General features: G+C 40.4%; 6 protein-coding genes across 9 annotated transcripts; 1 reads left to right on the top strand and 5 right to left on the bottom strand.

Moving 5' to 3' along the window:
• Window positions 1–36,433: 36,433 nt before the first annotated feature.
• spen (spen family transcriptional repressor) lies at window positions 36,434–73,960 on the bottom strand. The gene is made up of 15 exons (XM_072696174.1): window positions 73,574–73,960; window positions 69,446–69,766; window positions 64,125–64,745; window positions 50,198–50,355; window positions 49,789–49,989; window positions 48,984–49,135; window positions 48,755–48,880; window positions 48,513–48,626; window positions 48,308–48,421; window positions 48,125–48,225; window positions 40,355–48,032; window positions 39,558–39,893; window positions 39,231–39,425; window positions 38,947–39,105; window positions 36,434–38,430 (listed from the first exon to the last, which is right to left on the bottom strand). The coding sequence occupies exons 1-15, from the start codon at window positions 73,654–73,656 to the stop codon at window positions 38,299–38,301; spliced, it is 10,491 nt and encodes a 3,496-aa protein (XP_072552275.1). The 5' UTR covers window positions 73,657–73,960; the 3' UTR covers window positions 36,434–38,298.
• A 3,192-nt stretch (window positions 73,961–77,152) lies between these two features.
• On the bottom strand, window positions 77,153–82,511 carry tmem82 (transmembrane protein 82). The gene is made up of 7 exons (XM_072697259.1): window positions 82,423–82,511; window positions 82,245–82,340; window positions 79,311–79,383; window positions 78,963–79,140; window positions 78,451–78,868; window positions 78,184–78,368; window positions 77,153–77,325 (listed from the first exon to the last, which is right to left on the bottom strand). Exons 2-7 carry the CDS (start codon window positions 82,327–82,329, stop codon window positions 77,245–77,247), a joined length of 1,020 nt encoding a protein of 339 aa, XP_072553360.1. The 5' UTR covers window positions 82,330–82,340; window positions 82,423–82,511; the 3' UTR covers window positions 77,153–77,244.
• Window positions 82,512–82,770: 259 nt separating this feature from the next.
• On the bottom strand, window positions 82,771–86,186 carry sult1st5 (sulfotransferase family 1, cytosolic sulfotransferase 5). Of its 2 annotated transcripts, none has more exons than XM_072697261.1 (8): window positions 86,024–86,186; window positions 85,765–85,909; window positions 85,163–85,291; window positions 84,967–85,064; window positions 84,767–84,893; window positions 83,785–83,882; window positions 83,011–83,191; window positions 82,771–82,918 (listed from the first exon to the last, which is right to left on the bottom strand). In XM_072697261.1, exons 2-8 carry the CDS (start codon window positions 85,904–85,906, stop codon window positions 82,779–82,781), a joined length of 915 nt encoding a protein of 304 aa, XP_072553362.1. In that variant the 5' UTR covers window positions 85,907–85,909; window positions 86,024–86,186; the 3' UTR covers window positions 82,771–82,778. The 2 variants fall into 2 exon arrangements, with proteins under 2 accessions (XP_072553362.1, XP_072553361.1); XM_072697260.1 differs by having other exon boundaries at window positions 85,765–85,906; window positions 86,024–86,184.
• A 721-nt stretch (window positions 86,187–86,907) lies between these two features.
• szrd1 (SUZ RNA binding domain containing 1) lies at window positions 86,908–91,037 on the top strand. Its single transcript, XM_072656420.1, has 4 exons — window positions 86,908–87,023; window positions 88,479–88,528; window positions 88,619–88,882; window positions 89,306–91,037. Exons 1-4 carry the CDS (start codon window positions 86,973–86,975, stop codon window positions 89,415–89,417), a joined length of 477 nt encoding a protein of 158 aa, XP_072512521.1. The 5' UTR covers window positions 86,908–86,972; the 3' UTR covers window positions 89,418–91,037.
• An 86-nt stretch (window positions 91,038–91,123) lies between these two features.
• atp13a2 (ATPase cation transporting 13A2) lies at window positions 91,124–117,131 on the bottom strand. 3 transcript variants are annotated; one of them, XM_072656416.1, is made up of 29 exons: window positions 117,037–117,131; window positions 112,744–112,841; window positions 111,096–111,263; window positions 110,934–110,992; window positions 108,603–108,672; window positions 108,436–108,515; window positions 108,275–108,352; window positions 107,631–107,700; window positions 106,241–106,375; window positions 105,452–105,518; window positions 104,002–104,133; window positions 103,632–103,793; window positions 103,387–103,497; window positions 102,656–102,702; window positions 102,253–102,441; window positions 101,108–101,314; window positions 100,720–100,827; window positions 100,128–100,284; window positions 99,865–99,976; window positions 98,965–99,089; window positions 98,113–98,297; window positions 97,865–97,957; window positions 96,787–96,866; window positions 94,736–94,888; window positions 94,543–94,639; window positions 93,643–93,866; window positions 93,410–93,561; window positions 92,555–92,727; window positions 91,124–91,667 (listed from the first exon to the last, which is right to left on the bottom strand). In XM_072656416.1, the coding sequence occupies exons 1-29, from the start codon at window positions 117,047–117,049 to the stop codon at window positions 91,500–91,502; spliced, it is 3,513 nt and encodes a 1,170-aa protein (XP_072512517.1). In that variant the 5' UTR covers window positions 117,050–117,131; the 3' UTR covers window positions 91,124–91,499. The 3 variants fall into 3 exon arrangements, with proteins under 3 accessions (XP_072512517.1, XP_072512519.1, XP_072512520.1); XM_072656418.1 differs by lacking the exon at window positions 117,037–117,131 and adding an exon at window positions 115,290–115,568; XM_072656419.1 differs by lacking the exon at window positions 117,037–117,131 and adding an exon at window positions 114,501–115,254.
• Window positions 117,132–126,187: 9,056 nt separating this feature from the next.
• tmem240a (transmembrane protein 240a) lies at window positions 126,188–140,216 on the bottom strand. The gene is made up of 4 exons (XM_072696716.1): window positions 140,007–140,216; window positions 139,611–139,717; window positions 135,723–135,931; window positions 126,188–127,364 (listed from the first exon to the last, which is right to left on the bottom strand). Exons 1-4 carry the CDS (start codon window positions 140,061–140,063, stop codon window positions 127,210–127,212), a joined length of 528 nt encoding a protein of 175 aa, XP_072552817.1. The 5' UTR covers window positions 140,064–140,216; the 3' UTR covers window positions 126,188–127,209.
• Window positions 140,217–141,867: the final 1,651 nt, after the last annotated feature.

Below are 141,867 nucleotides of genomic sequence, written 5' to 3'. Positions count from 1 at the left end.
CTATCTATTTATCTATCTATCTATGCATCCATCCATCCACCCATCTATCTACCTACCTACCTACCTTCTTATCTATCTATCTATCTATCTATCTATCTATCTATCTATCTATCTATCTATGCATCCACCCATCTATCTACCTACCTACCTTCTTATCTATCTATCTATCTATCTATCTATCTATCTATCTATCTATGCATCCATCCATCCACCCATCTATCTATCTATCTATCTATCTATCTATCTATCTATCTATCTATCTATCTATCCACATTGTTCAAAAGTAGTCCCAAAACACCCGACACCTTTCATTAACAATCTGGAAGCTGTTGTTTAAACCTGAGAATTGAGTTGAATTAATCTGCCATAAATTGTAATAAATTATAATTTCAATTTATATCAATTATAAGCAGAAAATGTCATAATCAATAGTGAAAGGATACTCGGGCCAACCAAAAGAGAAGAGCTAACAAGCCTGGATGAACATCAGTTTTCAAGTTCAGATACATAAAGCAAAGAGGCCCTAATGTTCGGACCACTGCCGTTTCCTTGCCTTACTTATGTTTTCATTGAATTGAATTGATTGAATTCAGTTGGTAAACCTCCTCATCACCTCTGCTGTTCATAACATTTTGATGGATGTAAGTAAAAGAATGGTCGATTAACTAAATTTAAACACAGTCTCTTATTTATGCCAGTCCATGTGTTCATATGAGCTGCATACGTTCACTCCTAAGCAACTTCTCTGTCTGTGTAGTCTAAATACTTTAACTGAAACTCTTAGTTTTAACCATTTAATTAATTAATGGCACCCTTACTGTCCACGCCCCACTGGGATCTGCAGGACTAACAGTGTGAGCTGGAGGGAGCATGAATACAGCTGAAGCCCCCAAACAAAAGCATCTCCTAGCAACTCCGAGGAATTTAGGAGTCAAGCTCAGTATATTTTGAGACCCCCACTTTGCTGACTCCACAAGAGCTTCAGACACACTGAAAGACTTGGGCACAATAGCCCCTGTGACAGGGGGTCCCTTACTTTAAGGAGCACAGCATTTTACAGCAACCTTTTGTCTGTGTTTGTGTTCATTTGTTTTTGCACTATTTTACACAGGATGCGGCTCACGTAACTCCCATGTTACGTCTCTGGAGAAGCAAAGCTAATTTTAACATTACAAAGCTGTATTGTTAGGAGAGCCTTATTTCCTAGAGGTAAGAGCCTACGCAAGAGTACTGTGGGTATGGATTTCCACAAATGATCTGTGGCATGTAGAGTTATAAATAACCAGGCCGGACCACCTCAAAGTTTAGCCTCATATGATATGTATCCTTGCAGGGTGACGCTAACTGCGCCGCTTTTCTTCTCCACCAGCCTTTGTTGCGCCACACCTGTGGGAAAGGCTCAGGCTCTCTGCTTCTGTCACAGGAGCAGTGGCCTTGTCAGTATGCCCACTTCTCATGCCCCCCCACCCCAGCCCCCGGGCCCCAGCTTCCACAAAACCCCCTCACACCAGGCTCTGCTCCTGATGTTTCAGAGCTCCATTCAGACAACAATGCCATCTCTTCCACCTCCCCGCCCAGCTCTCCTCACTTCACACCTCGCTTTCACACATGCATATGAACACAGAGACAGAGAGCGAGAGAGAGAGAGAGAAAGAAAAGAGTGAGAGGGAGCAAGAGAGAAAGAGAGAGAAGGACTAGGGTTAGGGTTAGGATTATTAATTAATTTATTCAACAACCACCTAGCAACTACCTGAAATACCATAGCAACCACTAAGCTAAAACAGCTTCATTCTGGTCTGACAATGCATATATGTGCATTATTTATGAATTAGCATGAAATAATTCATTGTAATTTCCATTTTTGGTGCCTAATCTATTAACAGTTATAAAGAATTGCATGGAATACCTATTTTCTGTAACTCAATGTACAATTTCAATAATTAGAAAATATATTTGATGTCTGTCAAATGTTTATGTTCTGCTCAACTCCATTACATCTGATATAAAACAGCATAAAATATGCCAATAAAAAATGTGACCTGCATTCACACAAGTGATGTTACTTCTTCTGGTGGTAAATCTGTGAAAGGCAGTGGGATATGTCAAATGTCTCTCTCATTATTTTGTATAAAATGTTCAACAATTTAATCAGCAAATCATCAAAACTAATATCTCATTTACACGTAAAACAATTATAAATATATATATATATATATATATATATATATATACGGGCAGTCTTTACACCAGACAAATACTTACCAGACACTTATATATTTTTGCATGATTAAAATGTGATCAAGCCCCCAACCCTTAATTTTTTATTCCCAAAGCTGTGCAGTCAAATAATGTAATGCAGCAAACGCACCAAAAACTATTAGGAGAGGAAAGTATGCGGTGAAACTGATATGGGAAGCAATAAGTGCGGCCCTGTGTGGTTTAGTAGGAGGGCTGCCAAGCACAGGTGTGAGTGAACTCAACAGCGGCGTGGCAAACAGCAGGCCCATTGTTAGCAGCCCATCAACATATAGCAGCAAGTGTGGCTCACAGAGGCTAGTGTGAGCTAATGTATATCTCACCGAATACCCTCAGAGGGAATGCAAGGGGCGACTTGCTCTGAAAGCCTGGCACTCCTTCCTGCAGTGTGGAGGCTAAGCAACACATGATACTGCTGCTTTCAATTACCTTTCAGGCGAGTAAGATACAGTACTGCTAAACGAGAGCAGCCTATTGAGGAAGAGGTCATTGTGGGGTGGGAGCTGCATAAACGGGCTGGGTTAATGGTTAGTAATCTGCAAATTGGTATCGTAAGATGGCAAGATCGTTAGCTAATGATGTGTCTATAAGGAGTGGGGCATTAGCAACTGAATGTACCAAACAATCCACCAAACAACCCAACAAACCGAGTTTCTTCAAATTTGTATACAGTGTGTGCAGCTATCAGACAAGGCTGAAAAAGCTCACTTTAGTTAGTCTGATCTTAATCTCTATAGCCACAGTTTGAAGTGACACTCACAGCGGAGAGAGGACCACACACAGAGATGCAGGCTTGGCTATATGAAGAGGCTTTATTCAGGAACCACCACCAAGGTTATCCCACATCTGCTCTTGAAAATAAAGGTTCCTAAATGGCCCTTGGCTTAGAGTTAGTTGTAGTGTACAGTTGTAGGATAAACCTTTAATTGGTTTAGAGGTCTTTTAAAGGGGGAATTCCACTGATATCTCTAAAGGTCTGTATAATCCAGTTGTTGAGATGTAAACAAAGTCATTCAGAGTGATTAGATGTGAAATGACGTAATGTAGAGAAACTTACTAATTCTGTCTTTTCTATGACGGTGAAAGGAACCCGGGGGGGGGGATTCACAGAAGCTTTCCTTAGATAAAACTTATGAAGGACCTTAAGAGAAACACTGAGATGTTCATAGGAATGTTCTTAACCCATTTAACGCAGCAAGGCTTATTACACACTAAGGCGTATTATTCAGTAACTACAGGGACTTCTGTACAGATGGGTGGGACTGTTCTTTAGTAATAGAAGTTTGTAATAACACTTTCAGGCCCACCAGTGAGACATAGGCTGTTTAAGGGGATGCAATTCTGCAAAAAAGTTCTCTTCATTCTTTCTTTATTGCTGTTTTATCATGGATACCCACGGCCTTAGCTGCACATTTTCAGTAAACAAGAGCTAGAACTTTCATTATGTAGACTCTAACAGTCCTCTGAGGACAATCTCCACTGTTTTAATCCAGTTAAATTAGACATTAATTCTAATAATTCAACTATTTCAATTCATCATTTTTGAGGCTATCATAAAGTTAAGAAAATATTTAAGAACATACATTTTTTTGACAATAATTGTTCAAAGTGAAAAATGAGAAAAATCTTAAGAAGATTTTTTGAAGAATATAAATTTATCTTAACTTAAAGTTCAGAAATAAAAGCACATCTAAGACCCTTATGTGAATCCGGCCCCAGGGGTTATAATGTTTATAATGTACATATAGGCATTTGAACTAACTATCTAAAATGACCAGTGTACGCACCAGTTTCATATTAATGATGGTAAAACAGTAGTAAATCTGAAAAAATGTTTTCTTTGGGGACCATTTTGCCATACAACACTCTGCATGTAACCCTCCAGTATTATTTATAGTATTATTTAAAATAAAAAAAAAATAAAGCCTAGCTGTTATCTCAACACTAGTGTGAATTAGTAGCTCATGCACTGGGCAATGTACATGCAACCATTTCATGTAATAACTTTCTTAAATGTAGCTTTTTTGGCATTTAACATTTCAGACATCTGGTTCCTATTACCAGCACTATAAAACACTGTGACTTTGTATATTTTGCTAAAATGACGAATTTCACATTAAACCACCTATTTTGTGGAATTTCCATGTACTTATAATCATATTTTAAGTCCAAATACACCCATCATACACAAAGCACCATATGTAGCTTATCTTGCACTCATATATTACCTGATGAGCCAAAAGGCAGAGGATTCTTCATCCTTGTGCCTTTTTACCACCTTATAGAGGTAAAAGTTAAAAGGTAAAAGCTCTTCTTTGATTGTCAGCAATATCTGGTGGACACTGTCACCATGGCAAGGTTTTCATGATTGTACGGTGCCATGAGTTGGGCAATTATTTCAAGTACAGAACAATAGGCCTCATTTACCAATACCTTCCTAAGAATTAGAGATTCAATGTTTTTGCGTGACAACAGCAATATCATATAGGTAATTAGAAGTGTGTGGTCACTTGTATAGCGAGTCTGAAAGTTGCAAACAACCAAAAAAAGATGGGAAAGAAACTGTTCGGACACAGCCATAAAGACGCCTGCTAATTATAAGTCTCACTATTTGACGAATGTGAAGTCTTTGCTCTACATCGCTGACCTCACGGTCAAATCAGTCTTAAGCTGAAGACACACAAACATAGATGTGTTCCTGACTACATTTAGGTGCATATTTGGTAAATCAGCCTCCTCAGAGGTGGCTGTACAGTGTTTTTCATGCATATATGCACCACTACACTACATATGTTACACTAAATGGGGAAAAGTATTGGGACACCTGCTCATTCATTGTTTTTTTCTGGGGCATTCAAGGGCATTTAAAAAGTATATCCTGTCTTTGTTGGAGTAACCGTCTCTACTGTCCAGGGAAGGCTTTTGACTATATTGTGGAGGTAAGAGTAAGAGCTGTGAGACCCAGTAAAAAAGCTTTTAATGGGGCCTAAATCCCTGCCAGCGCCTCTGGCAATACTTCTACATACAGAGACTAGACAAGCTGTGGGTGTGCATATGAAATATCTGTGTCTGCAATGGATGCAACATAAAGTAGTAGCTGAATAAATTCACTAGAAGGGGTGTCCACAAACATTTAGACTTACTTAGTGTAAGTAATATATGCTAGTGGTGAAGAACACGACATTGAATACTGTGAAAAACGAAAACTATAAATAAACCGTAGTCCACAGTCTGCAACCTAGACATATATGCCTTGTGCTACAAAAGGCAAGACTACCTACCACAGTGAAGCAGGTAAGGTTTGGCTAGTTAGTGTCTGTCAACTTCCAATGCACTTCTTCATAGCTGTCCGCTCTCAACCTGTAACCAGGCCCACCTAAAATGAAAATCTGGCCCCAGAAAGATCTTTCTTGTCTCTGTTTCTAAAAGTGTGGACTAAGCAGCAGCCTAATGGCATTGCAGTAAAGTAGCTGGCTAAAGAGCAGAAGCAGAACAATAGCAATGCTAACCGCTGCTCTAAACAATAAACAATAAATTGCACAATGAGATAATTATTTGTTTGAGGTCTGTATGGTTGGTCAGTCTCAAAGTGTGCATGATAATTCTACATAAACTGGGAGCCTTTTCAGTGCTAGCAATGCACAGGCATGTTCCAGGCCCCTTTAAGTTGATTTGAGGAAGAACTCTTCCAGCATCTGGGCTGAGCTGCAGTATAAACTCTGCAATGTGTGGTTGTAAGTGAATGAAGCCATGGGGTTGGGGGTGTTGCCACCATGGCCTATACCCCCAAATTACAGTGAGACCTTGTGGTTGGTTGTAAGAGACATAAAGATACATTCTTTTGGCCTTTTCGCGTCCACACACCAATTTTTCCTTTGGGTTCAGCATCTGAAATAATGCGGTTGGTGTCCAACTGGTGATTTTGGGGCAGGAGACTGATGAGGGGTCCTTCACAAAATATGGTTTCTGTCCTTCATTTGCAACTGCAGTACTAAGCCTGGTGTGCATGTTTAGGTTACACATTCATTCACATTCAATTAACTAACGGTCATTCCTGCCTAAAACTAAACACTAAAAATGTTATTGTTGTGTAATGTGATGTTCTATAGCAGAGCCATGTAACCCTCAGACTCACTGAATTTGACAGAATTCACAAATCTCTCTCCATTCTGTGTTTTCTTCTGTCAGTGTTCTCTCACTACAATTCCCAGCATGCTTTACACATATAGGTTATACATCCTTTGGGAATCCCTTCCACCCTGCAGGCATTGCCATAGACGAAGATGGTTAATCAGTCTCCTCAGAGGTGATTCTACGGCGATTGCCTGCTTATACTCACCACTACAATACTGGTGTTACACTATATGGACAAAAGTATTGGGACATCTGTTTATTCATTGCTTTCTTCCGAAGGTATTAAGAAAGAGTTTAGCCAAATACTGATGTGATACCTGCAAGAGTGCTGGACTTCCACTTCCAGCAACAAACTACACGACGGGTGTTACACTAAACAGACAAAAGTATTGGGACAGCGGCTCATTCCTTGTTTCTTCCGAAATCAAAGGTTTTCAAAAGAGTTTGTCCTGCTTTTTGCTTTTCGTAACTGTCTCTACCATCCTGTGAAGATTTTGGAGCACTGCTGTGAGGATTTAATTGCATTCAGTGACAAGAGTGTTAGTAAGGTCAGGATGTTGGATGATCACCACCCTAGTCAAGTCAAGTCAAGTCAGATTTATTTGTATAGCGCTTTTTACAACTGTTGTCGTCACAAAGCAGCTTTATATAAATAGTGATTAATAAAAGACAGTTCATCCCCAACTTCTTAACTCTTCTTAAAAAAAGTATTGGCTGGAGAACCATCATTCCAGAGAACACAGTTCCACTGCTCCACAGCTCAACGCTGGGGGGCTTTATGCCCCTCTTGCCCACACCTGGCATTAGGTATGGTGCCAAGATGTTAATGTTTATCTGCTCCAGAGAGTCCTATTCTATTGGAAAGCTGTGTGCATGTGCATTTGTACATCTGTGTCAACAACGGGTGCACTTTAAAGGTAGCTGAATGCATTCATTAAAAGGGTTGTCCACAAACATTTGGACATGTGGTGTAGAGGACATGTGGTTGGGTAAGCGGGTGATTTGTGTGCTAGCTCTATATTTCTTAGGTAACATACTAATCACACTGGTCAACTTGACTATACTAAACAATACAATAACAAAAAGATCATAAATACTAATCCTGTCTGGATTAGTATTTATGAGAGAATGACTGGCTGTGTGTGCATTCTCTCTCTTTTATTGGTTCAATTAGAGCCAGTGGGAAAGAAACGGTCAAGCTTTGACATGGCTACCATTAGTGTTTCCTCAGTTTTGGGCCTTCAGACCTGGGCTGCCCTTTCACAGGTCATCACAGCTGGAGCAGGCACTCTATTGCCCATGGACATAAATTTGATTCTCAAAGTTCACAAAGTTAAATTCGGTGCAAAGTTATGCACATGAAATGTATTAGTTCCAGCAGGCGCAGGCGGATAAAATGCTCACCATGACAAATCCTATTGAAACGAATGTCAATTTGCTTGTGAAAACGCACCAACAGAAGCCTAGTGTGCCCATTGTTTTATAAATGTTTATGTAGGTTTATAAGAAAGGTCTCATTAAAGGCTTATGGTACAGTTTAGCCTCATGAATGCTGCCCTCAAGTAAAAATACAGTATTAGAAGTAAAAAAAAATTTCTCACTCAAAAATCTTTTAAAGATTTACTGTTTTATGAAAGAGATTGATGTAGCATGTAAACACTGTTAAAATTTTAATATGCGAGGTTTACTCCACAGTCCATTCAGTCCATGTTCATATATTAACACCAGACTGCAAAAATGGTCTGTCCTGAATTCACTGTGATGTCATAAAAAAGTGCTTTTATACATCTACCGGTTCATACCACAACAGTTCAGCCTCGCCCGTTAAAACTAAAGTTATATGGAGCGGTTCAGCCTGGATTGCTTTTTGCATAAGGCACAACACAGGCCCAGTCAGAGAAGAGATAATTTACATATAATAGTCTTAAAGGCACAGTGCCAAAAAACACCATTATGTACAAATTGAATTCATGCTTTGAGCCTCCACCAAAGGACACGCTTTACACATGCATTTCACAAGTTGAGAGATAGTCCCTGTTTATACCTGGTCACACCCGGTCACACCTGTATCTGGTTTAAATGCTTCAATCCACATGTAATGCTGATCCATAAGACTAATAAAGTTACCAGGTGTAAACAGGGTCATATAGAACCATGGAACATGTGGGCCGACATGTCAGAGTAATATCACAAGATTTTACACAAACATGCCTGGGGTTACACAGGGTTACACAGTCGTCCAATTTAGATATAGTGCAGAAGAGAGAAGATAGTAGAAGATACAGAGCCCAGAGTATCAAGGAAAGCGGCGCTATTCCCTATTACTGGTCAGTGGAGCATCATAATGATTTTAAAATGATATTTTATTGCTACAGAACGCTGATTTAAAAGAGGCTGGAAAGTGATCATGTAAAAAGTCATTCTACTCAAATATCAAAAGTGGTATGCAGGGGGGAAAAGTCGGATTTGGGCCCTTTAATAATAACAGTAGACGATAATAACTCTAGACAAACATATTGGTCTAATATTGGTATCACTGATGTTTTAACCTCCTTGTGTGGAGGTGTGTGTGTGTGTGTGTGTGTTTCGGATTATAAGCATGCCATAGCTCATTACAAGCATCCTGTAGTACAGCCTTTTAAGTGTATCAAAGAATAATATGCTTGCAGCCATCTAACACGACATGCCAGTGAGCATTACACTTGTATGAATGTCGACACTCCCAAAAATACAACCAGGATGTTCAGTCTGCTTGAGACAGACTAATTAATGAACAGCGAGCGGCTGATATGCATCAAGCCGTATACCTCCCAGCGCATAGCGCATATTCACTTGGCTGGATAAACGCGCCATGTTCACTGAAAGCCTTTATCACAACATTCCGATGCCCTGAGATGGAACATACCAATATACCACCAGTATAATTAGATATGGTCAAGGCTCGCTTAACACAAGAGGGATGTTCTAGATGCTCAGTGAAGGAGAATGACCTCATCCTTGGGGTATTCTTTCACCAACAAAGGGGCAACTTCACAGGCAAGTTCTTCAAAAGTCCTGTACGCGTGAAACTCGCATCGCAGAGCGCCTGTATACTTGATTTCCGCAAACAGTATCACTCCCAGTGTTTACCTTGCAGTCATGAAGTTGACATATATTACATCTGGGATTTACCGGCACTGTAGTAATGAGGGAGTTGATGAATGGCCACCTGTTGATTCAGTGCTCATGACCCACCCAACATTGACTATGTTCAGTCATGCATCATATCAGATGAGCTTGGCAGCAGGAAGGGAGAGAAAGAAAGAAAGAAAGAAGGCGAGTGTGCGAGTGTGTGTGTGTGTGTGTGTGTTTTTTTTTTACATTTCCAGGACACAGAAAAAACTAGAAAAACAGGGCTAACTTACCATATCAGACAAACAACAGGAAGTGGCTACATATCGTCACTGTCATGCAAAAACCTTGTAAGTCGATTGTCTGTGATTTTCACTTTTTGACTTAATGTGAATCTGGCAGTTTATCTTTTTAGATGTAAATACATTATCACAACCTCCTCCACCTTCGCCATGTTTGTTGTTGTCAGAAACCTTGGACTCTGAACGGCCCCCCAGTGGATGTATTTCTAATCATCAATGCCATTGTAAAGGACGCATAGAAGCATGTGGGTAGTGACGGCTACATCATTTAAAAAGCACAGGTAAAGGGATATGAAAAGGGAGTCTTGCCCAAGGACTCTTATTGGTGTAGTGTGGTGGACTTGCCCTAACAGGGACTCAAACCATCTGCTACCGTCTGCTACAAAGAAGGCAGTGGTGTTATCCACTATGCTATCCCCACATCTTATTGTATGTTTTCTTGCCCAAGAACTCAAGAATTTTGACTGTAGCATGGTGTGCTTGACCAGCTATGTGTGCATATAGATACAAAATACAAAACAAATACAAATCTGCCTTGTTTATTTGCATGTTGTCTTTTGGTCCCTTGGTCCACAACAAACTTAGGACAACATTGGTTAACGTCAATAACCAATATGTTCCTAAGAGTGCCTTAATTTGTTCTTTAGAAAAGTCTTAACAAAAATTTTTACTTTAGATTCATGATGTGTTTTTGAACTGCAGAATTCTTCACAGCTCTGCTCTTATAATGATGGATCCCACTGTCATGGTAATCTTTGTGAAAACTGTAAGTGGGTTTTAAGGAGTTTTAAGAAAATTCTTCTTAAAAATGGTGGCGATGACCCTAGGCTCGTTGCACTTTGGCTGCCCGAGACAAAAAAAAGTTTGGGTACTCCTGGATAAGTGTCAAACCCATGCTTCAACTGTTCAACCTTCATCTCTTTTTGTGTTTGTTAATTTGGACATAATTTGAATCTGGCAGTTATCCCATACAATGTGTCCAAATTTCATAAGGAACAGACAGAAATAGTCCTGATTAGAAATAAAATCATGGTATCTTATATATGAACCCATGTTTTGACACATGTTGACCAACACATGTGTGAGTGTGAAATAGTGAACTGCATACTTGTGATTCATAGCATTCATGTGAGGGCATTCAGGTCTAGTGTATGACTGTAGGTGCATTCTTACATGCACTTGTATCCTGACTACGTTTGCTTTGTGCGTTTGCGGGCATGCCTGTGGTCACTTGAGCAGCAGATCTCCTCAGTGTTTTCACTGTCTGGACTATCTTTGCCATTTAGTAAGCAAGCAACCATGAAGCACCTGTCTTTGCAGACTGAGCTCCAGGAGGTTGGCTGTGGTCTGCTGAGGTGGGCGTCAGGCACTTCAGGCACGTCCACCCCTCCCCCTCCTCCCCCAGCTGACTGGCCCTTCCTTCCTCGACTCCCTCCGCCTGGCAGGGAAGGGGGGGCCAGTGCCCAGTGAAAGTGGAGGACAGCTGTGTAAAGTGCCGGAGGTCGGGGGGGGAAGCACACAATCTACTCTAAAAACATAGGGTCAGGAGGAAAGGGAGAGGCAGATCAAAGCAGTGGTTAGTTAAAAAGAGGTAAAGAACAGGGAGGAGAGGCTAAAGGCGGATGTGAATTTGTTATCCATATGATAAGAACTTCAATAGAAAAGCTGGCCAATATGAGGTCGGTCAAGTAGGTCATGCTATTCCAGGGTAAAGTAGAGGTTAAACTGCAGTGATTTACAGCAAAAAATCCAATTTTGCCAAAAATCCATCTAACGTTGTGTTTGTATTCACAAGTTATCTGATAATAGGGGAAACTCAAGGTCTTAAAGGTGATGATAAATAATCTTAAAGGATTTCTTTCCAAGTGCATAACACATCTACCATCTACAGATGCCTTGTGTTTTTAATGCTTTCTGTCATTTTTTAAATCAGAGTAAATATTTACTTGGAATTTTGAATGGTTTCACATTATGTACTTTGCCCTTAGCTTGTTTACTGCATCCAGGACACCTCTTCTCTATCCATTGCAGGATTGCAGTTTACGTGACCCCTTGAGGGCTCCATTAGCTACCAAGATCAGATCATGTGTTAAACATAAGCACTCTCACTGTTGCAGTGCACTACAAGTTACTGCCTCTTCTCCAGATGCTTTGGCATTTGTTGTGAATTTTTGGGGTTTTAAAAAAATGGCTGAACCAGTATCACAGAGCGTGCTCAAGAGCGTGCTCGAGAGAAGGCGAAGTGTTTGTGAGAAAACATCCTGTGTAATTTGAGAGGTAAATTATGGTTAGAAGTGGAGGTTGCAAATCTTCTGACAGATCCTACATGTTACACAGGGCTGTGAATACGTGCCCCAAGTGCTTCTCAAAGGTGGGGGCAGTTTAAGGAGTGTGAGAACAGGTCTGTTTCTGCAGTCAAGGCCCAGCCCCACTCCAGAGTGATTCCCCAGATGACAACAACCTACTTCATTTCGAACCCACCAGTATGCAGTCAGTCACACAGAGAGATTTGTAGATACCTCCACCCCAAAACACACACACCGATATACACAGAGGAAAAGCACACTCTCAATGTTGCAACACAGCCTTTCTTTCAGATTGGTCTCTTTTGGTTTGAGGCTTTTGTTCCCATATCAGATAAATGAAATGCTATATTTTTTGCTTATGGTAAAACATCTTTATTTTAATCTGTTTTTATTAATATAATTTTGCTCTGCTAACATGTCCCACAGTTTTTTAGATATCAGTATCATTTCAACTCCAGATTGTATAGGGCTTTTGGATCAGACATACAGTTTTCACATAGAAATGAATGAGGTGCAAAACGTTGTGCACCCTTCTTATGTCCCAGTGATACAAAAAACACCATTAACACCAAAATAACCACATAAGGGTATCATAGCAACCACACATGATGCCATAGCAACTTCCTAGCAACCTCCTAGCAACCACTAAGCAACTTTATAGCAACCACCTACCAACATTATGGAACCCATCTAGCAACCACTTAGCAACACCATAGCAACCACCCAGAATACCAAACCAATGACCTACCAACACCATAGTAACCACCTAGCAACTACTATCTAGCAAACTATATGACAACCACCTACTTAGAAATACCATAGCAACCATGCACTTTTCTAATCAAACCAAATCAAAGTTTATTTGTCACATACACAGCCATACACAGTACAACTGGCAGTGAAATGCTTTGATGACTGTCAGGTCATAGGAAACAGTAACAAAAGGACAACAGGTATTAAAGATTAGGATCAAGCAAAAATGTCAAATATAATAAAATACAACCAAATAAAAATAAAATAAGATGAAGATAAATCATATATACAAAGATAAGAATGTAACTAAATATATAGAGAGGGGAATAGCAATATATATGCACACACCAATATGTGCAATATACAAATATGAAAGAAATGTGCAGTTGGTGGTCTAATTATGATGATGATGATGATGATGATTATTATTATTATTATTAATAATAATAATAATAATAATAATAATAATAATAATAATATTTTAGTAGTAGTAAGAGTAGCAGTAGTACTAGCAGCAGTAGTAGTATGTCTATATTTTACAACTTTGTAACTTTACAGGAGAAGGGAATTATTATTTTACATACTATGCACATTTTACATAATGTACATTATTATACTTTGCTGTATATTAACCAAAGAGATAGACTGTACCTTTCAATTGGCTCATTGATCACCAAATGTTCACACAATGTAAAAAAAAACAGCAGCCAAAATCATGTGAGAAAAAAAAAACAATTCTGATACGTCAGTGGTGCTGCATGAAAATGGTTAACACACATCAAAATAGGTATAGCAGCAAAATCACTTATCCAGACGCAGGCCCAGCAAAGTACTACTATTAACCTAAATGTAAAGACAGGCCTCCTACAGCTGTGAAAGTTCAGTGCTTACTGAGAGGCTGTGAGAGCAGGGGGATAAAACACTAAAACACTAAACAGGTGTCCCCTTTTAATTGAGTGCACCAGGTCAAAGTTACTCAGAACAAAGTAATGCGTGGGACAGCTGTGTTATGGAACCTCCTTCAGTGCTCTCAAAAAGACATTTCAGGCTAAAACTAGCATGTTATGTGGTGTGGTCTGTTTTGTGAATGATTTGATTAGTAGATTTGGTCAAAAATATATATTTATGAAAATCATATTTTTAACTAATATGGCTTTAAACACAGATATTTAACCCATTAAACCAAGCTATTTAAATGCTTATGGGAAATGTGATTTGTGCAGTCCTCATCCTACCCATGCCTGTCCTGTAGCAGATTGAGGCAGCTCCACTTTTCTAATGCTCAGGAATAAGCAGGAGGTTTACAGTGAAACAAAAAGGCTATAATCTCTGTGTCCCTCTAATCTGAAATATTCCGAACCGGGAAATCTGAAGAGGCAAATGCTAAAGCTAATGCAGCTGACTAGCATAACAACACTGTTGCACCACAGACCATTTTGGTCAGAGGAAACTGACCACACTGAGCTAAATATCCAGCAATATGCTAAACATAAGGTTTTAGCTTGTTGCCATAATCATCTGAAATATCTTTTCTATTCTCTCCGTTGTAATACAGATTTGAAGGCTGTGTGCAGTTGCGATAAGATATCCGGCTTCCTTGTAGTCCTGTTAGTCACTGGGCTTCGTTCTGCATTTGCCAGCAAAAACATTTCAAACAGCCTGCCACTAGAAATCCACTCTAAACCAGCTACAGTTTTTCAAACGTCCCTCACACCACCGTTTTTATTTTTTTCCAGCCTGTAAACCGGTTATCCTGTTGAGGCTAATGTAACACGGCATGTTGGCTTATTAACAACTCATGGGTAGTGATTGTCATATTTGTCATTTGTCTTTTGAGCGCATTTGTTCGGAAACTACACGGGAAGCAATGAAAGCTAGCTGAGATGTTCCTATGTTCCCACCCATGAGGAAAATGCCAGGAACCACTGAGGTTAAAAATAAATCTTTCAGCTAAAAAGCTTTTTGGAAACCTAGGCCTGAACTAATAGGACAATACACCCAAATGAAAGAGAGCAAGATATGTTAAAACCAAGTATTTTATGTATATAAATACTGTATACTCAAAATTTTATAAATATAGACTCAATACATACAACATATATGTATGTATATATATTTGATATGATTTGACCTCCTACGAAGTATATCATAGCCCGCCTCCTCACCCAATAAGATTGTAAGCATATTTTCACAATTCATATAACAATCCATGTGTTCTGTGGGTTCCAGTGTAGTCACGAGTCATACGACCGTTTTGCTGAGGGTGTATGGTAAGAGTACAGCGAGCAGATTTCTCTGTCTGCTTGCCCTGACATGTCCCATCACCAGTTCTGCCTTAGCCAAACATAAATTGGTGTTCAGAAGGGTGTGAGAGCTTTCGAACAGACTAGAAAGACTTATGCAATGTTACATTTCCCTCATTTAGTTCTCTATATATCATTCTTTCAAGACCACACATGTCCTTGGTGTTAGAGAGTAGTGATTGGCGTTTTCAATACAGTTCCTAAATTCCTGGCCTGTTCAGAACAGGTTGGTTTCTTTTTGTGGTGATGTGCTGTGTGAGAAGGTGAATCACCTCTAGGCCTGAATGACTAGGACCGTGTGGTTTCCCCTAACAAATCCAGTGAGGCCAACTTTCATATGAAACACGAATGCTCCCAGCACAACTGGAGAGAAAGCAGCAATAGCCCACATATGATTACAATTGATGTGATTTACATTACATGAGTCAAATGTAAACTTGTTTAAAGACGTGAAATAAAATGTGGAAACATGTTGTAGGAGGGTCATTATTTATCTCTTATTTTTGTAATTCAGTCACACTGTCTATAAACAGAACGGAGAAGGTTGAGCACTGTTATTTCACCAGTGTAAATATTCTCTAAATGTTTACGCTGAGGGCTTGTGTGTAGGTCCACACTTCAATTCTCATTCTCATAACCACATAGCTTATGCGTTAGTCTCTTAGTAGTTACTCAAGCCTTTATAAAAAAAAGTTCACGTAGAAGTATTAAAGGACCTCTATCAAACATTCTACTTGTATTTTGCCTTGGTTTAATAACTACTTCTGTCTTTTGCTGCTGTGAGTAGCAGCCCTGGTCCTATTGTTTTCAATAATGATCTTCCAGCTTTTTTATGCCGCAGATTGAAACTTATTTTTTTCTTACTGTTCCTTTAATACTGAAATAAGTAATGACCTCTGTTCTGATTGGCTGCTGCATTTTGGACTTGATTCTAAAACAATCAAATCACAAATTGGGCGAAACACTCCTTATAACTTCAACCTAGATATACTGTATGTAAATGCCTTGGCATATATGGCTTGAATTTAAGCTTTGCTAAGCTATGTGGATCGTATGAAGTTGGGAGTGAACCTACATTTTGAGAAGTGAAGAGAAGAGGTCTGGACTAATAGGCCCAGGTATTAATAATTTTATTGGGTTAAATTAGCTAATCACAAATTAATAACATCAACATTTTACATGAAATGAACATTTAAAAGTAGAACATCTAACCGTACCAATGCAATCATTTTATTCTTCAATGCCTCTCAACACAGATAGATGAGTGAGCTTTGAAGAGCTAAACTGAATTCAGTTACACTGAGTTATGACATTTTGTTCGGCCAGGTACATTTCAACAGGGCCAGACCGGAAAGATCTGTGAACAATGCTTCCTGAGTGGTGCTATTTCCACTGACACTCAGCTTAGCTCATCTTTGAAGAATTCCTTGATGAGTTCTTCCAGCGTGCAGAAACAGATAACTGGCCTGATCCAGTTCTTACATTCTTTGTTACCTGTAACCCATGCAGAAAGTCAGGGCCTGAACCTGACGTTCTTCCAGTGGAATTTCATTTAGCTCTTATAATTAAATTCAAAGAATGATGAAGTAAAACAAACATTGGTGATTAATGCTAGTACATATTTTAAATGTATTTATTTATAGAATATACCAGCAGAGATCTGCTGGCCTGTGGTTACAGTGCATGGCTTGCATGGGCAGTGAAGGGGGCATTTTTTTAAGAGAAAATGTTTTAAATATTAAAAAATGTAGTCAGTAATTATGTGAAAGCTTAAACTTGAAAGTCTCTGAAGTATTTTTGTGTATATGGACCAGTTTGTTATAGATATATTGTTTTATGTTGCAGCTCAGTAAGACCATGTTTAGGTCAGACTAATAGAGCAACCAATTGATGGCTGACTGAAGTCTGAATTGTTTACCAAAACATCCATTGCTAGATTTTGCCTGGTAACCACATAGATCCATTGGCTAGTCAGCTCTGCTGGTATATTTAGCAATGGCATTAGCTATATATAGCACAGATGTTTAAGTACATAATTTAAAAGCCTTTATCTCAGCAATAAGAATGTTTTTGCTTGTAAAATGTACATAAACACAAATACAGTAAAACAATTAAGAAGGCTTTCTCATTTTGAAAAAAGTAGTTGATACACTATATATAGACAAAAATGAGATACATACTCATTCATTGTTCTTTCTGAAATCTAGGGTATTTGTCCAGCTTTTGTTAGAGTAACTGACTCTACTGTCCGGGGAATCATATGGGGATTTGATTGAAGTGATAAGAGTATAGGTTCATGTTTATCTGCTCCAAAGAGTCTTATTCTTTTGGCAATACTTCTCTACAGGGACTAGACAAGCTGTGCTTGTGCATGTACACATCTGTCACACATGTGTCAGCAAAGAGTACAACTTAAGTAGCTGAATGCATTCATTGGAAGGGGTGTCCACATATGTCTGGGCATATAGTATATCTTGTGAGCTAGTCTGAAGAACAAAGCTTGGTTTCAGATTTCTCCTGAATGTCCAGTGCATGATATTGGAATATATATTATATTTTATATATTTATATATATATCATATATACTCATATGGTGTCCCACAACCCAATCTGTAGGTGGTTAAGGCATGGTGGAACCCGTGGGCTTGTGGTTCAGTGCACTCAAAAATGGGCCTTGATTTCGACACCAAACCCTACTTCCACTCACACACTGTCACACATTCACAGATCACAGAGTTCCTAGGTTTCAACACTAGAGCCTTTAAAGACGGAGTGCGAGGAACCGCCGTCATCTTTCAAAGCCACAAAACCCAATGGCCAACTGTCTTTTAATTGCTTCGGAAAGTCAAGCAAACTCCAGCCTGCGCCGAAACCCTGCGGAGATGAAGCCAGCTCAGGCCTGTTTCTACCCGAACCAACCCATGAGGAACATTTCTGTGGCCAAATATAATGATGAGCAGAGCTCGTCTTCACTCATGTTTGGGATTGAGTTGCAGCCCAAGAGCCGAGAAGGAGATGATGTAAGGAGAAGGTGACGTGTATGCTCGGTGTAAGTCACCAGGTGAGCCCTGTCACTGCAGTGTTGCCCTTTACACTCTTTTATTCTGCAAAGGGCAGCCAGACCCCAGTGCCATCTGATCCATCACTGAACTCATCTTGTGCTGTATATCAGAATACAGAGCAACAAAAAGTAGAAACTCATTAACCTTCTTACTTTCATTGGGCTGTTTGTTTGTGATTGTGACAAAGCATTGGCATCATGGCCTATGGACATTTCACCGTTCATAAGGCTGATCTATGGACCCTGCCATTCTTCTCGGTTGGGTGGAGTTAGGATGACTTTCCCCTGTCATTAAGTTATTGCCCATGTCATTGCAGTAAAAATAGAACTGCACCCATTTACACATATCGAAATCAGCCAGTTCTTACGTAAATCATTAAGATGGTCATACATTCATATTCAAAAGTTTGGGCAAATGTTACTGTGAATAGTTAAATAAGTAGAAAATGATTGAGATTTTCAACTTCAGTGAGATCAGTTCATTATATGTTTGTTCACAGTCATTATTAACAAAGGCCAGGTAATATGAATTCCATATCTTTATAAATACTCTCACTCTTGAAACACAGCAACCAGTAGCCATGTCTTTCTCTAAGCAGCTGCCTAGCACTTAAAACTAAAAAAAAATATGCCTATGGGCAGGGAAAGAGTATAAGAGGATAGCAAAGCTTTTTCAGGCAGCTGTTCCCTCAGTTCATAATGTAATTAAGAAATGGTGGAGGTCAAGTTGAGATTTGGAAGACCAAGAAACCTTTTCGAAGGGACTGCTTGTAAGATTCCTAGAAAGCCAAACCAAAACACTCATTTGGCTGCAAGGGAGACCTTCATGAAGATTTTGCAACACCTTTACAAAAATGACCTTCATAGATTAGATAGATTTGAAGAAAACCTTTGCTGCATTCTCACCCCTAAAATCAACATCACAGAAGCATATTCAAACAATATCTAAAAAAAAAGTCACACAAGTGATACATGTTGAATTTAAGTTCAAATGGGACTTTTTGGCTCCAAGGAGTAATGTTTTTTGGGTTCAGAATTTAATGAAAAGAACACCTCTCCAGCTGCTTGTGTTGCAGCCAGTGACCCTAAACACACTTTAAATTTCTCAATTGAATACCTCAAGAGGTGCAAGCTGAAAGTTTCACCAGGGCTCTCAGAGTCCCCCAAATTTAATATCACTGAAAACCTGGGCAGAGACAAAACTATAAATGTTTTGCAAGGAAAAAGACCACTATATTAATGATAATATCTTTAGGGATGTGATGACTGATTTGCTCTGTACAGTAAAAATACAGTCATCCTCAGGCAATATTATTTATATTAATATTAACGTACGCCTTAAATGTGCGTATCATAGTCCAAAGGTTGGTCAAACAGAAAACATGGATGAGGCGTCCAGCAGAGAAATACAGCATGTCATCCAAGAGAAATGACCATTTTGCCACAACCCATAGTTATGTTATCAAATGTCAAGCGCAATATGAAATGAAGGGACTTTCTAGGAAGAACACTGCACTTTGTGAGGCAAATTAGAATTGACCAAGTGGTTGAACATGACTATAATTTTGATCCATCAAAGCAAATCATTTCAAAGAATAATGAACCACGTATAAAAATAAAAGTAAATTTTATTTAAAGGGAAACGTCACTGCTTTTTATTTTTTATTTTATTTGATACAATACTGCAATTTCTAAACTACAAAATACTGTATTTTTAGAACTAAGCCATTTCTTTTCAAAACATTCCAAATTAGTTTATTTACATCTAAATGACTTAACAGATTTTATTACCCTGTAAAGTTAGCCTTTAGAAACACAAGTACTTATAAGTGCAGTAATCTACCAAATGTACAAATAGAAAAATGCAGCTGAATGTCAGCCATTAACACCAAGCATCATCGTTTTTTATTTCAGCTGGCTTTTTTTGCCTGTTGATTTGTTTATTGCACTTAGAAAACAATGATGCTTAGAACTGACTTAAATGTTTACATTGCTTTCACTTAAATAAAATAATATTACATCAGTTCTGTAATTCAGTTGGCTTATGATTGGCAATACCTGTGTAGATATAATGCATTTTATTTATAGGATCTGATACTAGCACTACGTTCTTCAGTGCAATTGCTTCAATGCAGTTATTCTGTGCGTCACTTTTTTCAGTTCCACATTAATCGTCACTATGATTCCCTTTCATCTGGTCATATCTCCACTGTTTTTGGAACATGAAGGCATTGGTTGTTACGACCCTGAATGTAATCTCATTAGTGTGATTTAGAAACTGTGAGAAGCCGCTGTATCAGTAACACTTCCTCCGTCACTGGAGGTCAGTAGGGGGGTTCTCTGTAATCCATAGGCCCCTCCTTACCTCCTTTTAATGAGGTTAACTCTGAGACTGACCAGAAACCACTACACACCTCCCCTTTATCTGTATCTTGCCCACTCATTGGTGTCCACAAAGCAGGCCCAAAAAATGCAGACTAAAGAGTGCAACAGGGCTGCAGCGTATCCTCTCATTCATCATCTAGGGCTTAGTAACCTCTCATTCTGTCCAGGGTTATTTCGCCCACTGTATAATTTTTCCGGAATATTTCCATGTTTTTAAACCAAAATAGTTTCTTATGCTTTAACGCTGTCAAAGGGAATGAAAAGCCACTCGTAGCTGTTTGCTCATGAGCCTGTTCCTACTATTCAGTTCAAGACCTTTTTTAACAACTATGTCCCACCGCAAGGGAATTATCAACTCCCATTGTCATCCTCTTTATCACTCTACATGTGAAGGCCGCGGTTTCGAACCAAACGAGACTCCAAACAAGATTCTTTCCACTGCCATGCATGGAAACTACAGAAAAAGCGAGCATTCTCCACATGTCAGGCCTATTTCTGATAAGGAATGTATCAGCTCAGCAGCTCATGAAATCATTTGCATTGCTGGGGCAATGAGAACGTGCCAAAATGACTGGCAAAGAGAAGACACTTATCAGGAAAAGCAAAGCCAACCCCTGTATTTTCAGAATTCTTTGCATTTTTCTTCCCTTTCTAATTTGGTCTCTTGGAACATAGGCCGTGTGGCTCGTGCCCATACAATTATAGAGAGCAAGAAAGATGAAGGTCAGCACAAACATAAGCTTTTGAGGGATAGCTCCCGGTCCTCAATTCTCAAGCCACATACTTGCTCTTATATACACACTCAAACACATGTGTAAACACATCTTGAAGGGACGTTCTATTCCAGATCCATCGTTGAATGACACCATATTAACTGTTTGGCTTCCTTTCATAAGCTCTTCTAGGATGGAATCAAATTAACAAGATGTCCTGGAAGGATTTACTTTTTTAATTGTTTTAATTCTACTATGGTTATATTTCTTTTGATACTCCTGAATCGGCCTGCATTTTTCGTCCTCCTCCCCTGAGAAAATTACAGGCTGCTGTATTTACCAAATTCAGAGGTGGTCTGATCATTTTAAGACAGACCGAATTTTTTAGACAGATAAACCTTCATGTTGGAAAAAGGAAGATTCTAATCTTCTGCTATTCCTTTGTCCTTGTCTTGTCTCCTGTTTTCTAACAGGGAGAAATGCTTGTAATACTTGTGTTTCTCAGTTTCTTTTAGTTTAGATTCTGTTAGTTTAGTTACTTGTGTTTTAGTAGCTGTTTCTGGATCTATATTTCCTCCAATCATAAGCAATAAATCCATACTGGTTATACAGCGTCCAGTGTTTGGTCTGACAGAGGGTCTAGGAAGAGAGCCCACTTTCATTTTCTATTACGGCCTGACCCTACACCATGTCGTAACAGCAGTACCTCAAACCTTGAGTATCGACCGATACCAGTACAGTAACCAGTAGTTTTTGGGGGTTTTTTACACTTTTTTTTTTAACTACAGGAGCTGTACGTCCCTGCAGTATTCCATATGTGGTATTGGGTGCTGCTTTACCCTCCAAAATCTGGTCTAGATAACAGTGTTTTCTTTCAGCAGAGTTGGAGGCCAAACAGAGAATTAAAGAATTCGAAACTCTCCCACACTGCTGTGTATCATCATAGTTAAGGTATAAGAAGTGAAATCCAGTCTTGAAAACTCTTAAACCTAAAGAGAAACTCAAATTGAGGACTGTAAAGAGTGCCTATACAACTCCCCGAAAGCTCCACCCCCACAGGCAAGTATGCAACTACCAACACAGGCATTTTGGAGGCCATACTGCTGATATGTCTTGCTATCTGGCTGTACAGGGACACATCACACTCTTGCCATTTCTCAAGTGTCTCCAGCCTCCTCATTACTGCCCTGAAAAGGCATCTGTAGTATTTCAGTATCTTGAAGAGCTGTTTTTTCTAAGGTCTGGTGTCCAGTGTTTTTAAGTTTTTAAAAGTCTTAAACAATCCACAGTGAAGCTGGCAGACATGTTATCAAAACCTGTCAAATGCTTGTCAGCGTGTTTTTACTGGATGTGTAGGACAGTGTATTTACACCTGAGTCAAAGAATGTCTGCTGATCCTTGATCTGTAAACCGTCACTGTCAAAACCCTTGCCCGTTTTTACTGTTTTCCACTTTTTGACACACTGTGAATCTGGCAGTTGTTCTTACACTGTGTCAAAATACCGCAATGAGAGGACCAATAGAAACACTCCAAAGTTACTTGGAAGATACAAGGTTTTTGTCTGACAGTGACGATATGCTGCTAATGGCATCTAATGGGCTGGCAATAGAGATGGCTCAGCAGATGTAGTGTAGATCAGTACTAGGGTGTCAGGGGGATACAACACACTCCACATATTCCATATTATGTGTAATGCTGCATGATAATTTAATTTGTGTAAAATTATGTAATATTACTCTTCCAGGTCAGTCAACGTGCTTCTTTACCTTGTGTATGCCTCAGCTTATCATCAAATGCATGTTTATAGCTGTCCACAAGCAGGAGCGCATAGCATGATTTGTATTTATGGCAGTGGTGTAAGAATGAATTACCTTCCCCCCTGTAGAGGGAGCCCTGGAGCAAAAACGAACAATTCTCACTAATTCTCACCAATTCCTGCCAATAGTTTTAAGAGTTAACCAGTCCTTTTTCTCCTCATTTGAGCATCGGAGACAACACAATGCTGCAGTAATAACACACACATTGTTTTAATGACACATCAGCCCGCTTTGACAATATCAATCAATACCTATATACCATCTTAAATAATAATAATAATAATAATAATAATACAACCAACAGAGGACTTTCTGTGGCTAATTTTATGGCCATCCATGTGTAACTGGATGTGTCCATATTACAGACGTCCACCCTGATAAACAGTTCAGTCCGAAAAGAGGTTTAATTTTGTTTTGGCACACTCTCTACTTTGACTGTACCTTTCATTTCTCCTTACCTTTTTATTAAAGCCATTCACTGCCCTGTCCTTAAACCGTGTAGTCACTAATTGAATGGCATCTTGTTTAGTCAAGCTAGACAGTATTTCCTGGGCATGTATACTTCCTAACTGACTTTTGAGTAAAGAATAACTTACCGAATTATAGGCTTTGTGTAGAATGCTCTCTTTAATTTCATAAAGTAGAAGGATAAGAGAATTACTGCTTGGCGTTATAAATAAATATTTGCATTCACATTTTTCTTGATAGCTAAATACCTCTCTGATGGTTCCGATTCAGGAACAATTTTATGTTTTCAGGACCGATTAAGTTCAGCAGAAATAGACTAATGAAAAACAGACTGTCCTTAGGCAGTCCTCAAGGAGTCTAAAAGTATTTTCAATAACTTAATACGCTAGGATCATTTAAGTATCATATCGCATGCACCCAGGAGCGATGCATATGGCTTCAATAAAGATAAAAACCCTTTCAGCAATTTGAATGAATAAGGTATTTGCATGCCTGCTCCTGCTCTAGCCACCAGCTAGAGTTCCTCGTTTGGATGCACTGCCAAAAGAGTTACTGTACCATAGTTACCTTTGGAATGGGCCTGGCCCTGTAATCAAACAGAGGGAGGACAGTATACAGGCTCGATTCCACGGCTTTTCCGTTCCCTCTCCGAGCCTTCCACACTCGTGCATCCTGCCACTGCGTCCCAGCTTTTCTGGGAGTGGAGTGTCAATTAAAATTCCTGGTCTTGGCCTGTCATGGCATTGTAAATCTCCTGTGCTTCACCTCTTTTCTCCACTAACACGCCCCTCTTCCTGCTGTGATGGAAAAATGAGATGGGCAGAGTGGTGTTTCTGTTCAAGGGCTTCACGCTGACCCCTCTTGAACCTGCCTTCAGTCGTTTCTCAAATTCGCACACTCGAGCATCTGTTTAATTCCAACCTAACGGACCTCTTTTGTGCTTTGATCGCGAGGCAAGTCTCTAAAAATAAGGCAGAGAAGGAAAGAGCAGTTCTAAAAAACAAGTCTCTTCAAAGAGGTTCAGGCGAAAGCCACAGTTCTGGAGGGAGATAGCGTTCCTGACAGACATCCACTGCGGTGGGTTTGGGGATAAAATTTGATGATCTGCGAGAAGAGGCCCCTCTCTCTGTGATGTGTCTTCCCACGCACCACATGCACAAATCTACCGAGAAGAGCCTCCAACATCATGCAGTCCTTACCACCAAACACTGCCCAAAAGGATTCTTCACATTCTCTGTGGAATATCTGTGGAGCTAATGAATCTAATTCAGGCAGCATCAGGTCCATTGAACCAAGAACTGGCCTGAAACCCAATGACCCCATAAATTGATCTCCAAAAGGGATGAAGTTAAAGAGGAAAAATCCACAACATTTAAAGCAAGATTGTTTTGAGTTTGTTTTCTCGTCTCAGACCTTAATTGGCTTGTTAGGGCTGTGGGGTGTTCAGAATCATTGTCTGCATCACTGATTAAGCTTAAAAACTTTCCAAACCCTGTCCCAACAATCAGCAGCCATGGGGTTCTCTAAGCAGTTGTCTAGCCTGCACTCTTAAAAACAAAGGTGCTGGGGGTTCGAGTGGTCCAGCAGACTAAGGCACTGTTACTATGATCAGAGGATCGCTGGTTTGAATTCCAGTCATGCTGCTAGCCATCAGTAGCTGAGGCCCAGAGACAGCACAATTGGCATTGCTCTCTCCTGGGTCAGTAGATGGTGCAGCTTCGCTGCTGTGCTGGTTGTTACTGGCGTCTGCAGGCTGGTGCATTGGAGTCGGGTTCTTTGAGCGGATTCCATAAAGAACCTTGCTCATCATAGAGATGTGTGAGTGTGAAGAACCTTTAAAAGACCCCCCCAAAAAAACTTTCTCTGAATGCAAAGGTTTTTCATCAGTTGAAGGACATCTCTATTACAAACCTAATTCCTTATGGAACCAAAAGTGTCTCTTCTATGGCATCGCTCAAAGAACCTTTTGTATAGTATTGAATGTTAAAATATGTGCTTTACACAAAGCAGAAGAAGGCTATGAGAAGATAGCAAGGCACCAGTTTCCTCAGTTCTTAATGTAATTATGAAATGGCGACTAACAGGAATGGTGGAGTTTAAATTAAAGGCTAAGAAATCTTTCCAAGAGAATTGCTCATAGGGTTGCCAGACTGGCAAATCCAAACTCCTGTTTGACTGCACCTTTATGACAAAATAGCAGATTTTGGAGTGCTGGTGCACTTTTCTACACACAAATATGGCCTCTGTGGGAGAATCAGACTTGATTCCACAACATTTTTTAAAGGAATATTATAAGTCTGATACTGATTTTGAAAGCAAGTCCTTTGGGCTGATGAAGTTAAGTGAATAAAATCGTATGCAATGTGTAAAGGTAAATTAGGACATAAAAGACCACCTTTCCAACTGTTAAGCACAGGAGTGGACTGATCATGCACTGGGCTTGTTTTGCAGCCAGTGGCACAGAAAACATTTCACTGGCACAAGGAAGAATGGATTCGGTTAAATATCTGCAAATTCTGGAGGCAGATATCACACCATCTGTAAAAACGAAGAAGATGAGGATGAACAGAAGAAAGGCTTCTACAGCAGGATAATGATCCTAAACACACCTCAATATCTACAGCTACCTCTAGAAGCGCTAGGTGAAGGTTTTTGTCATGGCCCTCACAGTCCCCTGACCGAAACAGCATCAAAAATGTGTGGACAGACCTTAAAAGAGAAGTGCTTGAAAGACAGCACAGGAATCTTACCAAAAATCAGAAGCTTTGCAGATCACCCATACAATATTGGAAAGACTCTTAGCTGCTACAAAAGCATTTACAAGCTCTACTTGCCCAAAGGGGGTGTTATTCATTACTATCCATGCAGGGGAACCTAAACTTTATATTGGGGTACTTTTCCTTTTTTATTATTTTGAAACTGTAAAAGATCCAGTTGATGTGTCTTAAATGTGCGATATATATACATAGGCTGTACACTGTAGATTTTTGTTATTTATTTACTTCCTTTCTAAAGAGTGGCAATTGGTGAAAAAGGTTAATCTAAACTTTTACTAAAACTGTGAAGAGAAAACAAATTAAATTTAAAAATAAATTCAGTTTGTTTATGTTGTTTATTGTTTACTGTTTGGAATTTATTTTTTTGGGGGGGGGTTATATATATATATATATATATATATATATATATATATATATATATATATATATATATATATATACAAAAAAATGTATCTCCACTTTTTATCTCAAGTTTCCAGTTTACTCCATTGTTTGAACACTGTAGCTTAAAAAAGAGGACACTGGGGACACACGAGTATCCACCATAGTTAGGAAGTTGTGGCTGTGGGTTACAACTTAGTAGGCCTAAGCTGTAGTAATGTGTATGTATTAAACCATGCAACTGCAGTATGTTCATGTACATTAATACATAAACACCAAATGACCAAAAAATCTCCTTACATTTCAATTTACAAATCAGGCCTACTGGAAACCCCCCAGCCACGACATCCTACCTACTGTAGAGAAATATATCAGGGTCACCCTAGCAATTTTACATCCTAAATATTTTCAAGATAATGATCAGCACACATTCAATCAGGTGTCCAAACGTTTGGCTGCTACTGTATTTTAGATATATAATATATAATAATGTGTTAAATTATATGCTCACCGTGTGTAGATTACAAGTAATAAGTAGTGTTATCTGTTAATATACACATGTACTGTATATCTGAAATAAATGTCTATACATACTCATATATTTCTATATATTAATAAATATTTTATATTATATTATTATAAAACATATATGTAAATATATTTCCTTTGCATACAGAACTTCACATTTTTCTCGTCTTAAACACACACACTGCAGGCAAATAAGCTGCAGAGTGCAACCCCAATGGTATCATTCATCTATGTTTATGGCCCAGGATGTGATGAGCAACCCCACATAAATACACACTCTGTTAGATATCTAACTGCACAAACACACGCATATCCTCTCTTTTCGGAAAGTAACAAGAGGGAAAATATCGGTGTCTGAGAAAACTTCGTCCTGAAATAGACACGAAACGGGGTGCTAATTGAGGTTGGTACAATAAAGCCTCTATTTTCCTCTGTTTTCTAGTGTGGAAAAAACAGTTCCTGATGCTTGATTTGATTTTATTGCTCCTCACTGTATTACAAGTTGCCCACAAGATCCATCTGCTGCATCTGAAATCAGCTGTGGAGCACTTCAGTGCTCCATTTTAAACAGCCATAATCCCATATTTCAAACAAATGACAAACCAAATAGCAGTGTGTCACTCCCTCCAGAGAAGTATACAACTGTTTAAGCAGTTGCTGGCTGCACAGCTGGCCTGTGCCACACTCCCTTTCAGCAGTATGATGGCTCTGGTGAACGCAGCTGCATGCTGAATTCCCAGCTATACCATTCAGTAAGACATGGCATATGGATATTCATCAACAGCTGCTACATACAGATAACGCTTATGCCACAGGAGTACTGGACCATGAACTAAATGTCATCTTTGCAGGCAACTTTTAACACTATGTACTTTTACTCTATACATAATATACATAATATATATGAGTAGTAATTATTTATTACTGCTTTATATATATATATATATATATATATATATATATATATATATATATATATATATATACATACATACATATATACATACATATATATATATATATATATATATATATATATATATATATATATATATACATACATATACATACATATATATATATATATATATATATATATATATATATATATACATATATACATACATATATATAGTCCCTCTTTGTGCCGCCTGAACAGATCTGACCAATCACGCCATGGACTCCACAAGACCTCCACAGGAGTCCTGTGGTATCTGAACACCGTCAGAGGTTATAGCATAAGATCCTCTAAGTCCTGTAAGATGTGAGGTGGGGCCTTCCTGAGCATCCATAAGCCATGTGGCCAAACGTGGACCACATATGCCATTGGAACCAGATATGAATGTTATTCACCTTATCTGTCAGTGGTTTTAATGCTATGGCTGATCGGTGCATCTGTGGTTTACATTAATACTGTGATCTATTGCCATCACTTGTTAAAAGGCTCATTTTCATTACTGGTGTTGGCTGAACCACTGAATGAGCTACTGAATACAGTTTTTATGTTGTTTCACTGCCATCATGTGGCCGCTGGTAGAAGTACAAGAAAGACATGCAAGACATGGCAACACAGTCCACAGCTCTGCAGAGGTTGGCATTTTCGTTCACCTAACAACTCTGTACTGGACTCGAACGGACTTGATGAATTGGACTTGTAGTCTAGGCCTACATTTTGGGTTTAAAACGAACAAATAAACAAACAAGAAGCATCATCTTTACACTTACTGTGTCCTGCTGAAGTTTCATCTAAGTTCTACTGTCATTTTTGAGGCTAGAAAAAGGTCTTCATATGGGTAGAGAAAATATGGGGTCTTAAGGACTGGGGTTAGGAAATCATGGGCTAAGAAAACTGGGAAATGCTAAGCATGTATCTGAAAAACAGGTGCAGGTACATTAATGTTCTATCAGGTACACAATGTTGTTGTGCCCTCAAGGTACGGCATAGTCCAGTAACATTATTAAGAGTCAAGATTCATTTCTTTGACATGACAGCAACACCAGATCACATCACAGCTGAAATGTAGGATGTGTCATTCTAATCCCAGGGCACACAAATTTTCACAGATATTTTTTTTTACTGGTTGGAAACACTGCTTTCCAAGGTTTCAAAGTTGTATATATTATGCATAATATAATTATGCATAAGAGTCTGTTTTGAATTCATTGTTTTTGTGATGTTATATATATATATATATATATATATATATATATATATATATATATATATATACCAGCCTAATACATATTCAGCCAATAGCAGTATGGCCCTGCCCATTCACGTTGAAGTTATAAAAAGTGACTGCTTTCTGAATGAGAAAAAATGAAAACCACTCTTTAATCTTTGAGTATTTGTTGGCAAAAAGATTTATTTTTGTTTCATCTGATCATAGAACCCGATTGTGGTCAAAGCCTTAGTCTGGTGAGAGGACAGAAAAGGCTTTCTTCTGTCACTCAATTACTTTGTTGGTGTCTGATTGTAGTTTTGGAGACCTAAAGACTCCTAAAAGGCTATTATCTCCTGCAAATGTCCAACCCTGATCCCTGGTGCCTTGGATTACTGCCTCTCTTTGTGGATCTAACCATCCTCTTCACTATGCATGAGGCAAAATACATTCTTCCATTCAGGTTCAGGCAATAGCACTTTTTCATCATAACTGTATGATTTATGAAGGTCAGCATACTTTTGTCTCATTCATTGGTGCATTCTCTGATATTGCACATGTTGCTGAATGAAACAGGAAGTCATAAATGCCTCTTTAAGGGTTCCTGAGCACTTAGGTAAATGCTGAAAGTGAACATACTTCAGGATGCAAATAATAGCATGGGGGGTTTGTTAAAAAATATGTGGGTGTGCAATGAACTTTCACATTCAATCTATTAGAACATGCTTGAAAGGGGATATAAAAACAATTCTGAAGTAAAAAGGCTTAAACTCTAAATAGTAAGTTATGGTCAAATTTGCTGTAGTTTCTATACAGTGCTATTAATGAATAAATCATTATAAGAAGCATGACTGGAGGCAAGGTGAAATGTTTATGAGGAAACATCTGGTTTCTTTAACAGGTAAATTCTGATCAACAAATGGCAATTCATCAGTTCTCATTTACTGGTGCTATCCATTCTCCATCCACAATGCAGAACGTGTGTACTTGACCCTCACTCTCAGCACTTGGAGCTCCAGTCACCTCCTGCAGCTCCTGTTTCTCCCCCGCTGACACTGTCTCAGGTAATGTTGTCGAGCTCGTCACCATGGCTGGGTAGGATGTGTAGTAAACTCTAATGGAGTAGATACCCATGCAGGATCCAGTGTTCTGGAAGGCCAGGTAGAAGCCTTTCTTGGACAGACTGTCCACCATCAGAGTCTCCGTGTTCATCCTCATGTCTCGAACTCTGGAGATCTCGTCCGGAGCAATAGTGGCCACCTTGCGGAACTGGCCTTTGCGGAAGCTGGTGCCAATGTCTGTGTCAGCTTCAGAGGTGTACAGGTTAAAGGTCTCCTTGCAGCTGAGTGAATCAGCACTGAAGCTGCTGCAGTCGCGTACGACAAACTTCATCTCCACAAACACCTGGGTGACGGTCAGGGGGCGCAGTATGAAGGTCGTGCGCAGCCAGTTGTCCTGCTCTTTTCCCACATTGCAGCTGAAGTAGTTATAGAGCAAGGAGCCATTCACAGCCTGCTGGGCGATCTGCCACTATGACAAGAGGGAAGAAATGATTTAAGTTAGAGTAAACTACTTTCCTTCCTTACCAGCACAAACATTACATGCCAGCTCTAGCAGCCAGAAGGACTCCACATTTTAGCCGTTTTGCCAGAGATGAGTTTAGATGCGGGTTCAATCATTTCCACTTACCAATTAAATCTTTAATCCTGCAATAACAACAACACTATTACTAATAGTAATGATGACCAATAAATATAAGCATTATTATTAGTAAATGTAGGCTTAATATTGTGTAAAAACCCTCTCTGCTCCCCGGGCGCTGCAGAAATGGCTGCCCACCGCTCCGGACACGTGTGCTCACTATCACTGTGTGTTTGATCACTTAATTAATAAGCCAGTGCATGAAATAGGCTAAAGACACACAGCCTACACACTCACCCCGTCCTCATCAGGCCAGCTCAACCATCCCAGCTCCCCTCCAGATGCTACCATGTCCAACAGTACCTCTGTGTGAGTAAATCAATCAATCAATCAATAAATAATCTTGTCTCTTAAGTCATTCCACAATATCACATGGCATTCTCAAGAGAAGGTGAAATGCATACAAATCATCAGTTTTTGATTTATTGACACCACCCATTCTCCATCCAAAGTGCAGTAAAGGTGCAGGTGGTCCTTACTCTCAGCACTTGGAGCTCCGGTCACCTCCTGCAGCTCCTGATTCTCCCCTGCTGACACTGTCTCAGGTAATGTTGTCGAGCTCGTCACCATGGCTGGGTAGGATGTGTAGTAAACTCTAATGGAGTAGATAGCCATGCAGGATCCAGTGTTCTGGAAGGCCAGGTAGAAGCCTTTCTTGGACAGACTGTCCACCATCAGAGTCTCTGTGTTCATCCTCATGTCTCCAACTCCGGAGATCTCGTCCGGAGCAATAGTGGCCACCTTGTGGAACTGGCCTTTGCGGAAGCTGGTGCCAATGTCTGTGTCAGCTTCAGAGGTGTACAGGTTAAAGGTCTCCTTGCAGCTGAGTGAATCAGCACTGAAGCTGCTGCAGTCGCGTACGACAAACTTCATCTCCACAAACACCTGGGTGACGGTCAGGGGGCGCAGTATGAAGGTCGTGCGCAGCCAGTTGTCCTGCTCTTTTCCCACATTGCAGCTGAAGTAGTTATAGAGCAAGGAGCCATTCACAGCCTGCTGGGCGGTCTGCCACTATGACAAGAGGGAAGAAATGATTTAAGTTAGAGTAAACTACTTTCCTTCCTTACCAGCACAAACATTACATGCCAGCTCTAGCAGCCAGAAGGACTCCACATTTTAGCCGTTTTGCCAGAGATGAGTTTAGATGTGGGTTCAATCATTTCCACTTACCAATTAAATTTTTAGTCCTGCAATAACAACAACACTATTACTAATAGTAATGATGACCAATAAATATAAGCATTATTATTAGTTAATTTAGGATTAATATTGTGTAAAAACCCTGTCTGCTCCCCAAGCGCTGCAAAAATTGGCTGCCCACCGCTCCGGACACGTGTGCTCACTATCACTGTGTGTGTTTGATCACTTAATTAATAAGCCAGTGCATGAAATAGACTAAAGACACACAGCCTACACACTCACCCCGTCCTCATCAGGCCAGCTCAACCATCCCAGCTCCCCTCCAGATGCTACCATGTCCAACAGTACCTCTGTGTGGGTAAATCAATCAAACAATCAATAAATAATCTTGTCTCTTAAGTCATTCCACAATATCACATGGCATTCTCAAGAGAAGGTGAAATGCATACAAATCATCAGTTTTTGATTTATTGACACCACCCATTCTCCATCCAAAGTGCAGTAAAGGTGTAGGTGGTTCTTACTCTCAGCACTTGGAGCTCCAGTCACCTCCTGCAGCTCCTGATTCTCCCCTGCTGACACTGTCTCAGGTAATGTTGTCAAGCTCGTCACCATGGCTGGGTAGGATGTGTAGTAAACTCTAATGGAGTAGATAGCCATGCAGGATCCAGTGTTCTGGAAGGCCAGGTAGAAGCCTTTCTTGGACAGACTGTCCACCATCAGAGTCTCTGTGTTCATCCTCATGTCTCCAACTACGGAGATCTCGTCCGGAGCAATAGTGGCCACCTTGTGGAACTGGCCTTTGCGGAAGCTGGTGCCAATGTCTGTGTCAGCTTCAGAGGTGTACAGGTTAAAGGTCTCCTTGCAGCTGAGTGAATCAGCACCGAAGCTGCTGCAGTCGCGTACGACAAACTTCATCTCCACAAACACCTGGGTGACAGTCAGGGGGCGCAGTATGAAGGTCGTGCGCAGCCAGTTGTCCTGCTCTTTTCCCACATTGCAGCTGAAGTAGTTATAGAGCAAGGAGCCATTCACAGCCTGCTGGGTGATCTGCCACTATGACAAGAAGAATGAAAATCCAAAATGGTCATTACTGAAAGTCTTTCTTCCTTTACTGTAATTGCTAACTGCTGTATGCTGTTATCCAGTAGCTTCTCCATATTCACACACACACATGCATGGGTTTGTAGTTTTCTGCTAAATGTAATGCCTATAGTTTCACTACATGTCCAAATATTTATGGACTACCTACTTTAATTTGCTCCCACTGCTGAAACAGATGTGCAAATGCACATACAGCTTATCTAGTCCCTATAGAGAGGTACCGCCAGTAGAATAGGACTATCTGGAGCAGATATACTTGAAACTATTGGAACCCTGCCTAATGCCAGGCGATGGCTGAAGGGGTATAAATCCCCCCAGCATTGAGCTGTGGGGCAGTGGAGCTGTGTTCTCTGGAATGATGGTGCAATCAGCTAATAAAATGAAAAAGATATACATCACACAAGCTCACCCCGTTCCAATCAGGCCAGGTCAGCCAACTCAGTTTCTCTCCGGACGCTGCCATGTCCAACAGCACCTCTGTGTTGGGGAGGAAAAATCACATCGACTCACATTTACTGACTTACATGACACATTACAGTTTAAAAACAGGCAAAATCAAATAAATGTCTTACAAAATTTCCTCAGATGCCAAGTTAACTCCTTGATACATGATCAGCTAGTTATAAAATATGCTGCACATGGTTCTGAAAGTTTTTGTTGCAAAGAATACACAGAAATTCTGATATCAGAAACAACATGCTGAGAAGGATCAGTGTAAATGTGATTTGCTCACTATACCTTTATAACTTATTTTACAGTCATAACATTAACATTGGGTGAGCCCCCCCTTGTGCTGACACAGCAGACCTGACCATTTCTGACCTTTGAAGGCATCCTTTGGTATTTGGCACCAAGACAATTTTTGCAGCAGATCTTTTAAACCCTGTAAGTTGTAAGATGGGGCCTCCATTGGTCACATTAATGAAGCTTAGGTGCTGAAGACCCTGGCAGTAGGTACTGACCACGGTATACCAGAAAATCCCCCAAGACCCGCCTGATGTTTTTGAGATGTTCTGACCCAGTCGTCTAGCCATATATATATATAAGAAGAAGAAGAATATGAGCCGCTTTGACAATATATACACCCATGCATGTGTGTATATATATCTTTTATTAAATTAGACAGTATTCATATTACTGTACCAGCATACAGTACTTCATACTTCATTATTACACATTAAGTACATTTCAGGAATGCCAATCAAACCATATAGGTTACTAAGAACAGAAGACCAAGCTCCTCCAAGAGTACTTGGACGAAGTGTAGTGTTGAGTATTGTAGTCTGGCTTTTGTGTTTAGTAATGTCTAAGATTAGAAGTATCATTTGGATCCTAGTCTATTCCAACTAGCTAAGAGTAAGTGAACAGTGAAGCTCTGGATAAAAACGTCTGCTAAATACCTTAAATGTAAATGAACTTGTTTGGCTGCAGAGACTTTTTACCCTAAGAAAATACATATGTTAAAGAGCAACAGCTCCCAGAAACAGCACTTACCTTCTTTATTTTGAGGAGAAGCAAATATGCAGCTCAACAGACCTATGAAACATAAAATTTGCTTAATCCAAAGCTCCATGTTTACCTATTGGTGGTGTTTTAAGTGCTGCGTGCTGCCTCTCTGCTTCTGCTCCAGCTGCTTCTCTTCCACAGCCTCACTGAGCAACCTACAGGGTCATACGCCCCACCCACCGGAGGCCTGTGGTCCTAACATGATCACACTTCACCTGGATGACTCAAACAGCCATAATTGCATAATTGCAATCTGTCCAATCAGTCCATTCGTCAGTCCACCAATTCATCCATCCATCTATCTGTTCAGGGCAGCCCATAGGTTAGCTGTAACAAATGCCAATCCAGAGTGATTACAGAGGTGGGCCAATGCAGTGTTAGGAATCTTGCTCAAGGACTTATTGGTGTAACGCAGCATGTTCAATCGAACAACAGTCACCCACATGTTGAAATAGCTCACTCAGCAGATGGTAGTGTAATCTGTTGCGCCACACCAACCACATTTCAACAGATGCATATTTCCCTTAAACACCACAAACCCCAATGTTCCCACTTTTTCATTTTCATCAGAACTATCACAAAATATAATGTAAAGGAAATCAGGTCTAATCGTGTGGTGCCCCACAGTCAAACCATGCTTACTCTGGGTACTACTAGGTAGTTGAGGCAGGGTGGAACCCATGGGCTTGTGGTTCAGTTCTCTTACATCTGAGCCTTGATTTTAACAGCAAACCCTACTTCTACCCCAACACTGTCACTGGGTTTTCCACACTAGTCGTCTTTTAAAGCCATAAAACCCGGTGCGCACCATGTGTTGGCCACCTGACTCCTAATACGTATTATAGAGATATTTTGGTTATAATAAAACCATTAAATTGAATTAATGATCATTTAACCAGAACACAGAAATGGCTCAAATGGTGTTAACACTATGTAGAACTATATAGGCCTCTTTTTCGGATGTGACACTTATGCGTTATGATAGAGGAAACGCTTTCTGATGCTTATCTAGTGGTAAACTATCAACAGTACAAATCTGCTCTGCAGAAGAGCTTTCTTATGACACTTTGCATGTTTTAGTTATCTATGAAAACTGGATCATGATAGTTCTTTTTTTCAGATAAGCTTATCTAAGCATCAGTGAGAACAGCACCAAGCGCTTGTTTCTGATTTACTAATGGGAGTGGAAATGGGCCTTTTTGACTAAAATGTCAAAGCATCAATCTGTGTTGACAGGAATACCACCATGTTTAGTTCATCATGTTTGACATAATTGAACTTTTAAGATAGATGTCAAGTAACATTGACATATATTCAGTAAAAGGTACTCCTAAAAATGAAAATAAATCTTTATTGTTTCTTAACATTTTTCTCTAAATTTGATCTCAAAATCACTTCCAATCAAACTTCCATAATAGCCCTCTTAAATTTCCATCTACAGACATCCTTTCAAAATTCAATGACAAAAAAAGGGTTTCAAAATAATAGGCTGTTCATAAGAATAAGCAAACACATAAAGGTAGATAATGAGTGACCATTTAATGATCTGTAGAAGTGTTACCCAACAATTTCTTTTTTTTACATTTCGAAATGTCCTCATAGAGGAACAGCAAAATACACTCAGAACAATGAAATAAAATAAAACAGAGAGAGGAACTCCTAAGATCTGTTTGTTTTTCATTTTGGTTTTTCACGTTCATTTTGAATTTATCAAAATTATAAGTGCCTTCAATGTCTTCACGAATTTGCAGTCAGTTTAATCAAACTGCAAGACTGAGTTTGACACCTGATTTTTCTGCATCACTTTACTTCTGGTTCTGCTTCTTCAGGCTGCTTTGTTTTGTCTTACAAAACAAAATAAAGATGCTGAAAAAGGAAACCAAAAAAAAAAAAAATTATACATGGAATAAATGACTATTTACATCTTGGCTCAAGATGACAGACACCAGAAGAAAAGGGGAGTGAAATTACAGATTTGTTTACATTTTCAATTTTTAACTAATCATTTTTGACCACCTGCATGGCACCATCTCAGTACTGAGAGGCACATCTGATACATCAAATGATACATGAGTGTTAAAACAGAAAGTAAAAATCAAAAATACACTTTCAGGGTACTTTTATGACAATTCGGACAATCATCATAGCAAATATTTGACAAAAAATACAAACAAAAAAAGAAAGAACTAAAGAAAGAAAACAGAAACAGAGGTAGGGGACCATAAATATATAAAACAAGGCAAAGTGAAAGCAGAGCTGTAAAAGATCCAGTGACAAGTACAAAGTCAAGTATTAAAATAAAATCGATTTAATTGATTGTTTATTTTTCTTTCTTTCTTTCTTTTTTTTTTTTTTTTTTTAAAGATTTTGGCACTGAACTGATTCAGACAAGAAAATCAAGGTGATACTGATGAAATGTACTTTCATGGTTGATGGCAATGTTTTGTCCCATTATTATAGGTAATTCACAGGGTCTCCTGACTGCTTTGAACGTATTTAAATATTTATAATATTTACAAAGTCCCACTTAACCCAAGTCACCTTAAGTCTTTAATAGAAAGAGAAAACATTTACATACAATCCCCCATTGAGGCATCAAGTGTAAACTCTACAACTCTCAATAACTCTGCTCAATCCCTTTAGGCAAACGCAGAGAGCACATTGAGAGTCGCTTCAAAAATTGACATGGAAGTAAATAGCTGACTGGTGACAGAACAGTAGTTGCAGTATAAACAATTGTTTTTCTTTTTTTTATCATACGCTGTTTTCCAACAGTTCACAAAGAAATTTCACAAAATGCTTTTTCACCAGCTTAGTTTTTTTCTTCCATTTTTAACACACGTGGCTGGTGACAGAAGCATGTCAAAGTAATATGCATCACTTCAATATTCAAATCTGTACAAAGTCCACAGATTTCCTTTTTTTGATTTCCCTAACATAGTGCAATGACTGATCTGATCCATCTTTTTAAGAAAATTAAAAAATAATAAATCACAATCATCATTTCAATGAAATAAAAAAACAACTGTTTTTCAGTCCCATGTGTTTTTAACCGCAAAAGATTTGATCTTTAATGTGTTAAAAAACCATAGATACAAACCTTCAAAACTTCAGCAATGAAAACAGTAAAATGAATGATCAGAAAATTGATCATTGCAAATCTAGATCCATTTACTACTGTGCGCTCTCAAACGAGAGTTAAATGGTTCAATGGAATAAGAGATCAAAGAATGAATTAAGGATCTGGTGAAAAAAATGAACCAAAGGAAAACAAATGCATGTCCGAAAGAGGAGTAAACCCAGTCAACATTCAGGCATTTTTCCAGAATGTTGTTCAGCTGGTGTTGGCATTCTGCTTATTTAGGAAAATGGGCTCTCCCTGGAAAGTCTTAGACAGATGCAATAACAATCATGAGATGTGGGGAGATGCTGGAGATGCTGTTGAGAAGGTCCGGAGCAAGGTGAGACAAGTGGCTTTCAGAAAACTCACACGGAGGGAAAATCTGAACAACATACGCAGGCTAGAGAAGAGAAAGAAAGAAAATATTATTAGCTGATTTTCTCAACTTAGGGCTCTGGAAACCATCAGGATGCAAACTAGTTTGAGTGAAGAATCAGGACCAGTGTCATTAATCCAGTACTACAAAGACAAAGACAACCATATTCACCATTTGTGTCGGACACAGATGGAATTTGGTCTACACCTTTAACCCATCCGTGAAGTGAACACACACTTTTAAGGAAACACACACAGTGGACAGTGAGCGCATGTGCCTGGAGCAGTGGGCAGCCAGGGAGTAGAGAGGGTTAAGGGCCCAACAGTGGCAACCCTGTCCTCAATAGCCAAGTGCTTTAACCGCTGAGCCAACCCTGACACAAAGACTGTTATGGGAAGCGAAAAATCCCTGGTAACCAAATAAACAGGTCTTACTGTATGTGTGTGATTACACAGGGTCAATCACTGCTATCCCAGTACTTTTCTGAACAAGTAATACTTTAACTGCATCCACACTACCCTGCCCTTCAGATCCACTCACCTGATTGGAGCCTGGGTTGGGAACGTTAATAATTCCAGCAGCTTGCTTTGCCTGCAGGTACGTAATAAAGCCGGTTTTGAGGGCATGAGTCTGGTTGAAAACATCTTCTTGGTCTAGTCCACAAGGTAACGCCAGCAGGAGGCAGTAATCGCTTTCAACCTAGAAAAGGAAGCAACATTGTTTTGTGGTTAATGGGAATTGTATGTTCCTCATAGTTTTCAAATGTATGAATATTAAAGTTATTATGAATATCAAATATATAAAGTAAAAAGAAAAAAGCTTACAGTCATCCTCCTTGCAACTCCGTCAAGCTGCGAAGCTTCTAGGCGCATTCTCTGTGCAATACGAAGAGGGGGACCTCCCTCTGGTGGTGGCAGTGAACGATGAGCTAGTACATTATTACCAGAAACAAAGTGCAACTGGACAGCTGCACTATCGTTCTTCAACGCTAAGTGGCCTTGCCACACTATTGGATATTTCTGTACAAAGACAAAAAAAAAACCCCACAAAGAAAATCAGACACAAATTAGTGACTGTAATTCAAACAAGTGGACTTCGAATTCGTAAGGTATAGAAGTTTGTAATAAACATTTGTTAATGTGTTAACTCACCTTCAACAGCTGCACCATGTCAACTGATGGATGTCCTGCATGGTCAAGTTTTATATCAGGTCGTATCTGAGCTGATGCTGACAAGGGTAGTGAAAGCTGCCCTGAGACAATGCTCTGAAATCCCTTCTGCAGAGAGGGCGATAACTCCGATTTGGGCGTGATGGCTGTTGGAGAGGTGTAAGAGGGAGAGGCAGTCTCACTCTGGATTCGAGGAACATGAGACAAATCCATGGAGCCTGGATGCCTAACATGTGAGATGTCCAGTTTTGGTTCACCAAGTGACCCAGCAGATGTAATATGTGAAACCTTGGGCCTGTGATCTCCCTCTTGAGACCCCTGATAAAAGATAAAGGATGAAGAATAAAAAACAGTGGCTGACCTAAATTCGGAATAAAAATGCATATTTTAAATCTGTACCTTCTGCAGATTTCTCACAGACCAAACATTAACATTTATTATGGTTATGATACCCAATTTACCCAATTTTCTCTCTAATTTAGCTACGCCAATTGCAATGCTCCTGATAGTAAGAGGGTAAGAACATCTTGTCGAACTGCAGCATCACTAAGAAGCCAACACGCTCGGAGGACAGTGCCGGATCCCCAGCTCTGATACATCAGCAAACAGATCTATGTTGATGGGAGAAAGTGCCATCCACCCATTCAGAGAGAGCATTGTCAAATGTGCTCTCTCAGGCTCCGGCTGCTGATGGCAAAGCAGCGTGACTCAGGCCTCAAACACACAATCACCTAAAGCCATAGTGTTATTGTTATAACAATATCGATACGTTTACTCACCTGAGATGGAGTGATGCTGCGGTTGGCCATATTAATCCCAATCACTGAGTGACTAGGTAATTGGGAATGGAAGCCACGCATTTCTCTGTAGTACTCAGGTATGGAGCTTGCACTGCCGGGATGGATCAGCTGCACTCCTTGAGGAGTGATCACAGAGCCAGACGAGTGACCAATTATTCTACTCTCAGAATGAGGAGAGCGTGGCATCTTCACCTCCAATGCCTTTGATGCATCTCTCAAAGCCTGTGGAGAATTCTTAACAACAGGGGGAGTTTTGGAGGAAGTTGTGGAGATGTGGGAAGAAGATGAAATTGAAGGAGTCTCTGGTGTTTGAGCCTGGTGGGCTTCGATAACTCCTGGATGGTCTGCTAACTGCTGGTGCATGAGTATACGCACGTCTCTATTGTACTGATCTAGACGCAATCCACTATGATGTATCCCTTTGTACTCAGGTTGGATTACCATGACATCCGATTGTAACTGGGGCATGGATGGTCTACGGGCTCCTTGATGAAAGAGTCGCACCTCATCATCACCTGCCCCGCTCACTTGGCTAGAACCTGGATGCGATTTAAGCAGCATATCTCTGATCACTGCTGGCTGGGGTGTAGTGGGTCGTTGCTGAGAACCAGATCGCGGGGAGGAGAGGGAATCTGCACGCATTCCATAATTGATTCCAGACAGTGGTGGAGTATTCATTCTGACATTTCCTTGAGTCAAATGGCTAATGGAGACGGACTGTGTGACATTATGAGGGGGCATGATGACTGACTGCTCAGGGTGATGTATGTTTGTCACATACTGAGGCAATGGTCCACTCGGACCCAAGACTACAGAGGTACTAGTGGGGCAAACCTTAGAGAAAGAGGAGGCTGAATTGCCTGATGCTCTTGGAGAGGACTGTGGCTCCTGCTTTGAATGACAGATCAGCCTGTCGTTAGGAGTAGCTGGACTTGAAAGGTGATTCCCTGCCAACGAGGGGTGTGGACTTAACACCGAACTTTGACTAAATGCCTGGGGTTGTTTTACCTCAGCTTTCAGTGAAACAGACTCTCCAACGGATGCTTTTTTGGTGTGCTGTTGCTGCAAAATAGACTGGTTATACCTCAGGATCTGAGAGGCGTTTGACTGCTGGAATGTTTTCACAGGAGCACCTTGGGCACCAGTGTGATAAGATGATTCAGACTTGTCAGAACCAGGAACGTCCTGTTTTATGGACGAAATAACAGGCTGGGCATTGAACCCCTGACTGCTTAATATAGCACTTGTATGTCCTGTGGGTGTCTGGGATCCTTTAGGAGTAGAGGGCTGAGCTGGAAGTGACTCCTGTTTCATCTGAGATTTTGAAACAGACTGTTGAAATTCAATGTCAACTGCACTGGGTGGTGGGATCTGGCTAATTTTGGCAACAATACGGTGAGGTCCCCCTGTCTTTTGGCCTGAATAACTCAGTACCATCACACCTTCTGAAGTGTTTACCCTCAAGCCAGGCCCTGAGCCTGTGTTGCTAGAGGCGTTATCAGACGCAAGTCGCCCCTCATCGGGCACGGAGAGTCCATGGTATCTGCTGTTCTCATTCACACCTAAACGATACTTCTGCTTGGACTGAGACAGTCCAGAACTGCGGTTGCTCAAAGAAATTCGAGGAGTGTCATCAAAATCAAAAGGCATAGGAATCCGACTAATAACTGAGGTAGCAGTGGAAGAGATAACTGAATTCCCCATTTTTTCCTTGAAGATGTGCAGTGTCTCAGTTTGCTGGGGAGGTGGCTGCGGAGATACCATTTGGGGTGTAACTGGTGTGATAGGGCTGGGTCTATCCTCAGGTAGTGAAGACTTCACAACAGGTGAATTTTCATTCTGAGACATTCGTGGGTCTGCTAATGTGGTTGTGAGTAGTGTGCTTGAAACAGCATTGCTGTTTGAAGCAGAGACATATTTTGGCTCCATTAGAATCTTACGCAGGGTGCTGGAGCTAGGATCGATGTCAGAAGCTTTTGTGTCAGGTGGAACTGGAGGATTTGCTGAAGGGCCCCCTACTCCTACAGCTGGTGCTGATGCAGCAACTGTAACTTGGGTTATAGGGAGTGCTCCTTTCTCCTCTGTCCTGATCCTCCAATCAGGAGTTGTGAGAGGTACCTTAGCTGAACGAGTTGGTGTCACACTCAGTCGAGTTGAAGGTGGAGTAAGTGCAGGAGCTACCGGCTCTGAGGATGGTTCTGGTGATCTTAAATAAGAAGGACTGTTACTTCCAGAATGGAAGGCCGATTCTTGAGGTTCAGGCTGGTCAATAGCCGGCTGCTCTGCCTCCTTCGGAGTGTCCAAAGTCACTGTTGATGCCACTTCATGTTTACATGCGGCAGCAACAGTCACTACAGTAGCTACAGCTGATGATGTTGCTGCTTTAGGGTTGACAGTCTGAATGTCTTCAGGAATAGACTCTGGTAGTTTAACCGCTGTAGATTCAGTTTCCAATACCGTACCGACTGTCACATCTGTTCTTTTGTTGGCAGCAACCTTACGACCTTTGGACTTCTTTGGTGTTTTAGGTCGTGCTCTTCCTCCCTTTTTAGGCATCTCTGATGAGGGACATTCAATGACATTTGTTGGTTCAGATGACTTTGAATTTGAAGCCAAAGTACTACATGGCTCAGAATCCATGATATTCGTTATTGCCAAGTCTGTCTCAGGTTCAACAACCTCATTTGCCGTAGACAAAGCTAAGGGCTCTGATGAGGGAAGGAGTGCTGTGTATGTGGGAGGAGCTTGGAATCCATCCGCATCAGCCGAAATATCCTCTGCAGTGATTGAATCAATTGCAGCAGCAAGCTCAGTTTCACTAGCAGGGTTGGCAGGCTTTTCCACTTCAGCTTCTTCTTCAGGCTCTGCTGCTTCAACAGGTGGTAACACAGTAGAGGGTTGAGAAGCTGGCTCTTTGTATGGTGTTGGTGGTTGCTCCGTTGCTAGTTTAGAAATATTTTCTACTGCCCTTTCCAGCTCCATCTGCCGGGCAAGTAAAGCAGCCTCTGAAGGCTCCGAATCAGACAGGGGATCTTCCCTCTCGTCTGGGCTGAGATCATCCACTTCTCTGAAGTAATCTGAGATTTTGGACTCTTCTTTAACAGAATTGTCTGTTTCAGTCTTCTTTATAGGCTTTTGACAGTGCTCACCGTTCTCATCTCCAGAGTTCAGGGCATCTTTAACTGCATCCCCACTCAGATCAATGACAAGGTTTTTCAGACTGACAGCCTTATCATCAGGAGCTGCTTTGGTGCTACGGGTTAGTCTCTGCACCTTCCCTTTCACATTTTTCTCAGGTGTCTGTATTTTTTCCATAGTATCTGTCTCTGTCTTTTCATCCACTTTTTCCACAATACATTTCTTCTCCAAGGGTTTAACTTCTTTCTCTCTTTTAGACGCTATTTGTTGTTTTATGTCTGGCAGTGAATTCTGAACCTCTGAGGAAGTCTCCTCTTTTTCTTTGCCACTAGACTCCACGCTTTCAGAGACATCAACTGGGCTGGATACTGTGCCGTCTGACTGTTTGTCTGTTTTAGCTGCTCTTCTGCTCTGTCCAGTTCTGACCACTGACTGGGCTTTTTGAGAGCGAGGAGAACGCCATCCCTCTGCAACTTTAGTGATTTCCACACTACCTCCTGACTCTTTGCTCTCAGGGTCTTCCTCCTCAGAATTCTTTGTCTGCTCCCCCTTCATTGGAGAAACATCATCCCCTCTTTTGCGTGTTTTGGGTGGGCGACCTCTTCTTGCGATAGCTGGTACGGTCAATACTTCTTGCTGCACAGGCTCTTTGTCGACAGCACGTTTCCGCATGGAACGAGAGGATTCTGCAACATCTTTGCCTGGCGGTGGATGTGCCTCCTCTTCGGGCGGTGTAGCATACACAGAACGGACATTACGCCGCTGTCGTGTTCTGCCATGTGGCAGACCTGAATCATTCGTCTGTTCCATATCTGTTGCATGAACAGGAGATTTGGATGTGTTCTTGGAATCGGACTGAACTTTCATGGCCTCTCCTCTTGGGGATAATGCCCTTTTCAGCTTTTCTCTGTCAATGCGTTCACTCTTCCGGATGGCTGGTTTGTCACTGTTAGCTGGAGTTTGCACTGCAGGTAATAATGCTGATGGGTTTGCTTTATTCTTTTTGCTCTTTGGTTGCTTCCGTGTTGGTTGTGTTTGTTCAACTTCAGGTTCAGTTGCCAGCTGCATCTCAGAAGAAGACTCCACAGTTGGGTTTACAACCCCCTCGAGCTGCTCCGTTTTATCTTCAGAAAGCTCTGGCTTAGGAATACCTTGAGCATCTTTATTCTTAGGTGACAGGGACTCTGCAGACTCCGCCTCTAAATTACTAAGGGAGGCACCAGGAGTGGGAGGTTTCACATCAACGTTCTGCTCTTCAACTTGCAAAATGTTTGCAGCAGTTGTTCCTTTGGGTTCACAAGGTTCTTCATTAGACTCTGCTTCTATGCTGTCTTTATTCAGCACTGGTGGCATGATTACTGGAATAGCTGTTTTAATGCTGTTCGATGGACTCTGATGGTAAGGAGAGATTTTTTGAATATCTTCTAATTTCTCATCTAGAGGTGGGGGCACAGGTAACTCTGTTGATGTAGGTGGCCAAGCTGGCGTATCTTGCTGTACGGGCGTATCTGTGGGGGTGGGAAGCGAAAGAGATGTCAGTGAAGCAGGGCTTACTGATTTATAACCGTGCCCAATATCTGGCATGTTAGGGGACTGCACTTGCTCTTGATCGGGCACAACGTTTTTCTCAACTGTCTCAGACACACTGCCTTTTTCAAAAGTGTGTGGCTCTTGGTCTTTGTCTTTTTTTTGCTGTAGCTCCAAAAAACGATTACGGAAAAGTACTACAGGCTCCTGTGAAATATCTGCTCCTCCTGCTCCAGCCTTTTCCACAGTGACACTCGACCTTCCATTATCTTTATCCACTCCAACCTCAGGGTTATCCTCTTTGCGCTCAAGATGTCGAAGACGTCTTGAGTCCTGCTCGAAGATGGAGCTGTGCAGAAAACGAGAGGCAAATAGCTCCTGATGCTCTTGCTCCTCTGGTTTGGGATCTTCTTTTTTGTCATCATGCTTTCCCTCAGAGTCAGATCGAATTTTTTTCTTCTTCATATACCAGGAGGGGATAGGTCTTGGTGTGGGCTCGACTTTCTCCTTGTCGGTGCTAGTCCGAAAGCTTGTGAACCTTGAGTCGTAGCCAAGAAAAGACCAGTTATCATCTCTAGATGAAGAAAGAGACTTAGCCCGCTCAAGCAAAGCTTTTGTATCTGGTGTTATTGTCTTATCCAGGGCAAATTCGTAGAACTTGTTCTTTTCTAAAGATCCGGAGAGCTTCAGGTCTAAAAGTCGTCCCTCGCGTTCCCTTTTGAAGACAGTGTCCAGCTTTGGTGAGAGATGTCTGATATCGCCTCCATCATCATCAGAGTCTGACTGAACCTCTCCAGGCTCCAGTTCACGTACAAGGCGCTTTCTAATGCTCTCACGTTTCACAATGCTGCTGGGAAAGTTCATTTCTGCTTTCAGTGTATCATGTCTCATTTTTCTCTCCCAACACAGCTCCTCTTCACCAAACAGGGATTTCTTAACCTTAAAAAACACTGCATCTGTGGCAGGATGATCATCATTGTATTTCAATCCATCTAAATGGGAGGTCATTTTGTGTTCTGTTTTGGGTGATTCTTTTTTCTCTTTGTCTGTGACCACATGTACCGTGTCTGCAGGTGACTCTTCATCTCCTAAAGCAGTGGTAAATCTCCTTTCAGGCTCATCATTTAATTGCCTGGAACTCCGATACTTGCGCTCCTTGTTAATGCTGAAATCGTAGTCAAATGCTTCAGACTTCTTTCTCTTGAGGGGGGGTGAGTCATCAGTGACATCCTGAGGGGGTTTACCTACCTCATGTACAAGACTTCGACGATCAAAGTCCTCAGCGTCGGTGCTGGGTGTACTTTCGGTCTTATCGGTTTTGTCGCACTCTTGCAGCTGTTGTTGGAGGCGACGGCTTTTCTCCATTTGCTTTCTACAACTCTGGGAGTGGTCAATGTCAAAGAGCAACCTGTCTTCACTGTCCACTGCATCTTTATCATGTAAGACAGAAAGCCCTTCAGGGTTGCTTGGTCTTAAGCGTTGCCCCCTTAAGTGTTCCATTTCCATATTTCCATCAGACACTGCAGCCTTGACACAAGGCTGGCTCTTTCCTCCAAATTCCTGCATCCTCTGGTCATGACTGTTTAAAGAATGCGTCACATCCACGGTTGGTTCCACAGGTTGAGACTGAAGGTCTAGACTGAGCCCTTTGCTTATTTCTGGACCTTCACCTACGGTATTTCCAGTAACGAGTTTCTCTGTCTTAGCATTTTTGCTCTCACGTTTGATGATCTCATTTTGAGAGAACTTCCTGTCGCCATCCACCCCTTTGGACAAATGACAGTCGCCCAGCTTCTTCAGACCAAACCCTCCTTCATCTTCTTCTTGGGTTATCCTCCTTAAACGATTAGCCTTTGCAGTAGCTTCCTCAAAACGCCTCTTTCGAGCAGCTAATCGATCAGTGTCCACAGCAGAGTTGTCAAAGGCCAGATCTGCTTTAAGGTATTGTCTGCCTTTGCTTTTTCCTTCTTTGTCCACAATCTCAACCTGGCTAGCCAAACATTTATCTTTGAGAACTTTACCATGTTTAAGGATCTCTCTATTTTGAGTTTCTATTCGGAGGGACATGTTCTTGTGGTCAGCCGAGTGAAGTGGGGGTGGAGACTTGACAGGATCACTGCCAGTCTTTCCTCTTTGTTTCTCAATCACTGCATGGTCCATTAACTTTCCTTCTTTTTCCTTGACTCGTGTCAGCTGGACAACACACGGTGGAAGATCCAGTCTTCCTTTTCCAGAATCTTTTTCTTTGAGCACTGACTTGCTTGAATTGCGCTGAGCTATATCAGGGCTAGCCTCCCTATCAGGTTCAGGTTCCGTCTCAGACGATGGAACACTAGGAGATGCAAGTTTTAATTTCCGTAACTTTTGTTTCTCTGCTCTGTCCTTGTCTCCTTTCTCCTTGCGTCCAGCACGCCTTTCCTTTTCTCCCCCATTTCCACGCTCTGCTTCAAAGAGTGGTCTTTCTTTTTCAAGTTTATCACTTTTATTGTACCGATCCAAACGAATCCTGTCTGGTTTTTCAAAGCGTGGCGGGGAAATTGAGCTGCAGCTGCCACTTCGCTCAGAGGACCGACTATAAATATGATGCTCAGTGTCACTAGGGAGCCGTTCAGAGAGAGAGGGAGAACCAACAGGGCTAGCAGGGCGACGTGGGTGAGAAGGACTTTGGCTGTGTTCAATTGTCCGTCGGCCATGGTCACGTTCTCGGTCTGTGTCAAAGCGCTCTCGATCTCGATCACGCTCTCGCTGCATGTAGCTGTATTTTCGAATGTCTTGCTCATAAGGGTCTCTGTAATCCCTGTATTCACGGGGCTCGTCATAATATCTTGGGTCATAGTAGTCTGTGGCATAGGGGTCCCATTCTGTGAAAAACTCCCGACTCCTGGCAGGATATTTGCGACGTGGATCCTCTGTGTAGGTCCCCGGGGTTCGCACATTTTCATAATATGCCCGCTCAGTGGAGAACTCATGATATGGCGGCCTGCGGTCATCTCTGTAAAATGTGGGGGGAAAAAAGCATATTGTTAAGTGTATGTTTGGTTAATAGATAATCCCACACAATGACTAATGCCAAAAAACACTAACCGTCGTTCAGATAGGATGTCATAAAAATCTCTGATGTCCTGTCCAGATGCCTGCATTGAACGGTAGAAAGCCATCTGACTTTCATGGTTAGCAAAGTCAACCTGAAACGTAATGTTGGTAATCCATGAACAATCGAGAATACAAAAAAAGAGAAATTAAACAGAATGCATTTTGTCTGCGCACCTTAATTTTGTTACCACCAATCTTCCAACCCTTGGTTTCTTTTACTGCAGCCTGTGCACATTCTATATTGTTATACAACACAAGGGCCATTCCCTTCAATCTGTCAAACACAACCTAGCAAAGAGAGAAATCAACAATAAGAGGAGGACAGAAGAAACATAAGAACAGGAATTCAACTTAAACTATTCTCAGGATGACTGTATACCTTAACAACATGTCCATAACGGCAAAAGTGTCGTGTGAGATACTGTTCCGTAATGTTTGATGCCAGGCCATCCAACCATACACATGTGGTGGGCATACTTTTACCAAATCCCAACTGAAAAAGAAAAAGAAATAAATGAATGAATTAATAAATAAACAAATACATATTTCTATGCTATGGTTAATTATAGACCCGCATGTTCATTTCAAAACTGAACAATAAGGTACATATTTTAATCTCACCTTTAACCTATTGTTCCCAAGATATTCGCCATCCATTTTCTTTATTGCTTTGCAGACACTAGCAATGTCGCAGTACTGCAAAAAGGCATACTGTGGGGCACCATTTACCTTCTTTATATCAATATCCTACAGAGGACAGAAGTACACAATATATTAGGTATCAATGGCCTTTAAATGAAACCTTCGGCTGTTCCCCAATACACCCTGAAACCAATCAAATTCAACTCACAACAATCTCCCCAAAACGCTGGAAAATGTTAAGCAGGTCGTGGTAGGTTGTAGTCTTCTCCAAATTCCCAATGAACAGTGTTCGTGTGGCTTTGGGATGGAACTCATCTATCCGTTCATCTAGTGGTCGAAACTCGTTCTCACTCTCTGTCTCTGCAAACCAATGAATGTATAAGTTAAGTTTCAGTATGGCCACTACAATATTAATTAAACCTAGTGATAAAGCAATACTGTGTTCAGTTTAAAAGTGTCATTTATTTTGTGAAATGTTAAAAATATTAAGATATAATTGCAGAATGTAACATTTGCAATTATAACATAATATGTATATAATGCACAATATGGATAAAAATATTAGGATACGCCTCTTAATCTTTGATTGTGTAAGACACCTTTGGCAATGGGACAATGGGACAAGCACCTAGCCATGCAGTCTGCATTTACGCACATTAGTTAAAGAATGGGTGTTTCTAAAGCGCTCTCTGAACTCCAGCGTGGTTCTGTAATAGAAGCCACCGTTGCAACAAGTCAATTGGTGAAAGCTCTGCTGACTCAATAACTGTAGAGGTTCAGACCTGCTGCAAAGGGGCACCAACTCCATATTAATGCCTATAAACTTAGAATGGGGTGTCATAAAAGCTCCTGTAAGTGTGATGTGTAGATGTCCCAATACTTTTGTCCATACATGTCAAAATGTGCTCATTGCATTGCATCTAATATCATGCAAATTGCTAATCAACACCCACTCCTGCCTGACACCAGTTGCCTACAAAAGCAGCAAACACCTGTGTTTTTTTTTAACTAACCAGGGCCAGTCCAAGCAGTAACATCAATTTGCATCCCAAAAAAAAGCTTCCCCTTTGATGCAGTAAGAGCTTTCTCCTGGTCCTCCTGTTGACGAAAGAAGACAAGTCCATATCGTTCTTCAGAAGCACCATGAATCTGGACAGATGTCACTTTGCCGTGCTTCTTAAACTCGTGGAAAAGACCATCTTTCAGGCTTGTATCTGCAATTTGGATTCATAAATAAACATTATTTCAAGACCATTTTTTTAGGAAGAATTTCATTCAAATCAAGATAAAGAGGATTAAAAAAAACTCCACAAAACATGTGTGAACTTCTACAAGATGTACAAAGTACATGCTTAAGATAGGACAGTAAGTAAGCAATGCACAAAATGCACAGAATTTGTTTTCTTATCATCATTATATTACCTGTTGAGCGCACTGGGAGGTTTTGCACCTTGATTCCAAAGCTTTTACGAGGCTCATCCTTGTCCAGTAGAGGCAGGGGCTGAGATGAAGGAGCAGGTACAGCAGCCGACTGAACAGATCGAGCTGGCGACTCGTCACTGGAGCTGCTACTGGAATCACTGGTGACAGAGCACAAAACACAGCTCACTTCAGACATGTAACAAGTCCAGATGTGTACGCATAATAACAAACTTGCCAACACGTGCATGTCTTTTAGAAACAATAATAATAAAGCAGAGGAGATGCTCAGGCATGAAGTGCACCTGTCTCTCGAAATCAAGCACTTTTTATGCCTCAGTTGACCAGGTGAAATCATAGCAAAGGTGTCAATCAGAACGAGAAATGATTAATTGAGCTTTAACTAGGACGAACTTCATCTGCCAGTTAATAGATAATAATGAAGAAATCCATGCCTTAAATAATGTAATGCACCTTTTCACCTCTGGGTGGCACTATTAGCAAAGCTACATAGAAAAGATCCCCAAACTGAACAGGGAAAAATAAGACCCTACATGAGGTCTTTGCACCCCAGTTTTTAAAAAAACTACTCCATGACGACTGTCAGTGATTTCAGTAAAGCAGTTCATGAGCTAAATAAAGTAGAAGAAATAGTAGTGACAGGAAATGAAATGAAAGACGGGATATTTCAAAGGAAATAAACTACTATAAAAAGCAATAATGTGATTTATATGCAAACTGTTCAGAAACACATAACATATGGTTGCTACTGCTTCACACAGATGTGGGAAATTGATGTAATGAAAGCATCTGCAACACTATACCACAAGAAATAGCTTAGTCAAGAAAAAAAAAAGATTTAAAAAGTGTTTAAAGTAGGTTTTGATGCCGAACAGATTTCTGTGAAGAAAAATGATTGGTTTAACCATCTATGTATTTGCAAACTGTGGGACGCAAAGGGTCATAAGAGCTTCTATGGACAGTGTCAGAAGGTATATGAAATAGCCAAAAAATGCCTTTCAAGGTTCCATTAGTGATCAGATGTTAGAAACTAAATGACTAAATATCAAAATCAGTTTAATCAAATTAATATTCGGAGATGTACTACGTCCTAATTCCTCCTCCTCCTTCTCCTCCTCCTCCCTATACATAGAAATGACATTTGATCAGACTTTTATTACTCATGTGTTTTAACAATATGTAATGAATGTATAAATAAATAAATACACAAATAAATATAAAATGTTGGCATGTACTTTTTAATATTATAATCAAGGTTTTTGGATTAGATACTAAAATCTACCATAGTGTTGCAATGGATGTCATATAACACATGTAACGCACTGTTGAACTTTAAGAGCTTAGTTCTAAACATACCGTATCTCTATGTACTACCTGTGACAGTAAGAATTAGACATGGGGGGAAAAATTAAGACGGAAACTATTCATAAGCTTTCTTGTGAGCTAGCTGTAGTGACTGCTTCAGCCTACATGTTTGTCAAGATCACAGTAATTACAAAAAGTCATACGTTTAAGGCATCGGCCATTGTGGTCGTCCACTTTTGACCACCACAGCCAGACTTTGGACCTCTTCAGGTTTGACAATTTTGTGTACTTTGCGCCGTGAGGAGCCAATCAGATCTCACACCAAAAAGATAAGAAGTTAGCTGGAGTATTTATTTTTTGCTGGCAGTCGCTGATTTGTCAGCTTTGTTTTTTAAAAGGCTACATAACCAAGAACTAGCTACGGTCACAAATACACACAATTTCTGGTATATATTTTGTCCTAAGTATGGAAAAGTTGTTGATGCTGATACCAAAACATAAGCATTTATTATTGTAGAAACTGTGACATCTATACACTATATATGTTTACATATAGACACTCCTTCGAGTGAATGCATTCAGCTACTTTAAGTTGCACCCATTGCTGACACAGATGTGCAAACACACACACACACACACACACACACACACACACAAAAAGCTTATCTAGATCCTGTAGAGAAGTACTGGCTAAAGAATAGGACAAAAGCCTATTGGCACTATGCCTAATGCCAGGTGCCGGCTATCCGGGTATAAAGCTCCCCATCAGTGAGTTGGGAAGCTGGGGATGAGGTGCGGTGGTGATCATCCAACATCCGGACCTCACTAATGCTCTTGTCACAGCAGCACTCCAAAATCTAGTAGAAGTCCTTCTTCCCTGGACAGTAGAAACAGTCTAGAAAGCAGGATAAACTCTTTCTTAATACCCTTGATTTTAGAAGAAACAATGAATGAGCCGGTGTCCCAATACTTTTTATATAGTCCATATAGTGTAGACTACAGTTGGACGTATAGTGTATTGATAGCACAGTTGACCAGCACCACCGAAATATTCTGCTCTTTAGGTGTAAAATACATTTACCGTAAAATATCGGCTTGTAATACTGGTAAAATCTGAACATCCATCCAAAACCGATATGGATGCAATCTTTTTGTGCAGCTCTAATTAAAAACCTATTTATTTAAGTTGTTTCTTTCCGGCTCCAAATGGTCCATGAAATGGTTTTATGACACGGACCAAAAGAAGCCAGTCTAGCATGCCCATTCAATTTAGAACTAATTTCTGCAGGATTGCAGGAAGCTCATTTCTTCTTTACACAAACTTCTCTCTGAGTAGTTCCCCAGATGTTTGGTGGGAATTATCATAATGATGGTTTAAAATCTGCTCCATATGATATTGATTTTAAAATGAATCTTCCATTCGTAAATTCTGAATCTCTGAGCATGACAAAACAGTCTGTTGAGAGAGGCTCTAAGCTACTTTACTAAATTCAGACGGGGCTGTACTACTAATGTGGCCATGGTTTGTTTTGTTTTGTAATTTAGAAATTGACAATTTCACAGCACAGCATGGCTGTAAAAATGGAAATGTGGCAAAACACACTACAATTTACAATTTAATGTTTATCTGAAATACACAGACCTGTACACTCTTTTGCGAGGGCAGTCAGTGCAGTCACATATGTGTACACATACACTATATGGACAAAAAGTTTGTCCTGCTTTTATTGGAGTAACTCTCTCTACTGTCCAGGGACGGTATTCTATTTTACTAGAGTGAGTGGATTACATTCAGCGACAAGAGCATTAGTGAGGGCAGGATGTTGGACTAACATAGGTCTTTACAGAACCAAATACGGTTCTTTTGTGGCATTGCTGAAAGAACCATTTGTGAGTTGTATAAACATGAGTGTATAAACAGTAAAACAGACTACTGGAGGGCATTTGGAAGTTCAGGTCACTCAAAAAAGCTGTTCAGTAAGCCTTATGTGCATTATTATATACATTGATATTATATCATATTATGTGCATTGACATGTTGTGTGTGTTTATAGTATTTTGGTATTTCCCAGCTCAAAGACACATACTTCGGCCTTCCAAGGGTCTATTATTCGATGATTTGTTGGATCAGGTGTATCAGGAGTAGAGAAAACATAAAATTGCGCAGGGTATGGGGCTCTCGATGACCAAATCACAGCTAGTCTAAATAAGAGAATCTTTTTTCTCAGTGAACTCTGAGAAACGTCTAGCCTGTGGCTTACAAAATCAAAATAAAAAAAAGAGTATGACAAACATCTGGTGTAGAGCAGCCTATGTAATGTAATGGCCATTCACCTCATATCATAATCTTTTGGCATCATAACAGATGGTTCTGACAAATGGTTCTTGGGTCACTTTGAACCTCAGTAATTTCCTGTAATTAAAAACACAAAGCCACAACTTCTGTCTTCGACAGTATCGTTGTTTCCCCTTTGACGCTGTACCAAATGAAACCTTGCTCCTGAGCATGAATTATTAACAGTGAACGGTCTATCCTGTACATGCAGCTATCCACATGGCTTCCTTTTGTCACTTCGCATATCTGTGCTGCCCCCCAGCTCCCTGTCTCCACCCCTCATCTCTCTCTCTCTGTCTCTCTATCTCACTCTCACTCTCTCTCTCTCTCTCTCTCTCTCTCTCACTTCCGGAAACGCTGCTGACAGAGGCTGGGCTGTGGGAGTGGGCAGGGAGCCAGCAGTGGCTAGAAATTTCCAGTTCCAACTGGATCTCACGGGGGTGGGGGGACTTCACACCCACATTGCAGAAGTGGGCAGCAAGAAAATAGACCAGTTAGTGGCACCCTACCGTTCCCTTACACCTGACAGGGTTTTTGACTTAGAGCTCTGCGTCGAGGAGGGCACTCTACTTCCTTCCCTTTAGTATCAGGAATAAAAACACTATTCTAAAATCCCAGATTATGGCCTTCAATATTAAATACAGACCAAAATACACCGGCTTAAGACTTTTGCTACAAAAATAAACATGCAATTTGCCTCATGTTCACAAAAGATCTTCTATCATAAGCATCTGGAGTGCCGGATAAATCCTGCTGCATATGCACTCAATCTCAATCTGAACGGACAACTGCCATTATACCTGAATTCCACTAAAAGTGATTTAGCTAATTAAAATGAATAAATGATGAATGACTATAATAAACACTCACCATTAATCACATTATTCTGTGCAATTAATCATAGTCTTATTTTACAAATATGACCCTAAAGAAACCCCTTCCATTTCCAAAGCATTTTGCTGTTGTCTGGACAGAATGAGCTTCTTCAGAACATATTTATTATATTATATTATTATTTAATGTCATTATTTATAATTGGGGGGAACTCAGGGTTCGCATGAACCTGAAAATGATGAGATTTCCACCGAGGGAACACTGCAACAACTATAAACTGATTTTTTTTTTACCAAAGTCCAGCTGTATACAAAAACCAATGACCAACATGTGAAGGGGGAAAGCCTTTTTTCAGTTGCATTTTTCAATTTGTGGTGCTACATAGAGCAAATTTTATAAATAAGAAAATAGCTCCCTGGTACCGAATAAGCCCACTGTGTTTCTGATAAGCCTACTTAATATTTTACTGCAGAAATGTATTATTATTATTTTATTATCTGTAAGTCCAGCATGTACTTCACTGGTAATATTTAAAAAGCCAAAATTGTTACAAACGCTATTGGTTTGACTTTAGCCACAATGATTTTAAAATGGGATGTAGCCTATCTAACTAACCTTTGAGCAACACGGTCATACACTGTTATATTTAATTCACTCACTGAATCAATATTTAGTGAATATTGTTACCATTTACCATCAGTGTTTAATGAACAGATGTTTGGGTAAGATTCCAATGAACAAAATTTATAATATTGGCTCCATGCCTAATGCCAGGTGTCGAATAGAGGGGTATGAAGCCCCCCAGCTTTGAGCTGTGGAGCAGTGGACTTGTGTTCTCTGGAATGATTATGCTACGTCTAATACTTTTGGGATGAGGTGGGGTGGTGATCATCCAACCTCCTGACCTCACTGACGTTCTTGTTGCTAAATGTAATCAAATCCTCACAGCAATGCTTCTCCAAAATCTAGCAGAAAACCTTCCAGACACAGTAGAGATAGTTACTCCAACAGAAGCAGGACACAATCTTTTTAAATACCTTTGATTTTGGGATTTTGGTCATATAGTGCAATATTACAGGAATATTCCAACATTATTGTGTTAAAATTATTTGTTGTAAAGAGTAAAATATTACAGGAAAAAAACATATGCATGTTTTAGGGCACAAATTTGATGTGTTATTTTTTAATTATGCAAATAAACAGTAATAAAAAGTAAAACTTAACCAGGCGCTGCCCAAAGCATCAGATTCCAATGCCAAAAGAGACGTTCATGCAGTTCCATGAAGTTTCCAAACATGAATTGAAATTTGCAGAATTGCAATGTTCTACAGGGGGGACTGTGGGGAGCATCCTGAGCAGCTGCATCATCGCCTGGTTTGGGAATTGCAATGCCTCAGACCGCAAGACCCTACAGCAAATAGTGAGGACAGCTGAGATGATCATAGGGGTCTCTCTCCCACAGACATGGACTCTCTGTCACAGACATTCACACCACACGCTGCACCCGTAAGGCCATCAGCATTGTGAAGAACCCCACTCATCCCTCACATGGACTTTTTTTCACTGCTGCCATCTGGCAGAAGGTACAGGAGCATCCGTGCTGTCACTGCACAGCTCTGCAATAGCTTTGTCCCACAAGCAGTCAGACTTTTAAACTCACAGAGACTGAACTGACCCCCCCCCCCACCACCACCACTACTCATAGCACTACTGTCTGCATCATATTTATATATGTTACACTTCTACCTCAGTACCTGCTGTGTTTCATGTGTGTTATAAGCTGCCTGCATATAATGTCATAGCATGTTAAATATCTATGCACCATATACACACTTTATCTACTCAGAAATGAGTCATATTTATGGTTTTTACTGTATTGTCTTTCTAGTTAATGTTGTCACCTACATCTGCACGTTGCACTCTGCAGTCTGTCTTGTACTTCATTGTTTTGCTCTTGTTTTGTTCCATGTTGCACCCCTGTTCTGGAAAAAACGTCATTTCATTCCACTGTGTACTTAAACAAAGCTGAAATGACAATAAAAACCTCTTGGCTTTGACTTGACTGTATTCACAGGTAAAATGTGCACAGCCATATTTTCTAGTGATTTTTGAAACCTTAAGTAAATGAACGTTAAATGACTCATTAGTGTTATTCATCAATGCTGTGTAGACTGTGTGGATTTCAAAGGACGGATACACAAAAAACATATATACTAACTGGTAAATTTGAATGTAAATTTGCAAAAAAAAGCATATATTTTGTCAGATTTTCACCCATTTTCTCCCTAAATTGGACTGCCAATTACCTAACCCCCACATAATCTCCATATCTCACAGATGCCCCCGACACCAGTGTACTGCAATTTTTTTAATATCAATATGGTATCAAAATATGTTATTATGATTAATATTTAATCGTAAATAAAAGTCCATCATAAGATCAAAATTGATTTAAAAAAAAAGACTGCCACTAAAAAATGCAATATGGTCCCCGAGAGGTCCAGCAGAATAAGGCGCTGCCACTATGACCCGAGGATCACTATTTTGAATCCCAATTGGCCTTGTTCTTTTCATAGTGTGGCGCTTTCTCCCCTCATAACTGGGGTCAGAGCCGGGTACACGGCTCTTTCCTCCTAGCGAGTTGGTTGCCCGGTTGCATCAGCAGCAGTTCAGAAAAAGAGACGCTGACTAGCTGGCTGTGTATGTGATGAAGGAGGCTTGTGTCGGCCTTTACCCTATCACCCTGTGTCGGGAGAATTGCATGTGATGGGGGAGAATATGGGTTAGGCAACTGGCCATCGAAAGTGGAGAAAAAAAGGGTAAAAATTAGAAATTCGAAAAAATAAAAAAGTGCAACATATCACACAGTTAGTGTCTAGAAAGGGTGTGAGAGATGTGATGTGATAAGTGTGAGACTGATTTCCTGCCAGAAGACTTTAAAACCATAACAACGAACCATACACCACTTCTACAACTGAAACTAGGGGGGGGGGGGGTGTTACAATGGCTATGTGTAACTTGCTCAGGCTAAAAACACTTAAGGCGCACATGGTCACATACGATTTAGCTGAGGATTTCAGTCTGTGGCAAAGCCATTAACAAATCTAGACACTGGAGAATCTACATACAGTGGTACAAGTGAAGTTGTCACAATATACATATTAATATTTGTTTAATGCTGATATGTGTAACAGGTGCTGTTACAACAGCAATTAGGACTTATATATTTACAATGGACAATTTGGACAACAGTACAACGAAGTCCATTGTTTTAAAAAATATTCCAAAGACCATTAAGGTCAGACAACCATTCAAAACAGTCTTCTAACATTGGGCTTTCACCAAGCTGGACCAAGAAATGTAACTAAATAATTAACTAATATTCCAGTATAAGAATTGTAGCATCCTTAGATTACAGTCAAACCTTTACTGGTGTATCAAAACAGATTTGATATTATTCAATCAATGCCTTATACAGTGTAATGCAAAAGTTTGGGCAACCACCCTGGTCAGAAGAAGATGTAGAAGACGATCTGACCTCCAAAAGGCTTAAAGTTAAAGGTGAAACATTCTTTTCACCACCTGAAGCAAGATTAGTGTATTATTTTTATTTTGTACCATTTTAGAGTAAAAAAAGAAAGAGGCACCATGCAAAAGTTTGGGCACCCCATAAGATCTGAGCACTATCAGATAAGATCTCAGACTCTAATTAGCTTCTTATGGCTATGGCTTGTTCAAAATCATTGTCAAATTTACTCCTGAGCATTTATTAAGCTGACGGTTCTACAGCGGGATAATGATCTTCCACACACCTCAAAACCACAATGGACTACTTTTAGAGGTGCAAGCAGAAAGCCAACACAGTCCCTCAACCTAAGAATCATTGAAAATCTGCGGATAGACCTCAAAGGAGTAGTGCAAACCAGAGAGACCAAGAATCTTACAGGACCAGAGGTGTTCCAAAGGGAGAGTTACTAAATACTGACCATGCAGGGTGTCCAAACCTCCGCTTCAGACCCTTTTCCAAAACATTAAAGAAATGCTGTATTTTTAACTTGTAAAAATCAGGTCATCTTTTACTTACCTGTCTACAGAAACAGATATGTTACTGTTAGAGATAGAGTGCCCAAACTTTTGCATGTCACTGTTCAGAGAACAATTCAGAATCCAAATAATCTACATGACCACAATCTATTTGACTACTTTTTTGTCCATTTATCCAACTATGTAACTCTACTGTCTAAAGGAACATCCTGAAGTCCCTAAAATGATCGGTCATGATGGTCTATGATATAAGAATGTGACCAAGGTCTAAAGGTAAGGGAATGAGCCAGCGTAAAACAACCAACAGCAACCGGTAGGATGTGTAGAGGTTATCAGTAGCTAAACAAATGTACAGATTGATTTAGTGGTGTTTTCGCTGCTGCTATCTTAGCCGTTCAATCAATCACTGCTAAAGGTTTCCTGAAAATGCCCACAAACAACAGACGGTAAAAAGGTAAAAAAGTACACTGCTTCTGGTAAAGGAATTGGTTTTAATTTCACCAAATTACATTTAGCTATGGGAAACATTAACTGGCAGAAACTACCTGATATTTGTTACCACTTGGAGCAGCTTGTGCTTCTTCTGCTCGAAGCTCCTGGTTTCTTAGCAGTGTCTTAGAAGAATCTAATGATATCATGGTCTACCTGTGCCAAAATGCTACGACTGTAGCCAAACCCACATTTAGTGTTCAGTACAAGGCTATCTAACTAACTATCTAACTGTTAGTATCAACACTTTACTAACTGTTTTCGTTTTTTGTTTCTTATAACCACCATCAAAGCACCTCTTAAACATTCACTTGCAAGAAGTTCAGCTTGTTACTAACAACAACCGATACCAAATCCCAGTCTTGATTATTGCTTTGTTGAAAAACAAACTACATGAGCAGAAGAAGCAGAAGTTTAAATTCTTTTAACATCCATGAATACTGAAATTTGCAATGTACAGAAAATATTTAGAAAATGGGTGTATTTTTATTGAGATACACAACCATTACACTGGGTATTTACACCCAGTGTAATGGTTGTGTATCTCAATAAAAATACACCCTCAATAAAAATACACCCATTTTCTAAATATTTTTTGTACATTACCCCATTTAAGGTGGAATGAAAAGTTTGTCAAAGTTTGTACATTGCAATGGTTTATGCCCTGTTGGTTATGCTGCTGGCCTCATCTGCAAAATCATACAACATATCTGTTAACATTTGTTTTAAAGAGTAAAAACTAAAAAGTAACAAATAATTACATTTAGTTTTCCACTTTTATGCTATGAGAATTTATAATCTGTACAGTTTGTAATTAAATTCTGGTAAAAAGTGTATAAGGATCTTAATTGGGATTCTGTAGTTTGGAGAGCACTCTTTTTATGGGTGCTGACAATGTGAGAACAATATTGTTCAATGTTTGTGCTGTGAAAATACATACTGTTCTGAGCTCTGATATACTGAACATGTGATTAACACCTACTGTCTGTTACTGTATTTTTACTTGGGTATCGTGTCGTTTAAGATGATTTGTATTACTTCTGTTTTAGTATTCCTTTGTTTATTATAGTTAATTATAATCAAATGAAAGTAACTGAAAACTTGCAACATTTTTACCACTCATCTGAAATCAGCATCCCCATTTCACCTTTTAAACTGTGCAGATATTTTCAGTTATTCGCTCTTTATTGTGTTTAAGATACAGTTTATTTATAAAATTGTAATGTTTCCAATCAGATAATCAATTACATTTGGACACATGATTCTCAGACTACTAAAAGTCTTCCTACCTCAACTGACAAACCAAATGAATTTTATTGAACTGATTGGAAACATTAATCAATATTAAACCCCATTAGCCGGCTAGGTGCAGAGGGAAAAACAGGAGGCTAAATATCATGGTTATGATGGGCTGCCAAATTTAGTAAAAATGCATTTACAGGGAACAGCCTTACTATAAACAAATGCTTAATTTAGCTGCCCAGTTTCTCTAACAGTGGAACCTCAGTTTACCTCAGACTTTACCTCTAACAGGGTAGATAAGGATAGAGGCATAATGAACATATTAAGCTATTTGTGTAGAAATAAAACGAAAAGAAGTAAAAAATACTATTTTCATGAAGATTATATTAGAAACAATTTACACAGATCAATTCTGGGGGGCTTTATACCCCTCTAAGCCACACCTGGCATTAGGCATGGTGTCAATAGGTTCATGTTTATCTGCTCCAGAGAGTCCTATTCTACTGGCAATACTTCTCTTCAGGGACTCGACGAGCTGTGTGTGTGTGTGTGTGTGTGTGCATTTGCACATCTGTGTCACCAATGGATGCACCTTTAAAGCATTCATTAGCAGCTGAATGCATTCATTAAAAGGGGTGTCCACAAACATTTGGACATGGTTATAATAGCACCGCTGTGCCTGATCCACTCGTAGCATCACAACACACATGCTCACACTAACACAACCACCACCACATCAGTGTCACTGCAGTAATGAGAATGACCCACCACCCAAATAATACACCTGCTCTGCGGTGGTCCTTTGGGGTCCTGACCATAGAATAACAGGGTGAAGGGAGGCTAACAGTGTGTGCAGAGAAACAGTCGAACGTGTCAAAATTGTGGCTGATGGGTGACCAATACAAGTGCATCTGAAACTGAGTTTTAATGTGAAGTTTTACTTCAATTTAGCCAACAACTCATTTGGGGGCAGCAGTTACATAGTGAACCATAAGGTCCCAGAATATAACTGGTCTACCCTACAATTCTAGGTGTGATGCTAAATCTGTTGCTTCAACGCTTCAACTAGACGCTAACCCACACTGGTTTAGCAGCGATAACAATGCATGTACGTGCCAACGTTGGTTTTCCTCCAATCTACTTTTCAATCCGAAATGCAAGCATAACTACCCTACAGTACAGCCCTGTGTGTATAGCCCCTAAACCCACTGTCTTCACGTGACATTACCATGTGGTTATTGATGTTATCATGTGACCTACTTCACATTTTTTGCATTTTGCATCGATGCATGCAGTTCTTTGCTGTTTTTCAGACCATATTTATTATTAGATCCGATTATTATTTTCTCTAATATTCAATCTAAGATTTTTTTTTGTACCAGGTATCGGATCAGTGCCATATCTTCTAAAGTACATCCTTTCACCTAGACAACTGCGCTATTCATTTAGCTATTTATTTCAGCAGGCTAATCTCCCTCATGTCATACTGTCAGTCATCTACACAGTCTTAAGTGCATCTTGGTGTACCTGTCTTAAGTGGACAAAAGTATCGGGACATCTGGTCATTCACTGTTTCTTCTGAAGTCAAGGGTATTGAAAAGAGTTTACCCTGCTTTTAGTGGAGTAACGTTCTCTCCTAACTCTCCAGGGAAGGCTTCTCCCACATTTTGGAGCATTGCTGCGAGCATTTGATGGACAGTGTTAGTGAGGTCAGGATCACCTCATGCCCAACTCCTTAACTTATCCCAAAAGTATCTGATGGAGCAACAGAATTCCTGATCATGGGGGGGCTGGCGGGGTTTATACTGAATTTTATTCTGAATGCATTTTTTATAAGGGGTGTCCACAAACATTTGGACATAGTGTATGTACAATATCCAAATCTATGTTGGCTCCTTGTGGACTATCTTTTGTGTTTTTCTAGGAGCTGTAGTATTGTGCTGTTTTTTTAAATATTTTTTATTTTTAATTCCCATTATTCTCAATATTTCATTCACGTTTATTCCCATATCAAATCTATTGAAATAAACAAATATTGAATCATATTTGGTTTGGGAAAAAATTTAAATTAAATATTGGGAATTAAGTAAATCCAAGGCAGTCCAAACACTCAGTTCCACCCTACACCAACCATAATTGTATCAACAGAAACAAATAAATATTAGGGCTGTGGTGGCAGTAATAATTATATTTGTAATACAGGAATCTGCCTCCTATTTAGATTAGAGTAGATTAGAGTAGTCATTTTTAAAAAATATCAAACTAAGAAAAAAACACTGAAAATAACAAAAGTAATATGTCACTATGTAACAAATATTGTATACAAATAAAACAGTACTGTATAGTACAAAAAAACAAGTGTGTAATGAGGCTCTGTTTCTTATCACAAGAGAGTAGGATTGTCACAATACCAGGAGTTCTGGTACTGATACGAAGTTCAGTTTCACAGTGCACAGTGTCCTAGTAAACAGTACCAGGGCAAGAAATCAAAAACACCCTGATGTCTTTGTCTGATCATTAAGGGCAGGTTTCCTGGACATAGATTAAGTCTAGCCTTAAATTGCAGTGTCAGTGGTGAATCACCATTAGCAACTGTCTTAGCCTGGAGTACGTCTATTGTTTGGCCTTACCTAAAAAAAAATGTCTCTCTGGTTTGCTGGACTGTTGTAGTATTTGTTTGCTGGACACAGAGAAATACTGATATTTTTACTGCTAAATTAACAGAACGTCTGTTGTAGAGTCTCTTGCTACAACATAACGGCACCCGCGCTGGACGAGGGGGATGAAATGCTGATGGAGTAGGAGGCAGAGGAGAAGAGAGCTTTTGTTCCAGGACGTTGGGCTGTATTTATCTGAGCCTGTGCGAGCAGCTGCGACAGACATAACGACTGGTGTTTTCACTCGATGATCGAAGGGGGAGATACGAGGGGGAAGTAAACATGCTGTGATATTACTGGTTAATATTACTGGTTAGTGTAGACATAGAAAAATCATCTACATCAGCCAAACATCAGAAATGTTTACTAGCAGGGTAATGTTATAGAAAGATTATAGAAAAACAAGAATTTTGCATTTTGAAGGCCGTGACCCAATGAATTGGGTTTAATATGATCAAGGACATGAACTAATAAGGTAAAAAAATCTATTCTGAATTGGTATTTCTAGCTCCTGAGGTCCTTCAACAATCAGGAAGTGGAATCTGCGCTTTGAGACACCCCTCATGTTAGACACACTCACATACATTTCTGGACAAGCTGAGAGATATTGAACCGTCCTTGAAAGTGAAAGAAACATATTACAAGATTTTATACAAATATGACTCGAGTAACACAGTGTTACAAAGTTCTCGTGAGCGCTGTCCTGCTCGCTTCACCAAAATTATATAATGGAGTTAGTAGCGTACTCAGAGCCCAAAGTAGCAATGTCAAAGATGCTGTTCTCCCCTTTACCGATCAGTGGAGCATCAAAATGATTTTGAAGCTGTTACTTTAATTGTTTGCCAAATTGCAATATTTAACTTTCAAAACGTTGTAAACTGCCAAATGCCTATTGCTGATTCATCAAATATGAACTGAGCAATCAGGACAGCCTTAATACATAAACCTCAAACCAGAGTTAACCAGACAGACAATTAAATATTCTGAATGACCAGCCACTGACCTGCCACTACTGCTGCTGCTGGTGCTGCTGACTGAGTCTGAGCTGGAGGAGCGACTCCGAGAGCCAGAGCCGCTGGGGGAATGTGGGGGTCTTGCAGCTTGGCTTGCCAACCTCTGCGGGGAAACGTTGTGTGACTGCGAGGAGTGCGGAGAGCGGCTCCGACTGTGGCGGTAAGTCCTGTCTCCTCGTCTGCCTCTCTCCTCGCGGTACAGATCCCGGTGCACCACGCTGGCCAGTGTAAAAGCTTCCCGTGCGCGAGCCTCATATCGAGTGTCTGTAGTCTCAAAGCGACTGGGACTCCGACTCCGGGATCCGTAAAAGCTGACTCCACCTGATGCGGATCCTCCACCTCCAACTCCAGCAGTGCTACCACTGCTTCCTCCAGCAGCACTGCTGCTGGTACCTGTCCCTCCAACCCCTCCAGCGACCACTAAAGAAGTGCCTCCAGCACTGGCACTAGAAGAGCTAGCGCTTCCACCGCCTCCGCTGAGGGCCCGGTCCCGCGGGTCACGATAATAGTCCGTGTCATAGTGACGCTGCCGTTCAAAACTACTGCTGCTGCCACGCTCATGGTGTCCATAGGCACTGTGATCGTAAGCACGTTCCCGACTTTCCGAAGCCCTAGGAGAGACGGAGAAGGATGGAGGATGGAAAGGGGACATGGAGAGAATGAGAGGAGAGTTATTTTGCTATGTGGGTCTCTATGAGAGTCAGGTGACATGCGTTACAGACGTGAATAATTTAAAACACAGGCTGCAAATTAGAAATTACAGCGTTTTTATTGGAGCTATAACACAAAATTGGGCTTACAAAGATGGTTTAACTAACTAAACAGTTTTTTTAATCTGCAGCCAATTTTCATACGACTGATGAAAATAAAATGAGATATCAGCTATGCATAACGAAGGTCATGCATTCTGTGGAGGGTCACATTCCAAGTTACACCAAACCTTCTAAGGATATTACTTTAGAGTTCAATATATATGCACTGTTTATGTCCATGTAAATATCAATCATGTAATTTTACCTTTGTTTGCATATATATTGAACTCTAAAGTAATATATATATATATATATATATATATATATGCACTGTTTATGTCCATGTAAATATCAATCATGTAATTTTACCTTTGTTTGCAAATATGTTTATTATAGCTAATATTATGTTACACTACTTTGATCTGATAACTTATGATGAAGGTTTTTTTTATAATCTTCCACCAAAGAGGATACCTGAGAAAACAGCCCATAGTACAGTGCTATTGAAATCCTGTTAGGACTGACAGTTCTAAAACGTATTACAGTAATTAGTATGAGGTGACCGAGACAGTAAATTAAGTTCAAAATCAATTAGTTAATTAGTCCTATTGTAACTACAAGATATAACACTGAAAACAAATAATGAAAACACAGGCAAGCACATGGCGGGCCCATTAAATGTAAGATTTTGCTGCACATAGTTACTGAAGTTATTAGAGGGTTTGAGAATTGTTGAACAGACAGAATTAATTAGTGGGAAATGGTGGGAATTCTGTTTTTCAAAGGATTGTAAAAATACCTTAATTCCATATTTTCACTAGTTTGTCACATTTATCCATTTACTCATTAGTATTATTCTTTTTTGCTGGAATATAATAAACTATATTTCCCAGACTACAAGAACATTTGTTGCTGCTTGTGCTTATTTTCTATAACTAAAATCAGTTATAGACACATTGTAACAGTGTTTTAGTGTATGTCTAAAAACTATTTAGACTGTTTGATACATATCACCTATTCATTAAATTTAATGCAGTTTTAAATCCAACACAATGTTTTCTAGTTCAACTGTTGTTCAGAAACTTTGATAAAATTACCTTGTTCTGTGCTATGCAGTTTTTTGGAGTTAAATAAGATAATATAATTAAGATAATTAATAATGTAAGATAATTAAAAAAGAGAAAGACACAAAGCACTGCAACTTTTTAATTTAGCTGGTAAGTTAATGTAATATCATAATCAACACATTAGATATTCTTTTCCTTCCTTTCCGTCTCCAAAAGGAATTCATTTGGTTTACTGTAAACTGTTTTAGAACTACAGTTTTAGACACTACTACACTTTTAGAAATAAGTATGTATCCAACATTTGATTTTAAAATCATGCTTTTACTTCATAACTTTATAGATTTTGACTGATTTGTAGGAAAAATTAAGAACTTTTAGTATTCAGAATGATGAATCTTAAAGTAGACTGGAAACAGTACATCAATACTTCATGGTGTCTAGCTTATAGTATATCAATGATATGCTGTCTATGTTATTACTGAATAAATTGTTCTTAACATAAAAAGTGATTCAGACTTTTGAATGACAATGTATTTATTTCTATTTACATTTCTCCAACTATTCCTTTTTGCAATTTATTTAAGTTTCCACCTGTTAGTAAGAACTTTACCTAGTCTTGTTGCATATTTTAAAAAATAACTGCATTTAAAATTATTCATTTTATTTTTAAGTTATTTGTGCAAAAGATATTTAGACCTAAATAATCTTATTTTTAGGAGAAAACAATTTTTGCATGCAAAGATAATTCAGTTAGATTCATTTAAAGTTTAACAACCTACTCCCAACTTAGTTAAAATGAAAAACACTAACAGCCCTCTTATGTTATACTATTAAGCAATGGAAAACTACACTATGGACACGTTGCAATAAGCCTAAGAATGCATGCTGAAGACATGCTCTCAATTATGTTGAAGTGTTAAAAACAGGTGCAGATATGATCTTTTCAAATGAAACACAACAGTACGTTTCATCTATCATGCAGTTTGTATAAAGCTGCTTTGCATAATCTTGGTGACTGCTGTTTGAGCTTCGTAGCCTTTTTTAGTTTTAACTGTTCAGAGTTATTTATTTAATTATTTAATTAAAGCTAGTACATTTTTTGAAGTTTTAATACGCCTCAATTTAATTGATTTGGATGTGACATTTGACCTCACTGTGTAACTTGACTGTGAGCGGCCCTTGGGGCACAAAGTCCACGCTTATAATAAAAAAAAAAAACAAAAAACAAAAACACAAACCCACAAACAACGGTGACGCATTGCATCAATTAACACTCCACAGCTCGTTTGCCCTCTTCTCCATTCATATGCATATGGTTATTGTGTAATAACTGTTTAACAAGTTTTGCATTTTCATATTTCCTTTCTTAGCTTACATGTATCCGAAGTTTTGTGAAGGGGAGAGCAGAAAGGCAAAGAGCCAGGGAGTGTGACAGTGTGAGAGTAAGGAAAGGGGACAGCAAAGTGAGTTGCCAATAGCTATCAAAACAGCCTGTTTTAACAGCTACAATCAATCGTTAGTGGGAGATGGAAAGAAAGACAGGGGGATCAAACTAGGGGGTTAGAGAACAGCTAATATACACAGGGCAGAACATACCAACCTTTTCAGACAGCTGAAACCCGACCTACAATTCCAAATATAATTTAGGGAGACAGAACTTTGTGAGCAAAAAAAAAAAGTTAAAAATGTAGAATGTTTCTGAAAATGGAGGGAAAAAACGGAAGGAGTAATCCATTTCTTGGGGCTGGTTTAAAAGCTAATCCAGAAATACTCCAACAACGAAGTCAGGAATAGAAAAAGGACACAGAGGCAAAAAAAGAGTATGAGGTACTTTATGTCCAGGTTAAGTCCAGAGAAAGTCCCAAAAATCATAAATCCACTTTGAGTCTGCTTTGACACTGAAAAAAATACTAGCTTGCAAATTTTTTCTTCAGCACTTTTGACCGTCGAAAACTAGAGTCTCTGTTTTTTTCACCAAGTGTCTCTGTTTTTTATTTTCACTCCCGCAATCCAGCAGAGCAAGTCTTTAACTCAAGATGTCCAAGTCCAAAATATAGTAACTGTAAAAAACACAAAAGTTCTCGTGCTGACTTTCTCTCCCATACGTACATCCGCCAGCGCGAAACAGCGTTCCACTCTCCCCAAATCCTGTGAGAGCTGATGTACGAAAGAAGACCTAATCAGTGTCATAAAAAAGTGCAGTAATCCAAGTCCTCCTTGAAAAGATGTCAGTGGGGTTTACTAATCCCAAGGTAATTTCCCACTTGTAGCTTTCGTATATGCGTAAGTATAATCCACTGCCAGTAGGACCAGTTCATTAGGCGACACAGGAAAGCATCCTATTTGGCTGGATTTCTGGTCCTGTGAGTACTGTATCCATGGTCTTTTGTAGCTCTCTAGATCCAGAGTGAGATCCACAGTATTCCAGTGTCATGTCTGAAATCCATGGCGAAAACAGTTATCTTCAGCCCCAGTGCAAAACCATACCTCCACCTTCACTTTGGCTTGGTGATCCAAAAATGTGTTATTTTCCATCTTCTGCTGTTTGGACCATTCTCTCCATTCTCTCTTTAATTCCAACACTCTTTGGAGAATGTCAGCCAAAAATAACAAAGCAGAAAGCAAATGAAAATGGTCTAAAAATAAATAATGAATAAATAAAGAGGTTTGCTCACTGTTTCTGTCAGTTTCTGCCATGATGATCAATGGCAGAAGTCTCCCAAGTAATTAATGGCAGAACCCTAACACCACACACGATTCCAAAGGAGAAAGGAAAAAAAAACAATACCTCTGCAGCGACAGAATATCCTTGCGTTTGTCAGCATTAATCCAATTCGAATAACCATCCAGTGAGTACCATCCAGAGAATCCAGAGAAAAGGAATCGCACATGAACCACCCATTTTCTTTTTTTGTTTGTTTGTCTGTTTGTTTTCTTTAATCCAATTACCAATTAATATGACATAACTGAATACCACAATAATCGCGTTATAGTAAAAAAAAAATATAGTAAGACATTAATCCACCATGGGCGGTACTGTACTCCAGATCAGGGCAATCCCAGGCAACCCAGAGTGGACTCTCCCCTCGCTTCCAGAAATCCCAGGATATTACGATATCCAAAACCTTCTCTTCACTGTGAAATCCAACTGAGAGGCTTATGATTTGGAGAGAATCCTTTTTCAGAGGTACACTGAACACTACATACTTAGTGTGAGTTAGTGAGAAGCATGTTTAACATGCTTTAATCTAAAAGCTGCCTACATCGATCTATGAGCGGTAGAGCTCCACAGTTGTCCTCAGCTGAATCCTGAATATATACATATATAAATATATGTGTGTGTGTGTGTGTACATGTTCTCTCTGGATTTACTAGTTTTATTCCCTTGCCCTGCCTTGTCATTAATATTAATGGAAATAATGCTCGGAAGGGAGAGATGAGTTACAAGAAACAAATGGTCCCCTAGCCTTCAGAGAAACTATGTCCACTTACCCGTCTAGTCTGCGTTCATAGCGTCCCTCTCTGCTGTGGAGCGATGCAGGGGTCCCATACACAGGGGCCCCTGCCCCCCTCGTGAACCCCGAAACATCCCGTGCGCGAGTGGCTATGGACAGGCTATCGTCCAGGCCTCGAGCAGCCGTCGGGATAGTCCCTGGCTCATTGTAATCGGTACGCAGGTCCCTGTCCCCCATCTTGTTGATGGAATTGTGAGCCTTCTGAGCACTCTTAATGTCCACAAAGTCCACAAAGGCTGCGACGCCACCCTCTGATCCGCGCTTCGGAAGGACCTTAACACTCTCCACACGTCCATATCTGTTCAAAGAGAAGGAGAAATGGCATCATCCTCAGCACAGATTAGGTACCGCATTAAACGTGGCACGATCGGTTGTGTTTCACCAACTGCATAACTGTGACTGCTAGGACTGTCCCGACTGGGGCCGATCCAGGCATATTTTAATGGATCGGGTATCGGCTACTTTAATCCCAATCCTGTTTAGATTATAGAAACTGTTACAAAGAATAAAGTGATTTTATTTCAGTATTAATGAACAGGTCGTACCTAAACTGTGGGGCTGTGTTATTGATACAAACACAAGATCGGATCAGATTCTACTTATATTCAGACTCGGATCAGATTGAGGGGGCAAAATAACCTGTTTGGCACCCTAGGGACTGCAATTTCACAACAGTATAGTGTATACAAATCAGGGCCTTTCAGACAATCCAACCATTCAGAAAAAAAATTCTCCATCAATTCCTCCATGTTTCTAAGTGATACCAGATAGGTAAGGTTTATCAATAAATAAACCCCAATGAGACTAAGGATGAGTAATGTCAGAGACAATCCTGGCCCCATGCATTTTATATTTTAGAGGAAAACATCAAAACTGTTGAGTTTTATTGAATTGCAACAGAGTTTCATTACATGCAACAGTGTTTTATGAAACGCACTGGATGTCTGTCCTGATAAACTGTCCGATGCTTTCATGGAATGAGATGTAAAACATGTGGAGAGACCTAACGTCAACCCAAACACACAGTACGTTTATTGTTTAGGTAACCTCCTCATTTGGACTTCTTGTTAGAGTCTCTTCCTGCCATGCAAAAGTGACAGACACATGGTTAGTTGAGGAACAGTTTCACAGATATAGAGCTGTTTGTGTGTTGTAATAACTGGTAGATCCAGCTACTGTACTGGGTATCGGTTTGGCACCTCTAAGTGAGTATGTAAAATTTTGTACACACACTCCGTAGATCTTAGTACCATTTATTATAAAATACTGAAGAAGGTTGTTTTCATATTTAACATAATAATAATAATAATAATAATAACTCTGAGAGACTGTGAAGTTGTACTGTACTGGGCTGAGTTTCTAAGGCAATACGGGGTGAAAGAGGAATAAACCACTGAATGAAAAGTAGGCCTGCACTGAATATTGTTTATTAATGCTTATTGTAATGCTGGTCTCTGCAGTGCTGCACAGAGGACTGCAATATTCAAGTCAGCTCCAACATCAATTATTCAAATAAAAAAAAAGTTCTATGGAAAATATGCTGAATACTTTGCATGCTCTTGTCTGCCATTGTCTGCTAAAGGTATGGAGAACCAATGTTGGGGATGAGGTGGGTTGGTGATTATCCAACATTCTGACCTCACTAACACTCTTGTCGCTGAACGCAATCAAATCCTCACCACAATGCTCCAAAGAAAAAAGCCTTTCCTGCACATCGGAAACAGTTCCTTCAACAAAAAACACATAAACTCATTTTAAATACGTTTGATTTCAGAAGAAACGATGAATGTGCAGGTGTCTCAATACTTTTGTCCACATATAGTGTACAATTACAAGCATTTAAAGCTTGTTAAAACGGCGAGCTGGGAAAAGCTGTCTCGGAGAGGGGGCACAATGACTGAAAGTGGAATGACATCCAGACATGTAGAACAGTAGATCTTACACACTGATCATCAATTGAAGAACCACAAAACAGGAAACTGGATGATATGGCTATTTCAGCTGTCTCATGTTCATGAGATTAATTCATTGCTTGCTTTTCATTATTTATGAACGAACACATTTTTGTGGAGCACTGGTTGGCAACCAAAGCCAGTGGGGAAATAGAAAACAGCCGATCTGGTGTAATGAGCACAAAACCTCTGAAAGTGTCGGAGTGAGATCGAGGAACCAGCAGACGTTCAAACTGTGATTGTAAAATTTGCATAAGGGTATCCCTTTCGCTTCCGGATTTGAATGCATTCAGCCACCAGAGCATGATGAGGTCAGGTACTGATGGTGCATGATCGTGCTCCATCACACCAGACCAGGGCACACCAGTTCCACTGTCCCACAGCCCAATGCTGGGGGGCTTAATGTGTGCGAGTATGGCTTGGGTATGGTGACCTTACAGTTATGTGTGTGTGTGTGTGTGTGTGTGTGTGTGTGTGTGTGTGTGTGTGTGTTCCAGAGCATCCACATTCATTGGTACTGCTTATTACGGAGACTATAGACGTTGTGTGTGCTGTGTCAGCAATAGAAGTACCTTAAAATAGCTGAATTTGGGATAAAGGGATGCCTGGATACTTACAATCCCTAACTTTTTTCAAATGTTCAAATTTATCTGTGCAACTTTTTTGGTTGGTAAATCATCAGAAATCACGCTGTGTTGATAACGGGGTTGCTCTGTGCGTCTTGTAGGATCCTCGTCTCACAGTATTTTGTTCATTTCTGTGAAATGAGACATCTTAGTCAGTTTCGGCATAGTGGATATGTTTATCTTTACTTACGTTTGACACGTCCGCCTTTCTGCAAACTACTAGCTATTCCTTAAAGGATTCCTTAAAGGATCAGTTCACCCAAAAACATTTACACTCATTTACAGTTTTCACCCCTTACACCCAATGCAATCGCTCGTCCAAGGCACGTTCGCTTATGGGGTTTTGCAGTGGAGTTAAAATCTATTATAGCAAATATAAATATCTAACGCCATCCAAAATATCGACTGCATTTCTATTAGAGCAGCAAATGACCAGAAAACCTAGAAAACTGGGGTGTGTGGTAAATTACTGGAAATCTAACCTAACAGCTGTCAAGGATCCCACTATTTTAACATGCACATATAGCTAGCTATGTCATACACCTGCTATGTTTGGTAGCTACATTATATATACACTATAGGCTTTGTGTTTGATTGAACACTGCAATTAACCTCACTTTAAGAAACGGTGTGCATTTTGATGGCTTTACATCCACAAGCCACAGAGTTTACAGCCCCACAGCACTTCAAGCGCTGCAAGTAACGTTAGACTAGTTATCCAGAGACTTGCAGCACTGGGTGCTTTATTTAGCTAGATAGACAGATCGACTAGATTTTCTAGGTTATGACTGAAGGACTAGCTACCAAACATTAAACCTTTCAGCCACATCGCAGTGACCCCGTTGTAACTGGCTAACCCACGTAAACTGTCTCCATGCTGCCTCACAGCTGAAGCATGAGAGCTAGGCTAGCCTGCTGGCTAATCATGCCTGTTATTACTGCTGCATTAGGCGGCCGTTGCTAACTTGCCTGCTTTGACATATGAGATTTGACATATGGCAGCCGAATAACAGCTAAATCTGAAGAGCGGCGGCCACGGTCTTGTTATTACACGTTTATGTAGGCTGGAGAAACAGAGGCAGACTGGCTGGTTAGCTTGGCGGCTAAGCGGACTGTGTTTTTAGCCCGTGTTGCTGGTTTCTATGCAGCCTGGCTGGCTGCTCATATTAGACATGGCGATTTTGCTAACGCTGCTGACATGAACGCTGCCTGCCTGAAAACGTGTTTATTTCAGTCATGAGCTCAGCATGCTAATTAGCTTGTAGCCGATAGACGATCCCCTAAAAGCTTGCCACAGACAGACAGACAGCAAAAGTTCATATTGCGAGCTTCCTAAGCGGAGCCTAATGTTAGTAGTATGTAGCTTGAGTTGCATAACAAAATGCAGGCACTGAGCGGGTTTGCAGCTGGTAGCTGCTGTATTTTTTAGTATTACCCTACGGCTGGGCTGGAGCTCGTATAGTAACGCTACAGTGCAGAAATTAAAATAAAAAAAAAAATTATAAAAAATAAAGAAAATCCACTCACCGTTTGAAGTGCTCGATAATTTTCTCTTCTCGTACATTTTCAGGTAAATTCCCCACCCATAAGTGTCTGGTTTCCCGGACCATACTGCGCGTATGTGTCTCCCGATCATACAGATGATTTTATTAGGATAAATCCGATCCGACTGAGTGTGTGTGTGTGTGTGTGTGTGAGAGAGAGAGAGAGAGAGTTGCTAAAGAAGATGTGTTGAAAGCTGACCACCGAGCCTTCCCTCCTCGACTCAACACCACCACCACCACCACTACCACCACTACCACTACTGGAGCAGCTCGCCCTCGGAAACTGGGAGATCCTGTGCACTGCTGTCGAGGAGCGCGCTCTGGTTTTCTTGGACGAGGACGCGCACTGTTTGCAACCACGAGAGAAAAAGGGGTTGCAGGCGCCTGCCGGACAGATTTGATAATAATATCGCTTCTGAGGCGTAGGGATGTTGCCCAACCTGCGGGTTTTGCTGTTTAACTATATGTTCTGCACCTTAAAGCCACCTTATGATGCAAAAGTAGGCGGTATTAACAAAGAGCAGTGTGTGGCAACCAACACTGTATTCAAAGCTCTGCATATAAATATATAGGAATAGGACATACTGTAACCCTTCAAAAGGTAGCATGACACTCAGTGCCTGCAGGACAATGATGCAACATACCTTTTACATAATTTTATGTATATATATATACAATGAAACATTTAGTGTATTTTTAATATGTATGGAAATATAGTGCACTGGAAAATAATTATCTGTTATGTGTTTTGAAATTATATACTCCATTTTCACATGCAACCATTTATGATTTATAATATTAAAATATGTGAATAATATCAATACACAAATAACCATTTTTAATGCACTTCTTTTTGATTCATAAAATCTAGACAGCTCTTGCAAATCAATAGTGGGAATGTGAAGCATGTCCTGGAGCAACTAATTGGTCTACATTGTCGTTACTGGCTAACACAGTGGATTATAATACAAAGCCTCCATATAACGGGTATCTTCTTTGTGGCACCTGAATTACACCACATCCCTACGCAAATCAGCTCATGCAATGGCTTTAAAAAAGCAGAATGAGCAGCCAATGGGAATCTTATCTATCTTATCTACTCTCATATATTTGCAGGATGGGTTTGAATGCAACCGATTTGACTGATTATGCAACCTTAAGACAAATTAGGTATCAGCCTTTGCTTGCTGGAATGTGATTAATCACAATTTGACTTTTTTTTTTTTTTTTTTTTTTAGAAAAGCTGACTGCTGAACAGCCATGAGTATTTTGCAAAAAAAAAAAAAAAAACACAGTAGAGCACAAAATTGCTTTTAATATCCATTGTATTTAAAATGCATACATGCTGCCTGTAAAAGCAGTTAAGAGATGCTTTGCACAAGATAAATCACAAATAGTAAACCAACAAGAATAGATTTCTATAAAACATCATTTGATGTTAACATTTTGTGTATAATATATAGTAAAACGACGTTTTTACTGTATAGCTATTTCAAATGCAAGTGTTAAATAAAATACAGCATATGCTTTAATACAGCATTTCCAGTTTCTATATCTAATCACCCCATTGATCACAGCAAAGGGAGCCCAAGCTGAAAATTGCAAACGACACGACAGCGATAACCTAGCAGTTCACAAATGATGAAATACTATTAAAACTATTAAATGGCTATTTGGACATGTAAACACACCTGTGCTCAGTAATACTCTGAACCCTGAAAGGCTTTTTGCTGATCGGCGTGTTTTAGCGGACACATTTAGCTACCAATAATCAAAGAACAACATGAAAGAAATCGCACACAGGCTCCTAAACACGGCAGTGAACTTGAGCACGGTCTGAACCGCGCATGCGCCAACATGCGGCAAAACCCAAGACCGCAGTGGCTGGAGCGCGCATGCGCACGGCACGCCCACGCCGGGACTTGACAAAGAGCGATTAGCGCTCTGCGGAGCGGAGGAAAAGTCTGGAAAGGCGGGTTGAGCAAGCCGTGAACAGCATAAACTCCGCAGAATACAAAACAGAACCACCACAGGACTGTATATTGAGGATTATTCGGATCTACAAAAGCCCTTGGCGGAGGAAAACTAATAAAGCAGTCATTTCTTTTGAGCTCAGTGCTGTGGGGACTGGATAACATCCACATGTTCTTCTGGAAATAGCTACAAACGTAGTCCGCTGCCGTCCTTAAGTTGTGTTGTGTTGTGTTTTTGGTCTGATCTGAGGTAGACGACAACTAATTCAACAGTTTTAGCTAAAAGAGTTGACCAGGACTGTTTGTTGGTTGTTGGACTACTGAGAACAGTCTTGATCGCCCCCAAAACGCAGCAGCAGCCGGAATAACAAACCCAGCTATCTATCTACATGGATGTGGCTGAGAAGCCTGTCATTGAAGACAGACAGATAATGGCTTGCTAACTCAGCATCAGGTCTTTCCCTCATGAATGCAAGATTAGGAAACGTCTCAGACATCAGAAGTTAGTTTAAGACCAGCCCAAGATTAGATAGATAGCTAGCTCTCACTAGGTCTGTAGCTAGATCCTGTTCTAACGTGGACTCGACTGTGGAGCAGCCCAGCAGCCCAGCCGCGGCTTTTAATGGCGTGTCGTTGGGCTGGCTAGCGATGGTGACGGGGTCCATTAATACAAACAGCTGCACTATACAGCTCTGTGCTATTAAAACGGCGTATTGTCCAGGTATCTAGCTCGGTCGAGCACCGCAGGCAAAGCAGTGGTTGTCTGAAACGTGACGCCATTTTGAACATGGTCTCACGTGGCGACCGTTCACGATAAGAGGACGATTAGCTGCGGAACAGCAGCAGCAGCCATTTTGTGTTTACAGAGCGATTTGTTGTGGTCCTCAAACGGGCTGCTTTTGTCTACTGGGACCCACATAACCCAGAAAAGGCGGTGTAGTGTCTAACTCGGCCGAGGTGTTGTGTTTTGCTCGGGTCTGACGTCTGATGAACAGACCAGGCACCAGGCTACACGTTTGAGCCCTCTTAGCTATCCTACAGTTCAGCTCGGATAATTGGCTGTTGGGGTTCATTTTTCATTATTCTCCATAGAGAGCTGACTGTGCAGGTTTGAGCTTCATGGCTAGGTTATAATTTAAGACTGAGCAGCTGCATGTCTGTGAGAAGACTATGAGAGCAGCTGTGGCATGAACATCCCTCAGTTCTCTAAAACAGCCCATGTCCTGCTAGCTATGTTTAATACGTTAATATTTTCTCCTGTGAACAACATCTGCTGGATATCTAATGTAAAAAAAAAAAATTGAGAGGAGATTAAACATTTATGAGCCAAAGTTTTCCTATAGTCAACATGCAGATGTCCGCTGCCTTTGACAAGGGATGGATAAATAATGTATCTTATACTCCTGCTGTTAACGTTGGACTATTTTGACTCTAGACACAAGGACATGACATTTTAGGAGACCCTAAAATGTCTCCTAAAATGTCAAAATAGTCCAACGTTAACAGCAGGAGTATAAGATACATTATTTATCCATCCCTTGTCAAAGGCAGCGGACATCTGCATGTTGACTATAGGAAAACTTTGGCCCATGCATGTTTCTTCTCCTCTCAATTTTAGGAGACCCTAAACTGTAACGTCCTTTATCGTCAAGTCCATTTCACTTGGTAGCTTCATCAAGACTCAGTCACGTTTGTCCAATTTCTTTAGTCTCCTCTTGTCTCCATCTTTCATCACAGAACGACTGGAAACATCTGCAGCACCCTGCATGAAAACAAAGGGTTTATTAAATACTTGCCCAGCTTCATGCACATACACTATGGGCAGTGGTGGTTCAGCGGTTAGAGCGCCGGGGTATCGATAACAGGGTTGTGGGTTCGATTCCCAGGCTCTGCAAGCTGCCACTGTTGGGCCCTTGAGCAAGGCCCTTTACCCTCTCTGCTCCCCGGGCGCTGGCGTTGACTGCCCACTGCTCTGGGTGTGTGTGTACTCACTACCCGAAATGGAGGACACATTTCGCTGTACACTGTACAGTGACAAATATGTGCACCTTTACCTTAATAGGGACAAAGGTATTGGGCCGCCTGTTCATTCGTTGTTCCTTCCTTCTCAAGGGCATCAAATGATCTTATTTTGTTGGAGTAGCCATCTCTACTGTCCAGGGAAGGCTTTCTACTACAGCAACAAGATCATTAGTGAGTCTAGGATGTTGGATGAGCACCACCCCACCTCATCCCAAAAGCATTGGATGGACCACCACCACCATCCATCATTCCAGATGACACAGCTCCACAGCTCAATACTTGGGAGGGTTTATACCCCTCTAGCCCACGCCTGGCATTAGACACGGTGTCAATAGGTTCATGTTTATCTGCTGTGGAGAGTCCTAGTCTACTGGCAATGCTTCTCTACAGGGACTAGACAAGCAGTGTGTATGTGTCATCAATGGGTGCAACCTCAAGTAGCTGAATGCATTTGTTAAAAGGGGCATCCACAAACATCCGGACATAGAGTGTATGTGCAATATGAATCAGTTATCACGCTGAAATGCTAAACATTAATGGATATCAAGGAATCAGCAATGGCACAATGCTTGTACGGTATCGTGAAAACCATGTATACCTTAGATGTGCTTTCCAATAGGTCTTGGGCTGGTAACAGACAAGCAGCTTCCCCAGTGAAGCACACTAGGACGTGGAGCACATCTGCCCACCTTCCTACAGTGAGCATTAAAACTAGTAGGCCGCCCAGTCGCACCACCACTGTGTTCAGAAGAGCCTGTCCCCCAGGCTGTCGATTCTGCTCATCTGAAATGGGATTGAAATTGTAGTTGTGTCATTTGTCAATAGGCTTAGTCTACAGAAACCAATCCATATTGCTTTATCTCACCTTGCATATAGATTATAAGAAGGGTGTAGCAGATCGTTAGAGGTGTCCAGAACCTCAAGGCCTCAGAAGTAGACAGAAAGTGTCTGTTGATGCTTGATACAGCTGCAATGCTAGCAACACTAAAGGTCAAGATCAAGGCACTGCAAAGGAAGGTTAATATGGAGGTCCCAGTAGTTAGGAGCCCAATGCACACACCACAGTAGCGCTGGGTGCTGTGCATTGGGTACATCGCCATTACATGGCGCCGTAATCTGGAACACTGGCTGGCCAAGAACCAGCTCAGTCCTGCGGCGAGCAGGAGACTTAGCCAGGCCTGTGGTGCCCCCTCATGGAGGAATTGAAGGCTACAGTTGAATGCACACCCTAAGGAGAACTGGCACTGGACTAACAACTGCAGCACAGAATCAGTCAGGGGGTCCTTAAACAAAAGACACAAGAAAGCAGGATGAGAAGCCATTAGGTCTATTTCAACAGAGCATTCGTCAATAAATAGTTCAATTATTCCGTCTTACTGATGCAGCCGTGAGTCGTGACGAGACTGCTCTGAGGCAGAACTCAAGGACCACCAGTGATGCAACTCGAGAACCCACAAAACCAAGGATCAGCGTTAGGATCCAGAACTGTATTCTTTGTATTAGACCACGGTTATGACTGCTTTTGGTTTTTGGGTCATCTGTGCTGTCTGCATAGCTGCAAAACAAAAAAAGAAGATCTCTGAAGGCACAGATATTTGGTATAGACAGTTGCTTCTATGCCTCCTGCTAGACTGCATAGTAGTTTGTACTCCTGGGTGAAAACCCTGGAGTTCACATATTGATTTGAATTCAGAAAGGATGTTATTGTACTGCAAATGTTCTTACCTCTGGGCTTCAACGAACAAATAAACCCTTAAAAGATTACAAAGAACTGAGATCCCACACGCACCTACGAGTCCTGCCATAATTCAACCAGAAACAAAACAGCACACAATTACACACGAGAAACGTGAACCTTCAAGTGTTTAAAAGATTTTAAAAAATGTATTTGCTCTTTCTTTTGAAGAACCTTACATATTAGCCTCCAACTATTATTTACCAAGTAATTCATACACTGTAAAAAAAAATATATATATATATATATATATATTGACTTTTGACTTAACTCAAAATATTGAGGCAACTCGCTGCACTAGATATCTGAGTTTTGAGGCCAACTCCTGAATTTGAAAGAATAACACTGACATTTGTGCCAACTAATAATCTTTTGTTCAGATCATTTGTCTTTCACATGAATAAAAACCTAAATATGAATTTTTACGTATAAAGAATTTAGAAACAACTAAAGTTATGCCAACTGTCTTCAAATCCTTACATGTAGCTGCTGTCCAATGAAAAACATTTGTCTCCATTTTTGTTAGTTTTTAGTTTTCTCTCAATGGTTTAAACCCTGTAGCTGCTCTCTACACTGTGCGAATAATTCTGGATGAATAGACCAATAGAAATCCTCTTAATTACTCTTAAAAAGCTCTTACTTTATTTTCCATTCAAAGTTTTGACCTTCTCCTGTAAAGCCACACATGTTTTTCATTGGACAGCAACGATACAGACGGTATAAAGTTCTCACCAACTCACCAAAAAACTGTAATAAGCCAGGGCACTTAATATTTTAAATATTTTGTTGGTCTAGTTTAAGTTCTGTGAAATGCATATTGTATGTTCTGCTGACAGTCCTAGAATTTAGCCCCAACTGAAAAATTTCAGTTGTTTCAATAAAATGTTTAATATTAATCAATTTCATCTAATTCCAAAAAAATATCTTGTCTTAAATGAATTAATATAATTAATATAACTGCCCATTTTGTTAAAGGACATCTTATTCTTTCATCTGCCAAAAAAAACTGACACTATAATCTTGTGGTAATGCAAGAGTGACCAATTTTACTTAGCAAGCTTGGAGTCACACAGAGGTAGGCTGGGGGGATGACCACACACTGATCTTGCGTGAAGAGAGTACCCCCAATATGCAAATAGATGGTGCCAGGAGCCAATGGGAAGGGGTGTGAGTGTTACTCAAATATGTTGTATTGCACACCCAAACACACTGTATATTGCTAAAACAGCACAGCTGGTATTTGTTGAGAAACACTGATGTGAGATACAGTAATCAATCCTACAGCAGGTGGACAGAATTACTCTACACACCACGTTCAACTTGGGAGTCAAAATGAGCATATGCAAAGTAGTTGGCCTGGCCTCAACTAGGGTTCAATATATTTTGCCAACACAGGTCATATAGTGAGGTAAACTTTCACCTTAATAAACTTAATAAACTTAGTTGAGGCAATTAATTTGGTATAGTTTATGATGCAATTCAATATTTTTGCTGACTTAAAAATCCTATTAAGGCCATTTCTATTAGTTTTTTTAATAAAGTAATGCCTAGAGTATCTGAGGCAAAAAATTAGAAATGCTAATGTTGATTATCAGAGTGATGTTATTTTGGACATATGGGAGACATGTCCAGTGTCAGCAAGACACATAGAGTAATCTGATGTGTATTTTACTTTTCCTGTATGTTCTCCAATAACAGCCAGTGGCATCTGTAGAAAATGATGGATGGAGGATACATGATGGTGGCAGGCAGGCTGTTTTGCTCCCAAAGGGAAACGTATTAAGAGACACATTATGGACTCAAAAACGTTTAGGGACAGGCATGTCAAACTGGATGCCTTCTGGGCAGCAGTTCTGCATAGATTAGTGCTGTCCTCATCTATTGCTCTGAATTAAATTCATGAATGCATGCTGATTAGCTGATGAGCTGACTCAGGTGTTTTAATGAGGCAGAGTGCTGAAGTCTGCAGCGCTCTAGCTCTCAAGGACTGTAGTCCTGTGTGTTTTAAAACATCACTGGTATCACTACCTGTCTGTCTGACTGACTGAAAGAAAGTACCAGTACTTCTGGTGTGTCTTATTTACAAGATCATTCATAAGTGCATTAAGGGAAAAACTGCATAAACAGATAACAGAAAATTGGGAGGCTAAAGCTAATGGTCAATAGGTCAGATTCACAGACCACAAACAGAAGCGGAGAGTCCAGAAGTGAGGACCAAATGAAAATATTCTGCATGGAGGAAAGGTTGCAGATCCCTTTCCCCACCTCTGCTACTGTGTTAGTGAAGGTGGTGATGTTACTTGATCAAAATTGTTGTAAAAGTTACTAAATTCAGAAATTTTGAATTTCATCAAATATCTTCTAAACAATAATGCTAATTATATTATTATTACTACAATTATTATTAATATTTACAACAATAATTAATGTTTTTTGTACTTTTTTCTATTTAGTTAATAACTGTGTACTATACTAGTCATGTATCAGCTACAGTAATTTAGATTAATTAATTAATCTCATTAAACATCAATGACTAAAGTCACTCAAGACAGTGAACACAGTGAGTAAAAACATCTGTCCATTAATTTCCTTGTTTAAATAAAAATGAAAAAGAACATTCACATCATCTCTGAAATCAGACAAAAGGATATGCCATTACTTTAATAAGAAGTTGCTTATTAATAACATCAGGAACACAGTTTGTGCTTACAAAGATAAACAGTCATCATTTTGACTTTTTCAGTGAATTGGTAAAAGTCCATTTACAAATAAAGCGAATAATGTGAAAGTAGTGCTGAAAATAAACAACTGTATCTTTGCTATTCACAGTTAGTGTTAAAACCCAGTGTACACATTAAACACTATTTACACATTTATTACGTAGTCCATCAGAGAAAGCTGAAATTGAATTCAAAACCCCTCACCTTGTAAAACACAGTCTAGTGGATTTGTGTCAGGTATTAGCCAAGTGGGTACACTTGGTTTGAACCAGGAAATGAAGGAAAACATCTCACTGTACCCTGATTGTACAAAAAAACACAATTTAATGAGTATTCATAAGTTAAGCTTTTTAAAAACTAGTGTTTAATCATTTTCACTGACCTTTTTTGCTAGCTTTTGCAGTGTTGTTGGAGAACCACTCTCGTGTGTTTCACTTTAATCAGTTTGTATGCAAGCAGTACGTTTGCAGTGTTTCAAAGGTCATTTCTCTTTTCACCACAGCTTACGAAACAAACTGTCCAGCCCTTCCAATCAGGTGAAGTCATTTATGTGTGACAGTAGTATGTCATCAGGTACGAAAGCTGTAAATGATTGATCGCATAAAATAAATGAATAAAACATACACTTATACAGATGCTGTTCTTAATTTCTGTCTTCCCTGCATTTTTCAATTACTGTCTATAACTCAGCCTCTGAATTCTGTCAAATTCAAAGAACTATCCAAAAAGTAATGCCTTCTAGAGTGAGCACTTGGTCTTTGTTGCATGTAAAGAAAATCTAAAGGGAATAGGAGTATCAGCCATCATTCTGTGGTAGTGCTCTTCAAATACAGCATCTTCTTGTGGACTGAAGTGATTCTGCCAGTCACCAATCTCTCCTATAAACAAACATGGAAATACAGCACACACATGTCAAATAACCGTGGATATCAACTCATTCAGGTCTTACAGAAAAGAAAAAATAACTCACCTTTTCTCATGAATTCTGATGCTTTTCGATCAAATACATTATCAGGCACTGTTGAGTAGTTGGCCATAGGGTTGTCCCGCATGGTAGCAAATGTGGTCAACTGCACAATATTATCAACCACGCTCCTTGATACATCCTGTCCTAAGAACTCAGCAATGCGCAGCACCTCCTGAGCAGGGTCCTGGTGTCATTAACAAACAGTTCAGCCACATACACCCTTAAAAATAAAGGCTTCAAAAGGTTCTTTGAGCGATGCCACAAAAGAACCACTTCTGGTTCCATGAAGAACCATGCTTGTAATAAAGATGCAGGAGTGTAAAAATCTTTTGAAGGTTTAAAAGAACCTTCACTTGATGTTGAGCGTCTAAAGAACCTTCATGTGATGTTGCGAGTCTACAGAACCTTCACTTGATGTCGAAAGTCTGCAGAACCTTCACTTGATGTTGAGAGTCTGCAGAACCTGCACTTGATGTTGAGAGTCTAAAGAACCTTCACGTGATGTTGAGAGTCTAAAGAACCTTCACTGATGTTGAGTTGTAAAGAACCATGATAGAGATGTACGAGTGTGGAGAACTTCACACTCTCAGATCTATATGACAAAAACGGTTCTTTATTAAACCAAAAGTGGTTCTTCTATGGTATCGCTCAAAGAAGAAGAGAGCACACTAAATTTTACATCCTGAAGAATGTAACAGATGTTAAAATAAATGCTGCAGACACAAAGACAACTCAGAAAGCACAACCTGCAGCAGAGGGTAGGGTTTACCATCATACCTCTTTCATATCTTCAAAAAAGAGGTAAAGGATGTTCTTGTTTTTTTGTTTTTCTCTCCAGTATCCTTTGACATGGTCATACCAGGAGCCCCAAGCTACTGCAAAGTCAATTTGTTGGACCATATTAAACAAGGCTGTGCACTTTAGAGAAGGGCAAATGACACTAGTTACATACAGAGGAATTCCACAGATTTTTAACAGGGTGGTTTGGTGTGAAATGGTTCATTGTACTGAAACATTCTGACTGTCCTCTGAGCTTTATATGAAACACTGAAAAGGTCCTTTAGCTGGGCAAGCACAGCACACTACACCCATACAAGTTCTTGGGCAAGACTCCTAACATCGGCTTTTCCTACCTGTGTAACATGATAAAAAAAAAATCACTCTAGAGTGGAGCGTTAGCCAAATGCCAGAAATGAAATGAAATGGTGAGTACTTTGCCCCAATACAGTCCCCCATGTTACCATGTTACAAAAAATACAGATGCTTCGAGTATGGTTCTATAGAATGGTTCTTCAAGCCATACTATAGAAGAACCACTCTGTTAAAGAGTGCTAGAGAACCTTCACTTAATGAGAGGTTTGCCAATTTAAGAGGTTTTCACAATCACACTTTTTTATGTTTATAATGTTAAAATAGTGGTAAGTCTGAGTTTGTTGGGGACAATTTCCTTTGACAACACTCTGCATGTCTTTAAAAAATGTCCTTCAGACCGAAGTCTTCTCCAAACTATGTGAAAACAGTGCCTCAAGTGTTAGATTCATAGATAGTACATTCATAACCATTTCATGGGACAGCTTCTTGTAATGTACCTAAAATCCCTCATATGTCACAACTATGGCGGTGCATTTCACACCAAACCACTTTGAATGACTTTCTTTTACATCCTAACCACTTGTGCTGAAATTAGTAAAAATCTGTGGATTTCCCCTTTCACAGTAGTTATCAGTGAACTGTGATGGTGAAGGTAATTACTACTCACGTTGTCCTTTCATGAACTTTTCCAGATACTCTGGCCAGGGTCCTGGCTCTGACTGGGTAAGGTTCATGCGATCAAAATGAAAGTATGACACCACACTGTCTTTGGGATTGCGAGCCACATAAATGACCTGTGAAGCACATGTTCGACTGTAAACGATCAATGTTGTCACAAGGTTGAAAACCAACGTCTGTGGCTCTAACCTTGCAGCCTGCCTCCCAGAACGAACGAGGTACGAGCTGGATGGGTAGATGAGTTTTAATCACCCTAGGAGGCTCCATACTCTCCAGTTTTGTTATACCTGAGGTGCCAAACAATGCAAATATTGATCTCATGCAGCGTTTTGCCCACAGCCCATTTTAACAGCTTTAACAATCTCTCAGCAGAACGAGCTATCACCAGAATTGGAAGGATCTAGAGAGGTCATCTCAAGGAAAGGCATGCGGACACTGGTGGGAGCTCGCCTGCATTTTTCCTCATTTCCCTTATTCAGTATCAGATCCACTATTTCCTGTGTCCACGTAGTGCCTTGGGAAGAGAAGATAACTGAATGAAAATCAGATCTGTAGTGATACCATAAGACATAATTGCATGTCTAGATTGCTGTTTGATCTCAATAATAGTTCTGTAGTGTTATCTTATACATTGTCAGGATAAATAAGACCCTGCATAGGAACTCTCCCAAGATACAAACAACGTAAAAGCTCCCTTAAAGAAGTAGCAATGCTCTTAAATTTAACCTGCATACCTGAGATGGGTTTTCAACGTACACTAAAATGTCCTGTCAGTTAAGAAAATCCATATGCCATAGATTCAGGGAGTCTGGATTCAAGGCAACTTGTCAAGGGAAATTACCCACCAAATATGGTACAATTACATTACCTAGCTAAAAGTACTAATAGTACCCAAGTGATAAGTATGTGTACTCCCAATTTACTGTATGATTCCTGTTTAAAAAAATATTGCTGTTTTTCATATCAGTGAACAAGGATCTGACTTACCTGCTTTAGGGTAAGTGGCAATAAGCAAATCCCCTTTGAACGACTGGAATGCATCAACTCTGGCAAAATGTCTGGCTATGGGCAACGGTAAGGGGATCCCTCTTACATCAACCACAGGGTTACGTGTGGCTTTCTGTTCCATCTGCTGATAAATAAACAGCACTGAGAGACAGAGAGAGCAATTCCAGTAAATGGAAATAAGGAAAGTTCAACACTGCCGCAGTTAAAACGACTTTAATAACAATCACAAGTGGTTTACCTGTTCTCGTGTTAGGTAACCAGCTCAAACTCCCAGGACAGGTTTGCTGCTGTAAGCGCCCTGCAGTCTAAAGTACGTCGTTTTTGTAGGGCGTCCCTTACAGCACGGCAGACTGTCCAGAAGAGAATAGCTTTGTTGTTTTTCCCCAGTGTGTGACTTTTATTATGTAAATATGGTACCTGTGATCAGATATGTGTTTCTTGTTATCTTAGTGTTCTTAAAACACTAAGTAAAAATAATCATTTTAAATATTATTTAAATAATAATTATAAAAAAAATAAAAATAAAAAAGTAAAACAGTGGTAAATTACAATGACACATATTTGGGGACTATTTACAGATATTTATATCCATTTTCTGTTACAGCTTTCTGTGATGCAGTTTAAGGGTTTCGTATGTCTGTTATCAGCACTGGGATCGACAGGGTTTCTCTACAACAGGGCATTTCACATCCAAATTAAGCATAATTACTGTTTATTTGTTCAATTATATTTTATTAAAAACATTAAATGTGGTGTGTGCAAAAAAAACAAAACAAAAAAAAGTAGAGATAGATCCCGAAGGAAATTTAGCAAAAAAAATAGTCACATTAAATATCTTATGTATTATTTTGTATTTTATTATTTATACATTTATACTAATACATAGGAATTGTATCTAAAATGTGCAGAAAAATTATTTTTACATGATTTTTTTATTTCTTATGAGCACAGGAAGACTAACAGTCTCGGTATTCTGTCCTTTGTTTGACCCGCTATCGGCTCTGATCCGCAGGCCTACAGATCGAGGCTGAGGCGCTCCCGGGCGGTAGGTGCCGGTAAAGCGCAGGATGCCCGTCAGCACATGTAGCAGTAAAGCTTCTCCTGCCTGTAGAAGAATAAAATGTGCCTGTGTGCATGCAGGCAGCGGAGGGAGCCCCGCCGAGCTAAAGCTAGCGAAGTGTAGAAATATGGAAGAGGAGGAGGTCGCCGAAAGCTGGGAAGAGGCCGCCGATAGTGGGGTAAATGTGCGGTGTTTGTAGCCGGGGGTGGCCGGTAGACTTCTCCGTCGAAAGGTGGCTTTGCCCGGCCGTGAGAAGGGCGCGATTAGCGGCCTGTTGGCAGCGGTTTACGGAATGAGCAGTAGGCCGTAGTGGAAATGGCTCGGGGGGGATATTTCATGCCTGAGACCGGTGCAGAAATTACAAATAGGCTGCAAACAGTGTTTGTATTAGTCAGTAGAAGTAGTATGTTGTTATTGTCGGTGTCAGCTGCCGCAGTGGCTTTAACAGTGCTGCCGAGCTCAGGTAGTAGAGAAGTTAGCTATAGCTAGCTAACGTTAGCTGTACGCTAGCTGAACGCTATCCGTCTAGCCAGGTAACTTGAGGAACCAAACCCTGGCTGTTTTAGATGATGGTGGGGGTGAAAGAAGCCCCATTATTGATTAAGAGTCGTGAACATAAAAGTAGACCCTTGTTTTGATGAATTAATAAGCCGTATTTACTGCTTTCAGTTTTATTTTAGATCACCGGTCAGTTCCGAAAACTGCTGAGTGGCAGTGTGTGGCCATGACTCCTGCCTGCTAGCTCGCTAGGCTAGCTAGCTAACTTATTTAGCTAATTCCAGCCTTAGCGACAGTTTTCTGGATTAAAATACGACACGACCTAACTAGCTGAAGTGTTTTTGGGCATTGGCTAGTAGACTGCTATCTAGTTTGGCCTTTATCTGCATGTTTATTGGTTGTGTATTTACTGTTAGCAGTGCGAGTCCTGTAATTTAACGGTATTGTTCCGTTGCCCTGTAGCTAGTGCTAGCTAGCTAACTCCCTTACCCACTGTTCACAAGCAGATCTGCTGTTGTAAATATGATATGATTTGTAAATAAAGTGTTATTATATTGTCATTTGCATCTTTCAGGCTTTTAAAAGACCTGAAGTTCATAAAAAGAAAGATTTAGGAAGGAGTGCTATCTTAATTGGGAGGTACAGAAAGAGACCTGAGGCTGAAACTGATACACATCACTGCCATATAAAGCATATTGTAGTAATCTATGATATGATGTCCTGATGTTTTAGTAGATGTGTTGGGGGATACCAAGAGAGACCCGAGAAGTGGTGCAAATCACTGCCATATAAGCCTGTTAGTGGATTAGTAGAGTGATCAGTCTGTCATGATTTAGGCATAACCTAATGTGATACATACCTGGTAGGTGTCTCTTACATGCCTTCAGACTATTCTGTAGACCTGCTGGATCATGAGCTTGCTGTTTAGCAGCTAAACCTCAGAGCTGTAATTCATCGCCTGCTATGAATTTAGCTGCTGCGCTAAGTATGTATAAATAACTCCAGTGAAACTGAGACACTTGGCTCTGCTACACAGAGGCTCCTTCTGCAAGCCAATGCTAACCCTTTATGTTTAGACAGCCCTGATGCTTGTTTCAGTAAAATGCCTTGTGGTAATTTGACATTCTTTTTTCAGGAAATGGAGAGAAGACTAGAGGAAAAGCTGCAGATTAGCCAGAAAGAGAGGTATGTTAGATGTCTGATGCTTCCGGCCTAATTTCAGGGGTGTTTTGTGTTCTATATTTGTACCCTAATCAACTCCCGCGTTCCCTCCAGACTTTCAAGTGGGGGTTCAGGTCGCTCTCCGATAAGGACAGCCATCATGATCCAAGATGACTCCCTTCCAGCTGCACCTCCTCCACAGATCCGCATTTTAAAACGACCCACCAGCAACGGATCATTAGGGTCTTCTGCAACCCAGAACCGACCCTCACCACAAGTGAAGTCCTTAGCTCAGAGGGAGGCAGAGTATGCTGAAGCCAGGAAAAGAATCCTTGGCAGTGCCGATGACACACCTCAGGAGAGACCTGGTTCGGACAGGTAATCAAAAGTCCCTCTTTATTTTCCTTTATAACGCAGTTCTTCTTGGAGTGCTTGTCATGATGGGAGATGATTTTGAGGCACTTTGGTGTGGCCGCTGTTACATTGTTGTTATTTATTATATCAGGTAGCATATTAATTTCTGCAAATAAGCTTTTAGAGGAATTAACCCTTCAGACATCTGGATACTTTGTCCACCAAACAGTTCTGTATCTAGTAGGTTCTGTACAATGAACCCTTTAATACCAAACCACTCTGAATGACTTTGCTTACATCTTCACAGTTTAACTAGACAGAACCTTTAAATGCTTTCGGTGCAATTACCTTGTAATAAATTGAGGACAAATTATCAATTGAGTTAATTTTAAAAGGTGTCATGTAGCTTGTAGTAATCCTGCTAAAACCACATCTCTCCATAACTAGATCACCACGTGTGGGCAGCCATACACCTTCAGAGGATGTGCGATCCAACAACCATGTGGTTCGACAGCCAGCAGGCCCAGATGGTACACAAGGCTTTCGCCAGCGCAGATAGGAATAAAGGTCTGGGAAGAGAGGAGAGCTGTTGATCCATCTCCCAGCATGAAGTTAAGATTCTTATTTTTATCAAGATTAAGGATATGTGATGTGTATGAAATAAGAAAGAAGAAAACCCCTCCCACCCATCATGGCTACTGAGCCAGCGCGGAATGTAAAAGGGGAGGAAATAACACGGAAGAGCAAATTGGTGGGGGGAGAGATCTTGCCTCCATTTTACACTGTGATGAGGACTTCTGGACAATGCTCACTGTGATCCCCTAACCCCATCCCCCCAACCTACCTAAACCAACCCACCACCCACCAAACTGCAAATCGGTTTCACCCCCTCAATAATGCCTAACTCAACTGTGACTGGTGACCTGCCTGCCAATGGACAGCTTTTGGCTACTAAGCAACATGGAGATCAGCCATGAAGCCTTCTTTGAAAAGACGGTTGATAAACAGTGTGATGAGACTAGGAGAGAGAGGTTGTCATGGAAATGACTTGGAGAATGGCAAAGGGCACCAGCTCTCAGCAATAATGTTAAGGATATTTCTCTCTATAATTTTTCAGTCGTCCCTTTCCATGCTGTTCTCCCCAAGCTTTTGTATTAGTCATTTTTGGTCTCTTTTTGTTTTTATTTTTGGCTATTTATGGCCTAGTCTTTCAAATGCCATACAATTTTAATTGGGAAGGGAACGGTGAGGGTTCTATGGAAACTCAACAAGTCTCTTAAGTTTTGTTGTTTACGGTTATTATTATTTTTTTATTTTAAATATTGGGTCTTCTGCTGAGTGTCCTGATTTCTACATAAAGAAGAAAAGAAAAAAAACATTAAAGCAAATAGTAGAGAAATTAAGTGACATATTTAAGTGTTTTTCTGCCTTTTTATGATTTCTGAAGGTAGTTTTGTTTTTAGCAACCTGCATATCACTTAAAAAAAAAAAACCCACACACATCAAAGGAAAATTTATGTACATGTTTGTGGTGCTGGAAAGAACCAAAGGGAGATGCGCAAGGGGAAATGAATTTCGCCGGCTCCTCTTGCTTCCCTGTCTTTTTGTAACTGCTGTCAGTTATTTTTGTTTTTTCGTTCTCTTTATTGAAGTAGGAACTCAGGTTGTTGAAAATTGCAAGAGACTGAATAAAATCAGTTTTAGTTTTAAAATCTAGTGGTGGTGCAGTTGAGTTTTCTTTACTTGTAGATTAAGACCATCTGCAAGAAGGCACCTCTAAAACTGGAGTACTGCATATCCTATAAGAGATTTAACCTGTTTTTTTTTTTTAAACTGAAGACGTTGTACAGCATCACAGACTTAAGCTGAATAATTAACTCAGTCTCTGGCTCTTGCAATACAGTTCCACAGAGAGCCAAACTACCATACATCTCCCTGCCTTTTCATTTAATGAATCTTTATTCCTGTACCTAATGCCTCCTTACAAGGTGGACCTTGAATGATGTCTGAAAATTCCCTGTTTTTTTAGGGAATATACCCTTTAATCTTGGCAAATGTCCACCTCTCATACTGTATGAAACCACCCGGAAAGATTTGTCATGACCGACGTAAACATGAAAATCTGCCTGTAAATACTTTTCAAAATGCCCATTTAATAAAGACTTTTTAAAGTAATAAACTTGAATGCTTTATAGTTTTATACATTTAGAAGTTGTAGCTGCTATTTATTCACCTTTGCAAATACAAATAAAGATATGATCACAAAGATATGAGTAAATAAAGTCCTTTAATTACATTTTTTACCTCAAATCACAAGCGTACACCTTTTTTTTTCCCCCAAAAAAATTACATGCCATATATAATAGGCAGTTGATTGTTTGATCTACAACACAATCCTCTCACTAAGCCAGTGGTTCCCAGTCATACTCCTGGCGGGGGGGGGGGGGTTCAACTCCTCAGCTAATTATAAAACCCTTCAGGAGCTGGGTCGAATGTGTCAGAGCAGGGAAAACATGCAGAGCATGTGCCCCCAACCCCCCAACGTGGGACTGGAAACCACTGTGTGAAGCATTAGGAGGCGGTAACAGATCAGCGGCACTGGTGGATGTGGGTAAAGTAATGGTGTTGAAGGGAGTGGATGCTAGCTTATTCCAATGACCGAACACTGTGGGGGATAGAGGGGCTGGTCCAAGGGTGGCCATGAAGGAGTTCCGGTCAGGAGGGCGTCCAAGCGCTTGTATTGCTTTTTTGACTCCCGCTTCCCACGAAGAGCACGGAGGCAGGTTGGGGCACATCTGTCCATAAGGTCCTATAGAACATAAATACCAAATTACAGTACTGTGACGTAAAAAAGTATGATGATAGTGTTTGTGTTACAGGAATGGTTCAACAATCTAATATGCTTGATCTTCCTTTAGCACCAAACCTAGTTAATAAGCAATGGGATGGGTTTTGGTCAACTTAAGCTTGCTCCTTTAATTTTGGACTGGAGCTACATGGTTAATTTAGCCGACAAGTAATGGTAGCCTACTGCCCAAATTCTTTTTTTTTTTTTTTTTTGGTGTCATAGAGGTGTCATATTTATTAGCCCTGTAGCTCCAGTCCACAACTAAAGGAAATTGATGGCTGACTGGTTTGACAAGCATCAGGATGGTTATGTATTGCCTGTATAAAGTAATTTAAGAACCCCATGATGTTCCTTTAATATTTGTGATTCTATGTACAAAAAGGTCATAACTAATGTTTACATGGCCATTTCCCACCCTCTCATTTTTCCCTGAGAATTAAACAGGCTGTTTTTGTTACTGTTCCTACTGAACACTGGTTTATGTAAATGAGCCCTGTTCTGACTGGTCCCCCTGTGCATGTGGCTTGTTAAAAAATTGAGCTGATCTGAAATACTGCTTATTTACTTCAGCATGAGTGGGAAGAGCTAAACTGTGCTGAACAGGCAGGTACATGTAGTGATTTTTGCAGATAAGTTTCAATATATAGACTGTATAGAGTGAGGGAGGAAGATACCCTTTAACATACCACATACCGTTCTGTTATTTCAGTGAGAAAAAGTTTATGAAGGTTGACCTGGAACTCCCTCAAATGTCAAAAACCCTGTCATTTGGGGTAATACGATGATTGTACAAATGTGTTTCTGTGACCCATTCCCTCAAACAGGCTGTTTGTGTACAGTCTTTTTACCTCTAACAAGTAGCATATGATGAAGTTGAGAGCAGCTAGGGCAACTAGCAACATGCTGTAACTCATGTCGTTGATCTGATAAAGCTGCAGCAGTGTATGCACAAAGCTTTTGGGCCACACCACCAGCCAGGTCATCAGCGCAAACAAGACCACCAGCACGATGAGGAACACAACTACAAGGGACAGAGAAAGCGAACACACAAACAGGCTCATATCCTAGATTTTTCTTACATATTATTTTCTCATTTTTTCACACATACTATTCATTTATTCATGACAGTTGTCGTTTTTCCTCAGGCATCAGTGGCCCGTGGGGTACCACTGTAATGCCATTGGGAGGCACTCAATGCATCAGCTCTAGAACATCCCATGAAGTTAGCGGATTCCATACTTTTGGACATCAGTCAAAACGCGCCCTTTGCTCATGGCCGTCGTTTTGCACCCTGCTACAACTGACTGGGGTGCTTGCTTTGTTATTGTGTTGCAAACCCGGTCACGTGGCATCTGTGACGTTCTAAGCCAAAGGGGGGCTGGCATGACAGTGACATTGTGTGATGTTCTAGAGCTGTTGTAGTGAAGGTGTACTGGGAATTGACATCTCGCACACTGAGTGCTTTCCAACTGCATAACAGTGGTTCCCGACGGGCCACTGATGCCAGGGGAACAACGCCCAATGCGCCACAGTGGACCAGTTCACCTATATAGTGAACACCTTCCGTCAACTAATACAGTCCATGCCAAGCTAGTGTCATCTGAGCCACGGATGATTACCATTAATAGGTAGGTGGTCATGTGCATATATATGGATACGTCATAAATCCCAAAAAATACAAAAATGTTCCTTCAATATCTCACCATTGTAATATAGTGGTTTCTTGTAAGGGTAGCCTTTAGTCACTATTATAGCCATGAAGATGTACTGAAACCCAGAAACAGCAAAAACACCCGTGTCCTCCATGTTTGGCAGATTTTGTGCTCCGGCTTTTGTGGAATTGAGAGGGATGTACCTGAGAAAGGTCAACAGAGGTGCAACATTAATCACTAAACAACAAATCGATCTTTAACAAAAGGCCATGTCTGAAACTCACCACTCCTGTGAGGTGGTGATGAACAGAGCAGACACTTGAGTGAGAATCAGGAACACGGTGTTTAATAGCAAAGTGCAAATGAGGGGAAGAGTCAGAAGGCTGGCAGGGGGTCTTTGGGGGTGAAGGTCATCACTGGGGCCGCCCCTCCCCATCACTATAGCGAGCAGTGTTACGAGGACCAAGTCGCAGAAGAGAAACTGTAGGTCACCCAGGTTGGTTTTCACCTGTGACGGAAGATGAAACGCATAAACTGTCTTAAAAGTGAAAGGCTAAAGAGTAGAGGCAGGAATATTTTTTCAGATGGGGGATGCCACTGACTTTTTCATGTGTCAATATCCTACTCATCAATGACACAAAATTGCATAATAAGTAATGAATTACATATCCATTTATAAAAAGTTAAACACTACAACATGATAAACATTGCAATTGACTATATTGACAAAAGTATTGGGACGCCTGCCAATCATTGTTCAATGAATACCACTTTAACTCTACAGTTAACTATTTCATATTAAAACTCTCTGAATGACTTTGTTCACACCCCAACTGCAGAAGTATGTGGACACTTAAATATCTGTGTTATTTTCCCCTTCAATTTTTCCTTTAAGGGTACAGTATTCAGGGGCAGGGTAAAATGAATTAGATAAGCCATGCATGTGAAAAATACCAAAAGGTTCTTCGGGTCTGCAGAAGACCATGACTGGCTCACTTAAAAAAAACCTTTAACATGGTTCCTCGACAAAAATGAAAGAATAATTTTATAAGAACAGTTTAAAAGGGGGTCAGACATCCAAGCAAAGAACCATTTAGGACACCTCATTGAGTGTACATTGCCTGGCAGAAGACTTGCTTATTATAGACTGAAATCACCAAACGTAACAGCATAAAAGCACTTACAGTGTATAGTATGAGAACAGAGGAAAACTGGATCAGACTGTACAAAGCCATATACTTGAATAGACTGAAAGACGTCACCAACGAACATCTTCCTTCCCTGTGAGAGGAGAAAATAGTGAAGAGATTTTTATAAATATATTACTGCTAAATAAAAGCACTGATAAAAGCAGTGAAAAACACTCTTCTGTTCAACCTGATAAGCAAAGGCACGCAGCTGATGTTGTCAGATTTGGAGGTAAATGGAGAGGCTACAGAAGCCTCAGCCTCAGACAGAGAAACACCGACATCAGCGGCCCTCAGTGCTCCGCAGTCATTGGCTCCATCGCCACACATGCCCACACGGTAACTAGAGAAAAAAAAAAACACACCAATAACAACATGCTAAGAGGAGAGAACTGAAAGAATGAACATCTGTAAACGTAATCCCACACATGCTGATGGCGTGCAATCTGCGGCCTGAGACAATTCCCTTTTCACAGCATTCCACTGTCGTGACCAGTCTCGTGGACAGCTGTGTGATTAACATTCAGTTGACTTGATCTTCTGACTAACAAAAGAAATGCAAAACTGCTTTGTACACCTTTTCTTACAGCAAGGCTTTCCTCCTTGCATATCTCCCATGAAAATCATATATTTGGTCTCTTTCTGATGGTAGATGCATCGACTTTATCATCAACTGTAACTGTAAGAGCTACCTGTGGATTCTGTGATGACATTTTAGGATTGTTAGAGACTTCTTCCTGTGGTCTGCTCTTGGGCTGAACATGTTAGGACGGCCTGATCTGGCCATGTTGGTAGTTGTTTAACTTTAATGATCTTTCGAACAGTAAAACGGCTGATTTCTGATTGCTCTGAGATTTTTTTTAAATGCCTTCCCAGACTCATATCCATCTACAACCTTCTTTCTGAAGGCTTCAGAGAATTTTTGGGGGGATCTGGCTATGGTGATACCACTCACTTCAACAATCCAGAGCAAATCAGAGTAAATGTCTGGATTCAAATAAGAAGGGCTCCTCCAGATTCCTCTCTAACCATGTTCTAATCATCGGCAGCTGATGTGCTGCACCTGATTCTAATTTCAGGCATTTTAAGTAGTAATAAATTGTGTGCTGCATTAGAAGTGGGATGCTAAAATGTTTAACTTCCAAGTAGGACGAGCCAGTTTTCTTACTCGGAAAGTCGCGAGCAACATCATAAGATCCAAGATGGCCGCATCACACTTCAACAGTAATACAAGCAGTAGTACTGCACAGTTTATAGTACACATATAAATAATCTGTAAATAATATTGTTATTGTTTTTTTTCTAAGGGTTTTTTACTTCTATTATTTATATTGTGTATATAGGGGTAATTTATCTACGTTTTGCATCTGAGTGTCTTGCTATCCCTTTGCTGCTGTGACACTGAGAATTTCCCCACTGTGGGACTAATAAAGGATTATCTTATCTTATATATTAAATCTCCAGTTGAGTAACTATGCTGAAGTGGAGACGAAAGAAATGACAATGTTATGGCCCAACATCTAGCCATCTAGATCTAGCCAGAGTACTTTTTAAATGAACCAAGATCAGTTCTGCAAAAGCGAACCTAAAAGGGAAGCAGCAATATCTGACCTCAGTGCTTTTTGTGTTTATCGTAGGTAAACTGAACTGTAAGGAAGTTCTGCAAGGTCATCTTTAGCACTTACGAGATCTCAATCTGCTTTTGAACTCTTACACTGAGTTGTTAATAATCTAAAGGGCACATTTCTTAATTTCACGAGGCTCCCAACCTGCTATTACATTTTCTTGGAGCCTATTTTATTCAAGTACTAATGACTTACTTTCATGTACTAATTCTACTTAAAAAGAAAAGCTGCTGTTGTTCGCCAACCATGGCCTAATGTTAAACTGCACTGTCTGTTGAGTAAATTGTTTATTAATTTATTCGTTCATAATACTGAGTGTTAATTACATTGCTTACAGTTCCAACACTTCTTGTTGCTATTTTCTAATTGCACTAAGCTAGTTCAGACGACATGCCACACTCACAAACAATAGCTTTTAACTGTGGTAACATACAGGCTCTCATGGCCGTTTTGTGTTTTGCATGAAAATATTTGAATAAAAAAAAAAAGTGAATGTAAATGACACTACAAAAAGTAAGAAAGCAGGATCTTACAAAAAGCTAACAGTGTGATAGTGAGTTATTATGAAAATGAACTTATTGAGGTTTCTTGGTCTGTGACCATCTCTTGTTCTTACTTCAGTTTCTGTAGAGCTCTGACAAGCTGAGTCTTCTGGTCTGGAGACATCCGTGCATACACAGTGCCTCGCATCAGGACCTGCAGCAGAGATGTACACCACCATGAGTTTGGACCTCATTTGGAAAACCAAGCTATATTCAGTTAAGGTGCCACAGAATGCACAGACGTTGTATTTTAGGATGTTTTTGATGTGTAATTAGTACGTATGCGACTTTCTTCAAGAATAAAACATGCTTGTTTTCTTTAATGGTGGACTTATGAAAATAACTTACGAGCTCCGTGATGGCTCACAGGTGCCATGTAGCATAGCATAGCTTTGCTTTTAAGCACTGTAACAAGAGCAAGTGTTCTCTTAGCATTATGTGTGGTTATATGAAGAGATTGTAGCCGGTCAGCTAGTATTAGCTTGTAGCTTAGCACAGATACCTGCTAGCTTACCTGGCTATGCCTTCCTTTTTAAGTTAAGTTCCCTTTCTGACAGTGAGTTTGCTGTAATTTTAGGTAGTCCTGTTTGTTTTTAGGGAGCAGACACTGGAGAGAAGAGATGGCAAAAGCCAGTCGGCTAGGTTCAATTTTAGCCTAGCACGAAAACACGCCTACGTCCTTGGCTTTAGCTTCCTTGCTTGCCAAGTTTGAGTTAGCCCTCTGCGGACACCGGCACAAGATATGGCACCTGGTTTGAGTAACATCCCACTTTCCCTTAACTAACAGATGGGGTGTGCTGCTTGTCTCAAAAACACCCTATTCTCCCAAAGAGGCTGATGTGTAGCCATAGGTGTTGGTAGTGGGCTGAGTCCAGAAATTTGGGGGGTGTAAAAATAATCAGTTAGGACTGCAACAGTTTTGGCTTATTATACAGCTTCATTTAGTTACTGCTGGATTTCCTTTTGAAAAAGGACACAGCAGTGTTCGAGGTTCAAGGTATGTCACTTTCATGTACTGAGCTCTCATTAATAACCAACTATGCTAAAGTAAATACAATTCTTTCCAGTTCAATCCATTCTAGGGCACCTTTACCAGACAAGACAGAGAATGAATCCATCAATATTTGAAGAATGTGCCATCTAGTAATTCACCTTGGGCAGGTACTCTGGGAAATGATCACACAGTGTTGCGAAGGACTTTCCGTTTATAGCCAAGTGATACTTAAGACTGTTCTGGTAGAGGCCCTAGGGAGCAGAGATGAAACCTTTAGTATGTTATTGCAAAATGAATACACTATCACAACAAATCCTAAACAAAACAAACAAATGACCCCATGTAAAGGTCAATGGTGTTGCCTTTCATACTAATTAGCCAAAGTAACTTAAGCCTGTCTAAAAACCTGGTCCAGAAAATCCATGGTCTCCTGCGTGCTGACTGCGGCTGCGCCACTTTCACCTTGGTGAAACTGCAGTGACGCCATCGAGTTGGCAGTAGGGGGCGACGCCTGAACAAAAATAACTTGTTCATGTGATGACACCATTCTACATGCCCGTGCTACATTCAGAGCAGTGAGGATGTTATCACCTGACAGAAAGGGAAGTGAAAAAACAGAAAAGAGCTCTCTTAGACAGAGGGACACATGACACGTCTGTTTTTTGCTTTGGTATGTGTGAAAAATGCTTTAAGAATCTGGCAGTGCAATGATGAATACAATCCACAAACTAAAAAGGAGAGCTAAAATACAAGACAATACAATACAAGATATATATATATATATATATATATATATATATATATATATATATATATATATATATATATATATATATATATAATTGAGATTGATATTTAAAGCAGCATTATGTAGCAATCACGTCATGTTGATGGTACACTGAGAATGTCGTCTCTGTCATTGTCATTTTGGGCCAGGAACACTGCTACTGCACCGTGTAACTTTGGTGCAGCAAGCCTTTCAGAAGATACATGTAAAGTATAAAATTCTGAAATATTACTATTACTGCTTCAGTCCACATGCCATTTCTGCATATCTCAGCTTGTCACCGACTGCACGTGTACAGTTTTCCATAAGGGGGACCTCAAAGCCGATTTGTATTAATGACAGTGGCGTAAAAGTGAATTAAACTCCTGAACTGTAGGGGGAGCCCAGGAGCAACAAATCCTAATTGTCCCATAATGCTGCTTTAAAGACAGGAATGCATGTAAAATTAGAACTACTATGTAGTTACTATACCAGTGACCATGACGGGCCTAATCTGAGCGTGTCTCAGAGTACTGATGACTCCCGCACTTTCTGGCTTTACTTGGTTCTTCATCACCAGCAGGCCCAGAAACTCCATCTCTTTTTCCAAGTCTACCCTATCATATGGTGTAATATTTAACATTACTAACAGTCAAGGATATCCACATATCAAATCACTTAAAAACACCAGCTGCTCTTTATACTGTGTGCACACTTAATATGACAGCAGTCATTGACTATATGTCCAAATGTTTGTGGACGCCCCTTCTAACAAAAGCATTCAGCCACTTAAAGTTGCGGCCATTGCTCACATAGGTGTGCGAATGCACACACACACACACAGCTCGTCTAGTCCCTGTAGAGAAGTACTGCCAATAGAATAGGAATCTCTGAAGCAGATAAACATGAACTTATTGGCACCATGCCTAATGCCAGGCATGGGTTAGAGGGGTATAAAGCCCCCCCAGCATTGAGCTGTGTAGCAGTGGAACTGTGTTATCTGAAATGATGGTGCACCACTGCTGATTGCTCATAATAATTTTGGAATGAGTTGGAAATGTCTATCATCCTGACCATAGTAACGCTCTTGTTGCTGAATGCAATCAGATCCTCACAGCAATGCTTCAAAATATAGTAGAAAGCCTTCCTTGAATAGTAGACAACCCCCTCCCACCAATGGTTTAGAAGAAACAACGAACGAGCAGGTGTCCCAACACTTTTGTCCATATAGTGTATAGTTGCCCGCAGGCATTTAATGCTTGTTAAAACTGCAAACTGGGCAAAGCTGGCTCGGAGAGGATATAGGTGTCCCAATACTTTTGTCCAAATAGTGTAGACTGCACATACAGTTCACTAACATAACTTTTTATTAGAGAAAGGAGAAGCACTGACCTTTCAATACTGCTCAGATCAGTTTCTGCATCAAGCTCCCTGTAAGCGAGCGCTAGGACCCTGAAGCCCTCGCTCACAAACTCCCGCAGTGTGTTCGTAAACTGAGAAGGCACTGCCAGGCACAAAGGGAGGAGAAAAATAGACCAATCACAGAAGAAAACAAGAAAGTGAACCTTATTGTCTCTTTTACACCACAGCCAAATACTTCACAGAAACCTACTGGAACACTGTTGGAAGTGGAAGTCTGGAACGGCTGGCCTTACCGCTTTCTTTTAAACAATAGCTGGCCACCATCTCAGGTGACCCTTTGAGGAAACAGCAAGGTGAGCCTCCCCCAGGGCCCACCGTAACCACACTCATCCTCTGAAGGGCAGAGGAGAAAGGGAACCGCCGCACTATTGCCACCGGCTGACTGAGGAACTGACAAGGGAAACAGAAAAAGAACAAACTCAGGTTAATTAGGGGCCAGACCAGTGAGGACACATTAGGGGGCATTTAGGGGCATAATATATGATTCTGCTGCCATTATATCAGAACATGCAAAGGGTACCACAAGCAAATCCTAAAATTGTAAAATATTGTGTCCTAAGAACACCTAACTAACAAACTACTAACTAAACTACAAAAAAGAAAACCATGCACGTCACCCCCAACTTTGTCACATGAGGCCTTGTTTGAATGTTGCCTGTACTGTGCAGCTCTGTGCAGAGAGATGGTATATTTTGTGGTATTCTCATCTACTGCTGCTGGCAGAAGTAAAACAGTGACCAAGTGGCCTGTAGACTGGCATTTAATTTTCATGTGATTTCCTTCCTGTATCTGAGTCATGGCAGGTCCATCCTGTAGTGTACTCACTATGCTCTCAGGCTGAAGCTGAGCAGCAGGCGGCCTCATCACTGCTAGTATCCTGTGGCTTCCAAACTCAGGGCCCACTCCTGTTTCATTAGCGGGTTCCTGCAGACTCTAAACACAGACCAATTCAGTCATAAGCTAGTTTTGTGATTCCAAATAAACACATTATCATAATCATCATCATCATATATCCATTATCACATCTATCTGTGTATTCTTTGCTTCAATTATGCCTTTTAGCAATTGTATAACACTATAATGGAGGACAAAGCTTAGCCACAACATTAGTGAAAAATGTAACCATCTGCCACGTAATTTATTACATAATGTAATCATTTAACTAATTTCATAATGTTATAATTGAGTAAATGCTGTAGACAAGGATCCTTACCCAGCCTGTGGACTCAATCATTTTGAGCTCCAGAGGGTCTCCAATAGGTTGAGCCCCAAGCAAGGCTACAGAGTGGCAGGAGGCCAAAGCTGACAGCATGGTGCCAGGGGGGAGAAGACGAGGGTCTGGGACAAGCTCATCAAACCCTGACTTGTTCCTGACCTTCACTCCCCACACATCCAGACCCTCCTCAGTAAGAGTACCTGTCTGAGGAAAGAAAAACATTGTACACTGTAACACAAACTAAAGAAGCACTCTTACTGCTGCTGTTACAGTTTAGAGTAATAGTCCCCTTAGTAGCTGTCTGTCACATGAACGGAGCAGGTGGATAAAAAGGGTACGGTGTGTATAAAAACTAGAGACTAAAGACTACAAAACATTATTATTTAGAAAACTGTCAACAAATTACTGCCCATTGTGAAGATCATTTTTATGCTTTCCCAAAGTTTTTTTTTAACCATATCTGACTTGCAAACGTGAATCTTACTTACACTGTGTCAAAGGTTTAAAACACTAAAGAAAAAATAAACTTCAAAATATGAAACAGCACAAACTATCAAAGCTCCATTTGAAATCCAGACAAATCTGATTATGTATAAACTGGTTGAATACTTTGGCAAAGCACTGTATGTAAAAAAAAATACCCCATACTGGAGAATTCCTACTAGTCATCTTTAGAAAATGTCAAGTTGCAGCTTGCAGGGCTTAATTACTGGGATCTCAAAGCACCTGAGAAACACTCTTAACACCTTGCTTGGAAACACAAAACAAGCTGTTTATGTCTAGGTTATTCACACACAAACCAGAAAAGAGTTCCATTTTTTTATCTTTGTCCTGGTAAACAAGGTGAACAGATTCTTGCAGACTCTGTCCAAAAGCCCTTGAGGGAGCATTATTACCTGGTCACCTGACCAGGAATTGGAATAGCCAGTTTAATGGGAAACAAGTGTGAAGTGTCAGGTCACGACTCCACCTAGTGTATATGTCAAGCCAGAGTTTGATGAAGGAGGTCTGTTGGTTCTTTAGACACAGAAGACGTAGACCCAGCATTTAGAGATATATTAACAAACAAAAGGGCCTAACGTGCATCCAGTAGCAGAACAGGCATCAGGGGAGGTCCCCATCCTACCACGCTCTTCCCTCACCTTGTCAAAGCAGAAGAGAGAGATCTTTCCGCAGATGTTGATCCGAGGGGGGCTTATGCAGAACACTCCTTGTTTTTTGAGGCGGTGCTGAGCATAGATAGTGCCTGTGGTTATGGCAGCAGGGAGAGCAGGTGGCACCACAATGGTCACGATATCCAGGGATCGGATAACAAGCTCTGCCCAAGTGGTCTGATGGTTAAAAAAAAAAAAAAAAAGAAAAAAAAAGCTGGTTATCATTGGTTGTACTGGGAACAAATTATTTGTAATATCAGATACAGCATCGACATATTAACAAGAACTAAGCAGTGAAAAGAGAATAATGGTCACGGCTACAGTTCAGCATCTGGATTTCACCATTTATATCAAACAGTAGTATTTATCGATTAGTGGTAGTCTTACTTACATTGCTCCTATAAAGCATTACTGCGCTGTATATTGTGCCAATCAAAGCTGCAATACAAGGACATTCATGTGGTTAGTCTCTTAAGACCATATGTCATCACAAAACCACCCCTCTTCATAAAAACCTATGGACATTTGATCTTCATTTCAACAATATTGAGAGATGGAGGTAATATAACTAAGCATATACAACCCAGCCAAAGAAATGGCTTTATAATATTTGTAAAATATAATTAAATGAAATGCAATTCTATTGTGTGGAGAAAAGTTGACACCCCCACATTAATTACTGTTTAAAATGGCTAAATTTAAAATCATATATGAGCTCTCTGTAGAAGTCTCTTTCTAATGGTGGACGCAAGTACTTTGACATCCTGTGAGACGTCTTTACACATCTTGCAGTCTGCTCTTGGGCTGACCGTGCTAGGACAGCCTGACCTGGCCATGCTGGCAGTTATTTTGCTTGTAAATGATTTAGTGGACAGTGGAACAGCTGACGGTTCTGAGAGCATATGCATCTACAACCTTCTTTCTGGAGGCCTCAGAGTTTATTGTTTTTGGATCTCAACATAGTAATAACACTCACTAATCTAATTTCACAATTTTTATTTAAAAAGATATTTCTTCAGTTTTATTGGTTTAGTTATATTACCTTAAACTCCCAATATTGTTCAATGTTTTCATGGGGTGTGAATATATATAATATATAAAACAGTGAATATATCATTTTACCCAGGCCTCCTAAGAATAGCAGGAACTTTATGGCATCCTGATAGAAACGGAAATTAAGTGGTTGTGGGTAAAGGATGGAGCTGACCAGGTCACCTTTAGCAGTGAAAAACCCTGAGAAAGAGAAATGGTTGTAAATCACCATGCGTTTGCAAGTAGAACCTACTCATCAGCATGGATATCTGAGAAACAGGCTCACTTTCAGTTGCATGTTTCCTGGAGACATCAGTATTTACTTTATGAATTACCTGTGCGGGTGACAACAGCTACTGCCCCCTTCCCTCCAGGACAACCCCCCCTGGCCTGGATGATCTGTGTACCACAGAACAGTGTGTGTCTGCGCTGAGGTTCAGGGCTGTATGCTTCCTCAGAGACGGACAATGGGGTCTTCATCACAGGTACACTCTCACCTGACAGTGAGTGGTGAAGTGGAAAGAGAAAGTGCGTTCACTACAAAGAGTTCATTTTGCTAAACTTACACAGGCCACTTGTCTTATGTGTGATGCTTCTTTATTGCCCTGTGCTGCCAAATATGATTTTTACTGAAAAAAAATTAAACCCAGCGGAAACAATAACAGTAACAACCTGCGTACAATAAGAGTACTTGTATTTTCTCACCAGTCAGCATGCTTTCATTGACCATGCATTCCCCGGCCAGCAGGGCAGCGTCACATGGCAGCAGCAGACCCTCAGTTGGGATCACTATGCAGTCTCCCGGCACCAACTCCACTGAACTCACGCACTCTTCCTCTAGATAGAATCATACACGCAATGAGAAAATTCAAATGCTGGCTCAACACAACATTTACATACCACTAATTAATACTGGAGAGCAGCTCACCACCTCCAGACCAGTTATACAGGAATACTGGTTGCTAATAGGCCTCCTAATCATGGCTTTTCAAATGCCAGTACCCGGAGGAGAGCTCAAACTTGACATGTATTAAACCAAACCATTAACAGTCAAGAAAGCCAAACCCGGGGAAGTAAGTCAGGGAAAAGCTATAAGCTCACATCACACTGAGAGGACACAACTAGAGGATAGTGACGCTTTCCAGTAAGACTTGGAATAATTTGTGTTTTTGTTACAGTGTTAAAACTCTAATATTTGATTCATGTTATATTATATAATATGTGAATCATTCTGAGGCAAAATAACTGGATTGTAAACAGGCTTGACAAATTACATTTTCTTTTCAACATTACACAAATAATCAAAGTCATATCCTCACTATTTATACATTAAAGTACAACCTAAAATGCTCAATTCATGAATTATTTGGTATGTACTACTATTCAAATGTTATGTATAAACAAAATAAGAGAAGTAACGTCATGCTCTAGCTAAATCAGATATGGCTTTTAAATGAAATAGTTGTAATAAACCAGAGAATTATGTTCCTCAGTCAAGTACACAATCAAAAAATATATATAAAATCAAAAAAACAAATACTACTACTTGGAACAATGGAATCCTTCCCTTTGCATAAGCCTGGGTCAGAGCACAGGTTAAGCCATGCTATGGCAGCCCATTTGGTAAAAATACTAGATCCTGATTTTTTTTTGCTATACATAATATTTATCACGATACACGTAATCACAGACTAAAAACATCAGTAGCGACAGATCCTTAAAAACTACTCTCCTGTACTGACTACAGTAACTTATATTCAACATCTGCTGCACTTCATCTAATTAAACCAGTCTAATTACACTGTTAGTAATGAAACCTGCAGCTGATCAGTGTTTATTAAGCACTAACAGTATCCTCGATATGCTTAAAAAAGCATATATTGTTATCATCCTAACAAAATGTATCATGATACAATAAAATATCGTCATATTGCCCAGCTCTTGGCAGAACCCAGCCCCACTAAACATAGACCTCTGACAAATTGACCTCCAACTACTGAAGAATGTGTCGTTTGCTATTCTGAAATCTTGCTACCTTTTCATTTAAAATCAACTAAATAACGTGGTGTTTTTTTAAAAGCTTGTGTGACGTCACACTTCAATAGTAGCCTCGTTTGGCCTGCTCACAGCTTTAGCATTACATAACAAACCTTACCTCCAGAGGCTCTGCGTACAGTCACATTCACAATCAGCTGGGCCATCTGGCGGAGAGTGGTACTTTGCTGCAGATTCACACAAGGCAAAGGTTTCTTCATGAATACTGTTATTGTTGTAAGAAAATACTTACACTTTAAAAACAACAACAATCAGGTAACAAGATTTTGTTCCTATTAATTCTGTGCCATTTCTGCTGGTCAATTTATTATACAGTGCATACACAATGTCACAATTTTTGGGGAAAAGGAAGTGGGGGTCATATTACAGTGATGATAAACTGATGACAAATGTAACAGAAGATAACTGTGGCAAGCCAATTTTTCTATACAGAGCCCCTAAAGTATCAAGGTAAAAAAAAAAAAATTAGGACTTACAATGTCCCCTCGATTGTTCCCTCAAAATAATAAATCATTCCCATTCCATCAATTTAATAAATCAATTTCGATTTAAAGAAATTGCAGCCTCAATTAAAGATACTTTAATTTAAAGAAATTTAACTATTTATTTTATTTGTTTGTTATTCTTTTCCTTTTTTTCCCCCTCAGTCTCATTGTGGTGCACCAATGTGTTTGTTTATTCAATGTCTTGTATAATAAAACAATAAAAGCAATAAATAAAAATAATATATTTATATAAACTTATATATTTTATATATATAAACTTATAAATTATATATTTATATAGATTAAATGTATTAAATTATATTAAATTAATACTTTAGAAAACTTTAGAAACAAAGTATTTATTGTGATAAAAGGTGCAGAATGACTACAAAACATTCACATACCTTCTTGATTTCATAAAGGGACACAGCTATGGATATGAACGATATGATGAAGATGCAAACAGCATAATAGTAGTATTTATCCGACATCCACAGGATGATACTAAACACTTGAAACACGTAGAATGGGTTGAGAACCTGGAGAAAATCAACAATGGGGAGAATTAACAAAATCTTAAAGTACAAAGTTCAGTGAAAGATAGCTGTGCACAGATCAACTTCTAACAGTTACAGTCAAAAGTTATTCAACCTACACTGCAAAATAAGTGTATTACTTAAATTCACAAGGTTTTCTGTTCTGTATGAAACAACTGGAACTTTTCAGGCCTATGGCCCAGCGTTATATCTAGAGGGGGAAGAATGAAGCATGCGCTAAAAAGAACACCCTGTGAAGCATGGTTGTGGCTTGTGATGCTCTAGAGCTGCTGTCTGGCACTGGAAAGCTGCAGCGTATGCAGGGCAAGATTGATTTAATCAAGTTTTAGGAAATCCTAGGAGAAAACATCATGTCTTCTGTGAGTTTGGGCGTCACTGGACCTTCCAACAGGACAATGATCCCAAGAATACCTCAAAGTCCACCAAGGCTTGATTTCAGAAGAAGTCCTGAAACATTCTGGCGTGGCCATCACAGTCACCTGATTTAAACCCCAATCGAAAATCTTTGGTGGGATTTGAAGAAGGCGGTTGCAGCAGCAAACACAGGAATATTAGTGAACTGGAGGTCATTGCCCATGAGGAATGGGTTAAGATTTTTCAGGAATGCTGCCAGACGTTGGTGTTTGGCTATGCATCATGTTGGCAGTAGGTCATAACAGCAAAAGGGTGCTCTACTAAATACTACAGACGTTTGTCATGAAGGAGCTGAATAAATGAAAGAAGTGGTGAATTTGGGAGGAAGCTCTGGTTATATTAGTTGTGTTGAGCTATATAAATTATTCTTGTTTCAGCTGAATGTTTGCAAATTTTGCTAATAAACCCAATCTGCAATTGGGGGTTGAATAGATGTGACTGCAACTGTGAACTAATCTACTTGGCTTCCTTATGGAAAGAGCTTTTTGACTGAGATGGCAATATGATAATAATTCATCATAATGTGATAAACTTTGTTATACACAATATGTGCAGAAGTAAAAATCACTGCATTAAGCATGACATACTGTTTGGATAACAGCATTTAAAAATCTGCTACTACTGGTGAACTGAGTCAAAAATCAAGTTAAATATTGTGCATCATGAAAATGTCTTTAAATATTGTAATAGAATATTTTTACTATATCGCCCAGCCCTATTCCCGATCTTTCCAAAACAAGGTCTAATGAAACTATGACTTCACTAAGAGCTTTAATATGAATTTGAATACAGTTTTATTTCAGTACGTGGGCAAAAAAGGTACCTCTTCAAACAGTAACTGTGGATAAGATTTCACCGGCACGTCTATGATATTGTCCCCGAAGATCTGTCGCCTGGGGAAGGAGACAGAAGTATGAAACGTAAGTAACATGGCTCTGATAATAACTTTTTTTGCCGCTTTGATACAAAAAGCAAATACATTTTATGTGTACTTTGAGTTGCATCCATTTACACGGACACAGATTGTGTAGTCTCTGTAGAGAAGTACAGCCAATAGAATAGGATTCCCCAAAGCAGATAATCATGAACCTATTAGCACCGAGCCTACTGCCAGGTGTGGGCTAGAGGAATATGAAGCCTCCCAGCATTGAGCTGCGGAGCAGTGAAACTATGTTCTCTGTATTGATGGTGCTCCACCGTTGATTGCTCTTAATTTCGCAAATAAATGGTGTGCCAATACTTTTGTCCATATAGTGTATCTGCCAAAGGTAGATTTTATTTCTGCCCAATATCATTTATTTTACTCAAATTCTGGATACACAGAGTGCATTAATATTCATATCATGATATGCTGAACCACTGACTTCTGGAGACCTCTGGTAAAATTTGGTGAGAATCCCTGCCTTATATATTGCAGAACAAATAGCAATATCGTGCAGCCCTAATGAGCAGTGCTGTGCGTTAGACCTTGAGCTTTGGTCCGCTGGACTCAGGCCCTGCTGAAGACGATGCAAGTCAGCACAAGTCCAACCCTCATTGAGGATACTGAAAAAACACAAAGTGTTACATTTTCAATCATGCAAGGCCAGAAAAAGAAAAAGAATCATATAGCTTCTTTCCAATCATACCTAACTCTGCAGAAAGCCCCTTTTCTGGGCATCCACACATATCGCATGCCTTCAAACACATAGTATCGCAGTACGGTTTTCTAGGGAATATAAACAGTTAAGAATGAACAAAAAGTGCGTTATTAGAAACAATGCTGGGTGTGTTTTCCATGTTATATACATTTTACCTGTTCTTTGTGTAGCTGAACATTGTCTCTCCATTCGTTCTCATCCACCTCTCCTCCTGCATGCTCAAAACTGCAGAAGTTAAGATAGGAGTTACATTCTTGCCATGTTTCCAGATTCGCACTTCACTGCCAATGTTTACAAAATAAATAAAATCATACACTGTTCCTGGAAAAGATGGGATACATCTAATTAGAAGCAATAAGTTTGCCAAGTCCCAAATGCGAACATGTTTTGCCATGATATGTTGAGTAGTGGGTTTTCTCTAGAGTCCATATCCTCTTGGTCTTCTTCCCCTGAGGACCACTTGAGATGTTATTTTGGGTTTGTGTACTAAATATCATGACCATTTCCCAACCTATTTTTCCACATTTGGACACGTTGCATTTTTCAGAGAAGCATTATTTTAAATGTAGATGTTCAGCAAAGAAGTGATGTGTCAAAATCTGGCTGCTTGTGATTAGTGCAGCAGCTCATTCACTCTTAAAAAGGAAGGATCTACAAAATGTTCTTTGATCAATGCCATAGAATAATCATTTCCTTTAGAAGAACCCCCGGTTCCATTAGGAACCATTCTGTATAGTAGAGCAGAACCTTTTATATGTTTAAAGAAGGTTTTGCCAGTTTAAAAGTTTTTCACACTCTCAAAAATGGCTCTTTATGGAACCACAAGTGGTTCTTCTATGGCACTGCTCAAAGGTTTTCTGTAAATGCAGGCCCTCATTCTTTTCTCAAACTGCTTAACCTACATCCAGCTCTTCTTTATGGTCACAACAAACGTCTTAATGTTGATGTGGTTTAGGACACATTATGACGTATTCTGAACTATTTAAAAAAATAATAAAAAGTTCGTTTTAGTTATTTTTTCATTCATGGTTTATTTTTCTAGCTCACTGTCTTAATGTGTACTCCAAACCACATCAACCAGTCTGCATAGGGCTGCATTAACTGGGCTTGTTGGAGCTGCAGCCCCAGGGCTCCAAGCATGCAACTGATAGGGAGGGGCAGGAAAGTCGTTCAGCAGCATTGTTTGCATGACTTACTGACAGGCACAAGTGTCTGTTCAGTGTCTAACTTAGAGTAGAAATTAGTAAAAAAAAAAATGTATTTGATCATTTTCAAATGGAAACTCGTGTTCATACTGATCTGGCCTCAGTTTCCCAAAAGCTTTTTAGTATTGAGATCATCTAAACTGGTAGAGAGAGAGTTTAATGTGATTCTCGCTCTACCATTTAACAATTATCTTTGTGCTAAAAGGCTTCTGGGCAACATAGTCCTGAAGCAAAGAGGATGAAGGGCCTTGTTGAGGGCCCACTTCTTCTGGCTGATGTCTGGCAGTGTATTTCAACTGCTTTTCCAAACTGTGCTGTACAGATCCCCACTCAGGCCAAGGTCAGGGCTTTGGCTGAGTCAATCAAGGACATTGTATTATTGAACCACTGTTTTGGCTTCAGCTTTCCAGTAGACGAAAAATAAAGCATTCCTGCAGTAGTTTCTTATATTCTCTTCCAAGCAAGATTTCCATTTCCTTGCTGACACAATTCAACTGTGCAGCATGGTTCTCAATGAGTGTTTGGTTGGTGTTTTATTCATTTGGATGTTCAGTCAACAAGCTATATCTTGGTTGCATTGATCAAAAAAGAAAATTATTATTAAAATTATAAAATGATTCTTATTAGCCTAATAAGAATTCAAAATCTCTCAAAAGACAATCCACATTTGCAGCTAAATATATACAGCCTCAGAACCTGTTAAATTATTACTGTCAATAAATCAAACACTAGGCTGAACCTTGAGAAACAGAGAAAGACATGAAGCTGTTAATTCCAAAGTAATGGTGAAAAGTTATGTAATACTAGAAAGGATAAGAATAAACTGATAATCTGTTCCACAGCCACTAAACTGCTTTGGATTTGCATTTTACCATTCATTTAAAAAGCTTGAAATGAGGTCAGAAAGTTTCACAGTGCGCTCTATCAAACCCAGAACCCGTGGACTCTCATGGGACAAATCTATGCAGACACTACTGTTAATATAACTGTGGGTGAATATGGCTAACTATGCATAAATGTAGGGAGAATACAGGTTTGGCTCCTCACTCCAGAGACAATGAAATTATATTTCTTTATTACATTAATAAAGTACTGATTAGATAAACCAGGTGTTAAGTGTGAACTGTTCTTTTTATTAATAACATTTACTGTCCAGATTAACAACCTTAAACATCACTTTTTTCAGGAGACTTTTACACACAATTGTATATAATACAAATAACAGATCTAAATATAAGTATTTCTACAGTACTATTCAAACAAAACATCCAAGGCTCTTACCTTCCCTCCTCAATCTCCTCCGTACATACATCTATGACATACTGCTGCCCATAAACATCCTATAACATAAGAAAACCAAGTCATAATGAATCATTTGATGACTGACTTAGGAATCAAAAATGCTGCAACAGTCAATCTTTGAGAGGCAAGAGCAAAGCGTACCCTTAATAGTAAAGTATCTGCCATGGGAAGGGGGCAAGAGGTGCATCGAGCCAGAACTGCTAGTCGAGGGCGCCAGTTAAATAATACCAGCAGCATGCCTAAAGAACAAACTGCTCCAAGGTGGCAAAGCCACACCCTCCAGCATACTCTTCTGTACCCCTGGACATCCTGGCAGAAAAATCATAAAACACCATTTTACACCAATGCACACCGCTTCCTGTATACCTGAGGGGGTAAAAGGTACAGTGGATAAAAAGAGGGTGCGAGACCTAATGCTACAACTCAAAATTGTAACAATACAAGAGCTTGACCTCCCAGGCCCTTACAGATTAGGGATTAATCACAATTCATTAATTGCATTTTTTAATTAAACCTTTTATGATTTATTTATAGTTTTATTTGTAATTGTTGAACATTTAAAAAAGCTCTTCACTCAATAGTTAAAATAATTGGTAGAGTTTCTCAAAAACTGGCAGTGCTTAGTAATAATGGTTATGCATATTCTAAAGTTCTCATCATTAAGTTGCAGTTTGTCTGAAAAAATATGCAAACCCTTGCTTTTAGTAATTGGTGTGACTGAGCAGCCATAACTTCAACCAACTAACGTTTATAGTAACTGGTGGTCAGAAGGGTTAGAAGAGTTTTGGCCCATCCCTCCTTACAAAACTGCTTCAGCTTGGTGATGTTGGAGGGCGCTTTTAAGGTTCTTCCACAACATTTCAATTGAATTTAAATTTTGAGTTTTATAATCAAATTGCTGAATTACTTGTGTGCTGTGTCATTGTCTTGCTGCATAACCCGCTCACAGCAAAGCTTCAGTTCACTTACATGGTTTTGCAAGTCTCCAGATGGGTTTTCCTTTTTCTAAAATAGTGGTTTCTTCCCACACACACTGTTGTTCTGTGTTTGCCTGATTGTGGACTCATGAACATCGACATTCCTCTGTGCAAATGAGGCCTGTAGGTCCTTAGATGTTACCTGAACTTCTTAGGTGAATTCCTGTTTTACTACTAGCTGTTGCCTTGCAGTGCTTTTTGCTGGACAACCATTCTTTACATGAGTAACAGTGGTGTTGAATATCCCCCATTTGTATATCATCTGTCTCATAGTGGATAGTGGAGGCCAAACTTTATGGAATGTTTTTCAGAACCAGATAGATCAGATAACACTTCCTGAAGCTCTCAAAGAACAGCTTTTGTTTGAGGCATGGCACACAGGTTCCATAAACCTGTGTGGCGAAGATCAGACTTTGATATTGAAGACTTAAGTTTATGTTCTGAAAACATGGGAGGGCCTGCTACTCACACCTGGTTGCAATCCTCATGATTGAAAGGCTTCAATTAACCCTTTATTTTAATACTCTCTCCTAGGTTCACATAATTATTCATTTACACCAATTTATACAAAATTAAATATCTGTCAGGAAGAAGTAACAAATAAATAATTGGTAAATACATGTGAACTACAATTGGGTATCATTGGGTTCCTAGCAAAAATAAGTGAAAGTGTAATTGTGTCTCACATCAATATGTTAATGATTACATTTTCGGTTTCAATTCAACTTTATTAAGCGAAAACATCAGGAAAGAAAAAATCAGTACAGTATGTGAATGCTGAAAGTCATAAGAAACTTTCATATGTTTCGTACCATGTGGGAGACAGAGGGGGTGTCTGCAGGCCCAGAATCCATTAAGGCAGACTCGGGGTCTGCGGGGGTCAGCCCACCCATCCCCTGAGTGTCGCTCCCTGTAGGGAAAGAGGGAAATCTGTAACCTTTAAGCCAGTTCAATACCAGTAGTCAAAACAGCAAGATCAGTTTAGTGCTGGAACACGACAAACACACTCCTTCAGTAAACATAAGCAGAGCAATCAGGATCTGCAGTGCAGGACTGCAGCTGGTCATTCACAGGACTAGATCATATGACTTCCCACTGCTACCAGAACACCACACTTATGACCACATAAAGAGAAAGAACCAACGTGAACCAATACCTTAATGCTGAGTATCTGATTTTTGTGTTTCCACACACACAATTTAGGCTGTGCCGCTAATAAAATACTGAAATATCATTTTATTTAGTAACAGCTTTCATATTGAGACATTTTGGACTTGCTTATTTGGTTTGGTAACTATTATTTAAATGACTGTTTTATAGTGTGTTTAATATCCTGTAATACAGTCTGACTGACCTCCCTGACCCTTCAGCTCCCAGTTCCTTTAAAACACTGCATTGAAATCACTTGGTCTAATGTGTGTGTGAAGCATGTACAAACTCTTAACTGACTCACTACTACTGATGTGAATGAACTATTTTAATGAACTATTTGCTTTTCAGTAATGGTTTAAACTCAACAAAGGTTCGAGTCACTCCCGCTGTTAAAACTGAGCGTTTACATCAATTTGTCCTTTCTAACCAGTCATAATTCTCTTTAGGACATTGTGCGAACGTATTCTCCCACATATTTTTTGGCACCATGGGAAAAAAGGACAGAAAATCGACAAACATCTAAAGGAAAAGCAAAATATGCAATAAATGTGAAATCAATAAAACTAAAACTACAGATAATGTTAAGATAAGATAAGATAAGATAAGATAGTCCTTTATTAGTCCCGCAGTGGGGAAATTCACAGTGTAACAGCAGAAAGGGATAGCAGGACACTCAGTTACAAAAATTTAGATAAATAAATAATTTACACTATATACACACAATATAGATAAGAATTAAAAAAGCAATAAACAATATTATTTACAGTAAAAGACTCTTAATTGCACATGGGGGTGGGATATTGCACATAGTATTCCCTGAACATGAACATGTGTGTGTAGTTAAGTGTGTGTGTATGTGGTTAAGTGTGTGTGTATGTGGTCCGCTGGGAGCAGTGCTGGTTGTGTAGTCTGACGGCAGCAGGAAGGAAGGACCTGCGATACCGCTCCTTCACACACTTGGGGTGAAGCAGCCTGTCGCTAAAGGAGTCACGTTCCCCCGTAAAGCAGTTCCACACTGCACAATCTGAGCTGTTCTGTTACGTTAAGAAAATGCTCCTCACTTCTGCTGGCTGTGATAACATTTGCTAACCCCTCCAGAAACACTATATGTTAATCATTTAGATATTAATCCTAATGCAGAAACTACCGTGAATGACTTGGTAGGTGTTTGGTTTAGCAGATCTTGTGGAGTCTCAAAGGGTTCTATGTTAGGGTCTATAAAATTGATGCTAATTATGATAGTAATGTAGTTGTGAGAGTGGTGAAGTGTGGGCTTAACTACAGGGTCTAAGGGGCTAATGTGTAGAAGATATCAGAGGGCACTTGGCTAGAACACAGCAGTAAAAACAAAGGATATGAACTGGATCAGGCTTAAAATATGTACGGTATATATTAATAAATACGGTGGTTGGCTCACTGTTGTCCACTGAATCGGATCAGGGCATCTCTCCACTGCTTTGATTAAGTATCTATAAAGAAATCTGAAATGAAAAAGCTGTGACTTTGGATGAAGGACTCTGGACACACAGAGTCACAATTTACAGTGAATCCTAACAGGACTTCTGTATCAAATCAACAGTAAACCTACCACTCTACATAGTTACTGTATCAACCATATGAGACATGAGTTATTTATAGGAATAATAAAGAAAACTATATTCTTTTGCCATTCATTCTTCTGTTTTTTTGCACTATTTTTACAAACAAGGGTGGAGTGGAATCTGCACAGTACATTAATTTCCTCTTTTTCACATCACATGCCTGTTTGGTGTCGTTTCCCATACCAGCACAGAAACAGCTGAGTCTTTCGTTGTGTAGAACAGCTTGAGAGGTGGGGGGATCACAAGACAAAGTGAAAGTTTAGGCCTACTTATTTAAACACTCACCAACCGATACGGTTTCTCTTCCTCTCAGAGGAGTTTTTAGACAGCTGGGGGCAAAGTAAAGCTAAGAACTGAGCAAAACCAGCACATCACAAAGCGTCATATACCTTTATAGCCTGTTTTAATCAACAGGTTTATTCCAATGCTGTAAACCCAAGTCAGAGAGTAAGGACCAACAATCCAGCACAGTGTACAATCAGCCCTAACAGGATGTGACTTGTGGGCAAAAGATCGAATCAACAACACGCTACCCTGCACTGTTACTGTGCTGATCAGGAGGCACAAGATTCATTAAGGTATAAAATGTGCATTAATTTTCTTACCGGTCCCTTTCTGTCCTTCCCTAGAACTGTCTTGCCGCCTTCAGTAAACTTCTTCAGTAAAGTCAGATGACATTATTACTGACAGTGAATTACATCCAGATATTCAATACTCAGTGTATTTGCTGTGGCTTTATGAGACCAGAGATCCGTGTGAGGGACACAGCACACCTGCCGGAATTTACTTTATCTGCGAAGGCGGGACTAGCAGGCTCCAACTCCGCCTTTCTCCACATACTCAGTGTTTTTAAAGGCTAGAGGCAGGACTAATGTGTACAGGCATGAGGTGAAACAGACTCTAATAGCCAGGGTGGTCTTGGAAAAGCCAAGGAAAAGAAACAGACCATTTATTGCCAAATCAGCGTCTAAAGACCTTAAGGTCAAGCTCAGGAAAGTCAAGCATATAGCAGTCTTACTTATTAAAGCCAGGTTCCCAAAATCTAATGTCATGCTTTAGAAAGTCAAGCTTCCTAAATTCTTACTTATACAAGCCAGGTTCCCAAAAGCCTGAAGTCATGCATCTTAAAGTCAAGCTTCCTAAAGCCTTGTTCAGTAAAGTCAAGCTAGTCTGGCTCAGGAAAGTCTGGCTCAGGAAAGTCTGGCTCCTAAAAGACTTGCTCAGGAAAGTCTAGCTCAGGAAAGTCTGGCTCAGGAAAGTCTGGCTCAGGAAAGTCTGGCTCAGGAAAGTCTGGCTCAGGAAAGTCTGGCTCCTAAAAGACTTGCTCAGGAAAGTCTAGCTCAGGAAAGTCTAGCTCAGGAAAGTCTAGCTCAGGAAAGTCTGGCTCCTAAAAGACTTGCTCAGGAAAGTCTAGCTCAGGAAAGTCTAGCTCAGGAAAGTCTGGCTCAGGAAAGTCAAGCCCAGGAAAGTCTGGCTCCTAAAAGACTTGCTCAGGAAAGTCAAGCCCAGGAAAGTCAAGCCCAGCAAAGTCAAGCCCAGCAAAGTCAAGCCCAGCAAAGTCAAGCCCAGCAAAGTCAAGCTCCTAAAAGACTTGCTCAGGAAAGTCAGGCTCAGGAAAGTCAGGCTCAGGAAAGTCAGGCTCAGGAAAGTCAGGCTCCTAAAAGACTTGCTCAGGAAAGTCAGGCTCAGGAAAGTCAGGCTCAGGAAAGTCAGGCTCAGGAAAGTCAAGCCCAGGAAAGTCAGGCTCAGGAAAGTCAAGCCCAGGAAAGTCAAGCTCAGGAAAGTCAAGCTCAGGAAAGTCAAGCTCCTAAAAGACTTGCTCAGGAAAGTCAGGCTCAGGAAAGTCAGGCTCAGGAAAGTCAGGCTCAGGAAAGTCAAGCCCAGGAAAGTCAAGCCCAGGAAAGTCAAGCCCAGGAAAGTCAGGCTCAGGAAAGTCAAGCCCAGGAAAGTCAAGCTCCTAAAAGACTTGCTCAGGAGAGTCAAGCCCAGGAAAGTCAGGCTCAGGAAAGTCAAGCCCAGGGAAGTCAAGCTCCTCGAAGTCATGTGCCGACATCCCAGCAGAAGACTGCCCTGAAAAGACGAGCTACAGCTGAACCCTGATCTCACGCGACTGCCTCTCACATTTCTACACCTACAGCTCTCTGAAGATCTGCTCTGCTCCTCCACTGGGTTCAGTGTTGGAGTCATCCTCCATGATTCACAGCACCATAACATAACAACGACTGCACGACTATCGCTGGTCTGATGACCCTCAGTCCACCAGTGAACTATTACTGTATGTATGAATGGAGCCAACAGAGCCGAGCGCGAGGCGCGGTCCAGACACGAGCCTACCGGAGAAAGTGAACTTACCAGGGGGGTCCATTCCTACCAGCAGTGATTAACCCTGATCCATGGTGCCTCCACTGCGCTCCAGACTGGACAGACTCACACACTCACACACACACACACACACACACACTCCCACACTCCGAGCTGAGAGTGTGAAACCGCTGCTGAATTCTGCTCTTCTTCCTCTACGTGCTTCCAGTCTAAAGTCCAGACGAGTAGCGCCACCTGCTGTCCATCATGAGAACCACATCAGTACTGAGACACTGGTAAGACCCTCTCCAGACATACCCTATATATGTGTGTGTGTGTGTGTGTGTGTGTCTGTGTGTGTGGTTATATTGCAAAAGCTATAAACACTGATCAGCCAGAACATTAAAACCACTGGCAGATAAAGTGAATAACACTGATCCTCTATCAATGGGTGTGTTAAACACATTAGGCAGCAAGTGAACAGTTCATCCTTGCACCTGATGAAAAAAAGGGCCAGCATAAAGATCTGAGTGACTTTGACAAGGACCAAATTATGATGGCTGGACCACTAGGTCAGAACATCTCCAAAACACCAGGTCCTCTGGGGTATTCTCAGTATGCAGTGTTTAGTACATGCCAGAAGTGGCCCAAAAGAGGACAGCCAGTCGCCTAACAGACGCCCAAGGTTTACCTACAAGTCTGCTGTATGGGGGGTGTCAGATAAGACGATTCTAGACGCCTGTGACTGACAGGGGTCCTAAAAATGTATTAACTGAGTATTTTGGCTGAATTATTTGAGTTTTCATGGGGCCCAAAATCCCTGGCAGCGCCCCTGTTTACTGATAAGATCTTTAAAAACCTCACCTCACAATTTACAGGTATTTACAGGATCTGCTGCTAACCTCTAGGTGCCAGAGACCACGGGACACCCTCAGACGTCTTGTGGTCTCCATGCATGCTTTGAAAGTTTAGACCTGTTTTAACTGCATAAAAAGGGACCTACACAATATTAGGCAGAGGTTTTAATGTTATGGCTGATCTGTGTACAATCAAGGCAATAAATACAGCACACAAATGTTACATATTATTTTTAATTCTTAATAAATGCCACCCAAAGCCAGGCTGATGATACGCATGATTACAATAGCTGTTTGAACTAAAGCCATGTAATAAAATAAATAGCTGGATTTCTATTTCTGCATTCTGTTGGGGTGCTTTGGTGAGGGTTGTGCTTAGTGTAAGTTAAATTATACATGTACTATTATTAATATTTCCAGTAGAGACGCACTGCAGCACTGGTATCACATACAGTATTTCTGACTTGAGCATTACACTTCAAAAAGAATCATTTATTACCTTACCTAGAGCTCCTCTTCTTCTGGGGCCGCCTTCTCTCTCTTTATACTGTCACGACGCAGCTGGCCTGGGAACAGTGTGGACAGGATATTGCTTTTGTACTGCCATATTGTGTCCAAGATGGAAAGTCCAGTATTGAGACAACACTAACTCTAAATCTGTCTCAGTTTAAAGTCATTAACTCTTGGTTGGCTGTTATTCTGTATTACTAGTGCTGTTAATGCTAACATGATTAATCTGCAGACTTTAACGAGTTAATCTTTTCTTTAACGCAAATTAATCTTCTTACCAAGTGTGGCCTCAACTGCCTCCCGTACATCTCTGTCTTTACAGGGCCTAGTAATATATTAGCGGTGTTATTTGGCGAAACATAAAACACAGAGTCACTACCGTTGAGCTCAGAGGGTAGATTGCACTTTATTTATGATGAAATATGGATTAAATTTTATAACTAACTCTCATTCTCTCTCCCCTCCCCCTACCTCTATCGCTCTCCTAGCTCTTAGCTTAATCCAGCCCAATGACTGATTAACCACTTATCTCCTAAAAAATTGTTGAAGCAGTTTTCCTATCAAAGTTTCTGTCCGAGCTTCATTGTGTTCGAGGCTAAAGATAAAGAGATATTATTAAAAAATAATAATGATAAATAAAACTGTACTGGCCCTCCAGCCCAAAAATTCAACGACATGCTAGCTGGCTAGCATTTTAAATTAATTGCAGTATATTGTTGTGATTAACTTTTTAATTGATTGATACCACTAAGTATGACTACTTATATGTGCTATATATGTAGCTATGTGAAGGAAGCTGAAAGAGCCGCCACCTTATGTGTATGTTTAACACCCCTTAAAGGTTTTCCTTTTGCTCTATAGCTACCTTACCAAAAATCATTGAGGGCCTTTGTTTTTTAGGCTGTTAGCCTTACATGCCCAACTCGTCTAAAACCTGACGAGCCTCATTATTCAACCAGCGTACACTCAAAACAAAAGGCTACCTGCCTAATGACCATGTTCAAACCTAAATGGACTCTTAACTATCCACCACTATTAATATTACCTCTATTAACGTAAGTTATACTACACCATGATTATTATATTAAATTATATTTGTACGTTTTTCAATAATTTATTAATAGTTCAGGATGATGGGTCCCCCTTGTGAGTCTTGGTTCCTCCCAAGGTTTCTTCCTCCAGCTCTGGGGGAGTTTTTCCTTGCCACTGTCGCTGCTGGCTTGCTCAGTAGGTGTCTAAGATTTTTGTCTTTTTTATGTTATTGATTTTTTTTGTTTTGTCTTTTACTAATTACTGATTTAATAAAATGTGCTTGAATTAGATTATTGAGTAGCTGTTGGTTTTACTTAAAGAAAATAGCTAGTATGCTGGTCGGACACTCATCTGTTACGTTTTTGTATCTGAACATGAATGCATGAATCTCCCTAAACACTTACTATAATATAGCTCCAGCTAGTTGTCCAATGGTGTTTAAAGGGGGTGTCTGAGAGTTTAGTTCAAAATTGGGACGTCCCAATCATGACCTTTCACCTATATACCACACTGGAGTGAAACCCTAATTACTGCAGTTGCTACAACGTTGGATTTACCGGTCACTGCTATTTTCACTGAGCTGCTGCTAAACTGGAGAAGCGGTCAGTAGGAGAGATTCATTAAAAGGATGAGAGAATTTTTTCTCCATTTTTTCGGTTGGTCTAGTTGAGGAAAGTAATGGGATCGCAGTGGAACATGGGTAATTGCCTTCATGGTACTGTGGGTTAATGTGGATTTACAAGAGATGTGCATCACATGCTCATACAGTGAGCTTGTGAGCACCATTGTTGGCGAAATGCAAAGAAATGGGACACCCTAAGGCAGGGGTTTGGCAACGGGGTCTGGAATCCAGCGGTTTCCTGATTTTACTGCTTTAACAGGCCTGCTAATTCTTGCAATAAACAGGTGAGTTGAATCAAGTGTGCTCGAGCAGGAAAAGCAGGAAAATGTGCAGAATCTAAAATTGCCAACCCCTGCCCTACAGCTTTGTACACCTAGAGGGCATTTGCAAACGAGGGGTGAGAGGGTGTAAGTGCGAGTACTGCAACAGGGCCAAAGCAACTTGTTTCCTTTCAAACTTCAGGCATGGTCACGCCCATAACTGTGGTTATGGGCGTGGCACAACAGATAGTGGTTGGTGTGGCACAACAGATAAAACCACTGGCAGCTAATGAGCTATTACACCATGTGGGAGACCAGGGTTCGATTCCCAGTCTGGATGACTATCCTGTGCTACACCAATAAGAGTCCCTGGGCAAGACTCCTAACACTACATTGGCCCACCTCTGTAATACGAGTCACCTTGTAAGTCGCTCTGGATAAGAGCGTCCGCTAAATGCCTTAAATGTAAATGTAAATAACTAATCTCATTGGCCACTGATGATTTGGGGCTCAAGAGAGCAGTTTTAGGGCTTGGTGGAGAATTCATGTACCTTATGTTTGGGCAGGGCAAGCTTGATAAGTAAAGCTTGTACCTTTCCCATTGGCTCCTGTCACACTGTATTTGCATACTGGGCGTGTCTCCCCTTCACTCACTTCAATGTGTAGTCATCCCCCAGGGTACTTGCCTTTAGGGAGAGCTTGCTATGCTGTGCAATGGTTTTCAGTGGTGAAGGCTATTTTACTCACTGGCTGTGGCTTTGTGCTGGCTGAATGCTGTAAAGCCCATACACGACTTATGTATAATAGGTTAATCTAAAGGTGTAGGTGATCCAGTTGTCTGAAGCCACTGTCCATAATGAAATTAATTTTAAGCTGTACTCTACCATTAGCCTATTTAAAAACATCTATTTTTGATTAGAGTGGGATCAAGGCAATGACCTATGCTAAAACCATTTAGCTTTGCACAACTGAATTGTGTTTTGTTCAACATGAAAATATCTTTTTGGAGCTACACAAAACTGTTTGTGTGTATGTGTGTATCAACCCACATTAGTTTCATTTGTGTTTGTCCATCAAATTGAATCTAAAATCACAGATATTATTAATAATTATTATCACCACAAACACTGACAGCATGACTCCATATTACTATTAGAAAGCAACACAGCACACTGCCTATACAGCCTTCAACACTAAGAGGTACTAGGCAGACAATAATAGTGTACTTTATAATCACATATCTAGTGGTTATGTTGTAGCCTGTGAGGAACAACTGGACAGGATTACATACTGATGGTGAGTGAGGGTAAAAAGACACCTAGTATGAAAACAGATAATGTCAGGAACCTATGGTAAAGGTGCAAATGCACTGCCCAAACATGAGTCTGGAAATGCACCCTCAATCCCCAAACCAGAGGCTCTGTCTGGGATTTGGGGATTTTCTCTAAAAATTCTGCCAAAATACTCAATTAATGTAGGGTTCCTGGTATTTAGAATCACACCTAGGGTCAAGGACAAGGGTAAAGAAACACTGATCTAAACATAATGTAAGGAATCTTTTGGATCCTAGCCAATACAAACTAGCTAAATGTATCTCCTGTGATCATTTTACAGATATTTGAGTTTAGTCAACTTACACTAGTTTAGTTTATTGGGTTGCCCCTGCAAATGGACAAAAAATAAACTGCACTGGTGTTGGATTTAATCATCTCTCTTATGTTGATGTTTCTCAACAAGTCCAGTAACTGAGTCCGTTGTGTTGGGTCAGTAATGTACAGTGGGTTTGTATGGAATACAACCTATTGGAGTAAAACTCACAACTTTTCCATTGGCTCCTGACACCACCTATTTGCATACTGGGCGTGTTGTTCCACCCCTTTACTCACCATCAGAGTGAAGTCCTTCCCTCCAACCTACCATCCCCTATGTGTGCACTTGTAACCTGTGGGTTACTGAGGTAGTACAGCTTATGTATTGGAGATTGGGGGAGTTGGTTGCTATGTGGCAGAATTCTGCAGTGGATTTAATGCACTACTATGGTATTATGCTCTCAGCATTTACAAAGACAGATGTTATTGTTTCTAAAAGAATGTGTGTGTGTGTGTGTCAACCCACATTAGTTTCACTTGTGTTTGTCCTTCAAATCTAATCTAAAATCACAGATATTATTAATAATCACCACAAACACTGACAGCATGACTCCATATTACATATTACTCCATATTAGAAAGCAACACAGCACACTGCCTATACATTACTTGCTTACTGCTCATACATATACTTTTCCAAAATTTTTCGAATGTTTTCATTTTATTGCAGGGATGTAGTAGTGTGTTTAAAGACCACCTAAGTACACAAAGGGCTCTTTTTTAACAATTAAAGCATAATAAGTCCAGAAATAGTTTTCAATTCTGGCACTTTTTAAGTGCATTGATCATAAGTCTGCCTGCAAGTACACTTTAGTGCAACTGTAGTATAATAAAATGTAGTATACTTGGTTAACCATGGATATTCTAGCATGTTGTTACCAATACTTACACTTTATCCACTGTAATATACTAAACACTAAGAGACGAGTAGTGATTTAAGGTCTAGTCTCAACAAGTTCATTCTGGTTAAATGCACTGGCAATGCTTTTGATACTAAAAGTGACCAGCCACAACCTCTTTTTTTACATTGCTTAACAGTGATGAGGGGAGAGTGCACAGACTGTTGGCTAGGTTACTGTGAAACACTCACATATTAAAAAACTACCCAGCACTCTGGACACAAACCAGGAAAGTGACCCCACATGCTCAATCTATTTATCTTGACTGACACAATGTTTGCATTTAAGCACTATAGTGGCATAAGCATAGAAAAGAAAGTTGTTAATGGAAAGATAAACAAAGGGTTAACTAAACAGACGTGGGTACTAAAACTGGTTTAACAGCAGCTTCAACTTCATCATCGTCATAAATGACAGCTCTCATTGAGGCGGAGTGATGGAGGGAATGCAGACATTAAACGTGGCAGAGACAACACCTGCTGTTCCAGAGACTGTAGCCGGAGTCCCAGCTGTAATGGAGATGAAGTTGTCAGAGTAATCAGCTGAAACTGCTGCCTTTCCACTTATGAAGAAAGCTGGGTACTTTTAATTGTTAGCCATGAAAAATCAAATTTTTCATTTATAGAAGATGTATCAGTAATGTAATCAGAATAGCTCCTACAGTAAAGTAAGAGGTGACCGATTCAGCTTCATTTGGTTGTGTAGAACACCACTGGAGACCACTGGAGACCCCCCCCCCCCTTTTTGTTCCTCTGCATTCACATACCCCCCAGGGGAACAGGTGCAGCCTTTGCACTAAAAAGATGTTCAACAGTTTTCTACAAACGCTTTATAAAACAAATAATTCACATCACAAACTTGTAGTTGTTGCTGCTTTCCAAAAAAATAACAATTAAAGTGTCCTAGAATAGAAAAACGTTTTTTTTCTTGGCCATTGTTTGATTGTTCATTAAGTTGTTCACGTCTCTTTATTTAAAAGAAAATACAGCATTCTCAAAACTGGCCGATTTCAAAACTCCCAAACTGTGATGTAACAGTCTAGACTTGAGTTATTTTTTACACCCTCAAAATTGTATACATATACCCAGCCCACTAGCCCACACAGAGTTGTTGATACTAGAGAGCAGCACATCACCTTTAGACTACACTTGTATAAATAAATACTAAATAAATTAATACATAATAATAATAATAAATAAATGCAATAAAAAATAAAAAATAAATAAAATAATAATTAAAATGCACTGTAATAAACCATGACAGTAAAAGACTCACAAGGTGATGTTTCTTAACAAGTACATGAACGGTGTCAGCTGTGCTGTTTCAATAATTAAATACAGTGGGTTTGAATGAGCTACATTTTGAGGTAAACTCCTTTTCTATTGGCTCCTGGCATCATTATTTGCATATTCCCACCCCCTTCACTCACCGTCAGTGTGTAGTCATTCCTTCCAGATATCTCGGGGGTACATTGCTGTTTGGCATAAGGATTGGTTGTGTGGCCTCAATGTTGGGTGGCTAGAACTGATATCAACTGCTGTTAAATATTAGCTAGCTAGCTGGTTAAAAAAAATCAAACTCAAAAACTTCTAAGAGTTTTTGAGTTGTCTACTTGCAAAGTGTGTTTTTTCCTTTGTCGTGTACCATAAAAAGTGAAAGACATTGAAGTGAGTAAGCATGGTGCTAGGCTAGAAGCAAAACCCAGCTGACTGCCTTTCACTATCTCTTCTCTCTACTGTGTTAAGCAGACACCGACACACTATCCGGTAAGACTCAGGAATATAATTGCATTTCAAATAGCTATCAGACACCCCACCCTGCAAAAACACATTTCACTGATGTAGCAACAAGCAACAACTGGAGTTTTTATGTTAGGTTAGCATTGTTAGCGAGACCAGTTTATAACGATGCATTATACAGTATTTGGTGCATCTAAACATAATGGAAACACGTCCACAGATAGAAGTCGGGCAGTACTGAGTGTATGACATGATGAAGTGCTAATAAACTGTACGTGTAGGCGTGTAGGTGAAGCTCTCCTGACATTACGAGTAGAAAATCAGACTTATGGAGGCGTTCCAGTTCAAATTTCCTTCTTGGAACTTGGAAAATCCAACATCCCAGTTCAAATGAAAGGCAGCATTAGTATATAACATTAGCTATGATAATGAAAGAATGACAGCTGTTAACTCACCTCGGCCTGTCTTTTTAGGGTGATTTAACCCCCCCATGGGCAATAGAAAAATCACTGTTGTAAACAGGGCAGTATCATTGTCGATATTCGGACCCTTTAGGCAGGGGTAGTTCATTATCTGTTCTGAACACTAAACTGAACTGATGCACAAAGAATGAGAGCGGCTGACTTTACATCCAGCCCACAGTGAACGGTGACAGTGAAAGGTCTGCTGAGCAAAAAGAGAGACCAGTCAGGATGCTCTCTTTGTTTCGTTGTGCTCTCTCGCTACGTCTATCTCTTACTCACTCTGTCTCACTCGCTTGCTACCAAAAAGTGTATGAGGGAGCCTGATATACATAACTCTGATTTCTGGGATATTGTATGTAAATTGCAGGCGTTAGGGAGAGAAATCAGGATGTAGAAGAATCCTGCGTGTTGTGGGAGAGGTGAGAGGGATGACTGATATATAGAGATTCGGTTGGACAGAGCAGATCTAGACAAAAGATGTAGTGTAAAATACATTTAAAAAAGTAAAAACTGGGAATAGAAACACTGATGCACTCTAACCATCACTTTAACATAATAAAATAAAAAAGAAATTACTGCAGGTAGTTACAAGCAGTTGCCCTAGGTTTATTCAAGTCAGCTAAATACTATAAATGAAATAATGGTACAGTCAAAGTATTTATTTGAGCTAATTTTTAAGGCTTAACGGACAAATAATTTTTACAGTGATCACTTAATTATATTTTCACAAAAGATTTACTAAACGTTAATTTACCTTTACCTTCAGACAATTCTGAAAAAACAGGCCACAAGCACCAAAATCACGTATTTGTGTGTGCTGATGATGACGATCATGATTTTAAAGAGGATGATGTTATTATCTAGGCCTGTTTCACATTCCTGTGACACAGTTGAGTCCTATGTATTATGCAATGCATGAGAAAGCCTTCCATTCCCACAGCATCAATTCTGCAGGGGAGGAAAAAAGCTATGATTCTTCATTCTTTTTGCTTGAATCGGGAATTAGCTGGAAAGCTGGAAAAAAGTGTTTGGAGTTAGCTTCAGCTAATTTTGTTGTGTTTTCCTGTCAGTTTGTGAGATAATGTCAAAACCGGACGCTGGAAACGGAGAGTTTGTGCCCACAGCTGGATGGTGAGAGTGTCTGGAAATAACGCGTCTCCACAATAGGGGTCACTGTTGTGCTTCAATGGCACTTTTAATAAAACAGACATTTCATCTTCACAACAGCAATGTCTGGACATGGAGAGGAAGGGGAAAGTGGGTCAGGGCTCTCTGTGCTGGCAAGCTGGTTTGCTCTTGTTTGACTCGGGAGTTATTTAAAAGGAGACCTGGACGGGTTACTGGACACAGTGAAGGGAAGACAAGGCAAGTGCTGAAGGCTCTCTCTCTGGCTGTAACTCAGATACGTTCAGTCCAACACAAAGAGCCCTGACCCAGCAACTGGCCTCTCCCTCCGTCTCCTTTATTTACAGATAAAATTACATACATTCATTGATTTCACTAGGTAACAAAGCTGATCAGTCATTATTTTACAGAGATCCGTTTTCATCCATGTCTCACTTCTGCTTTCACACTTTTTTTTTATTCACTCTCCGTTCGCCCGTTTTCTTGGCACACGAATAATAGCTCGTTTCTAATGCCCCTCCCCCCAACCCTGTGTGTTGACTTAAGTCCCATAAAACAATATGTATAACTATTTACAGAAGCAGTCATCTTTTAACTACGCCATCACAAAAACCATGACACCCTTTCCCACCCTTGCGCTCATCAGCCCCGCCCACATGTGTCCCAAAATCCATTCCGATGAAAAAAGCAAAAGAGACTGAAAATGAAAATCACCCTAGGCTCACTGCCCCATTTAAACACTGTATACGTGGGTCCCACCCCATTTTAAAAGTGCATGCCTAGATTTAACAATTAAAAAATGACAATGCCTGTACAGAAAAAAAGACCCCCAAACATCTTACCTCCACCCCCTCCCCAACCTCCCCCACGAACATGGTGCGTGGACAACAGTTACGTTTCTTTCCTCTTGAGTTTTAGTTTTCTTTTTTTTCCGCAAATACTGGACTGTGTCGAGTGGCCATAGAAAGTCTAGAAGGTGGTTCTGACAGTAGTGGGACTGTTGAAGAGGGTCTCTGAGGCAGCATTTGGTGATGGGAAAGTTGGGAAGGGGGTACTGCTGTTGAGAGTCAAAGGTGACGGGGGCTGGGGTGGCCGTTATGGTAGAGCTTCTGCTTGATGTGCACCATGTTTCCACTGGAGTCCTCCAGTTGTCGTAACTGTGCACGTCTACGGAGGTCCCGCAGGTTACAGAACTGAGGGAGCCAGGACCAGGACGGTGTGTCTGTGAATGCAGAGGAACAAAAGAAGTCCATTCATTAATTAGTTCATTAGTTCTGTCCTGTCTTAATAACAGCTCTTTGGACCAATGTCCTAGAACTGTAATCACCAACCCCCCTCTCTTATAGATCTGCTTTCCTAGAGAGGTTGGTTTAGTTCCAACCAGCCTCTAACCTGATACCCTAGATGGAAGGCAGATCTCAGGACCAGGGTTGAAGTTAGATCCTTAAAATGGTAAAATAAGTAGTCTGTCAAAAAGTCAAAAAATTATAGGATTCATCACGCATCCCAGATGCAGACAGGTTTGCTATTTGACATGTGCTTTTTCAGGTTAGAAAGGGGGATGCTAGGCTAATGTTGCTAACAGATACTGGACGATTTACATCTAATCTGATGTAAATACATCCCTAAAACATCTATCAACCCATTTAAAACACATCCATATCTTCATTTGTTTTGCACAGACAAATTGATGTGGTTTAGAACACGGCATGAACAAAAATAAACCTCCACATAAATCTCCACAGAGCTGAAAAGCTGGAAAACTGTATCCAAATGTCTCTTAAATGTTTAAACGTCATCACATGTTACTTAACTGATTTCTGAAAATACACTAAAATCTGTACTGAGTATTTACTGAGGTCCAGTGTGTGTAAGCAACGTTAGCCTAGCATCTCCCACTATAAACAAAAGAAGCACACATCAGATATCAAACGCTATCTTGGCCGACCAACAACATCTGGTGATCAATCGTGTGAATTATTATTATTATTTTTTTTACTTAAACAGAAGATAATTTCTTCTTAAAACCCACAAACACAGTTCACCAGTGTTCCTCATTTGGGATTGTTTTCATTTTATGGGATAATTTATCATTATAAGAGCAGAACTGCAGACAATTCTACAGTTTAAATCCCTATAATAATCCGACGTAGCCTTTTCTCAAGAACACATATAAGACAATTTATATGAAGATATTGGAGAATGAGGCCCAATGCACCTTACTATATTTTATTTTATTCCAGGTGATTTTGGATCATTTTTATTGGTCCATCCATTCTGAAATGTAAATAGAAGTGGGTGTTGGTTTTGAAATAGTGTAAAACAAAATTGGAAAAAAGTGAGGTTTTGATATTACAGATATTACAGATATTACAGTAATTGCATCATTTGCTAAATAAACACCACCACAATTAGAAAAATGTAAAAAATGTATGGTAAGTATGGAGAGCTACAATAGTAGACACCAGACTAATCAGAGTAAGAGAGCGAGCGAGAGAGAGAGAGAGAGAGAGAGAGAGAGAGAGAGACGCTGAAAGACAGAGAAAGAAAGAGATCCCCAGACAGCCCTGCCCCTCACCAATGGCCAAGCCAGAAAGGAGGGGATGGTTATTTATAGCATTCTACGGGCATGCCATGCACAAGGACTCTCGTGAAGGGTATTCAGAAGGAGCTAATAAATAAGGGCCACATTTTTCAAATCCTTCATTTGAATAAAAACAAACTACCCCCGCTGACAGAGGAAGCACACGTGAATGCAATCGTAATGAAGAGTGTGGAGCTGACGCAGTAGAGGCTCGGTTTGAATTAGTATAGCGTGCAGCTGTGCTAAGTCACTACCTGCCCTGTTTACCTGCATTTTTTTAGTATCCCCATTAACATGCTCGATACAACCAGACCACCCAGTATACCGAGCCCAGTTTACATAGAAAATAAACCAATAAATCGAGAACTGATTGAGCATAAAGGAGAAACGCAAGGAGACACGGCGAGGACTTCTGCCAGTGAACTGTGGAGGAATGGGTGGGGGAGAGATGGAATTAGAGAATGAGAGCTATAAAAAAAAATCAATGTGTACTCCTCTATGCAGTGGGTGTGTGTGTGTGTGTGTGTGTGTGTCTTCTCACTCACACATGTCTCCCCCCTTGCTTGCCTTCTCTTTCCAGCTGCTCCCTTTCTATTTTTAGCACTCACGAAGCAAGAGGGTGCAGGAGGGAGTGAAAGTGTGTGTATGTGTGTGTGTATGTGTGTGTGTATGTGTATGTGTATGTGTGTTCACAAGTGGGGGGTGGGGATATGACAGCATCTCCCCCCCTCTGTTCTCTCCCTCTCTGTCTCTGTCTCTGTCTCTCTCTCTCTCTCTCTCTCCCTCTCTCTCTTTCTCAACACAACCTAACCTTCACTCTTTATCTTAGAGAGGCTAAATGAGGCTGACCTGCCATCAACGTCACGCTTTCAAAGCCATGGTGTGCTCCACAACAGGGGCATCCCCACAGTTCCTCATCTACTATTCCGAGAATCAATATTTCCCTGTATGCAGAGAGATGCATTATAATGTCGTTACATCTGTTACGACTTTAGGGCGCAATTGTGGTGAATTAAAGCCCAGTTATGTAATCGTTTAAAAAAGAGGGGCCTCCTGGGGCTCAGTAGAAAAGATAATGGTTTAAGATACAACCATAACAACAGACATGTGCTTTACATTACAGGCAGTGGTGCGCTGTGCTAATTATGCTACAGTTGCCTTCACAATTTCTGTTAATCCGTTCCCATGTTGATCACTGTATCAGTTATTATTATTAGCACCATTGTAGTTGTAGTAGAATTTACTACAAAATTACAGTATTCTAATTGCATCGATAGGATTCAATAGAAGCCAATACCGCTAGTTTTGTTGGGTTTCAGTAAAAAGACTAAACGGACAGTAAGGGCCATTCCAGAAGCTTCTGTTGTGTCTCTTTAGGTAGTCCATGGTGGATTTTGAGGTACTGCATGTTTTGGATAACTGTCCTGTTAAAGAAATGTTTTCAGCTTCAGCCTTATAACATTTGCATCCAGGATTTGATGGTATTTTGTGGAATCCATTCCTGCCTCTGCCTCATGCAATAGTGCCAATGTCACTGGAAGTAGCACAACCCTAGATCCACCACAATGTTTCACAGTTGGCAAGGTGTAAATGCAGTAATGCAACATAAATGCAGTTCCTTTTTCCTCCAAACATATGTTTGCTGTTTTTCACATTTTTAACTTAAACCTGGCACTTGTTTTTACACAGTGTCAAGATCTCATGATAAATGGACCAATAGAAATGCTCCAAATTAACATGGAATGAAATCTTCCATTGTCCTAGTAAAAAAGGGGTTTTCTTTGTCCTGTAAAGGAGATTTTTTTTGTATGACACCGACGTAATAGCAATGTCTATTTTCTTTGTTTGCTATTGTTATGTTTATTGTACGTCCTGAATGTAATCGTAGGCCACATACATCCCAGTGTGACTTCGACGATCTCTACGCACAGCTGAATTATTAAAAGAAAACCTGTCCAGTCCTTTTTAACCTACTTCTGTTTCTTTCCATTTTTAACCCTCCTCTGACACTCCATTTACCCAAGATGATCTCCAAACAACTACCCATGGGATGGTTAGCACAAGCGGAAACTGAAAGCCTTCTTTTTGAAAGAGGCACTAACATTTCCAGACACAACATATGTACCTCTCCGCCCCTGCGGGCCGAGATGACTGTAACAAACAACTGCTGTGTTGCCTGGTGGTTCACTTGCATCGACCCAAAACACACTTTTCACTTCAATAAGCGCAACACCATATCCGATGAAGCAGGACTTGTGTATTATGCGGCACATTTAGGTGCCAGAGATTATGAATTGGAAATTTGGGGGTGATTTTTACCTATTATCATAAAATCATTACACATTTGAGTTGTTCATTGAATTCAAATAGACTTGCTTTGTGGTGTCTGATGTTGATGTCAAGCTTAAAGATGGCCACTACTACTGCTGTTATCTATACAATATGCATTTCTTCATTTCTAACCACCTTATTTTCCATTAAACAGTGTGGGTGGCCATTTTTGTTTATTTCCTGTACAACAGATCCACTGATACAGATTTACAACCACAGTGATAAACATACAGTGAGTAGTATAATATGATCAACTACAGGGTGTCGCGATAACTGTAAAAGGATTACGAACACAACACAAATGCTGTGGAGCACCATATAACTTCCATAACTTCCAAATATCCACCACCTTCCAAAGAAGAGGACCTGCGTCTGTGGTTAATGGTGCTGAATTAAGAAGGGAAAATCAACACCAGAACGTCCTTACCCAGAGAAATGGCTCGGTTATGAAGAACTGGTGAAGCGGACACGTCTGGTGTTAGTTAGGGTCTTGGTTAGGTTAACGCTTAGACTAACGCCTTGCCTGATAGCGTCACTTTCACTTGTAGGTTCTATGGCTTTTACACGCAAATAGTGCACTATATACCAACCGGGGCTTTGTTAAACATATAATGCAGTGTTTGGGTACACAAGTTCCCGTTAAGACCAGGATATCAATTCAAGTAAAACCACAAGTTTTGATCTGACCATTCTTGGTAAGGTTGCATGGTCAAAAATTAGTTATTGTATCTAATCTAGGACCACATTTGAAAGTGTCTCAGATCTGAGAACACCAGATCCTGTTCCCATTTAGGCAAATAAATCAAATTTACATCACTTTACACTGAAAGAAGATAACCTGGGGAGAATGACTACACACAGACAGTGAGTGAGGTTGGAAAGACACGCCCAGTATGTAAACAGATGGTGCCAGGAGCATAGGAGACAGTTGTGAGTTTTACTAATCAAGGTTGCGCTGTCCAAGTGCCAGAACGTGCCTTGAGTGCAGAAGTTTGAACGCAAACTAATTAGACTGTGTCTACTAGAAACAATGAAGTAGTAGTAGTGTGAAAAGCTTATTTATTTAGGTTAAAAACACCATGCATTCATGTTTAGATGCCAAACGTAATTAGCGTGTGTCGCACCAGCATACTATTTTCTTTATGTACAACCAACAGCCACTGAAAATGCTAACTGGTGAAATTGTTAAGCTTCCATTGCTTACTGACTAAATTAGCCTCTTATCTCCAAGGACAAAACTTTAAAGTTTTAAGTTTCCAAACACTACTTGATTGATCAAGTACATTTGAAAAATTGCACATATTTGAATTTAGAAATGATGAAGAGATCTCTTTAATGGAGAACACATCAAAACCACATCAAATTACTGACGCACAGATCTAACTTTAATTATGGTATAAACAAAGTAATAATCATCATATTTAATTCACCATCAGTACACAAGCCCTGCCATCTCCAAGAGCAGAAAGGGCCCATTGGGATTCGCAAAAACATCTTAGCACAAAGATCCCCGTTAAATGGTAGAGTGAGCACCACAATAGGCACTCTCTCTACCTTGTAAGATGGTCTAAATTAGGGGTGGCCAACAGGGGCCAGAGTCCAGCACAGTTTGATGATTTCCCTGCTCAGATCTACTAAACATGGTAATTAACAGGTGAGTAGAATCAGGAGTGTTTGAGCAGGAAAAGCATAAAGCTGTGCAGGAATCTGGCCTTTTAGGACCAGAATTGCCCATCCCTAGCCTAAAAACTATGAAGCTTTTGGAAAACTGGGCCCTGTGTTTACAATTTTTAGACAACACTGTCCTCCCCGTAGGGGACTAGGGTCCAATTTCCTAGCTGGACAAAAACACCACACAACACGAATAAGAGTCTTTGGGCTGTGAAACATGATTCACATGGAAGTCACTCTGGGTAAGAGCATCAGTCTATTGAACTATAACCTTCTTACATTTCATTACATACAGGATTGCACTACACGTAACATTAAAAAGCATTCCTTTCATTGTTACTGGTCTCTGAGATGGAGTGACAATCAATAATAGTCTCTTAAAAAAATAAATAACAGCCCATTCAAAATCTCAGTTGTATAGGAAAGTGAGATCCAAGTGAGAAAACATGGACCTAACTGCCTAACTTACAACAATACAGAAATAGTGACACATGAAGAGCTCTTTTATCCCTTTAAATGAAATTTACTGATCTGGATGTAATGCAGCACTGCGTAAATTGCCTTGAGTAGTGTTTGGAGGTGTTTCTTTAACATTGCCAAACCCAATAGCAGGCTGACATGATTTAAGTACTGTAACATCTATTTGGGGCCCATCTAAGGAACTTTCAAACATGATTCCCACCTTATCTGTGACCACTGTGACCACCAACCCATTATTTCACTTACTTACTTTAGGTGAGTAAGATGTACGGATGCACCGATACCACTTTGTTCTTTCCAATCCTGTAGCAATACCAATGCCGATTTTCTGGTAGTATCTGCTGATACTGAGTACCGATCCCGATACCAACTCTGACTTAAATACTTGATAGGTGGCCATAAATCCTGATATTTATAGTGTTCCATTTTTTATAGGTTGTACGTTTTTATATCTTATCCCAAATAAGAGATAATAAGCTTGAAAGAACAGCACATTTGAAAAGTTTCAGAACAAATTGCCACAATGCAGAAACACAAGCAGGTAGGGAAGCATAATCTTGCGAAGCTTCACCAAACAGCTTATTAATCAGATAAAATTCAGATTTCAGAGCAGTGAAAAAAATGCCACATTATAAACTCAACTTTTGGTTTTAGAACCAAAAAAGCACCACAGGGAAGAAAAAAGTGCCAATGTAAAAGTTCAATTAAATGTCTGTTTAATGGTAATAACTGTTTATGACCAGCTTTCGTTGGTTGTTTAAACATTTGGTTTCATAATAAAGTGTGCAAACAAAAATGATCTATATTTTTATAAAAAAAATGTAGGGCATCAGTAAGCTTTATGGTTTCTGTGCTCTCTATTGCCCATACCAATACTGTGTGTAAGTGCCAGGTATCAGTATCGGTGCAACACTAGTAAGAACACAAGCCTTAGACAACACTGACAAAAATACCACTCAAGTTAATGAAAAACCTGAGAAACACAAGGTACTGTTTAACATAGCGTCTGTTTATGTTTTTGCTCTTCAGCAAAAAGAGACAATTAGCTTGCTGATTATGCCACCAGTGGAGGAGGGTGGACGTGCCAGTGAGGAAAGCCTCCCTCGACGTAGATATCTCTGCATTATCCAGAAAAATCTAAAAATACATCTTTTTGTGCATTGTGCATCACTGAGCTGACCGCTATAAACTACTCATGTGGGTTTTATCAGATTTGAGCAGTGATTCAAAATATGCTCATTCATAGAGAGAGAAACCTGGTCTTGTGTGACTGGAAATAACTGCCTGGCGTTGTTGCAAAGATGGCCGCCAACTGAACAACTAAACAAAAATGGTAACTTTACACCTTCTAAACTTTCAATGGAAGTTTTTATTCCAAGTAATTTGGAGCATTTCTATTGATTTGTGTTTTTTGCATGACAGCGACAATATTTGAAAGCACATTCAGTATTCAGATATAGATACAAATTTGATGCTGCCATGAATTTAAGAAATTTAAGCCTCCATGAAAATAATTGTAAAAATCAAGTCATCAACAGTGCACTTCTAAAAAAGTGAAGGTGCTTCAAAGGCTTGTGATAAAAGTGATAAAAGAACCATTTTTGGTTCCATAAAGAACAGTTTGTAACAGCTGTGAGTATGAAGAACCTTTAAGTTGGTAAATAACCTTTACATTGACTGCTTTAACCCCTTATAGAGCCTATGTCCCGCCGGCAGGTCAGAAGGGTTATTACAAACTTCTAGCCCCACCAGTTTGTATAGAAGTCCCTGTAGTTACTGAGTAATACACCTTAGTGTGTAATAAGCCTTGGAGAGTTAAGGTTTTAATCCTTTAAAAGATTCTTCACACATACGTTTTAGCAAAAATGTTTTTAATGGAATCAAATGGCATTCTTCAAAGAACTCTTGGTAGCGCCTTTACCTTTACAAAATGAGGGCTTGCCACACACTTTTCATCACACAGCATCATTACCGCAGAGCTATATACATCTGGCCCCCTCAAATATAAATATAGAGGGAGTCATTTAACTGGACTGGATGTTGTTTCCAGTATTCCAGAGATTACTGTACATAGCCATAATGAACAAATCCTCTTAAGCATTGTTTATCCACCAACACTGGCTGATAATTCTCAAACTAAAGTGATTAAATGTCTAGTGCCACCATTACACCCCCTTCCTTCCCCCACTCTCATCGTCTTACATAAATGATGAGCAATAGAGCAATCTTTTGTGTTCTCATATTTCTAAGACTTGATTAATCATGACATTGGACATACGGAGTGTCAGGCTCCAAGCTTCTAATTTATTCCCTAAGCATGAGAGGTGTTACCGTGAATCATTTCTCCAAACAAAGTTACTCTCTCAACACTCACACTAAAATATCTTCATCTGCCATGTTTTGAATCATACAGCACATCAGTCAATGCACACACGCATCCTTCAGCCCTTGCACTGATTCGTGAACATGCCTTGCTCGCCTCCCCCCCCACCTGAATAGCCTCATCACACTCACCATAGTAGCGGCTGGCCCTCCAGGCCCTCACAGCGCAGTGTAAGGCTCCGTCCAGCCACAGCAGCAGCCAGCTGATACAGAAGCCCAGCAACAGCCCCAGCATGAGGTCCATCTCCTGCTTGGTGACACTGTCGCTCACAAAGTAGTTCTCCGAAGAGTCCACCAACGAATGGTCCCCGTCATATGGAATTACATAATGGACGTGGTGCCTGAGATAGAAAGAACACATTAGGCCTTGACATTTAGAAACAAACAAACACAGAGACGGGCGTGAAAATACTGCAGGCAGTACAGGTCTGCTCAGAAAGTGCAGAAAGAAACCTGGCACACTTAAAACAGACAGAGAAAACACACAGACACACTCTTAAGAATAAAGGTGTCAGAAATGTTCTTTGGAGCGGTGCCAAAGAACCACTTCTGGATCCCAAAAGTACATTTAATGGATGGTTGTTTGGGGAACTACTTTTATAAGAAGCTTTTTAAAGTTTAATTTTAAGAATGTGGATAGACAGACAGACAGACATATAGATATATAGATAGATAGACAGACAGACAGACAGACAGACATATAGATATATAGATAGATAGATAGATAGACAGACAGAAACTATGAGAAACACACACACTGAGACACAGATAGATAGATTGATGCAGTTATTACATATTTTCCAGCTGGGGCAGTAACACGGTTGATGTGGGTGATCCCGTTCACCTAGGTTGCATGTTAATGCCAGGTGTGAATGGGGCCATATGGACAGTATTGTATTGGGACACCTACACATTACACCAACAGGAGCTTTTATGACATCCCATTCTAAACCCATAGGCATTAATACAGAGTTGGGCCCCTTTGCACTTCTACCAGCAGGTCTGGAACTCTGCAGTTACTCAGCAGTTAGTCAGCAGAGCATTGGCGACTTTATGTTCCTCAACACTCTGCAACTCTGCTCTGTAATTTTACATGGTCTGCCACTTCGTGCCTCAGTTGCTGTTGTTCACAAATGTCTTGCACTTTTCAATAATACTACTCACAGTTGATAGTGGACTATCTAGGAGGGAAGAAATTTCACCAGCTGACTTGTTGCAACAATGGCATCTGATTACGGTACCACGCTGGAATTTACTGAGCTCTTCTTTCACTATGTATAAAGGCAGACTGCATTGATACGTGCTTGATTTTATACATTTGTGGCAATGGGACTGAGTGAAACATCTGAAATCAATGATTAAAAGGTGTGTCCCAATACTTTGGTCCATGTATATTAAAACTACCGAGGGTGGATACACTGTAAGACTTGGGGCTTTCCTTTTATGGCCCTTTAACAGAAACAATTCAACCCAATTAAATTCAAACCAATATCACAAATGATCGGCTCTATTTTGGTGTGGGGAACTCTGTTCCTGCCAATGCACCTTTGTGATTATGCCAGTCAGCCAAATCACCTCTCTTCTGATTGGCTGCCCTGCATTCAAAAAGGGGTCCCATGTAGTACAGCTGTCTAAACATTGGCCCAATCATTTGGGGATCACCAGTTTGATCCTCAGTGATGCCATAGCCATCTCTGGGTGGGGTGGGTGGCCCTCTCCCTATCACTCAGTCTGATACGAGCCAGTGTAGGTATCTGATGGCTTTGGGTTCATGTGATTGGAGGGAACACACACTAGCCTTCCTCCTCCCAGTGCTGGTAGCACCATGTAATATTGAGAGTCCCAGTGGGTGGGAATTGGTGGGAAATCTCAAATTGGACAAGAATTGGGAAAAACTGCAGTAGGCTGAATCGATGGAGATGTAAATGAGTGGGTTCTTGTGACATCAGAGAAACAAAGACTTTAAATTGGGCTGTTTTCACAGGATAGTTTCCTTTCATGGCCTATATCAAATGGTAGAGGCTCTACTAAAACCATCACTGAAATACATAAACATAACATCTATGTGATTTCAGCCAGGATTTAAGGTGTTAAGCTGTAAAGCCACAGTGCGAACAGCAAGCACTCTTAGTCAGTCAGAGTTGAGAGTAATTTTGGATTCAGTACCCTTGGGTAGAGAATGCAGGGCTTTTAAGACTAGAACTGACCAATTAGTCCTGTGAGCCTGCATAAGGGACACTAATGAGCAAACGGTGATATCAATTAGATCCATCCCTAAAGTCTCACCTACAGGGCAATGGCCATTCAGACGTAGCACCCTGCATACTCACTGGAAACCATGATGCATGTCCATCATTTTCACATTATAACATACATTTGATATCTAAATGTTTGTAGACACCCCTTCTAATTAATGCATTCAGCTACTTGACGTTGCACCAATTGCTGACACAGATGTGCAAATGCACACACACAGCTTGTTTAGTCCCTGTAGAGAAGTATTCGCAATAGAATCAGACTCTATGGATACACCATGCCTAATGCCAGGTGTGGGTTTAGAGGTATAAAGGCTCTCCAGCTTTGAGCTGTGGAGCAGTCTAGAACTGTGTTCTCTGGAATGATGGATGGTGCTCCATGCAATACTTTTATGATGAGTTGGGGAGTAAGGGATAAGGTGAGGTGGTGATCAGCTGAATGCAATCAAATCCTTGCAGCAATGTTCCAAAATCTAGTAGAAAGTTTTCCCTGGACAGTAGAGGCAGTTACTCCAACAAAAGCAGGATAAACTCTTTTTTGATGCCTTTGTTTTCAGAAAGAATAATGAATGATGAGGAGGTGTCCCAATACTTTTGTCCATGTAGTGTACATACACACATACAGAATCACACATTTCAGTCAAGTTAATGTAACGGTCCAACTTCTTGGTAAAACTTTACTCTTGAGCAGTGTTCAATAAGCTACATGACACCTTATTAAATCTTTCATGACAATCTGCACTAACATGAACCAGTACAAAGGCTAATGAAGCGTTCCTTTTAGGCAAAACCTTGCATCTCCATTTTTGCCAAATTAGTTTTGCCATAATGTGAATCTGGCAGTTTTCTTCAAATTTGGTCAACATTTCATGATGAACAGACCAATAGAAATGCTCCACGTTGACTAAAAAAAGAATAGAAATAATAATAAAATTGTTTTACATTGACCTCTGACCTAATGTAAAGTTTTGTAAATGTTTTGGTGATGCAAGGTTTTTGTGTGGCAGCGACGAAAGCCTTCTTTATCCTTTTGATATCAATTAACCTCAATAAAGTGTTATAACAACTGACAGTTGTTGGAATAAGCCTTAATAAATGTACGTGTGAATTGGAATAGCGTAAGATCAATGCAGACCAGACCTGGTAGGAACGATTAGGACGGTTCTAAGAGCCTGTGACTGACAGGGGCCCTAAAAAATTATTAATGGAGTACTCTGGCAGAATTGTCAGAATTGTGGGGCCCAGTGTAATATCTTTTTATGGGGCCCAAAATCCCTGGAAGCGCCCCTGCACATATGCATCACCAAGCGGACTGTCTGCGTTGTATAACGTTTTGAGTGTTACGCGCCCTTGCATGCAGCCTTTACGTTACTTTGGCCATGTGCCCTATGAGCCGTCCGCTTTACGTTGGAACCAGGCCTAAGGCTGCATTTTCCCACCTGTAACATGAGCTAAACCATCCAAGCCACTCTGAATGGGAGCCAATTTATAGTCGTAATTTTCTGACCCAAACTGATCTGTGAGCAGAATTAGATTTAGATTGGTTTTTATCATTTTAATGAAAAAAAAACACATAAAATATATAATTATTTAACAAACTGACTTGAATATTGGCCTCAGAATCGAGAATCGTATCGTCACACCCCTGAGCCAGAGCTGGATTCCACTGCATCTGGTAGGCCTTGGATATGGCTTACTGTCTGGCCACCTCTGAGAGCGAATGCTAAGATTTCGTGCTGTGAGGGAGTGAGTGTGTGTAGCCTACCTTCCACAGTTGCAGTGGCACACACGGTCCTCGCCTCGTAGATGCGGGAGGATGTAGTTGTGAAAGCGATCCAGCAGTGCGTTCATGTCCATCAGACACGCTATCGCCTGCAGAAAACAAGAAGAAGGAGAAGAAGGAGGTAAGATAGGAAGCACTGCAGCTTAACATGTACCGGCTAGCAGTCCACATCTGCAAGACCAGACCATCTATGGCTAGTTTACAGAGCTGTGCATTGATCACTGTTGGCTTTTCTGGACTTCCACTGAGCCAAGCTCCTCACTCCTCTCCTCTGCTCCTCTATTTCCTTCCCTTTCGCTTCAGTCAAGTTTGCAGATCAGGCTGAAGTATGAAACCGACCACACGAATGATGACGGCGTGCGTTCACAGCTGACTTACCATTACAACAGAAGCACCGAGGATCATAAAAATCATGGTGGTTGTGATCATATGCATCAAAGCTCCCGTGCTCCTCTCCCCAGGATGGCCCGCGTTGCCCAAGCTAAAGCGCCGTGGCCCGGGACAAGGAGCTCATCAAGGCGCCTTGACTGGGAGAAGGCTGTGGACGGCGCATAAGGAGGGCAGCTTGGCCCCAGATCTTCTCGGCCCCCCCAACCCCACTTCCTCCCACCCCCCCTAGAGCCCCCAAGACTGGCTTTCTCTCCCCATCTAGTAGCACGTCGGCTCGATTCTGCAGGCCAGGCCAGAAAGGGAAAGTGGCTCTGCTGCTTTAGGTCGGCTGGCGCTGCGCTCCCTCGCCACTGCGCTCCAGCAAAAATGTCCGAGCGAGACCGAGGGACAGATGAGGGGCCAGATCTATCCTGGACGGCTGCTGCTTAAGAATGTGTGTCTCCCCTGCGCCGCTGGGATGACATCTGATGCGATGGTCCAGGCTCTCTTTTCTGTTTTTCCTCCTCGTTATCTCGCGCAGAGGTGGTCGAGCCCTGTGGGTGAGAAAGCCTCTCGATGTCTTCTCTCGCTCCCGGCGTCTACCGTGATGAAGCAGGAGGCTAAGCTGGCTAAGAGGCGAGAATGGACCGGGGTGTCCCTCCCTTCACTTCGAGCAGTCGAGTATCTGCATCAACGCTAGGATCCTGACGCGCGATTACCGCGTCTTGCTCTAGCCATCGCGCCTGGGAGCGTTTTACCTGGTCTTCAGAGTGCGTGAACGCGCCTGTGTGTGTGTGTGTGTGTGAGAGAGAGAGAGAGAGAGAGAGAGAGAGAGAGTGAGATGGGGTGGGTAGGTGGGGAGGGGGGTTGGTGGGTGCAAGCAAGCAGCCTAGGAGATAGGGAGGTGTCGAATATGTCCAATTCCCTTCCTCCGCAAGAGATTGCCAATTATTTCCAATTAATGGATCGTGGTGGGGCTTATATAAGCTCTGCTGTCCGCAAGGATGCGAGGCTCGTGAAGCTCAGACTCCTCCAAACCGCCCCCTCGGCCGCGCTGCAGTTCATATTGCGCCATTTCAGTCCGAGCCCGTGTGGAGCCTCCCCTCCTTCACTCTGCTGTTCACTAACAGCGCTGCAGAGCGCTCATCAGGGCTTCACTCAAGTCATATAAACCAAAGAAATAAATAAGCTTGAAATCTGCAGCTCAGACTAAACAGGTTCTTTCCTAAGAAGACAGAGGAAGAAAGCCAGGACACAAACTTAGACATGGCATCCAGCAACCATGGGCTCCTCCAAGCAACCATCTAAAGCTGGTATTATGGATGCGCATAAGGCAGGGCTTGGCCCTGGGAGTCACAGCATCTCCCAGGGCTTCACTGGATGTAAAAATGACTCTAACCAACTACATGGTCTCAGGTGCGGTTTGCTTAAGGTGCTGCCACAATGATCCGAGGATCTCCTGGGTCATATTGCTTGCCATCAGCAGCAGAGTCTGAGAGAGCACAATTGGCTTTGCTTTCTCAGAGGGTCGGTTGATGGCACTTCCTCCCCACATCACTCCTGGTGTGATGCTGGTCAGCACAGGCTTCTTCAGAGCGCTCTGGCTACCTATCCTGTGACTCTTCAGGGAGTCTTGTTTCTATCAGGACCTCCATCAGCACCTGGTTTCTGTAAATGTACTGTAGTATCCTTTAGATGTTGCAGGTAAGGTTTCCTACTCATTTACATTTACATTTATGGCATTTAGCTGACGCTCTTATCCAGAGCGACTTACAAGGTTACTCATATTACAGAGGTGGGCCAATGTAGTGTTAGGAGTCTTGACCAAGGACTCTTATTGGTGTAGCGCAGCATAGTCACCCAGACCGGG

The sequence above is a fragment of the Salminus brasiliensis genome, chromosome 14 (genome assembly GCF_030463535.1).
Source record: "Salminus brasiliensis chromosome 14, fSalBra1.hap2, whole genome shotgun sequence".
NCBI classification, from domain to species: domain Eukaryota; kingdom Metazoa; phylum Chordata; class Actinopteri; order Characiformes; family Bryconidae; genus Salminus; species Salminus brasiliensis.
This window is presented reverse-complemented; position numbering and strand designations above follow the sequence as displayed.

What these genes read in the sequence shown, in the direction of transcription:
- spen (XM_072696174.1), bottom strand. Translation starts at nt 73,656, where the DNA reads ATGGTCCGGGAAACCAGACACTTATGGGTGGGGAATTTACCTGAAAAT. An exon ending in TATGAACGCAGACTAGACGG is followed by an intron (nt 64,746 to 69,445) that starts GTAAGTGGACAT and finishes CGTCTCTCCTAG; the next exon opens with GGCTTCGGAAAGTCGGGAAC. An exon ending in GCAGCATCACTCCATCTCAG is followed by an intron (nt 39,894 to 40,354) that starts GTGAGTAAACGT and finishes ATCTTTTATCAG; the next exon opens with GGGTCTCAAGAGGGAGATCA.
- tmem82 (XM_072697259.1), bottom strand. Translation starts at nt 82,329, where the DNA reads ATGTTTTCCTTCATTTCCTGGTTCAAACCAAGTGTACCCACTTGGCTA. An exon ending in TTGTTCGTTGAAGCCCAGAG is followed by an intron (nt 79,141 to 79,310) that starts GTAAGAACATTT and finishes TTTGTTTTGCAG; the next exon opens with CTATGCAGACAGCACAGATG. An exon ending in TCTTATAATCTATATGCAAG is followed by an intron (nt 78,369 to 78,450) that starts GTGAGATAAAGC and finishes ATCCCATTTCAG; the next exon opens with ATGAGCAGAATCGACAGCCT.
- sult1st5 (XM_072697261.1), bottom strand. Translation starts at nt 85,906, where the DNA reads ATGGAACAGAAAGCCACACGTAACCCTGTGGTTGATGTAAGAGGGATC. An exon ending in TTTTTGAAGATATGAAAGAG is followed by an intron (nt 83,192 to 83,784) that starts GTATGATGGTAA and finishes TAATGACACCAG; the next exon opens with GACCCTGCTCAGGAGGTGCT. An exon ending in ATCAGAATTCATGAGAAAAG is followed by an intron (nt 82,919 to 83,010) that starts GTGAGTTATTTT and finishes GTTTGTTTATAG; the next exon opens with GAGAGATTGGTGACTGGCAG.
- szrd1 (XM_072656420.1), top strand. Translation starts at nt 86,973, where the DNA reads ATGGAAGAGGAGGAGGTCGCCGAAAGCTGGGAAGAGGCCGCCGATAGT. An exon ending in AAGAGGCCGCCGATAGTGGG is followed by an intron (nt 87,024 to 88,478) that starts GTAAATGTGCGG and finishes TTCTTTTTTCAG; the next exon opens with GAAATGGAGAGAAGACTAGA. An exon ending in CAGATTAGCCAGAAAGAGAG is followed by an intron (nt 88,529 to 88,618) that starts GTATGTTAGATG and finishes CGTTCCCTCCAG; the next exon opens with ACTTTCAAGTGGGGGTTCAG.
- atp13a2 (XM_072656416.1), bottom strand. An exon ending in AGCTGTTGTCACCCGCACAG is followed by an intron (nt 103,498 to 103,631) that starts GTAATTCATAAA and finishes TCTCTTTCTCAG; the next exon opens with GGTTTTTCACTGCTAAAGGT. An exon ending in GAAACCACTATATTACAATG is followed by an intron (nt 92,728 to 93,409) that starts GTGAGATATTGA and finishes TGTCCCTTGTAG; the next exon opens with TTGTGTTCCTCATCGTGCTG.
- tmem240a (XM_072696716.1), bottom strand. Translation starts at nt 140,063, where the DNA reads ATGCATATGATCACAACCACCATGATTTTTATGATCCTCGGTGCTTCT. An exon ending in TGCCACTGCAACTGTGGAAG is followed by an intron (nt 135,932 to 139,610) that starts GTAGGCTACACA and finishes TTTCTATCTCAG; the next exon opens with GCACCACGTCCATTATGTAA. An exon ending in GAGGGCCAGCCGCTACTATG is followed by an intron (nt 127,365 to 135,722) that starts GTGAGTGTGATG and finishes CTGCATTCACAG; the next exon opens with ACACACCGTCCTGGTCCTGG.